This window comes from Anolis carolinensis, unplaced genomic scaffold (genome assembly GCF_035594765.1).
Source record: "Anolis carolinensis isolate JA03-04 unplaced genomic scaffold, rAnoCar3.1.pri scaffold_10, whole genome shotgun sequence".
In the NCBI taxonomy this organism is placed as follows: Eukaryota; Metazoa; Chordata; class Lepidosauria; order Squamata; family Dactyloidae; genus Anolis; species Anolis carolinensis.
The window spans coordinates 6,804,854-6,932,212 of record NW_026943821.1 but is presented as its reverse complement, the minus strand read 5'-3'; the positions used below and the strand labels follow the sequence as shown (position 1 = coordinate 6,932,212).

General features: G+C 41.9%; 3 protein-coding genes and 1 long non-coding RNA gene across 5 annotated transcripts; 1 reads left to right on the top strand and 3 right to left on the bottom strand.

Moving 5' to 3' along the window:
• Positions 1 to 2,141: 2,141 nt before the first annotated feature.
• Positions 2,142 to 15,415, bottom strand: hnrnpl (heterogeneous nuclear ribonucleoprotein L). Its single transcript, XM_003228530.4, has 13 exons — positions 15,161 to 15,415; positions 10,974 to 11,092; positions 10,642 to 10,879; positions 10,192 to 10,277; positions 9,636 to 9,732; positions 9,113 to 9,185; positions 5,470 to 5,541; positions 5,088 to 5,368; positions 4,308 to 4,429; positions 4,014 to 4,215; positions 3,286 to 3,343; positions 2,982 to 3,077; positions 2,142 to 2,526 (listed from the first exon to the last, which is right to left on the bottom strand). Exons 1-13 carry the CDS (start codon positions 15,386 to 15,388, stop codon positions 2,468 to 2,470), a joined length of 1,731 nt encoding a protein of 576 aa, XP_003228578.2. The 5' UTR covers positions 15,389 to 15,415; the 3' UTR covers positions 2,142 to 2,467.
• Positions 15,416 to 15,594: 179 nt separating this feature from the next.
• LOC134293841 (uncharacterized) lies at positions 15,595 to 30,360 on the top strand. Its single transcript, XR_010000808.1, has 5 exons — positions 15,595 to 16,093; positions 20,745 to 21,022; positions 26,096 to 26,319; positions 26,883 to 26,962; positions 27,355 to 30,360. It is a non-coding gene; the product is annotated as an uncharacterized LOC134293841 (long non-coding RNA).
• A 9,474-nt stretch (positions 30,361 to 39,834) lies between these two features.
• Positions 39,835 to 59,312, bottom strand: LOC134293840 (ADP-ribosylation factor 6-like). Of its 2 annotated transcripts, none has more exons than XM_062962712.1 (2): positions 58,809 to 59,312; positions 39,835 to 42,553 (listed from the first exon to the last, which is right to left on the bottom strand). In XM_062962712.1, exon 2 carries the CDS (start codon positions 42,519 to 42,521, stop codon positions 41,994 to 41,996), a length of 528 nt encoding a protein of 175 aa, XP_062818782.1. In that variant the 5' UTR covers positions 42,522 to 42,553; positions 58,809 to 59,312; the 3' UTR covers positions 39,835 to 41,993. The 2 variants fall into 2 exon arrangements, with proteins under 2 accessions (XP_062818782.1, XP_062818783.1); XM_062962713.1 differs by lacking the exon at positions 58,809 to 59,312 and adding an exon at positions 56,744 to 56,985.
• A 9,516-nt stretch (positions 59,313 to 68,828) lies between these two features.
• Positions 68,829 to 127,105, bottom strand: LOC100562657 (SPARC-related modular calcium-binding protein 1). The gene is made up of 12 exons (XM_008123634.3): positions 126,930 to 127,105; positions 92,504 to 92,702; positions 89,777 to 89,889; positions 84,182 to 84,281; positions 81,697 to 81,747; positions 80,582 to 80,638; positions 78,826 to 78,903; positions 77,307 to 77,499; positions 77,034 to 77,116; positions 76,173 to 76,272; positions 74,084 to 74,332; positions 68,829 to 69,278 (listed from the first exon to the last, which is right to left on the bottom strand). The coding sequence occupies exons 1-11, from the start codon at positions 127,062 to 127,064 to the stop codon at positions 74,092 to 74,094; spliced, it is 1,350 nt and encodes a 449-aa protein (XP_008121841.2). The 5' UTR covers positions 127,065 to 127,105; the 3' UTR covers positions 68,829 to 69,278; positions 74,084 to 74,091.
• Between the last annotated feature and the right edge of the window lie 254 nt (positions 127,106 to 127,359).

Here is a 127,359-nt window from a genome sequence, read left to right as displayed (position 1 = left end):
GGTTGTACCAATTCTGCAGATAGCAGTTGGAAAGCACTTTATGTTGAGCGAGTGGGCTTATTGACAAAAGACCCTCGCCATAAATGCACAGCAGAGTAACTTATTAGCAGCAGCGTGACCCAGCGCTAGTAGCCAGAAGTGATAAAAATGACAAAAACACAGACCAATGTTATCCATTTCTTGAGGCTTTTCTTTGTAGCAAAATAATATGGTTGCACTATTTACAAAAACAAGGTTTCATAACACAAATAAAAGTTCTTTATACTTCCTTCTTTGCTTCCACGCTGGGCTTCTTTCTCGTGCAGATCAACAGCTTCACAACGAACTTACACAGGAGCTTCACACAGTAACTTTACACAGCAGCCTTCACACAGTAGCTTTACACACAGCAGTCTTTACACTAGAGCCTTTGCACTACCTCACAGAGGCCTTCTCTCACTATGACTAACACTGAGGTCTACCGAGTGGACCAAAGCTAGGTCTCAGGACGACACTAGCTTTGGTCCACTAACTCAACTAGCTTCAGCCTACTCACTTTCCTCAGGTAGCCTATTTAACCCTTTCAGTGCTTGACTCACATTTTTGTAATTAAAATACCTAATTTTTAGTATTTTAGACATTTTATCTGCCCTGCCTCCTTTTTATTAGAACTCTGGGGAGTTTGTAGTTTGGTCAGGCGCAAAAACGGCTCCAAATTCCAAATATTGGTAGCGTCAAAAACCTGCATATCCCAGGATGACACAGGATGGAAACACAGTGGTTAAAAGTGCTGCCAAGCTGCAATAACTGTGTGGGCATAGCCTGGCGCCTCTTCTACCCTGCTCTGTATCCCAGGATCTGATCCCAGATTACCTTTTTATCCCAGATTATCTGGCAGTGGAGACTCGCATAATGCAGTTCAAAGCAGATAATTTGGAATCGTATCCTGGGATATAAGGACAGGTTAAAAGGGAGCCTAAGAGACAGAGCTTCTGGGTTTCTTGAGAACATATCCAAAGCAAGAAAAATGCCAAATCAAATTGAGTTTTTTTGTTTCTGTAAACTGGGTGAAACTGTATTGTTTACTCCTAGAGGAGTGCAGAACGATGCGAGGACCTCGCTGCTCTTTGTCTATATCCACATAGCATGGTTGAAGGTAAGATAAAGCCTAGTACTCTGAATATACCCTTAAGACCAGAGTTCGAATCTCTGCCCAAACATGGAAATCAGCAGATGAAAACTTTAGTCCCCCAAACAAAGGGGGGGGGGGTCTCTCCATCTCTTATCACAATCACAGCTAAAGATAGGGCATATGCTTTAAAACTTGGCTCTTATTCCACATTGCTTTGTGAGTCACTCTAAGCGGGCAAAAGCATGTTTGTTTTTGGGTTTGTTTTTTTTCAGACAGTGCGGCAACTTGAAGACACATACGAACAGGGAATGAATAACTAGGTTGCAATGTATGATGCCTCTCTGGTATGAAGTGAAGCCCACAAAACTCAAAGGGGTTTTTCTAAATATGTGATGAAATAATTAACATTCTGGAGGAGGAATGCAAACACAAATTTCTTTGCAGGTTTATGCAGACATAAGACTTCTGGGCCCTCAGGCCTCACTTTCGTCAACAAAAAGGGAAAGCGAGGCTGGATCTACACTGCTATATAATTCAGTTTCTGAATCCAGATTATCTACTTTGAACTTGATTATATGATTCTACACCAGGCATGGGCCAACTTCAGCCCTCCATGTGTTTTGAACTTCAGCTCCCACAATACCTAACAGCTGGCTGTTAGGAATTGGAGGACCGAAGCTGGCCCATTCCTAATGTAGACTCATATAATCTGGTTCAAAGCAGGTAATTTGGATTCATAAACTGGATTATACACCAGTGTAAATTGGGGGGGGGGGGGGGGGACACATGAGAAGAAAGAGAAACTGAGACATTTTAGTATAACTGAAAATGTGGAGTGACAAATGATCAACTGTGACCCCATCTACACTGCCATATAATGCAGTTCACTGCAGTTAAACTGCATTATATGGCAGTGCCAATGGAAGCCGAAACTGCCAATTCGGGTGGTGCATATGATTTTAGCACCATTTTGTTAATAGCTTTCTTTGCATAGAAACTTCAAACTTTGCAAAAGCATCACCACCACTGCCATTTTTGTGACCGGTTTATTTTCCGAACAGCTTTATTAAGGTGTGCCAAACAGCACAGGCAGCACATAGTATGAATCGGGGGAAGGGGGGACAAGTCACATGAACAATACTTTTAAAATCAGATGTCATCAGGATGCCCCAGGGTTTGTCTTCTCCCAAGGGATCATACAGCTGCAGGCAGCTTCTACTTATGCTTTTATTTTTTTTATTTAAAAAAGAGGGAACAAAGGAAGGGGTGCTTTGCCAAAAAGGAAAGAAAAACACGTACGCACAAAAAAAAAAGGGACTTAATGGAGAAGTCTTCCTTGGCAAACACCTACAGAACTTACGAGGCATGCTGGGCGGTGGAAAAGCAGAGCTTCAGTGTGTACGGATACGGCCCATCTGAGAGGAAGGAAGACATGTTTGTTAAGCATTCCCTAAACTTAATTTTATTCCTATACACTACAAGCATCAAAGGATTTACATCCGATTTAACAGACGAGGAAGCCAACTTATGGAAAAGCTGAAACCTTCCCAAATCTGAGTCACTTGATGAAGGAAGTCCTGCTAGATCTCAATCCTTGACAAAAACATTAAGGATGATACTCCCAATTTCACTTCCAACCAATAATCAGAAAGAAATGTTTTTAAAAAGTGAACTCCTTTCACTTTAAACCCACAAATAAATGAGGCTACACTGCGATATCCTGTGAAGCTTGACACAGGATATCACAGGTCACGTTAATTATCATGTAAATAAAATCTACACATAATCTCATAAAAGTTAAACCCACTATCTTCCAAAGCTTAATATCTACAATAAGTAAAAACTGGTGTACAAGTGCGACAAGGCTTACTTGGGTTTTTCATCTGATAATGGTTGAGGAACGCCAGGGTCTCCAAAGCATCACCTTTGGTTTCCCACTCCAGCAAACCGGAAGAGCTCCTTTCGCCTGCGGAGACATTAAAAGCGTAAAAATTCGATGTTTTATCATGCTCTCCTACTCATAAAGGGCTCAAGAATTAAAACACAATACCATTAAAATAATGGGCAGTAAAATGACAACTAAACAAACAACAGTTTCAAAAGGCCTTTAAATGATAACCTACTACAATTAAAAGACTTGATTCATCAAAGAGTTAACTACAGGGTATACTTACTTTTCCCCGAAAACACTTTGACTGAAGCTGGTCTCTTCACCCCAAGTTCATCACAAATCTAACAAAAGGAAAAAAAATCATATTCAAGATTAAGCAACAAGACTATTCATACATTTTATTGACACTTGCAATCTGTCTGCTCCCGTTTGCTGTTCACATACATTCAGAAAGGGATTCTGGTAGACACTGTTCTTTACCTTGCCTGTAGTAAAAGGCAGGCACACACTTGTAATGTAGAATCAGCTAGAAGACCGTTCTACTTTTCTGGAAGCCAACACTAAAAACCTGTGTTTTCTAGCCCTTTCCCCATCTGCTCAATGGTAATGCTGCTAAAAAATTTCCAACAATAAAGATGAGGAGGAAAGGAGTTTGGATGGACTTAAAGGCCCTTACAAAAAGGAGCACCAGTGCAGTCACTTCACTGAGGTATGCCTGTATTGAGGAGTATATCCAATAAGAAAATAGTCTCATCTGCTTCAATAGATTAATTCCACACTGGAGCCCTCTAGAGGTTATTCAAATGCATCTTCCAACAGGCCTAGCAAGCACAGCCAATGAGAATGAAAATTGGGAGTTGCCCACCAACAACATCTGAAGAGGTAGCTTCCTCTTTTGCCATAGCTTCTCTCTTTTGGCACTCAACTTATTTCTCGTTGAGTCCCTAAATACTAGAAATGTCAATACAATGGAGCAGGTCTTGGGACTGACACAAAGACCAGAACACTTACCTCGTAGAAATTATCTTCGGTCACCTCCAGAGGAGCATTGAAGAAATGGAGCACGTTGCTGGGGTGCTGGATCCTGTTCTTGGCAGCCTGCTCCGGAGTGGAAAACCGGTTGTTCCGAGAACCACTAAAGTCCTTGTAGCTGCACGAACCATCTTCAAGACCATATGACTGCCCTGGCATGATGGCCTGCTGCTTGGATACACTGCAGGGGAAAAGGAAGAAAGGCAACTTAAATGCAGACATAACCATCTGACGAGGAGAGCGGAGCTGAGAGTCAAAGCAAGGGGGACTTACCACACATTCAGCTTCTGATCAAACATGAAATTGTTGTTGAGATGGGTGATCGCTCGGTCCACAGCATAGCCATCTGCCATCTCCACCATGGCTGCTCCAGGCTTGCTTTTCATGAATTTCACCTAAAATACGAATCCCCTTGCTTAAAACATGCAAGTCAAACCCCACTGACAAAAATGGTTTTCCTTTTAGGGTCAAGGCACCAAACAAGCAATATAACTCCAACTTTGCAACCAATACTTTTTCAAGACGTCTCCATGTTTCCCGGTTCCTGTAGCCAAAGTCACTCTCATCTTTCCTTGTGCTACTAGTTCTCAAAAGCCCCATTTTTTTTTTACTTAAGAGCAATGTGATTTTCCAATTTAGGCAATTATGTTCAAAGTATATTTAAGGTAAGCTAAACACTCTGGCCAATATAGTTATGCTGATTTTGAATGCCTTAAATTTACTTGTTTTTTCAGAAGTTGTAACATTTTCCAGGTTCTGCTCAATCCAATGCAGAGACCAACAGTTTTCAAAAAAGAGTTCAGTCAATTCTCTGCTTCCTAAACTGTGGGCTGGAAACTATCTGGAAAATTTGATTCCCAAGGTCAACAAAGCTTCCAGTACAGACCTGTCCTGAAGTAGGAACAACAACCTGTAGTGAAATATCCAACAACCATCCCTTCACCTTGGTGTCTCTGGGCACTGCACTGCCACATTGTCAACCATTCAGCTGACAATTGAGCATTATCTGGGTTACTAGGGGGAATGAGGGGGGAAGACATTCCAGTAGCTTACCTTCTCCACATTCCCATAAAGGCAGAAGACATTGAAGACCCGATCGCAGTTCATCTTAGACTGGTCCAAGCCATACACCATCAGGACAGGGCTGTCAGCGTGTGGGCCGTACTCCGGGGGTGGTGGAGGAGGCGGGGGGTGTCCGTACTGAGGCCCGTAGCGCCCCGGCCCCCTGTGGCGGCCCCCCACCGGTGGGCCCATCCGCCTGCCTTCATAGTGAGGCGGAGGAGGACCATACCCTTCATCGTGATAGTGCCCGTGATAGCCACCGTGAGGCCCTCCTAGGGGATGAAGCACAACCAAGTAAGGAACCCAGACAATATGGTCTGTAGAATTCCAGAAGGTGTTTAAATCCTAGATGGAATCCATGACAAATGTGTACCATATTCAGCAGGATGGTCCCCGAGGAGAGGAGGCTGCCTCTGCCGCTTGTTAGGGTTGCCACCTGGCTCACCTGTCAAAGAGAAGAAGTTGTTAGGAAATGGCAGGAGAAGCCTGGCAGTTGAATTTATGGGATGGGACACTGGGAAGCCTTCCACAACACCCCAAGGAGAGCTATTCCCAGTCACTGGGAGACTGGGAATAGCTAAGATGGGAGATCAATTCCTCCTTGTGAAGGAGTTTAGAGGGGGTTGGAGAGGGCTTTCAAACCGGACCTTTTAATCTGGTCTCAAAGCAAATCTTAAAATACTGATTTCCCACCCTGCTCTTTAACCTGCCCTTTGAATTGTAACAATTTGCCTAACACTATTCTTAAGGATTTGTGTCTTGATCATTCTCAAAACAGTCTTTTGAACAGAGGCAAACTGAATTTGTATCCATAAACCGAACTGCGTAAATAAAGATGCTTGCTTTCTGATATAAGTTGGCAGAGAAAGGGATAAGAGGAAGAAAAGAGAAGGAATGAAGAGGAATTGACAAAACATGGTGGATTTTTCTATGGAGAGCTCTAAACGAAGGCTGGATGGCTACCTCTTAGGATTGATTTAGCTATATATTTCTGCATAACAAAATGGGACTGGACTATATGGCCCTTGATAGTATGCCTCGGGACAAAAGGAAAAAAAAGAAAAGAGAAAAAGATGGACATGCCACCCTCCATAGCCCTGGTAGTGCTAAAAGGATTAAGCAAGACTGAGATAAACATGGCAAAGCGAAGCAAAAACCGCAATCAAGTTAAAACACATAACTGTTTACAAAGGCAGAAGAATTTAAGCAATTCGTACAATTTGACTTTGTTCTTAACAAACAATAATAATAATAATTAAGAAGTCTTTTGCACAGTTTATTTCAACAATCATTACAAAGATTGAAAAGGGCTACTTACAGCAGGAGTTAACAGTACAATGTCCATTGTCACATACATATTCTGCATTTCTCTTACCATTGGACGCTTCAACAGTGAAAGCACAGTTCTGAAAGATGGCGTCCCATCAAACATACACTGCGACCCTGCGTTACATGGTTTCAGAGTCAATTGCAAGTCAAGTCACAAAACGGATACAATTAAGTAAAAAAATTGTAATAGTTTAAATAAGAAGAGCTCACAGATGTTTGTTTTGTCTTCAGATGGTGTCAAGGAAAATAGGACATAACAAAGGTGTGATAATGAGTGTCCCTTCCGTGTTGCGTCTCCTGATGTTTTTTTGGTCATGTGCTGTTATCAGGTTTGGTGCTTCTGGCTCTGTGTAGGTCTCCCGTGTGCGTGTCTCTCCTCTGTAAATGGAGTGTGCCTTGGCTCCCAAGTGGCCCCCTTGGAGCAGGAAAGCACCCCCAGCCTCTAGGGAGCTGGGGGCTTTGGCTACATGGTATTTTTTTGTTTTTTGTCTGTCTCCGCTTGGCACTGCTGATACAAATGTTGGCAGCCGAGGACTGCGAGCAAAACAGGGAGTGATAAAACTGCCCTCCCAAACCAAACCATGTTGATGTGGAGCGTCCTATTGTCTTGGAGGGCCTCTGGGATCTACTCCATTCTCCGGTAAAGAGCGCTGGTGCGTTTTTGTCTGAGACCCCTCTGGTCTGTGTTTTCCTAGATTTTCCTGTGTTACATTCTTGGGTTCAAGGTTTTTGGTTTGTTTTGATTTGGATTTGTAAGGAATGTCGTGGTCTGGTGCGTCTTTCTCTCTCTCTGTCTCACTCTGTGCTTGTAGATGTCTCTTGAATCACGGTGTTGTGTTCTTGATGTTAAAAATGAGCTCAATCTGCTGCGTTTCGGGTACGCTTAAGATGCTGCATGTTTTCTCCAGGCGTTAGAGCTAGTGGAAGGATGGCCTTTCGCTTTTTTTTCCTACACTGTGTGGTGTTAAAAAAAAGAGTGTGTAGCAGAAGGCAGATCACAGGCAAATTCAGGACTTCCACTGCAGGAGCATACGGTTTTTTTCCCCAGATTCGTGTGTGAAAGCACTTTGTTCAGAGCTGGGGAAGGCCAGGTCAATGCACCTCCTGTTTGCCCAGCCTTAAGGCAGGAGAGCCAGGAGGCAGCTCACTGAACGGCGCAGCCCTGCCAACTAGCCCCTGCCAATCTGCCCGTCTTCTAGTTATGTACCTTGGAGGAGAAAGTGAGTCATGTCCATGTCAAGTCATGTAATGCCATTGCTTGCTTCGCTGCCGGGGTGGAGTCAAAAGAGACCTCTGCCAAACCCCCTTGACCACCACCAGCCTCCCTCAACTGCTTGTCTGGTGCTCTAGGCGATCCTGCTACAGGCAGGGAACAAGACGGCTCAACTGTCAAGTTGTAAGGAGACATCTGCTACACAAACACAGACGGCCCCTTTGAATATCTGTGCCACGCATTGTTTTGTAGCGCACAGAAAGGAGGTCAGTATCACACTTGTACGTAAGCTGCAGAAATAGGATAGGTGAGTTACACCTTGGGTTGATCCAGAGCTGGCGTGGGCAAACTTCAGCCCGCCACGTATTTTGGACTTCAACTCTCGCAATTCCTAACAGCCTGTTAGGAATTGTGGGAACTGAAATCCAAAATACTTGGGAGGGCAGTAGTTTGCTCATACGTGATTCAGAGCATCTAAAACAGACCTGCATCACCTTTGGCCCTCCAGCTGTTTGGCCCTCCAACTCCCAAAAGCCCCAACCAGCTTGTTCAATGTCAGGAATTCTGGGATCTGAAGTCCAAAACACTTGGAGGGTTGCAGGTTGTGAAGGGCGGATCTAACGCAATTTTCTAAAACAGACTTCAGATGTTTTGGTCTACAACTTCCAACAGCCCCAGTCAATACAACTAGTTGTCAGGTCTAGCCCAGAATATCAAGCAGAAGGGAAGTTTAGCTTGTTCGTTATCCCATCTTATCCTTAACCGCAGTTATGGGTTCCCCAGGATAAAAGTTCATATTTCTTCCCCTCTTTAACACCCCTGTGGGTTGCATGCACACAAAATGTCCCTTGAGATGAGGTTAATCTCACTTTCTTCATCAGAACTAGCCACTGAAGTCTCCTGGCCACATCCATGGGCAAACCAGGTCTCCTGGAAGGAACCCATGCCTTCACCGGGAAGACCATGCAGCTAATAACTGAATTAATGATGGGGCAATAAGTAATTTGACATTCTGCTTTCAACAAGTTTTTCAAATGGATGAAAAAAGCCAGTATCTGAAGCACACAGGATTAAGAGCTTCCGTTTGGAATAAGAGTTGCTGTTTGGAGAGCAATCTCCAAATGACTGTTTTTCACCTTAGTATCCAATATGTACTTCTGTCTTCTAATACTGCCACAGCACAATGACACAAAATATTGTGATGAAACTGCTTGGTGTCTCATCCCCTTATTAATACTACCTATATCCATCTGTCTTGTGTCTTACTAGACTGTGTCAATAAACAGTGCCTCGTGGAAACAGTAGAAGTAAAAACACTGCAGTGTTAAAAAGTCTCCAAGGCTTGTAACATCTGGCACAATGTCGGACAGCAGGCAAATGGCATTACATCACACAAATCAGATCTATGAAGTGTGCAATTCAATAAGAAAGGGAAGGATTTATGTGTGGCTTTAAAGCAGCCTATAATGGTTACCTTGTCCACTGAGGTTGGGGTTGGTGTAGTCCCATGTGTCCTGGTCATTCTTGAACACATTCAGGCGGGTGGGCTAAAGAAACCAAAAGCAATCCGAGAGAGGTACTGAGTGTATTTTTTATTCTAGTGGCAAGCTGCCAATATGCCCATTCCCATCATTAACTCTTTTGCAATCAGCCATTTAAATATAGTGGCAACATATTACTCAGATTAATTTCCCCAGAAAAAAATCCTCTTTGCAATGTGAAGTGATGGGAAGAAACTGGTGATTGAGTAGTTTTCTGTCATTCCTGCACCACATTATTAAGATAGGGCAATTGGTTAATTGTTCAGAGAGGGAAATGTATTTATCATACAGGAGTTTAAAAGTGGAAACTCCTATGGTTTTGTGACCAACGTCAAAGCGCTAGGGACAAAGAATACATGTCTGAACAGTGGGGGGAAACCCTGCTTAGCTCTGTCAGGGAAACATACATTCTTTCCTTGAATGAACACACATATACAGTTGACCTTGATCACTCACCTTGGCATATTCAATCTTCAGAGTACAGCAGCCAGAGTAAATGTCTGCTCCATTCAGAGAAGCCTTTGCTCTTTGTGCACTCTGCACAGAGTCAAATGTTTGTAGCGTTAAGGAAGCTTTCACAGAATATAGTATAGCTTTTAGGCCATTCTAAAGATTTGATGCAACTGAAGGCCCTACTGGAACCTTCCAGAAACAACCTATTATAGTCCCGTTTAAACTTCATTCCTGTCTCCTATGTCCAACTGCGATGCCTGCTCCTGACTGCAGACACTGTTCTGTGGGGATTACCTGCCCATAACTATTTCTCATCAAAAAAAGCAAGAAGGCTAAATCTACTAAATTTCCCTGGCAACTCTTACTTGGCCCTGGTTCTCATTTTGACAGATGCAATGATTAGGATAGGAATAATTATTCTTGATGGATGGGATACTTTAAGTAAGCATATATAAACCATCTTGCCTAAGCTGTCAGAAACTCCCCCCGTCCTACCAAGCAAGCTTGAGCCAACTGTTACACTTTCTCAACTATCGAGAAGGAGGGGAAAAAAGGATATTCCACCATGGCCTGGACCCCATTCTTTCGGAAGATAACAATCCGCTGTACTGGGCCACATGGGTTGCAGATGGTATATAGCACATCCTGTGAAGGGATATAAGAGATTATAGAAAAAAATAGCTCTTCTTCTTTGGAAGAACAGTCACAACTGTACTAACATTCTATTAACTCTGGTTTTATGGGAATCGCTTTGTATCTCAATTTTCAAGAAAACAAGAGAGTACAGGCTTCCATCCATACTAGCATCTACTTAAACCATTCCATCCTAACAGATGGACTTGCACAGATAAAGTTATTCTAGCAGTGCATGTGCCAGTTTACCAGAGTCAGTAACTCTATGCATGAAGTAAACACTGCTGTCTAATAAAGCCTGCCAGGTATACAAGGGGCCAGAGAGGTAGCACATTTTTGGGTGAGCATCGCCTACTTAAGCAGTATCACTACACACCGTTGTAATGGAGTAGATGGGGTTCAAGATGGTGAAAAGCAGGACATTGTTGACACCTCGAGAATCATCAGAGTCACCAGGTCGTGAGATCTTTTGGCTCGTGGAATAGTTGACAAAGGCCGGGTGCCCAGCAATGTAGATCTGGTTATCGGCTGCATAATTGACAGCACTGCAGGCTCCCAACATATCCTCAAATTCCACCAGGGCCTGTCTCTTTTTGGGCATCACCACCACATAGCTGTGAATGAGGGGGAGAATGAACCACCTTGTTGAATGCAGACAACACAGAGAGTAGAAAAAAAAAACAATTTCATCTCCTTGATTTAGCTAACCTGATAGGGCCAAATTCCTGCAGGGCCTCCACAAGATCAGCTTCCACAACTCCATCGATTAGACCCCTGATGTGGACCACGGGGGAAGCAGCTGGCTTGTGGGGGTCATCGTAGTTCTCCTACCAATGGGACAAAATGGAAAGAGTCAATTAAAAAATAATGCTTGGTTCTTTTGGCTTTATTTATTTACTTCATTTTTACTCCACCTTTCTCAAGCCCGGAGGGGACTCAAGGCAGCTTACAGATCCGGTAAAAATTCAATGCAACACAGGTAAACAGTAAAACACATCTAAAAATGTTCACAAAGGGTAGGTCTCTGCTATTGAGGTCTGGAGCAATTTATTCTATGTCACTTAGTCCACAGTGAACAAAATATGGGACCAAATCTTTCAATGCAGCCTTGGATGTTTATTTTCAAATAAATTAAGGTCTAGGCATTCATAGATGACCTGAGGTTGCTATGTGTCTTCTTCAGCTACCATGCAACTGCCAGGAACAAAAGTTCTCATCAAGGACATACTATTTTCCCCATACCTTTATTCCAACCCTAACCATCATTAGTTGTTCCAAACACACTTGATATTCAAAAGCACAAGGAAGTTATACTTATGGCTGATAAGGAACCCATCCTCCTGGTGGTTATCCGGGGTTAGAAAAGTCAACAAGTCAATTCACTGTATCTTGATCAAAGAAAAACCTGTTTTGTCTGTCCTGGCAACATCTAGCATCTAAACTACCTTTGTTCTATACAGAACTCATGTCTTCTAAGTGAAATTCTCCTCCACTATTTTAACATCTCTTTAAAAGGCAACTGAACTACTGCCATTACTATTCCCAGTCAAAGTTCTATACTTAAGTCCTAAGCATGATCGACCACACAGATCAATTGTCTCAATTTATGGACACTCCACTTTGCATCTATGGGAAACTGCTGTTCTTCCCTCTTGAAAAAACCCTGCCTTTTCTCTTTTGTACTCTCCCCTCTATTTGCATTTCTTCCTCCACCACTTTTCATTTTTCTTTTTTTATACTCTTCAAGGCATTAAAAAACTGCAATAAAATATATGAAATTACAAAAAAGAGAAAAGAAATTGGGGGATGTAATCAGGTTACAATTGTGGGTGCCAATCCTTATTATAGTGCCAGGCCACGCGTTGCTGTGGCGTTGTCTGGTGGTGTTGGTGAGAACTTGTTGAGGTAGTGGTGGTATTGAATGTCTGTTGTATGGTTGTCTTTATGTTTAGTATGCATTTGGTTGTTTGTGTACTGTGAAAGTGGTGAGGGTAGAGGGGGGTCTATGTCCCTGTGTAGTATTGTATAGCATTTATACGTTGTCCATGTGTTGTGAATGCTTGGATTGTGTCCTGTTGCATAGTAGAAAGGGTTGGGCTGGATGGCCCTTAGGGATCTCTCCAAACTCTTGGTTTCTATGCTTCTATTATTATTATTATTATCATCATCATCGTCATCATTATTATGTAGAGGCTGGATGGCCATCTGTCAGGAGTGCTTGGATTGTGTCCTCCTGCATGGTAGAAGGAAGTTGATCTGGATGATCCTTAGGGGTCACTCCAAACCTTAGGATTGTATGATGATGATGTTGTTATTATTATTAGTAGTATTAGTATTGAGAGGCTGGATGGCCATCTGTTGGGAGTGCTTGGATTGTGTCCTGCATGGCAGAATTGGGTTGAACTGGATGGCCTTTAGGGGTGTCTCCTAACTGTCTGATGCTATGATTTGATGTGTATTATTATTGTGCAGATACTGGATGGCCATCTGTCAGGAGTGGTTGGATTCTGTCCTCCTACATGATATAAGGAAGTTGAACTGGATGATCCTTAGGGGTATCTGCTAACCTTAGGATTTTATGATATTCTTATTCTTATTATTATTGAGAGGCTGGCTGGCCATCTGTTGGGAGTGCTTGGATTGTGTCCTCCATGGCAGAATTGGGTTGGACTGGATTGTCACAGTAATTATTTCATATTACAGTAGAATCTCATCCAACATTCGCTTATCAAGTGTTCTGGATTATCCAACGCAGTCTGCCTTTTAGTAGTCAATGTTTTTGTAGTCAATGTTTTAAATTCATTGTGATATTTTGGTGCTAAATTTGTAAATACAGCATAGCATTACTGAGCACTGAACTACTTTTTCTGTCAAATTTGTTGTAAACATGATATTTGGTGCTTAATTTGTATAATCATTACCTAATTTGATGTTTAATCGGCTTTTCCTGAATCCCTTCTTATTATCCAACATATTCACTTATCCAACGTTCTGCCGGCCTGTTTATGTTGGATAAGTGAGACTCTACTGTATATTTATAATCTTATATCATCTGCTTAGAACTGGATTATATGAGGCCCCTTCTACACAGCTGTATAAAATGCACACTGAAGTGAATTATCTGGCAGTGTGGACTCAAGATAATCCAGTTCAAAGCAAATAATATAAGATTATAAATGGGTAATATAGCTGTGGAAGGGCCTTGAGTCTACACTGCCATATAATCCAGTTTAAATCAGATAATCTGTATCTTATAGGCAGTGTGGAAGAGGCCTGAGGCCTACCTGTGCCTGTCCCATGGGTTGAGTGGGTTACTAGGAGACCAAGTGGGCAGAGTTTAGCCTTGTAACTGGCAGCAATTGGATAAAAAAACAATTATTCCTTTCCCTCTAATTAGGACTTTATTTTCCTTTTCTTTTTGTTGTTATGAAATTAGAGGCATGGATGAGGGGTTGTGTTGCCAAGTTTAGTATTTCTGGGATGTGTAGTTTTGTTGTTTTGTCCTAGGCTGAATTTTTAATCCTTTTATATATACAGTAGAGTCTCACTTATCCAACACTCGCTTATCCAACATTCTGGATTATCCAATGCATTTTTGTAGTCAATGTTTTCAATACATCGTGACATTTGGTGCTAAATTTGTAAATACAGTAATTACTACATAGCATTACTGTGTATTGAACTACTTTTTCTGTCAAATTTGTTGTATAACATAATGTTTTGGCGATTAATTTGTAAAATCATAACCTAATTTGATGTTTAATAGGCTTCTCCTTAATCTCTCCTTATTATCCAACATATTCGCTTATCCAACGTTCTGCCGGCCCGTTTATGTTGGATAAGTGAGATTCTACTGTGTATATATATATATATATATATAGAGAGAGAGAGAGAGAGAGAGAGAGAGAGAGGTGTACATATAACTTGTAAGTCACTCTGAGTCCCCTTGGGGTGAGAAGGGCGGGATAAAAATGTCATAAATAAATAAATAACAGGCTCCATTAGCTTTTTAATGATTATATGTATTGATTTTAGACTTGCTATCTTTTATATGGTTGTGAGGCACTGAATCTTTGCCATTTACTAAGTTGCAAAACCGCTTTGAGCCCCCCTTAGGGTTGAGAAAAGCGATATATAAATGAAATAAATATAAGTTAATAACTATGTTTTGTACATATAATACAATTATTGATTGTGTTCATTCTATTCTTACTAATATTTTTATTACATGCATATAATATACATATATATACAGTAGAGTCTCATTTATCCAACATTCGCTTATCCAATGTTCTGGATTATCCAACGCAGTCTGCCGTTTAGTAGTCAATGTTTTTGTAGTCAAGGTTTCAATACATTGCGATGTTTTGGTGCTAAACTCGTAAATACAGTAATTATTACATAGCGTTACCATGTATTGAACTGGTTTTTCTGTCAAATTTGTTGTAAACATGATGATTTGGTGCTTAATTTGTAAAATCATAATGTAATTTAATGTTTAATAGGCATTTCCTTAATCCCTCTTTATAATCCAACATATTCGCTTATCCAACGTTCTGCTGGCCCGTTTATGTTGGATAAGTGAGACTCTACTGTATATGTATAAGCCAATATAAAACAAGGACTCATACTATACATTTTATATAATATATATTATGATATGTATCAGGCATGGGCCAATTTGGGCCCTCCGGGTGTTTTGGACTCCAACTCCCTATCGGCTGTTAGGAATTCTGGGAGTTAGAGTCCAAACACCTGGAAGGCCCAAGTTGGCCCATGCCTGATTCATATAATGCAATATTGATTGTATTTATTCTATAATTGCTATTAATATTATTATGTGTGTATGTGTGTGTGTTATATAATATGTATAAACCAGTACGACAAGGCCTCACCCCGCCTCCGCCACCGGCTCCTCCGGGCCCGTGCTCGGCATTGTCCGTTTTGAGGCGCTTCGGGGCGCGCCCGCCTTCAGGCCCTCCTCCTCCTCCGTAGTACCGGCCCGAACCGCCTCCTCCGCCTCCTCCACCGCCTCCTCCGGGCATCTTCACCATGTCTCCCCCGCGCCCCGAGCCACCGCCGCCCTCACCGCTCTGCGAACCGCGCCACCTCCGCCGCGACATGGCGCCTACACTACCTCAGCCCACCCTTGCTCTCGCCTCCCACACACACCGATTGGCTGTCCCCGCCGCCACTCATCCGTCCCGCCACGCTTATTGGCCCGAAGCCCATCTATACCTAACATCGTCCCGCCCTCCGACGCCATTGGCTCGGGGTGTCTCCCGCCTTCAAGTCTATTCGCTTCAGCGCCTGCTTGTCGAGCCATTTCCCGCTTCTCATTGGCCTCTCGCCGCGCCTCTTCAAAATCACTGGCTGAAGTAAACGTCCCTCTAGCCTGCATCCCGCCCCACCGCATTGCAGCTCCCCCTTTCTTCTCCAGATAACCGTTGGTTCACGCGAAACGCTGCAGCTCCTTTCTGTTCTCTTATTGGCTCATCAATATTGCCCATCATTAAAATTTGAAATCTCATTGGTTGACGTCTCAACGAACTCCTTTCATATTTTATTCTCAAAGGAAAGGGCGGGGGCGGCTTTGTCTCCTCGCCTGAATTGTATTGGCGAGATGTGTTGCCTGTCACTCCGATTGCTGAGCCCCATTGGACACAGAATCCCTGGCCTTTATTTTGATTGGTCAACCCGACGTCATTTGCCCCTTTTCGGTTTGCAGCAAAGGGCCTTTGAGTGTTTCCGTTGTCATTCAAAAGGCAAGAAGCTCCCGCCCACAACCAGTCTACGTCAACTAAGGGGAGTGGATTGGCACTTGCTAGGTGAAGTGGCCCTGTGTGATATAACTGGGAAAGAAAGGGAGGGAAGCGGATTGGCTGTTGCTAGGTGAAGTAGCTCTGTGTCATATGACTGGGAAAGAAAGGGTGACTGCAAGCAGAGTGACTGTTGCTATTACGAGGTGAAGTGGCCCTTTTTCATGTGACTGCAAAAGAAAGAGGGAAGCATATTGGCTGTTGCTAGGTGAAGTCACCCTCTATGATGTCACTGGGAAAGAAAGGGCAGAGTTACTGTTTCTATTGCTAGGTGAAGTGGCCCTTTGTCATTTGACAGTGAAAGAAAAGGAAGATTGAAGTGGCCATGTGATTGGGAAAGAAAGGAAGTGGTTTGGCTGTTGCTAGGTGAAGTGGCCTTGTGTCGTGACTGCAAAAAAAAGGAAGGGAAGCGGATTGGCTGTTGCTAGCTGAAGTGGCCCTGTGTCATATGACTGGAAAAGAAGAAGGGAAGCGGATTAGCTGTTGCTAGGTAAAGTGGCCCTGTGTCCTGACTTGGAACGACAGGGAGGGAAGCAGATTGGTTGTTGCTAGGTGCTGCTTGCCTACCTCAAAACAAGGTTGACTGCCTATACATACTCAATAGATCTAAAAGAAAATTGGATTAAATCTGCATACAGATGGTATATGACACCAAAAAAACTGGGAAAATGTTACAAGAATACCAACACAAGCTGCTGGAAATGCAAGCAGAGAGAAGGAACATATTTCCACATATGGTGGACATGTGAAAAGGCAAAAAAAATTCTGGAAAACAATACATAAGGAGCTTCAGAAGATTCTAAAAATTGCTATACCATGGAAACCAGAAACATTTCTACTTGGAATACATGAAATAAAGATGGAAAAAAATACAGACAAACTGTTATTCTTACTGACCACAGCCGCAAGACTGTGTTATGCTAAGTTATGGAAAAATCAAGATATACCTGATGAAGAAACCTGGATTACAAAAATCTTAGAAATTAGAAATGTGGATAGGCTCACCTTTCTCATGACTAAGAATAAAGGAATGAAAATAAAGGAAACCAACTGGAAACAAGTAAATGAATATCTCATGTTAAAGAATAAAAAAATATTGATATGATAAGAACTATTCGTAAAAACAAAACTATGTACAAAAACAAAGGGGAAGAAAGGGAGAAAAGAAACAAGAATAGAACAGAAAAATAGAAAAGGAACAGACCTCTGGAAGATACCAGGAAGTCAAAACAACCACTCATTTTTCTATGTAACATCGTTTTTCCATCCTGATAAGTTTAACCTATGTTTATATTTCAATTTCTTCTTCGCCTATGCGCTATATATCTATATCTATATATATAAAAGGGTAATGAAATTTCGGCCTAGGACAAAACAACAAAACTACACATCCCAGAAACACTATACTTGGCAGCACAACCCCTCATCCATGCCTCTACGTTCATACAACAAAAAGAAAAGAAAAATAAAGTCCTAATTAGAGGGAGAGGAATAATTGTTTTTATCCAATTGCTGCCAGTTAGAAGGCTAAGCTCCACCCATTTGGTCTCCTAGCAACCCACTCAGCCCAGGGGACAGGCAGAGTTAGGCCACACTTAGGCCTCTTCCACACTGCCTATAAAATACAGATTATCTGATTTGAACTGGATTATATGGCAGTGTAGACTCAAGGACCTTCCACACAACTATATAAATGTAAGGTAAAACCTTTACCCTTTACCTTAACTACCACCAATTCCTCTATACTTTATTTCCCATACCACCATACTTCGCCACAGCAATGCGTGGCCGGGCACAGCTAGTATATATATATATTCTTCTATATACTGCAATTAAGTAACTATAACAATAATAACAAGAATTTTAATTATTTTTTTCCAGAATATACACAATTTAGTGTAGGTAATACACATAGCAAAATAGATACTCTAACTTGCAGTCTTAAATCTGTTCTATTTATGTCCCTTTTTTCATATCTATATATTAATCTTTCTTTTTCTCGTTTCTTTTTTCCTTTTCCTTTTTCTTCTTTATTACTATTATATTATTATTGTATTATAAAAGAAATCTTACTAAAAAGTATTTTTAAAAAAACAAGGTTGACTGCCTTTCCACACTTGTTTGTCACTAGATCAGCGTAAGCATTTGCTGTCATGATTCATAGGATGTGTGGGAGGGAAATGGATAGTGGAGGCTTTCTTAACTTGTGTTCCCAGTCCTGTTGTTTGGAGACACTTGGATTGTGGAAACGTTTCCAAACCTCACCAAAAAAAAACTGAAGTGTGTGAAGCTGTTGGTTTTTGCAACTGCCTCTATGTTCTGTGCCTGGTAAAAAGCTTCTTGCAGCTGCGGTTGCAGCTAGTCATTACAGGCTTCCTAGGAAAAGTACAATCTCTCCGGCTTTGCGGTTAAAGAGGGAGGAAGCAGCCAATGAATTATTCTCCACTGACCCTCTTGGCGCCGAAGGCTGGTGACTCGTATCAAATTTTCCGCTCTCATATCTTGTGGGTTTTGGGGTGGTTAAGAACAGGAGGTTGAGGGATTTAACTTTGAGAGTTTACACCTCCCAGAATCCCCTACCAGGCTAGCTGGGGGTTCTGGGAACTGTGGTCCAGTTGTACACAATGTGTGCGGTTAATGCACAAATTTCAGAACGTTCAACACCACTGAAGATAGAAGCTGTGATTTACACAGTCCTAGAGGTTTTTTTTTAAATTAGACATAGGGTGTATCTACAGTGTTGAATAAATGCTATTAGGCACCACTTTAATTGCTATGGAATCCTGAGAGTTGTAGTAGTGTTAGAAATAGTAATAATAATAACAATAATAATCTGTATTTTGGGTCATCAACTGATTTTTCGGTCTTGGCCTTAATTGCATTTGTTCTGATGGCTTGCTCCTGGGCTGCAAGGATCAGGCCTTCTGTCTCCTTCTTCAGGGTCCCATTCGTGAGCCAGAGCCAGGTCTTCTCCTTGTCAGCTTTTCCTTCAATTTTGTCAAGGAACTTTCCATGCAATGTTTTGTTGTGCCAGCTGTCAGCTCTAGTTTGTAGTGCGGTATTCTTGTACTGATTTTTTGTCTGCTGTGCTTTGAGGAGTTTTGTGCAAGGAAACCGACGAAACCATTGATCATATCCTCAGCTGCTGTAAGAAAATCGCACAGACAGACTACAAACAGAGGCACAACTATGTGGCCCAAATGATTCATTGGAACTTATGCCTCAAGTACCACCTCCCAGCAGTAAAGAACTTGTGGGATCACAAACCTGCAAAGGTATTGGAAAATGAGCATGCAAAGATACTGTGGGACTTCCGAATCCAGACTGACAAAGTTCTGGAACACAACACACCAGACATCACAGTTCTGGAAAAGAAAAAGGTTTGGATCATTGATGTCGCCATCCCAGGTGACAGTCGCATTGACAAAAAACAACAGGAAAATCTCAGCCACTATCAGGACCTCAAGATTGAACTTCAAAGACTCTGGCAGAAACCAGTGCAGGTGGTCCCGGTGGTGATCGGCACATTGGGTGCCATGCCAAAAGATCTCAGGCGGCATTTGGAAACAATAGACATTGACAAAATCACGATCTGCCAACTGCAAAAGGCCACCCTACTGGGATCTGCACGCATCATCCGAAAATACATCACACAGTCCTAGACACTTGGGAAGTGTTCGACTTGTGATTTTTGTGATACGAAATCCAGCATATCTATCTTGTTTGCTGTGTCATACAATAAAATAATAATAATAATAATAATAATAATAATAATAATAATAATAATAATAATGTATTACCTGCCTATCCTTGCAGCTTGGTTAAAACAGAGGGATAGGGCACAAGACCATTACAATACATATCACAAGATACAAGTAAAACACATGCTACAATTCTTACCTTCTGTGCCAAGGAATGCTGGTGCCCAAGTAAACTACAAACCCCAGGATTTCATAGTGTTGAGCCAGGGCAGTGAAAGTGGAGTTAAAGTGCATTAATTCTTTAGTATAGATGAGCCCCCTGCCTGCTCTCACATCCCCCAAATGTTTGAGACGGTGCATAAATATAACTGAGCTTTTGTGTTGCTATATTTATGTGTGAACTCCTAATTCTAGGTTGCTGTGAGTTTTCCGGGCTGTATGACCATGTTCCAGGAGCATTCTCTCCTGTCGTTTTGCCACCTTGATTAGCATTGAAGGGCCTTGCAACGTCAAGGCCTGGCTGCTTCCTGCCTGGGGGAATCCGTTGTTGGGAGCTGTTAGCTGGCCCTGATTGTTTCATGTCTGGAATTCCTCTGTTTTCTGGGCGTTGTTCCTTATTTATAGTTTTTTAATATTGGTTGCCAGATTTTGTTCATTTTCATGGCTGAAGCTGCAAGGCCATTCAGTATTAAACAAGCTGGCCAATTGCAACATTCACAGTTGCCTCAAGCAGTCAACAGTTTTTTCTCCCACCCTGGACATTCCACAGATATATAAACCCCGTTTGCCTAGTTTCCAACAGACCTCGCAACCTCTGAGGATGCCTGCCATAGATGTGCGCGAAACATCAGGAGAGAATGCTTCTGGAACATGGCCATACAGCCCGGAAAACACAGAGCAACCCTATGATTCCAGCCATTAAAGCCTTTGACAGCATAATTCCTAATTCTCCTATGCAGGAGCTATTGAATAATCCAGTCGGATCTGTGACAGCTGATTGAAAGGAGATGATTATGATATAAGAAGAGGAAGAAGGATGAAGCCTCATCAGAAGCCAGATTTCCAGCTAATCAGAGATACAGCAAGCATCTTCCTCCAAGGGCAGATTATTTGTACTTCGGTCCCAGTGGTGTCAAACTGCATTAAATCTACAATGTAGATGCCTCCATGGTGAAAACGTTTCTGCTGTTGCAACGCAATGGCTGCTGTGTCGAAACCGCATTCCACCAGTTCAAAGGTATTTCTGAATTTCAGCAGCTGGAAGGGAGGGAGGAAGAGGGGAAAGTGCACTGCCTTGCTGCCTTCCGCCATGACCCCATGATCGATGATCCCTGGCACCTTGCCCTCTGCTTCTCCCTCTCCAAGTTCAAAGATTAGCTGACTGAGCAAACTTGATCTCAGGCAGGGCAGCAGTTGAAAGCTTTGATGGCCGTAGAACATTAACTGCACTTAACCTGTTCAGCAGCTTTTTTTTTTTATTAAATTCGCCCTCAAGGCAATTGCTTTTTACAAACAGAGCAGGAGCTCACAAGAGGCAACTTTGCTCACAAGGTAATGGAGCTGCCAACTATGCCAATGTGGCCATAGATGACACTGAGAGTGTTGGGGAAAATGCCCCACAAGGCCTTTTGTAAGCGTCCAAAGCTGGCCTACGTTCAGTGCAATCTGTAATCCTTAAAATGAACTCTGCAGAGTTCAGCAGGGTTAATATTTTCAAGCAGCAGAGGAGGTCAAGGCTGAGATCAGGTTTATTGAGGACAGCAGTGATGGCTACCGTGTTTCCCCGAAAATAAGACAGTGTCTTATATTATTTTTTGCTCCCAAAGATGTGCTAGGTCTTATTTTCAGGGGATGTCTTATTTTTCCATGAAGAAGAATTCACATTTGTTGTTGAACAAAAAATGAACATTATATACTGTACAGTAGTTGTCATCACAAACCAGCATAACCAGACAAACTGTGAATCCTATCAAGAATTTCTTGTTATTACCATTATTTCCATGTACAACACTCTATGATACATACATTTACCAATCCTGCATGCTCTGGTGTTCTGTTCGATGGGCATGTTTCCAAACAAGAACTTTGCTAGGTCTTACTTTTAGGGGAGGCCTTATATTTAGCAATTCAGAAAAACCTCTACTAGGTCTTATTTTCCGGGGATGTCTTATTTTTGGGGGAACAGGGTAGTAGCCTTTGGGGCTATACAGGTGGAAGCCGAGGTCACCAAACGTTGACCTAATAGGTAGGTTCTTACCTGCGATTCATTCAGTGATTCCAAATGGAGATGGTTTGTTCCCAGCCTCTTCCCTTGCAAAAAATAAATGCTAGGGTTCATGCAACACTCCATTTTTTAAATTACTAGAAACCCCCAGACACATACAGACACATGGAAGGACATACCTTCTCATCCTGTACTAAAATTATTACTTTCTAGGACCTAGAACAAACCAGCTTACCATGATGCAAGATACTAGGCATGTCCGATCGATGAAAAAGATGTTTAAATTCTCGTTTCTAAAGTAGGGGGCGTTGGCGCTTCGATATAGAAAGTATTTCCGATTTTTTTTCACCCAAAAATTTCGGATATTTCCAAAAATTCGTAATGATTCTAAATGTTTCTAAAATGGTGGATGCGCATGCGCAATCGCCAAAAAAAAAAAAAAAAAAAAAAAGCCCAGCCCAGAATGGCTCACCTGGGCTACACAAGGGGCTTTTATGGCAATCTTCAACAGGGACGCAGAGGACCCTAGCCCTCACCTTTGCGTCCATCGTGGAAGCTTCTGATTGGCTGGGGAGTGGCAGCCCAGTTAGGCTGTGCTAAGCTCCCATTCAAGGCAGGTTGCAGAAACAAAAACATTTTTAAAATATTTTAAAATATATATATTTTAAAAAATTTGGGGGGAAAAATTAACGAAACATTAAGAGACAATTAGAGAATGGGCCAACAATGGTTCGAATTACATTGCTGGTTACGCTGTGAGACAATGTCTCGGAATGCGTATCAAAAAGCGAGAACAATCCGAAATAAATCCGATATACGATTCAAAACGATTTTTTGGACATGTCTACAAGATACCCCTCCCTGCAAATGGATCAGACTACAAATCCCATAGCCAAGTTTCCATATTTTGCTGATTTTGGGTGATGGGATTTTTAATCCAGCCTATTGCGAAAGTGGGAAGGGTGGAGGACTGATCACTGAGTCAGGCAGACTAATACTGACTCACTTCAAAGGCTGCTTTGGGTATTCTTTGTGCATTCCTATAGCTCTCTCTGTGTATGTGCTTGTTCTTATGTGCTCTCTCTCATATACATTCATACAATGAAATGTATACAACAGGGGTCCCCAAACATTTTAAACGGGGCCAGTTTACGATTCTTTGGACCGTTGGAGGGCCGGACTATAGTTGCCCACCGAGCAATAATAATAATAATAACAACAACAACACTAATAAAAAAGAGAGTTGAAAGAGACCCTTTGGGCCATTGAGTCCATTCCCCTTCTGTCTTTGTGCACTGAAAGCACAAGCAAAGCACCCCTGACAGATGGCCACCCAGCCTCAATGTTAATAATAATAATAATAATAATAATAATTATTATTATTATTATTATTATTATTATATACATGCATCATCCAAAAATACATCACAGTCCTAGACACTTGGGAAGTGTTCGATTTGTGATTTTGTGATACGAAATCCAGCATATCTATCTTGTTTGCTGTGTCATAATAAAATAATAATAATAAAGAGGGTTGGAAGAGACCCCTTGGGCCATTTAGTCCAACCCCCTTCTGCTTTTGTGCACCAAAAGTGCAAGCAAAGCACTCCTGACAGATGGCCACCCAGCCTCAATGTCAATAATAATAATAATAATAATAATAATAATAATAATAATAATAATAATAATAATAATAATAAAGAGGGTTGGAAGAGATCCCTTGGGCCATTGAGTCCAACCCCCTTCTGCCTTTGTGCACCAAAAGCACAAGCAAAGCACCCCTGGCAGATGGCCACCCAGCCTCAATGTCAATAATAATAATAATAATAATAATAATAAAGAGGGTTGGAAGAGATCCCTTGGGCCATTGAATCCGACCCTCTTCTGCCTTTGTGCACCAAAAGCACAAGCAAAGCACCCCTGGCAGATGGCCACCCAGCCACAATGTTAATAATAATAATAATAATAATAATAATAATAAGGGTTGTAAGAGAAGAAGAGACCCCTTGGGTCATTTAGCCCAACCCCCTTCTGCCCTTGTGCCGTGCGGGCTGGATAGATAGCTTCGATGGGCCGCATCCAGCCCCCGGGCCTTAGTTTGGGGACCCCTGTTATACACACTTCCTACTACCAGTCCCTTCCCTTTGCAGCTGTGGTGAAAACCTCCCACGCCCCATCCTTTTTTTGCTTCCATTTTCCACTTCCTCTCCTTTGCAAACTTTCTTCCTTTCTGCAAAAGTTCCCCTTGACTTTTCACAAAAGGAGGTAGAAAGACCAGCTTCCAATCGCAAACTTTGGACAATTCTCATACCGCCTTCTGTCCCAATTTGGCAAGGACAGCCCCAATTAATTTTCCATCATCCCACTTGCTAAATGTCCCAGTTCCTCTCTCTCATCCCACTTTCCCTCTTCCTCCATTTAGTGCTAAGTGCATTCAATTGAATCAATGGGGAAGGGAAAACGACAGAAGGGTGTAGATTACACTATGTAGGAAAATTTGAAGAAGAAAAAACTATTCCTGGTTTGAAAGTGTTGTTGAACACGCCACCCCCCCCCCCCTTGTCAAAATATATCAAATTCTCTTCTGGGATCCACAGCATGAGCAAGCCGCAGCTGGCAAGAACCCTTTATTTGGCAAATACCTGTTTTGCGAATGTCCAGAGATCTGGAGGAGCCCAGCAGCAGCTTCCGGTGCCCAGAACACTTTTTGAAATAATCTTTCCCTTTTTAAAGTTACAGTAAAGCCTCACTTATCCAACACTCGCTTATCCAACGTTCTGGATTATCCAACGCATTTTTGTAGTCAATGTTTTCAATATATCATGATATTTTGGTGCTAAATTCGTAAATACAGTAATTACAACATAACATTACTGCGTATTGAACTACTTTTTCTGTCAAATTTGTTGTATAACGTGATGTTTTGGTACTTAATTTGTAAAATCATAACCTAATTTGATGTTTAATAGGCTTTTCCTTAATCTCTCCTTATTATCCAACATATTCGCTTATCCAACATTCTGCTGGCCCGTTTACATTGGATAAGCGAGACTCTACTGTATATTGTTACCTAACCCAGGAACAAAAATTGTGTTACAGTGTTATTGCCCTTCCCTATGGATTTAGGCAAAAGCAACCGGTGGCAGCCTCTCCTAGCTTGTTTGTCCTTCCTCTTGAATAACTTGACCACACTCTGATGTTGCTTGGCCACGTGTGTCCCGGTTTTAATTCAAAATGCTGGGAGGATTGTCATTCTGAAACTCCACTTCTCCTCCTGCACAGGCTTTTTTAAATACTGTATATACTCAAGTATAAGCCTAGTTTTCCAGCCCTTTTTTAGGACTGAAAAAAAACCTCCTCGGCTTATACTCAGGTGAGGGTCCTGGTGGGCTTGTATTCAGGTTGGCTTATACTAAAGTATAAGGTAAAGGTAAAGGTTTCCCCTGACGTTAAGTCCAGTCATGTCTGACTCTGGGGCTTGGTGCTCATCTCTATTTCTAAGCCAAAGAGCCGGCGTTGTCCGTAGACACCTCCAAGATCATGTGGCCACTGGCATGACTGCATGGTGCGCCGCTACCCTCTGGAGCGCTACCCTCTGGATCTACCTATTGATCTACTCACATTGGCATGTTTTCGAACTGATAGGTTGGCAGGAGCTGGAGCTAACAGCGGCTGCTCACACCGCTCCCGGGGTTTGAACCTGGGACCTTTCGGTCTCCAGCTCAGTGCTTTAACGCACTTCGCCACTGGGGCTCCTCATGTATACTCAAGTATATATGGTATATTTATTATTTTTCTCTATTATTATTGGTATTGTTACATTTATTATTTTACTCTATTAATCATTATTATTACATTTATTATTTTACTCTATTGTTACTTTTACATTTATTTTACTCTATTTTTTATTATTAATAATACATTTATTATTTTACTCTATCATTACATTTATTATTTTACTGCATTTATTATTATTATCACATTTATTATTTCACTCTATTATTATTAAAAGGATACATAAGCACATTTACATTGAAGAAGATGAAAATAATGATTTAATCAGAGTTTGTTTTTTTTTCATGTCAGGAGCAACCGGAGTGAGAGAATTGGCCGCCTGCAAGGATATTGCCCAGGGGACGCCTGGAGGTTTTGATGTTTTACCATCTTTGTGGGAGGCTTCTCTTATGTCCCCGCATGGAGCTGGAGCTGACAGAGGGAGCTCATCCGCGCTCTCCCTGGGTTGGATTCAAACCAGCAACCTTCAGGTCACAAGACTTTAACCCACTGTGCCACCGGGGGAAAGCATCTAGGTGAGCATTGTATTTGTTGTTGTTGTTATTATTATTATCTATATATATAAAAGGGTAATGAAATTTCGGCCTAGGACAAAACAACAAAACTACACATCCCAGAAACACTAAACTTGGCAGCACAACCCCTCATCCATGCCTCTACGTTCATACAACAAAAAGAAAAGAAAAATAAAGTCCTAATTAGAGGGAGAGGAATAATTGTTTTTATCCAATTGCTGCCAGTTAGAAGGCTAAGCTCCGCCAACTTGGTCTCCTAGCAACCCACTCAGCCCAGGGGACAGGCAGAGTTAGGCCTCACTTAGGCCTCTTCCACACTGCCTATAAGATACAGATTATCTGATTTAAACTGGATTATATGGCAGTGTAGACTCAAGGCCCTTCCACACTGCTATATAACCCATTTATAATGGACTTAATGTCAGGGGAAAACCTTTACCCTTTACCTTAACTACCACCAATTCTTCAATACTTTATTTCCCATACCACCATACTTCGCCACAGCAATGCACAGCTAGTTATATAATAATAATAATACATTTATTAATAATTACATTTATTAGGCAAACTAATGGAGCTGGAGCTGAAAGAGGGAGCTCATCCGCACTCTCCCCAGGTGGGATTCGAGCCTGGCAGCTTTCAGGTTAGTAACCCAACCTTCAAGCCATGAGGTTTTTATCCCCTAGGCCACCGGAGTTAATCAGAGTTGAACAGTCATATCTTAAATTACAGTTTGATGTAAAGATTCAAAAACATTTAAATTACTGATGCCTCAATTAATGTAATTTAATTGGTATCTCATCTTATACTGGAGTCAATGTTTTCCCAGTTTTTTTGTGGTAAAATTAGGTGCCTCGGCTTATATTTGGGTTGGCTTATACTCGAGTATATACGATATTTGGCTTGGACGGGGCCCAGGAGGCCTCCCATGCAAAGCCATGAGGTCCTTTCCTTGCAGCAAGCCCTCCAAGCATTAGGAGAGGCCTCGTTCCAGTTGGCCAACCTCTCCTTGCTTTTTCTCTCCTCCTACACCAGGCTCGGTTCCAGACGGCAAAAATCCACCAACAAAGGAACACAACGGCCTCCAAAAGGTGGCACAGGGTCAGAAGAAGATGACCCCGTCCTTCAACCTTGCTACAAATGTTGGAGACAAATCCCTAGAGAGCTTTCCCATCGCACAAAAAGTGCAAAAGAAACCTCAAGGCAGTCATAGCCAGGATGGAGTAGCCCGTTGGTTCGTTTTCTCATTTTCTGTAAAGGAGTGTAGCGTTTTCTCCCACGGGTTATGATGCAGTTTCCATTGAGACCTTGGGACCTGGAAATGGGCACAAACCTCCCCTGCAAATGAGGAATGCATCCAAGACAGGAGTCAGAGAATGAGTTGTTTGAATACTTCACATTATAATACACGTTGAATAATGAAGTTGGAAGAGACCCCCAAAGGCCATCCAGTTAAAGCCGTCCCGACAGATGGCCAACCAGCCTCTATTAAAAAAAAACCTACAGAAGAGGAGACATTGCCACAGTTCGGGGCAAAGATGAGACACATATGGAGGTTTCCTTTCTTGGAGCATCAGGGATAATGGCAGCATAGTGAAGTGGTTTTGAGCATTGGAATACATCTTAGGAGGTAAAGGTTTCCCCTGATGTTATGTCCAGTCATGTCTGACTCTGGGGGTTGGTGCTCATCTCCATTTCTAAGCCAAAGAGCCGGCGTTGTCCGTAGACACCTCCAAGATCATGTGGCCATAGGCATGACTGCATGGAGCGCCGTTACCTTCCCGCCGGAGCGGTACCTATTGATCTACTCACATTGGCATGTTTTCGAACTGCTAGGTTGGCAGGAGCTGGGGCTAACAGCAGGCAGTCATTCCGTTCCCGGGATTTGAACCTGGGACCTTTTGGTCCGCAAGTTCAGCAGCTCAGCGCTTTAACACAATGTGCCACCAGGGCCCTACAAGGATATTATATGCTGGATAGAGGTAGTTTCTGGCTGCTTGAGAGTTCCTATTAAAAATAGACCAAATACTATACCCAATACTATACTAAACCATAAGCACTGTCTTGATATCAACACTGAAACACAGTTGTTCAAAGCAAATGAGTACAAATAAAAACAAACTTGTCGAAGGCTTTCATGGCCAGAATCACTGGGTTTCTGTGAGTTTTCCAGGCTGTATGGCCATAATCCAGAAGCATTCTCTCCTGATGTTTCACCCACATCTATGGGAGGCATCCTCAGAGGTGTTGGAAACTAGGCAAGTGGGGTTTATATATCTGCGGAATAATGTTCAGGGTGGGAGAAAGCACTCTTGTCTGTTGGAGGCAAGTGTGAATGTTGCTATTGGCCACCTTGATTAGCATTGAAAAGCCTTGCAACTTCAAAATTGCTTCCTTCCTGGGGGAATCCTTTGTTGGGAGGTGTTAGGGGGCCCTGATAGTTTCATATCTGGAATTTCCATGTGTTTGGTGTTATTCTTTATTTACTGGACATTCCACAGATATATAAACCCCACTTGCCTAGTTTCCTACAGACCTCACAACCTCTGACAATGCCTGCCATAGATGTCGGCAAAACGTCAGGAGAGAATGCTTCTGGAACATGGCCATACAGCCCGAAAGACATACAACAACCCTATTTCCATTGCCTTGTGTTGTCGAAGGCTTTCATGGCCGGGATCACAGGGTTGTTGTATGTCTTTTGGGCTGTGTGGCCATGTTCCAGAAGTATTCTCTCCTGACGTTTCGCCCACGTCTATGGCAGGGTATCTATGGCATACCTCACAACCTCTGACGATGCCTGCCATAGATGTGGGCAAAACATCAGGAGAGAATGCTTCTGGAACATGGCCATACAGCAACCCAAAGACAAACTTACCTTAGGCAGGAGCTATACTACCATATAATCCAGTTCAAAGCAAATAATCTGGATTCAGAAACTGGATTATATGGCAGTGTAGACAAGGCCTTTATATAAAAGCAGTTTTATTTAAAATATTATTTATTTGATTTTTTTAAAAACATTATTATTTGCTGTTTGCTTGAGTTTGTTAAGTGAGAGTCTACTGGACTTGTGCAAAGAGCCCTCGGAGGCAAGGGAGGGCAAAAGGGTGCGGAAAGGGATTCTTGAATGCCGTCTTTTATTGCAGCGCTTTACAGAGCCGGTCGGCAAACTTTGGCCCACACTTTGCACAGTGAAGGTGACACCACTGCGATTGTGCAATGCGGGTGGGGAACATTGTGGTTGAAGGCGTGCCTCCCTTCGAACAAGGCAGGGTTGTCCCTTGCACTGCGGACAGGTGAGCTTTGTCACCTGCAGGTGCGCAAAGGTGCAGCCAGAGAGCCATGTGCTCCTATCAGCCACACCTGTCGGCTTCCATGCTCTGCTTTTCCTGTCCGGATCCCTGGGCTTTGTACCTCCTTTGCAGGAAATTCCACCGTTTTTCTTTTGTAACCTTTCCTGAATCTCCATGCTGGGAGATATTGTACAAATCAAATGTTTCTTTTCTCTTTTGGGGCCAACCAAAGTGTGCAAAATACACCCCAGGACCTTTCAAAGTGGTTTTTTAATGCGCTGTCAAGTTGAGTCTTATAGTGCCTGTATCAATGTGTCCTCCGTCATGGAAACCCTTGGGTGAGTCACACTCTCTCAACCTCGGAGGAAACTGATGACGAAACACTTCTGAAGACATCTTGCCAAGATAAAAACATGACTCAGAGCTGACTTGATGTCCCAACAACTGTTTTACCCTGTTTCCCCTAAAATAAGACATCCCCAGAAAATAAGACCTAGTAGAGGTTTTGCTGAATTGCTAAATATAAGGCCTCCCCCAAAAGTAAGACCTAGCAAAGTTTTTGTTTGGAAGCATGCCCGGCGCCCGCCAAACAGAACACCAGAGCATGCAGGTTTGGTAAATGTACATAATAATGATGATGATAATAATAATAATAATAATAATAATAATAATAATAATAATAATAATACATCACACGGTCCTAGACACTTGGGAAGTGTTCGACTTGTGATTTTGTGATATGAAATCCAGCATGTCTGTCTTGTTTGCTGTGCCATACAATAATAATAATAATAATAATAATAATAATAATACATCACACGGTCCTAGACACTTGGGAAGTGTTCGACTTGTGATTTTGTGATACGAAATCCAGCATGTCTGTCTTGTTTGCTGTGCCATACAATAATAATAATAATAATAATAATAATAATAATACATCACACAGTCCTAGACACTTGGGAAGTGTTTGACTTGTGATTTTATGATACAAAATCCAGCATGTCTATCTTGTTTGCTGTGTCATAAAATAATAATAATAATAATAATAATAATAATAATAATAATGTGTCATAAAATAATAATAATAATAATAATAATAATAATAATAATAATAATAATAATAATAATACATCACACAGTCCTAGACACTTGGGAAGTGTTTGACTTGTGATTTTGTGATATGAAATCCAGCATATTTTCGGGGAAACACGGTATGTGTTGAGGTTGCTAAGTGAAAAGAGAAACGGGGCGCCTGTCTCTTTAATACCGTGTTTCCCCAAAAATAAGACAGTGTCTTATATTATTTTTTACTCCCAAAGATGCGCTAGGTCTTATTTTCAGGGGATGTCTTATTTTTCCATGAAGAAGAATTCACATTTATTGTTGAACAAAAGAAAAATGAACATTTATTCTATACTGTACAGTAGTTGTCATCACAAACCAACATAACCAAACCAGACAAACTGTGACTTCTGTCAAGAATTCCTTGTTACTACCATTATTTCCATATACTACTGGTATGTACATTTACCAATCGTGCATGCTATGGTGTTTGTTTGGTGGGCTCCGGGCATGCTTCCAAACAAAAACTTTGCTAGGTCTTACTTTCAGGGAGGCCTTATATTTAGCAATTCAGCAAAACCTCTACTAGGTCTTATTTTTTGGGGATGTCTTATTTTAGGGGAAACAGGGTAGCAGCGAAGATGATGCAAACCATGTCCTTTATCTCACCGCTGTTAGCCCCAGCTCCTGCCAACCTAGCAGTTCGAAAACATGCCAATGTGAGTAGATCAATAGGTACCGCTCCGGACAACGCCGGCTCTATGGACAACGCCGGCTCTTCGACCTAGAAACGGAGATGAGCACCAACCCCCTGTCAGTCACGACTGGACTTAACGTCAGGGGAAAACCTTTACCTTAATATCCCTATGGGTGCCGGTTAACTGAGAGTCTACTGTAATGATTGTAAAAAATGAAGAAATTGTGAACTTCCGAGAACACACTCAACCCACAAACATTGCCAGACTAAAAAAAGAGAATGCAGTTTTCCTAGTTTGTTCTAAATATTAAAACATTGGGAATGGGGTGATTTTCCAAATGTGGCAGAACTAGAACTCCCAGCAGTGCTATTTATTGTAATCAAAGGTTAGGACAGATGGGAGATGTCGTTCAACCACACTTGGAGGGGCATACCATTCTCACCCTTGCATTAGTGAGAATTTTGGAAACCGGGCGGTGGCGCAGGCTGGTTAGCAGCCAGCTGCAACAAATCACTCTGACCAAGAGGTCATGAATTTGAGGCCAGCCTGTACCTGTCTTTGTTCTATGTTATGGCATTGAATGTTTGCCTTATATGTGTGCAATGTGATCCGCCCCGAGTCCCCTTCGGGGTGAGAAGGGCAGAATATAAATACAGTAGAGTCTCACTTATCCAACACTCACTTATCCAATGTTCTGGATTATCCGACGCATTTTTACAGTCAATGTTTTCAATATATCATGGTATTTTGGTGCTAAATTTGTAAATACAGTAATTACTACATAGCATTAATGTGTAATGAACTACTTTTTCTGTCAAATTTGATGTTTTGGTGCTTAATTTGTAAAATCATAACTTATTTTTATGTTTAATAGGCTTTTTCTTAATCTCTCCTTATTATCCAACATATTCACTTATCCAACATTCTGCCGGCCCGTTCATGTTGGATAAGTGAGACTCTACTGTACTGTAAATAAATAAATATACCACTGCCTGGTAATGGTCTATGCAAGCATACATTGTATTAGCCTTGTGGAGTAATTTTACTGGACCCTTCACAAAGTTGATGGGGGCTAAAGACATATATGTATTTTGTGATGTGTGGGTCATTGTATATATTTTATGATAACCTGGTTTAACTGTGTTGTGCCTGCTTTGAGTTGCGAGAAGAGATGGATAACAAATATAATAATAATAATCATCATCATCATCGGCTCCCTGGGTCCAGAAAGCAAGATCCCGTGACCACATGATGCCCCCTTGTCATAGATCCCCATCCACCTTCCAGCTAAAGATTGTACTCCTACATTGATGCTTTCGTGAGTAAAGGAGAGAAAAAAAAGGAATCGAAAACAATGACATAAATGCATCTTCCTGGCAGTTTCTCACCCGTCGGAGGAGGAAAATCACAGATGGGTTTCATCTCTTTGTGAAAGAGGAACCCAAGGAGGGTGGCGGCGAAACCACAACAGTCACCCATGGGTGAAGTCATAGGAAGGAAAAAGAGACCCCTCCCTCCACACCCTAGTGAATTTAGTGTAAGAAATCACCCATTTGTGAAAGCTCCAAACGGTACTGCAGTGAATGTTCAGGGTCCACCTGTGAAGGGCAAAGCTATGTCCCCTATAAAACTGTCCTTCCGTAGCAGACCATTTTGTTGGGATGGAGGCATGTGGCAGGTCACATTATGATAACCAATAGACATGTCCAAAAAATCGTTTTGAATTGTATATCGGAATTATTTAGGATTGTTCTTGTTTTTTGATACGCATTCCGAGACATTGTCTCACAGCGCAACCAGCAATGTAATTCGAACCATTGTTGGCCCATTCTCTAATTGTCTCTTAATGTTTCGTTAATCCCCCCCCCCATTTTTTTAAAATATATTTTTTAAAAAATTGTTTCTGCAACCTACCTTGAATGGGAGACACCATTGATTTCCAGTGTCCTTCTTGCTTACAAATATAGCAAGGGAATTTCTAGTTTTCAAAGTATCTTTGCACAACTTGCAAGGGCATTGCAAATTTGATGAGGATAGCTCAAGGAATGAGGGCAGGAGAGCCCTGTAAAAGCCCCCCCCCCCTCGGGTTCCTTTTTTGGGCGATTGCGCATGCACATCCACCATTTTAGAAACATTTAGAATCATTACGAATTTTCGGAAATATCCAAAATTTTTGGGTGAAAAAATTGGAAATACTTTCTATATTGAAGCGCCAGAGCCCCCTACTTTAAAAACGAGAATTGAAACATTTTTTTCATCAATCGGACATGCCTAATAACCAATGACCAGATACTGGGGTGGAGGACCCATGACCTTCAATATTGTCGCACTCCAACTCCCATCAGCCCCAAACAATGGGATCAACTATTGGGAGATGATGGGAATGGTACAGCACAACAACTGTAACATGCTCCAAAAGTCAATCGTTGCATACTGATGAGATGTTGCTCACCAAGAAACCCGTGGTGACATTTCTGGGCAGTGGCAAGGAAAAGTAAGAATTTGTCCAGAATACTAAAAAGTTGCTTCTTTTTGGACAATAGCTCCCAAAATCCCAACTTTTCTACTGTGTTGCATTTGCCCTGGTCAGCAGAAATACGAGCAACCGTATGTCTGGTATCAAAACTATGTTGTACCCTGCCTTGAGATGATAACAACAACAACAACAACAACATATGTTGACTATATGCCTGCTGAGTGGCTGTTTGAGAAAACTAAAGGAAAATGTACATTAAATTGCATTTTAGCTGAATTGTTTTCTTAAGTGTCCTAGTTTAATTCTATTTTAATCTTTACAGTTTGTATTTTTTAAATTATAATTTTTAAAGGTTGTGAACTACGTTGGGTCTTGGGTTTTATTTGCCTCCCACTGCGACCCCCATGAATGATGAACCTGGACCATATTTGGCACATAGATGGCTCATGATCTACTTTACGTCCTGGTACGGTCTGGAGGAGGATGGACCATGGAAGATGGGATTTGCAGTACCTTTACACGGTTCAGCTCCAACTTCAACAGACCATTGAGACCGCCACGAATGACGGACCTAGACAAAACTTAGCACAGATTCCCCATGACCAACAGAACATCTGGAGAAGTTTCAGGGACATTGACCTTAATTTATGGGAGTTATAGTTCACCTACATCCAGAGAAACAGTGACCCCCATCGACAGTGGACTGGGACCAAACTTGGCACAGAGAAGCCCTATGAGTTGTAGTTCACCCTTATCCAGAAAGCACTGAATCCAGCCAACGTCAAATCTGGACCAAACTTGGTGCACAGACCCAATATGGCCAATTGTGCATACAGGCAGGGGTTTTGGGGTGATTGCCCTGGGAATCTGGGAGTTGTAGTTCTCCCTTATCCAGAGAGCACTGAACTCAGGCAATAATGGATGTGGACCACATTTAAGCGATATTACCTAAAATCCCAAAACAAAGAATGCCATCTTCTAATAACCAGGGCACCGCTGAGTCCCCAGGTTAGTACATAATGATGATGATAATAAGAGTTATGCCATCCAAGTCCTGTATCCTGGATGTAAAGTTACATAAAACACATAAGCATTATCTAAGTAATTACTTAGAAAATACCAGTTGCAACTGGTTCCTTGCTGGTCACCTATGAAGAAGTGTGCAGGTGACAGCAGGTTAATATTTTTCTCTGTGGCCAGGAAAAAGGACTAGCAATTAATAAGTACAGTAGAGTCTCACTTAGCCAACATTCACTTATCCAACGTTCTGGATTATCCAACGCATTTTTGTAGTCAATGTTTTCAATACATCGTGATATTTTGGTGCTAAATTCGTAAATACAGTAGAGTCTCACTTATTCAACATAAACAGGCTGGCAGAATGTTGGATAAGCAAATATGTTAGATAATAAAGATGGATTAAGGAAAAGCCTATTAAACATCATATTAGGTTATGATTTGACTAATTAAGCACCAAAACATCATGTTAGACAACAAATTGGACAGAAAAAGCAGTTCAATACGCAGTAATGTTATGTTGTAATTACTGTATTTACGAATTTAGCACCAAAATATCACGATGTGTTGAAAACATTGACTACAAAAATGCGTTGGATAATCCAGAACATTGGATAACTGAGTGTTGGATAAGTGAGACTCTACTGTACCGTAATTACTACATAGCATTACTGTGTATTGAACTACTTTTTCTGTCAAATTCGTTGTATAACATGATGTTTTGGTGCTTAATTTGTAAAATCATAACCTAAAATTAATAATTTAATAGACTTTTCCTTGATCCCTCCTTATTATCCAACATATTCGCTTATCCAACATTCTGCCGGCCTGTTTATGTTGGATAAGTGAGACTCTACTGTACATGCAAACATCTCCACATTGTATACTTCTTACTTCTAAAAACACACACTTTGTTTTCATGAAGGCTAGAAAGAAAAATCATTTATTTGCTTTTTTAAAAAACCAAACAATTCACTGAAATGAGCCCTTGTTTTGAAAGAGAAAGGGTTCCCCTCCCTAACACAGAGAAAATGTTTGAATTCAGCCCCCCGACACCTGAAAATAAAAAAGTTTTGAAAGAAATTTCCAGCGTTAAATGTACAGTACATTTGCATATGCAGATCAACACACGCCCCTCATTTTTTTCAAGGGTGGGAGGGGAAAGAAATGTAACTTTAAGGGGGAGGGGAAAAAAACCACACACCAGTGTGTTCCAGTTAGCCAGCTGCGATTTTTGTATACAAAAGTACCTTGTTCGTCCCTTAAGTCATTGACAGCCCTTATTGAAGGCACAGGGGCAAAAAAACCCCACATTATTTCCGAACACATCATTCCCTGTCCCAGGGTTTGGGGAGGGGGGAGAAGCACCCCCATGTCTCATATCGGAGTGATATTGACAAGAATGGAACGACGATACAGAGGAAAGAAATACACAAATGCCAAACAGGAGGGTTTGGCGAAATAAGTGCCTCCACGTGTATTAGGCTAGTATATAATGTCCTAGTCAGGAGAAGCGAAGTGCATACAACACACATTCTAGTGATAGGTTCAGATCTTGGCCTGGAAAGTAAGGCACGACCCATTCAAGTCAACTGTGCCACTTTGGTCCAGATTGTCGGGGTCAATGGCACCAGACATATCCTTCCCAATATTAGAACTGTATACATTTCTATGGGATTGCTGTGTGTTTTCCGGGCTGTATGGCCATGTTCCAGAAGTATTCTCTGACGTTTCGCCCACATCTATATGAGAGCCATGCGTGAGTTAGGGCCTTTTACCCTAGCACTCAAGACCTGGCTCTTTACTAGAGCTTTTAATCTATGTTAATTTTATCAATATTTGCATGTACAGTAGAGTCTCACTTATCCAAGCTAAATGGGCCAGCAGAAACTTGGATAAGCGAATATCTTGGATATTAAGGAGGCATTAAGGAAAAGCCTATTAAACATCAAATTAGGTTATGATTTTACAAATTAAGCACCAAAACAAATTTGACAGAAAAAGTAGTTCAATACGCAGTAATGTTATGTTGTAATTACTGTATTTATGACTTTAGCACCAAAATATCACGATTTATTGTAAACATTGGCTACAAAAATGGCTTGGATTATCCAGAGGCTTGGATAAGCGAGGCTTGGATAAGTGAGACTCTACTGTATGTATTTTTATCCTTTACAATTTTATCTTGTAAATCGCCTAGAGCAGGGTCCCCAAACTTTTTAAACTGGGGGCCAGTTCATGATCCTTCGGATTGTTGGAGGGCCGGACTATAGTTGTCCACCAAGCAATAATAATAATAATAATAATAATAATAATAATAATAATAATAATGAGGATTAGAAGAGACCCTTTGGGCCATTGAGTCCAATCCCCTTCTGCTTTTGGGCACCAAAAGCACAAGCAAAGCACCCCTGACAGATGGCCTCCCAGCCTCAATGATAATAATAATAATAATAATAATAATAATAATAATAATAATAGTTGGAAAGGAAGAAGAGAACCCTTGGGTCATTTAGCCCAACCCCCTTCTGCCTTTGTGCCGTGGGGGCCGGATAAATGGCTTCGATGGGCCGCATGTGGCCCCCGGGCCTTAGTTTGGGGACCCCTGGCCTAGAGCATCGTGGATGGAGGGTGGTTAATAAGTAATTAAATGATGATGATGATTATCTATGGCAGGCATCCTCAGAGGTTGTGAGGATGCCTGCCATAGATGTGGGCAAAACGTCAGGAGAGAATACTTCTGGAACATGGCCATACAGCCCGGAAAACACACAACACCCCTGTGATTTCAGCCATGAAAGCCTTCGACAACGCATACATTTCTATGTTTCCAAAAGTAGCGTCCATTGGCATTTCACACCCAAACACTTGAGGATTTGGGGTGTAAGGAAAACCCTATTCTGACCCGTTTAAACTGCAGATCAAAGGGATTAATCCTGGGAGAAAACAGCTCAAAGCAATATTTTTTGAACTACATTGGCTCCCGACAAGGAAGAGTTATGATATTGAGCCGTTGGAAAGAGGACAGACTAAACAGACGGGCAACCCTGCAGCCTCACATTCGCATCACGTGAAACCCCAAAGCCATGTCCGTGTCGCACTTATTCCGTGCCGTGGAAATTGGATTATCTCCGGCGCCTAAGCAGATGGTGGTCACCTGATTCTAATTCCCCCTCGCTTCGATCGCCAGATCCCCAAACGGCAATGGAAATAGGGTTGTTGTATGTCTTTCGGGCTGTGTGGCCATGTTCCAGAAGTATTCTCTCCTGATGTTTCACCCACATCTATGGCAGGCATCCTCAGAGGTTGTGAGGTATGCCATAGATACCCTGCCATAGATGTGGGCGAAACGTCAGGAGAGAATACTTCTGGAACATGGCCACACAGCCCAAAAGACATACAACAACCCTGTGATCCCGGCCATGAAAGCCTTTGACAACACAAGGCAATGGAAATACAGTCTCACTAATCCAAGCCTCGCTTATCCAAGCCTCTGGATTATCCAAGCCATTTCTGTAGTCAATGTTTTCAATATATCGTGATATTTTGGTGCTAAATTCATTAATACAGTAATTACAACATAACATTACTGTGTGTTGAACTACTTTTGCTGTCAAATTTGTTGTATAACTTGATGTTCTGGTGCTTAATTTGTAAAATCATAATGTAATTTGATGTTTAATAGGCTTTTCCTTAATCCTTCCTTATTATCCAAGATATTTGCTTATCCAAGCTTCTGCTGGCCCGTTTATGTTGGATAAGTGAGACTCTACTGTAGTTTTGGAGAGTAAACGGGGAGCAAAGGGGGAAACACATTCAGAAGTACAGTAGAGTCTCACTTATCCAACATAAACGGGCCGGCAGAACGTTAGATAAGTGAATATGTTGGATAATAAGGAGGGATTAAGGAAAAGCCTCAACATCAAATTAGGTTATGCTTTTACAAATTAAGCACCGAAACATCATGTTATACCACAAATTTGACAGAAAAAGTAGTTGAATACACAGTAATGCTATGTAGAAATTACTGTATTTACAAACTTGGCACCAAAATATCATGATGTACTGAAAACATTGACTACAAAAAAGCGTTGGATAATCCAGAACGTTGGATAAGCGAGTGTTGGATAAGTGAGACTCTACTGTAATGGTGTGTTGGACTATACTTTCCCAACATTTCCAGCCGATACAAATTAAGAATCACTGCACGATAGGATGGAGAATTCTCTGCACGATCTGTCCCCAAACTTGGTAAGCTTGAAAGCCATTGAAAAGGGGAAGCAATGAAACTACAACTTTCAACAGGAAGGGAACCCAAGCTTCCCCATCCTAATTTTTTTTTAAAGGCACCGATTACCGCAAGGAGGGGATGATAAATACAGATGTCAGCATGGCAAGGAACGGCAATATCGTGGGGGAGGAGAAGGAAGATGTGACTTTGACTGGCTCAGCAGGGTGACTCCCTGCATCGAGATGGTGGAGGAGGCATTTCTAGTGGGAGACGTGAGTCATGTTTTCTCCAAAAGCGATCACACCCAGGAACTTGGCAGGAAAGAGACGGTGCCATTTCTTGGGCAGGGACAGCGCCCGGGCCATGGGTCGTGCCAAGAAGCCCCTCAAAGTGAAGCAACACACCACTAAAGGAATATGGAGCAGCCTCCAAAGTGTGCCCAATTCTTGGAAAAAAGTAAACAGTATAGGGATCCTCTTGTGTATATTGCAGGCCTGGGCAAACTTTGGTCCTCTTTAAGTGTTTTGGATTTCAACTCCCACCATTCCTAACAGCCTCAGGCCCTTTCCTTTTCCCCCTCAGCCGCTTAAGCGGCTGAGGGGGAAAAGGAAGGGGCCTGAGGCTGTTAGGAATGGTGGGAGTTGAAATCCAAAACACTTAAAGAGGACCAAAGTTTACTCATGCCGGGTATTGTTAGAAAGTCAAATTTTCTCAACAAAACAAAAACCAACCAAGTTTGATCTTAAAGGAAGGGAACGGTTTTAATCAAGCCTTTGGTTCGAAGAGCAAAAAGGAAGGCTTCAAAGCAGAATTTAACACGTAAACCAAAGAACCGACCGAGTGCAAAAGGAAAGGAGAAGAGTAAGGAGGAGAATGGAAAACACAGGTGCTCCCTGAGTATTCGCGTTGGGAGGAGAACAGACAAAACAGCCTTTCTGTCTTAAAATGAACAGTTTGGAAAATGGGTTGCTGTGAGTTTTCCGGGCTGTGGGGAGAAGCATTCTCTCCTGACGTTTCGCCCACATCTACGGCAGGCATCCTCAGAGGTTGTGAGGATGCCTGCCGTAGATGTGGGCGAAACGTCAAGAGAGAATGCTTCTGGAACATGGCCATGCAGTTTGGAAAACTCACATCAACTCAGTGATTCCGGACACGAAAGCCTTCGACAAGCATTTATTCCCGATGCCATGGAATGCTCTTCTGCCAATCTCCGCTTCTTAAAAATTCGTCTCAAACAGAGGAACAGCTTCGTAAAACAGGGAAACTGGTGACAAGTAACATGAACATAGAATATATATGTATTTTTTAAAAAAAGTTAACTCCTTGGTCCCTTCGTTTGGGTTTGGCTCTGGGAAGACGGTGCACACCCGAACGGGCCACGTACGATCAGCTTCATTAATAAGATTAGAATTAAAACAAACACATAAAGGAAAAACACCTCCGCAGCCAACCCTTGGAAGGCATCCAAATCTGCGGCTGGGAACCGAATTTGACAATTGTGAGTACGTTGCTCAACGCACACAAAGAGGTACACACCCTGCCTCCAATCAGGTAGAACTGGGATGAGTATTACACCGTCGTCTGGATGTTGCCGGATTACATCTAGCATTCCTGGCTCGACATGAGCTGTAGGACTGATGGGAGATGAAGCTCCATAACAACTAGTAGCCAACTCAAACCTCATCTCTGAAAGAAGAGGTCTTACTTTCCAGGGCAGAAGATGAGCTCAACCCAATGATCCGAAGAAAAAGTTCAATTAAGTAATGGCTCTTTTCCACAGGACATTTGGCAAGAGTGTGTGGTCCAGGGAGGGTCAGAACCAATGCTTAACAGAATGGATACAGATCTACTTTCTTTCGGAAAGCACAATTTTACAACAGAAAAGAGACAAAGGAATCAAAACGTAACCCAAAGCAGAACAAGCCCCCTTATCCATTCAGTCCTGCAAGGAAATTATAGAAGCAAAGCAAGTGGAACTGGGACAACCCGCAAAAGGCAATCCAGAATGTCCCTTCTTAAACCAAAAAAAACCCATTCATGCTTTTATAACTCAAGCCTTCTTCGGAAAGCTGAGATTGCTGCTTAGGATGCAGGGAGAGGGCGCTTGCTACCTCTCCGACCGGTGGTTTCTTCCTTCCCACCCATCTTGTGGTGGGGAAACTGGTTTGGCCAGGCCGGGGGCATGCACATCCTTGCCTCTTCCACGCCAGGCAGGTTGAGCAGGTCAAGGAACAAGGAGGGAACCCGAGCAACGGGATGGGTGTGTTAAGAGGAGGCGGTCTGCGACGGCAAGGCGTTCCAGCCAATGAACCTCGTGTCATCGCAGAATGTGACAAGAGAGAATTAATACTGCGCCCATGGTCTCCTCCGGCAACCCGGGTTGCAAGAAAAGGGCTGAGGCAACTATCCACATTGAACCAAAAGTGGACTCTTAATTGGAGACTTTTGTTTCCCTTAAAAGATCTGGGCTCCAGATCAAAACACCGCCACAAATCCAACACAACACCGGTTTGGCCAAACTTCTATCCAAGTCAATCCAGGGTAAAACCAACTAAGAGACACCACAGGTTGGAGAACCACAGGAGACGGATGAGAAAAGAGAACCGGGAGGCCACGCAACCCCAGCTATCTTTCCCCACTTCTCCCCGATCTGCACAGATCCCAAAGGCACCCCACAGCACTCGGAAGGAAACCAACACCTCCGGTGAAATGTTCCACTCCAGCTAGAGATATTTCTTTTGTAAAGAAAAGCAACAACAAAAGTACTGAGGAGGAAAAGGGGGAATTGACAGAAGAGAATATATGTTCTAGGGTTCATTGGTTAGAGATTTCTTTTGTGTGCGCGCAAATTATATAGAAATATATTTATATAGATTTGTATGGCCCTAGAATTATTACGATTTGTAGTTGGAAGTAAGCCACATTAAACCTTCGTAGAGTCCTTCGCCCGACGTGGCGCATGAGGGCTGGACGTACCAATTCCTGTCCCTAATGCGCGTGAGCCCCAGTTTCTCTTGGATCTCGTGAGGTTTCATGGCGTCGGGGAGGTCCTGCTTGTTGGCAAAGACCAGAATGATGGCGTCCCGCATCTCCCGGTCGTTGATGATGCGGTGGAGCTCCTGCCGCCCTTCGTCGATCCGGTCGCGGTCGGCGCAGTCCACCACGAAAATCAACCCCTGGGTGCCGGTGTAGTAGTGTCTCCAGAGGGGGCGGATCTTGTCCTGGCCCCCAACGTCCCAGACGTTGAACTTGACGTTCTTGTAGGTCACCGTCTCCACGTTGAAGCCGACGGTGGGGATGGTGGTCACTGGCTGGCCCAGCTTGAGCTTGTACAGGATGGTGGTCTTCCCGGCAGCGTCCAGGCCCAGCATCAGGATCCTCATCTCTTTGTTGCCAAAGATCTTGGATAGCATCTTCCCCATGGCTGCGGGCGAGGACCACAGTCCATACAAGGCTGGAACAGAAGGAGAGAAAGGGGGGTCATCAGTGGCATCAAAAACAACAGGTCTGTCTCTGTGGGCTCCACCCAACATCCCTTGCATACAAATGTTGTGGAGGCAGCTGCTGTTTCCTTTGCCTGTTGTAGAAAGGCACATATGGCTGGCTACACTAGGATCAGCAGGAGTTGGAGTCTACTCTTTCCCATCTGAAGCTTTATTACATTGTTTGCCGCAAACACATAAACTACAAAAGTCTGTGTTTCTCCAGCCCCTTATTACCAAGCTCCTAGCGCTGATCCTGCTAAAAAGGTTACAGCTAAGCAGAGAATGAGCATTAAAAGTTTTTGTAAGCAGAAAATTCAGTTGAAGGTTTTGAGATATACAGTAGGGTCTCGCTTATCCAACGTAAACTGGCTGGCAGAACGTTGGATAAGTGAATATGTTGAATAATAAGGAGAGATTAAGGAAAAGCCTATTAAACATTAAGTTAGGTTATTATTTTACAAATTAAGCACCAAAACATCATGTTATACCATAAATTTGACAGAAAAAGTAGTTCAATACGCAGTAATGCTATGTTGTAATTACTGTATGTACGAATTTAGCACCAAAATATCACGATGTATTGAAAACATTGACTACAAAAATGTGTTGGATAATCCAGAACGTTGGATAAGCGAGACTCTACTGTACTAACAAAAATTACAGAATCCAATGCTCTATTATTTATCTATTGTGGAGCCTCCAGTGGCCTAGGGGATAAAAGCCTTGTGACTTAAAGGTTGGGTTGCTGACCTGAAGGCGGCCAGGTTCGAATCCCACCCGGGGAGAGCACGGATGAGCTCCCTCTATCAGCTCCAGCTCCATGCGGGGACATGAGAGAAGCCTCCCACAAGGATGGTAAAACATCAAAACATCCGGGTGTCCCCTGGGCAACGTCCTTGCAGACGGCCAATTCTCTCACTCCAGAAGCAACTCAAGGTGCTCCTGACACGAAAAAAAAAATCTATTATATAAATAAATAAATAATAAATATTACAAATATATAATAAATAAATATAATATTGAAAGTTAGAATATAATATAATAAATATTATACATGCTGAGCTGCTAAACTTGCAGACCGAAAGGTCCCAGGTTCAAATCCTGGGAACGGAGTGAGCACCCGCTGTGGCTCCAGCTCCTGCCAACTTAGCAGTTCGAAAACATGCCAATGTGAGTAGATCAATAGGTACCGCTCCGGCGGGAAGGTAATGGCGCTCCATGAAGTCATGCTGGCCACATGACCTTGGAGGTGTCTATGGACAATGCCGGCTCTTCGGCTTAGAAATGGAGATGAGCACCAAACCCCAGAGTCAGACATGTCTGGACTTAACGTCAGGGGAAACCTTTACCTTTTTAATATCTATACACATAATAAAAGTGATATGTATGTATGTTTGTGGCTGGGGTGTCCACTTTCACAGACAAGCGCCCACTTCCACAAATAGCTCTAGCTCCCACTACTCAGGAGACACCAATGGCCTTCCCTCCAATGACACTGAAAGTTGTAACAAGCACCGTGAACATGTCCAAGAGCCCTGCCAATGTCCTCCACAAATATCATCCTGCCCACCATCCAAGTGAAAGCTTTCATACGGGGATAATTTCAACCTAGGTTTTCTGGTTTCCTTCACCATAGACATCTCAGTGTTCCTTGCTCTCGCCATCGGCGTGGAATTAGCATGACCTCGCCCACTGCCTCTCCCATAACCCTTTCCTATTCTTTTCTATGGCAAACAGCAAACAGAGGAATTGATCAGCAGCTGAACATACTGGAGGGGTTTGGGGAGAATTCACCATAAGTTATAGGAGTTGTAGGTACTGGGATGTATAGTTCACCTGCAATCTAAGAGCACTCTGAACTCCACCAATGATGGACCTGGAACTAACTTGGCACACAGAACCCCCATGACCGGCAAAAAACACTGGAGGTCTTTGGAGAGATTTAGAGGAGTTGTAGTTCATCTACATCCACAGCGCACTAAGAACCCAAACAATGACAGATCTGGACCAAACTTGGCACACATACCGGATATGCCCACATCTGAATACTGGTGGGATTTGAGGGGAATTGGCCTGGGCATTTTGGAATTGGAGATACTGGGATTTATAGTTCACCTACAATCAATGAGCACTGTGAATTCCACCAAAGATGGATTTGGACTAAACTTGGCTCACAGAGTCCCCTGACCGACCAAAAATACTGGAGGTCTCTGGGGAAAATTCACCTTGATTTGGAGGAGTTGTAGTTCACCTACATCCAGACAGTACTGTGAACCCAAACACCAATGGATCTAGACCAAACCTGACACACGTCCCTGATTTAAGGATGAAGCACGAGGATCTCGGACGAATGGAATTAATTATATATACGTTTTTAAGGTTTTTATAATGTGTTTTAACAATGTTATTAATAGATCTGTTTATATTGTTTTGTTTTTATGATTGTATTTTGGGCATTAAATTTTGCCAATTTTTGTAAGCCGCCCTGAGTCCCCTCGGGTGAGAAGGGCGGGGTATAAATGTTGTAAATATATAAAATAAATAATAAATATGCCGACATTTGATTACCGAAGGATTTTGGGGGGAACTGACCTTCCTTTCTGTGGCCCTCGATGGCGTAGTGGATTAAAGCCTCGTGACTTGAAGGTTGTGTTGCCAACCTGAAGGCTGCCAGGTTCGAATCCCACCCGGGGAGAGCGTGGATGAGCTCCCTCTGTCAGCTCCAGCTCCATGCAGAGACATGAGAGAAGCCTCCCACAAGGATGGTAAAAACATCAAAACAACTGGGCGTCCCCTGGGCAACGTCCTTGCAGATGGCCAATTCTCTCACTCCAGAAGCAACTCAAGTTGCTCCTGACATGAAAAAAAGCTTCCTTTCTGGGAGTTGTAGTTCACCCACAACCAGGGAAACTGTGACCTTCACCGATGATGGACGTGGACTATACTTGGCACACAGAACCTCCATGACTAACCCGATCTACTCAAGGGGTTTGAGGGTACTGACTCATCATAGTGGGAGTTGTAGTTTGCCCTACAGCCAGAGAGCACACTAGAGCGAACGTGCCCAACATACCAAACTGTAAGTACTGATGGAGTTTCTCGAGGTTAACCTGGTATGTAGTTAATCTACAAATTATGCATATTGTACAATAACGCCAGGTACCCAAGCTAGTAATAAATATAATATTTCAAGCTAAAAAATCTATATATATAAAAGAGTGATGGCATCAGGGCAGCGGACAAAACAACAAAACTACAGGCCTTCTAACCTTGAAATTTGACAACACAACCCATCATTCATGGCTCTAGGTTGATACAACAAAAAGAAAAGAAAATTAAAGTCCTAATTACAAGGAGAGGAATAATAGTTTTTATCCAATTGCTGCCAGTTTGAATGCTAAGCTCCGCCCACTTGGTCTCCTAGCAACCTCCTTAGCCCAGGGGACAGGCAGAGTTAGGCCTCACTTAGGCCTCTTCCACAGATTATCAGATTTAAACTGGATTATATGGCAGTGTAGACTAAAGGCCCTTCCACACAGCTATAAAACCCATTTAGAATCTTATATTATCTGCTTTGCACTGGATTATCTTGACTCCACACTGCCATATAATCCACTTCAGTGTGCATACGAAACATAAAGATAACCATACAACAGACATTCAATACCACCACTACCTCAACAATTTCTCACCAACACCACCAGACAACGCCACAGCAACGCGTGGCCAGGCACAGCTAGTAATATAATAAATATTAAACATGTAACATAATTAATTATGCCCTGCCTTATTCTTAGTATATGATCCAATGCTGTAATGGAATCAGTGTTTTCGGGGCCAATTACTATTAGTGGGCAATGGCATAATCTGGTATCACCTCTTTGGTTTCATCTGCCATCCCCACAGTAGGAAAGGGTTTGTCCCAGTAACACTTTAAAATTATCTTATATATATAAAAGGGTAATGAAATTTCGGCCTAGGACAAAACAACAAAACTACACATCCCAGAAACATTAAACTTGGCAGCACAACCCCTCATCCATGCCTCTACGTTCATACAACAGAAAGAAAAGAAAAATAAAGTCCTAATTAGAGGGAGAGGAATAATTGTTTTTATCCAATTGCTGCCAGTTAGAAGGCTAATCTCTGCCCACTTGGTCTCCTAGCAACCCACTCAACCCAGGGGACAGGCAGAGTTAGGCCTCACTTAGGCCTCTTTCACACTGCCTATAAAATACAGATTATCAGATTTTAACTGGATTATATGGCAGTGTAGACTCAAGGCCCATCCACACAGCTATATAACCCATTTATAATGGACTTAATGTCTGGGGAAAACCTTTACCCTTTACCTTAACTACCAGCAATTCCTCAATACTTTATTTCCCATACCACCAGACTTCGCCACAGCAACGCGTGGCCGGGCACAGCTAGTGATTTATATTAGGAACTCTGGCTAGTACAAGAGAAAGTCTTTCGGGGCGATTTGTTCTCCAATGACACATCAAGCTCCATTAACAATACAAAAGACCAACCATTTCCGTGCTAAAACTGGTTTACAGATACAAATCAACACAGCAACTTGGATTTAGGGACTCACTTTTGGGGTCCTCATCTGTGTGGGTTGGTTTACTTATTTACTGTAATTTATTTCCTGCAAATAACAGCTACAATTCACTTGATATAAGAGTTTTCAAAACCATTAAACAACCAGTGCTATGAAAAACACACAATTGCAACAGTTAAAAACATACTCAAACATCGTAAAAAGATAATAGTATTGCATTCTGTATTTAAAAGATTGTGCTGCCACAGTGACTTAAAAGCAAAAGGCTTATCTAAATGGAAAGAGATTTGCCGAAAGGTGGCAAATAAGGGCCCAACCAATTCTCCCATGAAAGGGAATGTCGCTCCTTGGGAGCCAACACCAAGAAGGTTATGTGCTGGTAATGAATAGAGAAAAGATTTTCCACTAATGATTTTAGAACTCCGGGAGGCTGGAAAAACCATGGATCCCGATGTCCATGGATGCTCAAGTTATTTTAAATTTGTTTAGAGAAATAAATGCATTATGATTCAACATCTGATTATTATTAGTATTATCGAAGGCTTCCATGGCTGGAATCACTGGGTCCCTGTGAGTTTTCCAGGCTGTATGACCATGTTCCAGAAGCATTCTCTTCTGACATTTCGCCCACATCTATGGCAGGCATCCTCAGAGGTTGTGAGGTCTGTTGGAAACTAGGCAAGTGGGGTTTATGTATCTGTGGAATAATGTCCAGGTTGGGAGAAAGAACTCTTGTCTGTTGGAGGCAAGCATGAATGCTGCAATTGGCCACCTTGATTAGCATTGAAGTGCAGCTTCAAAGCCTGGCTACTTCCTGCCTGGGGAAATCATTTGTTGAGAGCTGTTACCTGGCCCTGATTGTTTCCTGTCTGGAATTCACCTGTTTTTTTTTTAGTGTTGCTGTTTATTTATTGTCCTGATTCTAGAGCTTTTTAAATACAGTAGAGTCTCACTTATCCAACATAAACGGGCTGGCAGAACGTTGGATAAGCAAATATGTTGGATAATAAGGAAGGATTAAGGAAAAGCCTATTAAACATCAAATTAGGTTATGATTTTACAAATTAAGTACCAAAACATCATGTTATACAACAAATTGGACAGAAAAAGTAGTTCACTACACAGTAATGTTATCTTGTAATTACTGTATTTATGAATTTAGCACCAAAATATCACAATGTATTGAAAACATTGACTACAAAAATGCCTTGGATAATCCAGAACGTTGGATAAGCGAGTGTTGGATAAGTGAGACTCTACTCACTTAGATGGGAGGGGGGTGGGTGTTACATTCCAAAGGATCGTTTAAAATGTCATTTAAGCATTAGTTGCTTTTGGTATTATGTATATTGAAATAAGACATGCATCGCTAAAATTTTGTTAATTGTTGGAATGTAATTTTAAAAAAAAAGCACTGAACATTCTTAATCCAAAGTCCAAAATGCTCTGAAATCCAAAATTGGCCACATTGGTAGTTGAAATAGTGCTTTCTGATGGTTTGATGTACACAAACTTTGTTCCATGCACAAAAATATTTTAAATATTTTGTAAAACCACCTTTAGGCTATGTATATGTTATATATGAAACATAAATGAATTTTTGTGTTTTTTTAAAAAAGTGAGACTCTGCTGTACTGATAGCCAGATTTTGTTCATTTTCATTGTTTCTTCCTTTCTGTTGAAATTGTCCACAAGCTTGTGGATTTCAATGGGTTCTATGTGTTGTCTGACATGGTGGTTGTCAAGAGTGGTCCAGCATTTCTGTGTTCTCAGACAAGAAACAATCAGGGCCAGCAAACACCTCCCAGCAAAGGATTCTCACAGGCAGGAAGCACCCAGGCTTTAAAGCTGCAAGGCTTTTCAATGCTAATGAAGATGGCCAATTGCAATATTCACACCTGCCTCAAACAGGACATGTTCTTTCTCCCATACAAATTATTATTATCATCGTCATTATTTATATGATATATTATAACTATTTTATAATTATCAAGATCTGAAACAAGTGCAATTTTCGAACCCTGGTCCAACATTCAAACATTATTATCTTAGTGGCTGATATGAAGTAGCAAGAAAAGCAATATTACTTGGCCAATAAAGGCAGGCTGATAAATGTTTCGAAGGTTTTTTCCACAGCCAAAAACTCTCTGTTATCAGCTTTCCCCAAAATGACTATTTTCAAATGGGAACAGGAAACAAGAACAATACAGCACCAAGAGATAAAAGAGGGGAATAAAAATATCAAAATCACATTCAACCACATTGAAATCGGATCTGGGTTTTCCAATCACATCCCAAGATAATGACTGGCAGCGTCCTCCTTGTCATATTTGAGATATTTTATTATTATTGTGCCCCACTTTTATTTCTGTATCCAAACCGAGACGGGTAAAAAACAGGTCGCAATTTAGCACACTTAAAGCCCAGCTCAACCAATTATAATATTAAAGAGGAATTGGATTAAAAGCCACAGAGGAGTACAAAAGATCCCCGGTCAAAGCCACTCAATTAGCAATACTGCCTGAATAAAATATTGTTTTCTTCCAAAAGAAAGCGTACAGGAATGGGGCCTGGCTAGAATCATGGGGCAGGGAGTTCCACAGAAGAAGAACTTGGGCAAATTGAGCATCCTAGTTACACGACGTGCTCAATGTGTAAATAGGATGGGTGGGAAATACAGTAGAGTCTCGCTTATCCCACGTAAACTGGCCAGCAGAACGTTGGATAATTGAGTATGTTGGATAATAAGGAGAGATTAAGGAAAAGCCTATTAAACATTAAGTTAGGTTATTATTTTACAAATTAAGCACCAAAACATCATGTTATACAATAATTTTGACAGAAAAAAGTAGTTCAATACACAGTAATGCTATGTAGTAATTACTGTATGTACGAATTTAGCACCAAAATATCACGATGTATTGAAAACATTGACTACAAAAATTTGTTGGATAATCCAGAACATTGGATAAGCGAGTGTTGGATAAGTGAGACTCTACTGTAACAAGAACTGTTGGAAGCAAGTGTGAATGTTGCAATTGGCCACCTTGATTAGCACTGAATAGCCTTGCAGCTTCAAAGCCTGGAGCTTCCTGCCTGGGGGAATCCTTGGTTAGCTGCAAGGCTATTCAATGCTAATCAAGGTGGCCAACTGCAACATTCACACTGGCCTCAAACAGACACGAAATAGGGTTGTTGTATGTAGTCTGGCCTGTATGGACACAAGATATTTCTTCTCCCACTCTGGACATTATTCCACAGATATATAAACCCCACTTGCCTAGTTTCCAACAGACCTCACAACCTCCGAGGATGCCTGCTATAGATGTGGGTGAAACATCAGGAGAGAATGCTTCTGGAACATGGCCATACAGCCCGGAAAACTCAGTGAATCAGTGATTCCGGCCATGAAAGCCTTTGACAACACAGTATCATCATCATCATCATCATCTATGACCCTCTTTCACAGTTGCTTCTTATCTCGAAACTGCATCATCTCTCTGGCTGCACGTCAAACCACTTCCATTTTTAAAAATACCTTGCAACGTGCTTCAGTAATGTTTCTTTTAATACTGATTCTCCACAGTTCTCTTTTTTCTCACCTTTTTGTCCTGATTCCAGTAATTAATCTAATACCTAAGAATGTCTGCAGGTGGAAAAGCTGGTCCATCCAACACCTATACACACACACACACACACGCCTTGACATACAATGGCAATTTTGTCCTAATTGGTCCCTTTTCCCGATGTATAGGAAAAATCTATATATATAAAAGGGTAATGAAATTTCAGCCTAGGACAAAACTACACACCCCAGAAACACTAAACTTGGCAGCACAACCCCTCATCCATGCCTCTACGTTCATACAACAAAAAGAAAAGAAAAATAAAGTCCTAATTAGAGGGAGAGGAATAATTGTTTTTATCCAATTGCTGCCAGTTAGAAGGCTAATCTCTGCCCACTTGGTCTCCTAGCAACCCACTCAACCCAGGGGACAGGCAGAGTTAGGCCTCACTTAGGCCTCTTTCACACTGCCTATAAAATACAGATTATCTGATTTGAACTGGATTATATGGCAGTGTAGACTCCATACAGCTATATAACCCATTTATCTTATATTATCTGCTTTGAACTAGATTATCTGGACTCCACACTGCCATATAATCCACTTCAGTGTGCATTTTATACAGCGTGAAGAAGGGGCCTCATATAATCCAGTTCTAAGCAGATAATATAAGATTATCAATATAATATGTAATAATTACTGTGATATCATAATACAGAACAATATAATCTCTAAAATCAGGACAGTAAATAAAGAGCAACACTCTGAAAGCATAAACCACAGTAACGCGTGGCCGGGCAAAGCTAGTAAATATATAAAACCCATCCCTAGCTGACCAAGTGTACAGTAGAGTCTCACTTATCCAACACTTGCTTATCCAACGCATTTTTGTAGTCAATGTTTTCAATAAATTGTGATATTTTGGCTCTAAATTCGTAAATACAGTAATTACTACATAGCATTACTGCGTATTGAACTACTTTTTCTGTCAAATTTGTTGTATAACATAATGTTTTGGCGCTTAATTTGTAAAATCATAACCTAATTTTATGTCTAATAGGCTTTTCCTTAATCCCTCCTTATCATCCAACATATTCGCTTATCCAAGGTTCTGCTGGCCCGTTTATGTTGGATAAGTGAGACTCTACTGTACTTTCAAATCAAAGTGATCTGATCCCCCCCCCCCCCCCCAAATTCATTGAGGTCTAGAAACTTGCCCACTCATAGCAGAACAACAGAAACTATGACAGTTAATGGAGCAGAGGATGTTTTGGGATGTTTGGTAATATCACTTAAGTTTGTTCCAGATCCAATGTTGGCTGGGTTTTGTGCTCTCTGGATAAGGGAGAACTACGACTCCCAGATTTCCAGGGCAATCACCTCCAAACCCTGCCTATATGCACAATTGGCCATGTTGGGTCTGTTTGGTCCAGATCCATCATCAGTTGGGTTCAGTGCTTTCTGGATAAGGGTGAACTACAACTCCCAAAAATCAAGGTCAATTCCACCCAACCCCCTGTGGCAGGGGTCCTCAAACTTTTTAAGTGGAAGGCCAGTTCACAGTCCCTCAGACTGTTGGGGGCCTGGACTATGATGAAATAGTCCAAAATTAGGATTGTTGTTGTTGTGTGCCTTCAAGTCATTTCACACTTAGGTCAACCCTAAGTCTAAAGTTTAGGACAGGGGCCAGGTCAATCACCTTGGAGGGCCTTAGTTTGGGGACTCCTGATCTAGACAATCTCATAAGAACATAGGTAAGCAAAGAGACCTCCAAAGACCATCTAGATGATCTCATCAGGCCATCAGAAGACCATAGATAAGGAAAGGGACCCTCAAAGGCCATCTAGATGATCTCATAAGGCCATCAGAAGACCATAGATAAGGAAAGGGACCCTCAAAGGCCATCTAGATGATCTCATAAGGCCATCAGAAGACCACAGATAAGGAAAGGGACCCCCAAAGGCCATCTAGATGATCTCATAAGGCCATCAGAAGACCACAGATAAGGAAAGGGACCCCCAAAGGCCATCTAGATGATCTCATCAGGCCATCAGAAGACCATAGATAAGGAAAGGGACCCTCAAAGGCCATCTAGATGATCTCATCAGGCCATCAGAAGACCATAGATAAGGAAAGGGACCCCCAAAGGCCATCTAGATGATCTCATAAGAACATAGGTAAGGAAAGGGCCCCCCAAAGGCCATCTAGACAATTTCATAAAACCATAGGTAAGGAAAGGGACCCTTAAAGGCCATCTAGATGATCTCATAAGACCATCAGAAAACCATAGATAAGGAAAGGGACCCCCAAAGGCCATCTAGACAATCTAATAAGATCATAGGTAAGGAAAGGGGCCCCCAAAGGCCATCTAGACAAATTCATAAAACCATAGGTAAGGAAAGGGACCCTCAAAGGCCATCTACACGGTCTCATAGGACCATAGGTAACAAAAGTGAGCTCCAAAAGCCATCTAGATGGTCTCATAAGGCCGTAACTAAGCAATGATACTTTCAAAGACCATCTAGACGATCTCATAAGGCCATAAGTAAACAAAGAGACCTCCAAAGACCAGGTAGACTTAGGTCAACCCTAAGTCTGAAGTTTAGGGCAGGGGCCGGGTAAATGACCTTGGAGGGCTGCATCCGGCCCCCGGGCCTTAGTTTGGGGACCCCTGCCCTGTGGTGTGTTCAGTTGTTCATGGGACTCCATGAGCACTAGCCACCTTGGTGGAAGCATGATGGGAGTTGTAGTCCTATGAGCAATACCAACTATGCATGAGAATGTTCCCATTTTACAGACTGGGGAAACTGAGGCTCGGAGTCAGCAGCTGCAACCCACAGGAAGTCAAGGCCCTTTTGCCTCCCTTTTGCTGTCACAAAACAGAGAGACACTTCCTGTTCTCTGGAGCGAAGCCAGCGCCTCGCCCAAGGCCGTGCAAGGAGCCCCATGCCTCCCAAAGCAAGCATTCATGCTTCACAATCTACAAGAGAGAAAAAAGGCAGCATGTCTGACTCCCACTTTTCTTTTCCAAGCCAAGATGACTGGGTAGAGTCTCTCCAAGGGTGCATCCACACTGAAAAATAAATGCAGTTCGGCACCACTTGAAATGCCAAGGCTCAAGGATAGAGAATCCTAGGAGTTTTGCAAGATCTTTAGCATTCTGGTGCTCCAACAAAACTACAACTCTCCCAGGATGTCGAACTGGATTGATTCTATAGCATAAACCTATCCCAAGACATCCAATTAAAATAAATTAAAATAAATTAAAATATAAAATAAATATTATTTATTAAAATATTATTGATATTAAAATAAAAATAAATATTCCAAGAATATTAAAAGAAAAATAATATTGATATTAAAATAACAAATAAAATAATTTACTAAAGACTAATATTAAAATAAATAAATAACAAATATAAAATAAATATTACTTATTAAAATATTATCAATATTAAAACAAATAAAATAAATATTTAAAGAAGGAATATTAGAAGAAAAATAATACTGATATCAAAATAACAAATAATAAAATAATTAACTAAAGAGTAATATTAAAATAAATAAATAACATCAATATTTCAATAATATGAACATTAAAATAACATTAAAATAAATGATGTTCATATAAAAATATTGTTGTAATGTTTATGGATTTTATTGTTTTATTGAATGTGTTCTGGGCAATGTAAATTGCCGACTGTTGTAAGCCACCCTGAGTCCCTACGGGTGAGAAGGGCAGGGCAAAAGTGATGCAAATAAATAAATAAATAAATTTAAATAAATAACATCAATAATACTAAATTAATATTGATATTAAATAAAAATAAAAATCAATGATATCAATATTAAAATAACAACACTCAGAAGACAGGGGAATTCCAGAAAAGACACAATCATGGCCAGCTAACAGCTCCCAACAAAGGATTACCCCAGGCAGGAAGAAGCCAGGCTTTGAAGCTGCAAGGTCATTCAATGCTAATCAAGCTGGCCAATTGCAACATCCACACAGGAAAGAGTTCTTTCTCCAACCCTGGACTTTCCACGGATATATAAACCTCACTTGCCTAGCTTCCAACAAACCTCACAACTTTTGCGGATGCCTGCCATAGATGTGGGCTAAACATCAGGAGAGAATGCTTCTGGAACATGGCCATACAGCAAGCCAGATTCTTCCAGTTGTCAGCTTTTCACAAATCTGTTTGTAACCCTGTCAAATGCTAGCTCTATATTCTCACAAGGTGGAAAAGGGAACGAGAAGTTTGGAAAGCCCCAAGAGCGGCGATCCAAACTCATGTGTTGCATCTACACTTGTAGAACATATTCCAGTTTGACACCACTTAAACCGCTCTGTCTCAATTACAGTAGAGTCTCACTTATCCAACACTCGCTTATCCAACGTTCTGGATTATCCAACGCATTTTTGGAGTCAATGGTTTCAATATATCATGATATTTTGGTGCTAAATTCATAAATACAGTAATTACTACATAACATTACTGCGTATTGAACTACTTTTTCTGTCAAATTTGTTGTATATAACATGATGTTTTGGTGCTTAATTTGTAAAATCATAACCTAATTTAATGTTTAATAGGCTTTTCTTTAATCTCTCCTTATTATCCAACATATTCGCTTATCCAACATTCTGCCAGCCCGTTTATGTTGGATAAGTGAGACTCTACTGTATCGTGATATTTTGGTGCTAAATTCGTAAATACAGCAATTGCTACATAGCATTACTGTGTATTGAACTACTTTTTCTGACAAATTTGTTGTCTAAAATGATGTTTTGGTGCTTAATTTGTAAAATCATAACCTAATTTGATGTTTAATAGGCTTTTCTTTAATCTCTCCTTATTATCCAACATATTCACTTATCCAACATTCTGCCGGCCCCTTTACGTTGGATAAGTGAGACTCTACTGTATATGGAATCCTGGTAATAGTGGTTCCACAAAGTTTGGAGCCTTCTTTTCCAAAGAGCGTGAGCGACCAGAAAACAGTCCAAACCGCATTAATTTCACAGTGTAGACAGTTTTTCGGGAACCTGAAGCAATCCAATCAAGTTTGAAGGTCACGCTCAAGTTCACCGAGGAGACGGGTTTTCCCGGAAACAGGAAACCATCGTTTCGAATCTGGAATTTTTATTTTGGAGCCAGTAAAGTTCAATGACACAAAAGAAGTTGTGGGTGAGTCTCACAACTGGAATTTCTCCTCTCCACCCACTTCACCTGCTTGCATTTCGGACGGTTTTTATATCTTTCCGGGACAAAATTATGGGTGAAGTTGGGTCCACCGGGTGTTTTGGACTCCAACTCCCAGCATTCCTAACAGCCTCAGGCCCTTTCCTTTTCCCCCTCAGCCGCTTAAGCGGCTGAGGGGGAAAAGGAAGGGGCCTGAGGCTGTTAGGAATGCTGGGAGTTGGAGTCCAAAACACCCGGCCGGCCCAACTTTGCCAGTGCCTGCAATAGAACAAAACCCCAAGCTGCATGCAAAATCCAAATGCAGTTGCACCAAGAGCAAAACTAAATGCACAACTTTTGTTTTTTCTTTCCCCCTGCACAACTATTTTCAAAATGGTCGCTGTACAAAAAAGTTCCTTCCCTTCTTTTGGCAGCTCTATACGGAAAAAAAAAAGCAACAAAACCAAAACACGACCCATAGCCTCGAAATAGAGATCTGGACGGAAAGAGTGAATTCATCCTCGGTTTCATACAAAGGTCCTCCTCATTGCAGGCTGAAACGCAAGAAATGGGTCAAGGAGAAGGGACAACGTGCCGTCAAGTGACAAACCGAGAAAAATCGGAACGAGACGCGATCGAAAGTAGGTGTTAATGTGGAAATAAATCCAATTTCTTGGCCCCGAATCAGTTTCCAAAGTCTTGCAAAAAGACACTCCCAGATCTAGTCTCTAAACTTTCGGACAGAAATATAGCAATTTTCCAAAGCGGAAAAGAAGACCGAGAGAAAGCCTTGCTTGCTGCCTTCCCAGCCCCGTTCATAAGACCCTTTTTTGGACCCACCTCTGCCAAACACGCGTCCCGAAGAAGCAGATCCCGTCTAAATGGCAGTTTTTTTTTTAATTCAAACCAATGCAGATCCCACCCCTGCTTGAGGAGACAGACACACGATCGCCTCCTCTGGAGGAGAGGGAAAAAAATAATAAAAATATATGATTGGGTGCATCTACACTGTCGAATTAACACACTTGTACGCCACTCTAAAACTGCCAGCGCTCAACGACATGGAATCAAAGGACTTATATCCTTTTACAAGGTCTTCTCTACCAAACAAACAGTGCGAGGGTCTCATTGAGCTACAAAACCCATCACTTTGAGTGACGGTGTTTAAAGTGGTATCAAACTGCGTTAAGTCAGCAGTGTAGATGCACCAAGGCAAAAACTGGGGGTGCATTTTCTCGATTCAGGGCGGGGCGAGGGTCTCATTGAGTTACAAAACCCATCACTTTAAGTGACGGTGTTTAAAGTGGTATCAAACTGCGTTAAGTCAGCAGTGTAGATGCACCAAGGCAAAAACTGGGGGTGCATTTTCTCGATTCAGGGCGGGGCGAGGGTCTCATTAAGCTACAACACCCATCACCTTGAGTGATGGTGTTTAAAGTGGTATCAAACTGCGTTAAGTCAGCAGTGTAGATGCACCAAGGCAAAAACTGGGGGTGCATTTTCTCAATTCGTCTCCAAAACAGGTTCAAAATTCCTAGAAACAACAGAACACTGAGCCACGGCGTTTAAAGTGATATCAAACTGTGTTAACTGTACAGTGTAGATGCACTCTTAAGCTTTCGGGTAACTTTTCTCAGATTTCCTGCTTCTTAGCGGGGGGTTGGACTAGATGGCCCATGAGGTCTCTTCCAACTCTACTATTCTATGATTGTATGATCTCTAAAACAGGTTTAAAATGAGCGACAAAAACCCAGAAACAATGTAACATTGAGCCACGGAATTTAAAGTGATATCAAACTGTGTTAACTGTACAGTGTAGATGCACTCTTAAGCTTTCGGGTAACTTTTCTCAGTTCATCTCTTAAACAGGTTTATAATGAGCGACAAAAACCCAGAAACAATGTAACATTGAGCCACGGAATTTAAAGTGGTATCAAACTGTTTTAACTGTACAGTGTAGATGCACTCTTAAGCTTTCGGGTAACTTTTCTCAGTTCATCTCTAAAACAGGTTTATAATGAGCGACAAAAACCCAGAAACAATGTAATACTGAGCTACAGAATTTAAAGTGGTTTCAAACTGTGTTAACTGTACAGTGTAGATGCACCCTTAAGGTAAAGCTTTGGGGTAGCTTTTCTCCATTCACAGGTTTACGGTGAACTACAAAAACCCACAAACCCATAACATTGAGCCACGACGGCACTTAAAGTGGTATCAAACTGTGTTAACTGCATAGTGCAGATGCACCCTTCAGGCACCACTTTGGGGCCAATTTTCTTGATTCATCTCCAAAACAGGTTCATGCTGAGCTACAAAAACCCCGAAACAATTTAACATTGAGCCACGGAATTTAAAGTGGTATCAAACTGTGTTAACTGTACAGTGTAGATGCACCTTCAAGGTAAAGCTTTGGGGTAACTTTTCTCCATTCATCTCCAAAACAGGTTCACGCTGAGCTACAAAAACCCCGAAACAATTTAACATTGAGCCACGGAATTTAAAGTGGTATCAAACTGTGTTAACTGTACAGTGTAGATGCGCCTCTAAGGCAAAGCTTTGGGGCGTTTTTTTTTTTTTTTAATTCAGCTCCATGTGCAATGTCTGCCAATCAAACAATTCCTAAAGACAGACAAGGTGCCTATTCTACACCGTGGAGCTAACGCAGTTTGGCGTCACTTTAAACTCCCACGGCTCAAGGCTATGGCAGCTACAGATCAGGCCTGGGCCAACTTGGGCCCTCCAGGTGTTTTGGACTACAACTCCCACAATTCCTAGCAGCCGGTAGGCTGCTAGGAATTGTGGGAGTTGTAGTCCAAAACACCTGGAGGGCCCAAGTTGGCCCAGGCCTGATCTAGAAGCAAAACTACAACTTTCAAAAATACTATGGATTTAAAAAAAAACTCACCTTAGAAGAAAGAGAAGGAAAAATATAATACAATAATATTATATAAAAATGTAATAAAATAAAATTTTAAAAAAAAATAAATTAAGGGGGAAAAGTTTTCTTTGCCCCCTCCTTGTCTCTCCGGGGCGGGAGGGGGCCCGGGTGCCCTCTTTGCCTGTCGGGAGCGCGCCTTTCGAACGTTGGGAAGAAAGTTTTTTCCCCGCTGACGTCACAACCGGCGGGGCTTTGATGATCACGCGCGTTCGCGGCTGCTCCACGTTCCACGGGGCGGAGGCTCTCCTCGCTGCTGCCGCTGCTTCTTTTTGGCCGCTTCTCTGTCTCCTCGATCCGGCTGCAAAGTCATCCAAAGAGGCTTCCTTCCTTGCCGCAGGGTCTGCTTCCCCTTCCAGGCTAGAGCCTTCTCTTGCTGCGGTTCCGTCCCGGAATAGGAAAGGGCGCGGACTCAAGGAGGAGGAGAAAAAAGACTCCCTTTTCCTCCCTGCAGCCTGGCAGGCGGCACTGCGCATGCGCCCGCCGGCCTCTTAAAGGGCCAGCACTGCCTCTTTTTCTTTTTTTTTTTGCTCCACACCCACTCGTTGCCCTTTTTTGCACACTTCCTATATAGAAGTTACTTTTTTCTTTAGGGCCCAAAATTCCATAAAAGTTTAAAGCGGTATCAAACCGCGTTAAGTCTGCAATGTAGATGTACCTAGGGCTAATCCTATTTGCCTACTTCCTATATAGAAAGTAAGTACAGTAGATTCTCACTTATCCAACGTTCTGGATTATCCAACACATTTTTGCAGTCAATGTTTTCAATACATCGTGATGTTTTGGTGGTAAATTCGTAAATACAGTAATTACTACATAGCATTACTACGTATTGAACTACTTTTTTCTGTCAAATTACAGTAGAGTCTCACTTATCCAACGTTCTGGATTATCCAACACATTTTTGCAGTCAATGTTTTCAATACATCGTGATATTTTGGTGCTAAATTCGTAAATACAGTAATTACTACATAGCATTACTACGTATTGAACTACTTTTTTCTGTCAAATTACAGTAGAGTCTCACTTATCCAACGTTCTGGATTATCCAACGCATTTTTGCAGTCAATGTTTTCAATACATCGTGATATTTTGGTGCTAAATTTGTAAATACAGTAATTACTACATAGCATTATTACGTATTGAACTACTTTTTCTGTCAAATTACAGTACTTTTCTCTTTAGGGCGGGCCACGCCCAAAATTCCATAAAGGTTTAAAGCGGTGTCAAACAGCGTTAAGTCTGCAGTGTAGATGCACCTAGGGCTGATCCTATTTGCCCACTTCCTATATAGAAAGTAAGCACAGTAGAGTCTCACTTATCCAACATAAGTGGGCCAGCAGAACGTTGGATAAGCGAATATGTTGGATAATAAGGAGGCATTAAGGAAAAGCCTATTAAACATCAAATTAGGTTATGATTTTTCAAATTAAGCACCGAAACTTCATGTTATACTACAAATTTGACAGAAAAAGTAGTTCAAAAGTTCAATAGGCAGTAATGCTATGTAGTAATTACTGTATTTACGAATTTAGCACCAAAATATCACGATATATTGAAAACATTGACTACAAAATGCGTTGGATAATCCAGAATGTTGGATAAGCGAGTGTTGGATAAGTGAAACTCTACTGTATATAGTAAGTAAGTAAGTATAGAAATTACTTTTCCACTTCCAGCATGCCATGGAAGTTAAAGTGGTATCAAACCATGTTAAATCTGCAGTATAGATGCACCTAGGGCTGATCCTATTTGCCCACTTCCTATATAGAAGTTACTTTTCTCTTTAGCGAGGGCCACTCCCAGGATGCCATGGGAGTTAAAGAGGTATCAAACTGCGTTAAATTTGCGATGTAGATGCACCTAGGGTTAGTCCCATTTGCCCACTTCCTGTATAGAAGTTACTTTTCTGCTCCCAGGATGCCATGGAAGTTAAAGCGGTATTAAACCGCATTAAGTCTGCAGTATAGATGTACCTAGGGCTGATCCTATTTGCCCACTTCCTATATATATAGAAGTTACTTTTCTCTTTAGGGAGGGCCACTCCCAGGATGCCATGGGAGTTAAAGCGGTATCAAACTGCGTTAAATTTGCAGTGTAGATGCACCTAGGGGTAGTCTCATTTGCCCACTTCTATATATATAAAAGAGTGATGGCATCAGGGCAGTGGACAAAACAACAAAACTACAGGCCCCCCAACCTCGAAATTTGACAACACAACCCATCATCCACGCCTCTAGGTTGATACAACAAAAAGAAAAGAAAAATAAAGTCCTAATTAGAGGGAGAGCAGTAATTGTTTTTATCCAATTGCTGCCAGTTTAGAGGGCTAATCTCTGCCCACTTCGTTGCCTAGCAACCAAGGGACAGCCAGGTTTCAGTTAGGGGACAGGCAAGGTTAGGCCTCACTTAGGCTTCTTCCACAGATTATCTAATTTGCACTGGATTATATGGCAGTGTAGACTCAAGGCCCTTCCACACAGCTATATAACCCATTTATAATCTTATATTATCTGCTTTGCACTGGATTATCTTGACTCCACACTGCCATATAATCCACTTCAGTGTGCATTTTATACAACTGTGAAGAAGGGGCCTCATATAATCCAGTTCTAAGCAGATAATATAAGATGATCAATATACAGTAGAGTCTCACTTATCCAACATAAACAGGCCGGCAGGATAAGTAAATATATTGGATAATAAGAAGGGATTTAGGAAAAGCTGATTAAACATCAAATTAGGTAATCGTTATACAAATTAAGCACCAAAACATCATATTATACAACAAATTTGACAGAAAAGGTAGTTCCATGCGCAGTAATGCTATGTAGTAATTACAGTAGAGTCTCACTTATCCAACACTCGCTTATCCAACATTCTGGATTATCCAACGCATTTTTGTAGTCAATGTTTTCAATATATCGTGATATTTTGGTGCTAAATTCATAAATACAGTAATTACTACATAGCATTACTGCGTATTGAACTACTTTTTCTGCCAAATTTGTTGTCTAACATGATGTTTTGGTGTTTCATTTGTAAAATCATAACCTAATTTGATATCTAATAGGCTTTTCCTTAACGCCTCCTTATTATCCAACATATTTGGTTATCCAACATTTTGCCAGCCCACTTATGTTGGATAAGTGAGACTCTACTGTACTGTATTTACAAATTTACCAGTAAAATATCACAATGAATTTGAAACACTGACTACAAAAACATTGATTATGAAAAGGCAGACTGTGTTGGATAATCCAGAACATTGTATAAGCGAATGTTGGATAAGTGAGATTCTACTTTGATATGAAATAATTTCTAGGATAGAATAATGTAGAACAATATAATCTCTAAAACCAGGACAGTAATAAAGAAATAAAGAAAGTAAATAAAGCAAGGAAATTGGAAATTCCACAAAGGAAACAATCAGGGCCAGCTAACACCTCCCAAGAAAGGATTCTTCCAGAAAGGAAGCTGAGAAGGCAGTGAAGCACTATGTATTACCAAAGTCATTATTATTACTATCATTACTATCATTACTATTATTATTATTATTATTATTATTATTATTATTATTATTATTGTGTTGCGGTCAACCGTGAAAATGAATACAACCTGGCTCCAAGTATTCAAAAACACTAAAATCAGAATATATAAAAATTAATGTGGTATAATAAAACAGAACAATACAATCTCTAAAATCAGAACACTAAATAAAGAACAACACTCTGAAAATAGGGGAATTCCACACAGAAAACAATCAGGGCCAGCTAACACCGCCCAACAAAGGATTCCCATCATCAAAGTCTGGCCAATCCTCTGTTTTCTCAGGGCCACAGACAGTAGAAACATATAAAATATCGCAAACAACACCACTCTGAAAACAAGGTAATTCCAGACAGGAAACAATCAGGGCCAGCTAACACCTCCCAACAAAAAAATCACTCAGGGAGGAAACAGCTAGGCTTTAAATCTGCAAGGCCATTACATCCTAATCATTTTTCCTAATTGCAGCATTCATACTTGCCTCCAACAGACAAAAAAAACAAAACAATCAGAAATATTGTATATTCACAACCTTTAGGAAATAATATCCCCTGATGGCACAGCATGTTAAAGCGCTGAGCTGCTGAACTTCTGGACCGAAAGGCCGCAGGTTTGAATTGGGGGAACTGACAGAGCCCCCACTGTTAGCCCCAGCTTCTGCCAACCCAGAAGTTCAAAAACATGTAAATGTGAGTGCATCAATAGGTACTGCTCCGGTGGGAAGGTAACGCCGCTCCATGCAGTCATCCCACATGACCTTGGAGGAGTCTACGGACAACGACGGCTCTTCGGCTTAGAAATGGAGATGAGCACCAACCCCCAGAATCAGACATGACTGGACTTAACGTCAGGGGAAAACCTTTACCCTTTACCTTAACTACCACCAATTCCTCAATACTTTATTTCCCATACCACCAGACTTCGCCACAGCAACGCGTGGCCGGGCACAGCTAGTCCTATATAGAAGTTACTTTTCCGCTCCCAGGATGCCATGGAAGTTAAAGCGGTATCAAACTGCGTTATGTGTGCAGTGCAGATGCACCTAAGGCTAGTCCTATTTGCCAACTCCCAGAAAGGAAGGTCAGTTCTCCGCAAACCCTTCCAGTAATCACGTTTCGGCATATCAGGTCTGTGTGCCAAGTCTGGTCCAGATCCATTGGTGTTTGGGTTCACAATGCTCTCTGGATGTAGGTGAACTATAGCTCCCCCAAATCAAGGTGAATTTCTCTCAAAGACCTCCAGTATATTTTGCTGGTTATGTGAGTTCTGTGTGACAAGTTTGGTCCAATTCCATCTTTGGTGGAGTTCAGAGTGCTCATGGGTTGCAGGTGAACTATGCATCCCAGTACCTACATCTCCTAAATGTCCAGGCCAATTCCCCTCAAAACCCACCAGGATTCAAATATGGGCATATCGGGTATGCATGCCAGGTTTGGTCCAGACCCATTCTTGTTTGAGTTCATAGTGCACTCTGGATGTAGGTGAACTACAACTCCTATAAATCCCTCCAAAGACCTCCAGTGTTTTTTCTTGATCATGGGCTTTCTGTGTGCCAAGTGAGGCCTAGGTCCATTGCTGGTGGAGTTCAGAGTGCTCTTAGATTGCAGGTGAACTATACATCCCAGTCTCTACAACTCCTTTAAATCATGGTGAATTCTCTCCAATCTTCTCTAGTATGTTCAATTGCTGATCAATTCCTCTGCTTGTTGTGTGCCATAGGAAAGAATAGGAAAGGCTTAAGGGAGAGGCAGTGGGTGGGGTCATGCAAATTCCACTCCAGTGGAGAAAGCAGGAAACACTGGGATGTCTGTGGTGGAGGAAAAACAGAAATTCTAGGATGAAATTGCCTTCCCTTGGGTGGTGGGCAGGATGGTGTTTGTGGAGGACATTGGCAGGCTCTTGGACATGTTCATGGCGCTCACTATAATCTGCAATGTCATTGGAAAAAGGGCCTTTGGTGTCTCCTGAGTAGTGGGACCTATAGCGATTGGTGGATGTGGGAGCTTGTCTGTGTAAGTGGACATCCCAGCCACATATACATACATATTTTCACTTTTATTATGTGCGTAGATAGATTATTAATTGTTATATTATCCTGGCCTGGTTATAATGGATGGAATTCAATCTACACAAGACAGCCTGTCATTAACAGGACTGGGTTTTTAAATGTAGCAACATTTGAACTTCTTAATAGAATTTTAAGAAATTAGAAATTCCTTAAAGGTGGTGATGAGCTGGATCTACACTGCCATAATGGCATTTCAGAATGCTGATTAACTGCATTGAACTGGATTATAGGAGTCTACACTACCATATAATCCTGTTGAAATTGCATTCTGAAATGGCATTACATGGTATAGATTCAGCCTGAGTTAGCAGAAATGTCAATTGAATATTGGTGTTATTCATTTTGCTACCAGTAGAGGGAGCCCTATGCTAGGCGATTATGAATGGGGAGCAATAGCAAACTTGAAATACAATAGAGTCTCACTTATCCAACATAAACGGGCCGGCAGAATGTTGGATAATAAGGAGGGATTAAGGAAAAGCCTATTAAACATCAAATTAGATTATGATTTTACAAATTAAGCACCAAAACATCATGTCAGACAACAAATTTGACAGAAAAAGTAGTTCAATACGCAGTAATGCTATGTAATAATTACTGTATTTACGAATTTAGTACCAAAATACCATGATGTATTGAAAACATTGTCTACAAAAATGCGTTGGATAATCCAGAACGTTGGATAAGCGAGTGTTGGATAAGTGAGACTCTACTGTACTATACATTCAATTACTGATAATTTCGGGACCCTGGTGGTGGCACAGTGTGTAGAAGCGCTGAGCTGCTGAACTTGCAGACTAAAAGGGCGCAGGTTCAAATCCCAGGAGCGGAATGAGTGCCTGCTGTTAGCCCCAGCTCCTGCCAACCTAGCAGTTCGAAAACATGCAAATGTGAGTAGATCAATAGGTACCGCTCCAGTGGGAAGGTAACGGTGCTCCATGCAGTCATGCCAGCCACATGACCTTGGAGATGTCTATGGACAACGCCGGCTCTTAGGCTTAGAAATGGAGATGAGCACCAACCCCCAGAGTCGGTCACGACTGGACTTAACATCAGGGGAAAAACATCTTATCTTTTAGTTTATTTATCGTGTCAGAAGCCAATTGAGAATACAGTTATGATGTATATAAAAACCACTAAGAGTGTTAAAAAACTTATCATTATACTATATTTCCTTTGACCAGAAGCTAGCCACTTGGAGTGTTGTTGTAAGAAGATCCTCCATAGTGCATGTGGCAGGGCTCAGACTGCATTGTAGTAGGTGGTCTGTGGTTTGCTCTTTTCTACACTCGCATGTTGTGGACTCCACTTTGTGGCCCCATTTCTTAAGGTTGGCTCTGCATCTCGTGGTGCCAGGTCGCAGTCTGTTCAGCGCCTTCCAAGTTGCCCTGTCTTCTGTGTGCCCAGGAGGGAGTTTCTCATCCAGTATCAGCCAGTGATTGAGGTTCTGGGTTTTAACCTGCCACTTTTGGACTCTGGCTTGCTGATGTGTACCTGCAAGTATCTCTGTAGATCTTAAGAAGCAATTTCTTGATTTAAGGCGTTGACTTCCTGGCTGATATCTGAACAGAGGATGGGCTGGAGATGTCAGTGCCTAGGCCCTTTCAACCATTTCAAAGCTCCCTGCTTGGGCGGTGATGGCACAATAGTCAGCATAGATCTAGATCTCTGTCTCTTCTGGCAGTGACTGATCATTTGTGTAAATGTTGAACATGGATGGCGCGAGCACACTCCCCTGAGGCAAGCTGTTCTTCTGTTTTCGCCATTTGCTTCTCTGACCCTGGAACTCAACAAAAAAGCTCCTGTTTTGTAGCAGATTTTTGCGGTTTGTTAAAGACACCATTATGGATGGGTTTACTAGAAAAGTATGTGTAAGAAGCTGATTGGCTGAGCCTGCAAACAGCTAGGAATCTGATTGGTCAATTTCTCTGCCAAGAGCATCTTGGATGGAGGGCGATTAATAAGTAATTAAATGATGATGATGATGATGATGATGATGATGTTACTGGGGAACTGGTTTGAGCAGGTTTTACTTGAGAGTGAGTGTGTGTTGTAACTGCGCCTTCGGGGACTGTGAATGATAGTGGTGGGATCAGGAGAGGAAGGAAAAACCCTCGCGAGGAGGGCTCGTTGGAGGATTTGCACAGGTAGAGGATCAGGGAGGTTGATGGGGAATCCTTTGAGGAGGATTCAGATGTGGAGTCTGTGGAAGAAATGGATGCTGGGGAACAGGTGGTGACAGAGGATGTGGGCACTGACTGGGCACGGACACCGGAGATGCCTGGGGCGGAATCGGGGCCCATGGATACTGCTGACACTGGGGAAGCTTGGGTATCTTCAGAAGCAGACCTCACTTGGTCTGCTTGGAGGAGTGAGGATGGGACCACAGGTGTGGATGGAGCTGGGCGTGGGCAGGATTGTTGGGACTCTGATGAAGAATTTGAAATGCCTGACCCAAGGGCGTTAGCTGTGTGGAGTTCTGATTCAGATTAAGAAGTTTGAACACCTGCTTTTTGGGCGTTAGTGGTTTAGACGCCCAGGGAGACCTGGATAAATTGGGAATGGTTGGCCACTATGCTTTGTGTGTGGCAAGGTGTTGCTGGGCACCATTGGGACTCCTGTACGTGTTATTGAAGACTGGACTGGGACTTTGCTTCAGATGTAAATTAATCCGAATTATTCTGCAGCGGAGGCCTGGAACTGTGTGGGTTTTCCTGGACTGCACTGTTATTACTATTTTGCATTAGTTGCTGTTCGCCTTCGTTGTGTTGGCTCTCTGTGCCATCCCGTTTTGTGAACCTTAAATTGATGACTACAACCCCTGGACCTTGGACTGGAACTCGACTCTGCTTCTGCCTTCGCTCCTAAACGCTACTCGGCGTCGCTCTCTAATTTGTGTCAACCTACGGCTCTCGACTCCTGGCTTGCCTCCCGACCCTGTTGCTGCTATCTTTCCTGACCCTGGACTGACCTGAATTTAATCCGGATTATTTCCCTGAATGATCCGTTTTATTTGTTGATTCGCAATTTTGGCATAGTTTTTGTTTGAACTGCTTAACAACACTGAAAGTTAAGTGTTTTAAGCCTTTTTTAGGTTTGTGACTTGTTTTTTGGGCTATTTCTTGAATAAACTCTATTTTGCTCTCTAGTTGGCGTCTGACTCTTGACAGTGTGTGTATGCTAACTGGAAACAGTCAGGAGAGTAGATGTCTGTCAGCTCTCAGTGATCCTGTTATTTCTAAGGCACTGAGGCAATTTTATGGACATTAAAATGACTATTTATTCCAACTGTTCTCTGTAAGCAATCAGAGAGACTATTGTAGATATTATTGCTCTATTTAATCATTTTGAAGTCAGTAAAGTTCCTGTTACTTGTTCTACAAAGCTGAGGGGCACATCATTACCCTGCAGGGTGAGTTTGGTTCACAGGTGGACATAAGAGCTTCTATTTAATAGGCATGTCCGATCGATGAAAAAAATGTTTCAATTCTCATTTCTAAAGTAGGGGGCGCTGGCGCTTCGATATAGAAAGTATTTCCGATTTTTTCACCCAAAAATTTCGGATATTTCCGAAAATTCGTAATGATTCTAAATGCTTCTAAAATGGTGGATACGCATGCCTAATCTCCCCCCCCCCCAAAAAAAGCCCAGCCAAGGGGCTTTTATGGCAATCTTCCACGGGGACGCAGAGGACCCTAGCCTTCACCTTTGCGTCCATTGTGGAAGCTTCTGATTGGCCGGGGAGCGGCAGCCATGTTAGGCTGCGCTAAGCTCCCATTCAAGGTAGGTTGCAGAAACAAAAACATTTTTAAAAATATTTTTAAATATATATATTTTTAAAAAATTGGGGAAAAAATTAACGAAACATTAAGAGACAATTAGAGAATGGGCCAACAATGGTTCGAATTACATTGCTGGTTGCGCTGTGAGACAATGTCTCAGAATGCGTATCAAAAAGCGAGAACAATCTGAAATAAATCCGATATACGATTCAAAACGATTTTTTGGACATGTCTACTATTTAATATCAACTACAATCTTTAACACAGATTTCCTATGAAGCGGGTGAGGTGGCAATCCTTTGTGATATTATACATTTTTTTCAGGAGGAGGTGATCATTTACAGTATCATCAGCTGCTGGCAAGTCTATGAAGACAGCTCCTGTAATCTGCTGTCTTTCAAAACCATCTTCTGTGTGCTGTGTTATGTTCAGCACTTGTGATGTGCAGCTTTTCCCTTTCCTGAAACCAGCTTGCTGTGTAGTCATACAAAAAAAAACATACTATTTTTTCCATAATTCTCGCGCTGGGATGAGGATTATAGAATTAATGCAGTTGGGGAAAGAAAACAAAAGAAAAGGCCAAGGAAGAACTCTTGTATATCTATAATTTATTGATTCAAATAAACAAGAGTACAATTTGTGTTAAAACTCAACGTTTTATGTAGAGGCAGCAACTAAAAAAAAAAAAAAACAGAGATTAATGCTACTTTAAAAAACGATGATGTTCTTTACATTCATATTTTTCCCCTTTAAAATTACACCTTAAAAATCAAGCAAAGATTACAGTATTGTGTTATTTATGAGTATTTTTATTTTCAAAGACAGGTGGTTCCTGCAGGGTTTTGTTATCTAAAAGTCGAAAGCCAACGGGAGGGAACTGAAAGTAGACCGGCAGCTATGGGTTTCCTCCCCGTTTCGCAAGGGATGTCCATCTTCTCGGCCGAAAGTCCAGCCCGTCTCTCTTTAAAGTGCAAAGAGTCTGCAACCGAAAGGTGGGAATGCAGCGGAGGGGGGAGAAGGCCAATTCCCCCAATGAAAAGCCTATGAGAGAGGAAAATAGCATTGGTTTATTCGCCTAGGGAAACTATACAACACATCAAGGGAACCAAAGAGTTTTTATTTTCGTTTTATAATGGGATTTCAATGGGCAATTCATATTCCTAAATTAAGATGTGCTGGTACGGCTGTACCAGAAGCTCCAACTGTATTTTCTTTCTGCTAATGTTTGCAGTCATAGGGCAGGCCGCCTGTCCATCATCATTAAGTTTGGTTCCGCCCCTTGTTCAGGGCTCTGGGAGGGAAGGAGCCATTTTTAAGTCAGTCTCACTTAAGGAAGCTAAGCTATAGGACGTAGACCAGCTCGTCCCGTAGAAAAGCTTCATATCTCAAGAACATCTGGGGATATAGAACATCCGGGGATATAGAACATCCGAGGAATCAGAAACAGAAATTCCAGGGGAAAGGTCCCAAAGGTTCCTACTAAGAGCTCACAGCCCCTCAGCCTCACAGCTCCTGAGGGAAACAGCCCTAAAGTTTCCAAAGAAACCTCGGAGAGAGAACAGCACCACAGATCCACAAAACCCCAGCTGAAACATTTGCAAGCCTTGGTTGGTAGGTCCACTCGATACCCAGACGCATTTGGAATCGGTAGTGGGTCCCACATCAGCTAGGCCCATATAATAGACAGCCTGGGAGATGTTATAAGGGGGTTTTCTTTTTATAGAGAAAGCACAGTTATCCAAAGCCAATTGTCTGTCCCCTGGGGACAAGATTGAAAAGGCCAACAGTTTATTGTTATTTGACTCCTTGAAGATTTATTATTTGTTCAATAATAAAGACTTTGTTATCTCATTAAAGACTCAAAGGACTATCCTTTTCAGGAAAATCCTCAAGAACCTCTCTTTGAGGCGCCCTGGCTTCCCGCTGGGCATAAAGTATACGTCCTATACAAAGACAATAGCTACAGGCCCAGCGCGTGACAGAACAAAGATGAGCTACGGGAAACGACAACTCCCATCATTCTATAGCCTTGTGTGATGGTCTTAAACTGCATTAATTCTACAATGTAGAAGCACTTTAGGTATTTACTAAGACTTCCAGGCAATTCTGTGGTATAATTTTGATGGACCTTGACTATGGAGGCCGACCCAGCTAGCTTTAACTATGACTTTTCAATATAACATTCTATGTTTATGGGGTTTTCTAGCATTTGTCTCAAGTATTTTAATATGTGTATATTTTAATACAGGCTTTTATGGTTCCATTTTAACTATGTTTTAATATGTGATTTTGCAGATGTTTATGCCCCACCTTGAGCTGAAAGGAGAGGTGGGTAATAATAATGATGATTATTATTATTGTTATTATTATATAATATTTATTATTATTTATAGGTAGGTAAAGGTTTTCCCCTGACATTAAGTCCAGTCGTGACCGACTCTGGGGGTTGGTGCTCATCTCCATTTCTAAGCCGAAGAGCCGGCGTTGTCCGTAGACACCACCAAGATCATGTGGCCATTGGCATGACTGCATGGAGCGCCATTATCTTCCCGCCGGAGCGGTACCTATTGATCTACTTACATTTGCATGTTTTCGAACTGCTAGGTTGGCAGGAGCTGGGGCTAACAGCGGGCACTCATTCCGCTCCCGGGGTTTGAACCTGGGACCTTTCGGTCTGCAAGTTCAGCAGCTCAGCGCTTTAACACACTGCGCCACCACCAGGGGCCCTATTATTATTTATAGTTATATTATATTATTATATTATTATATTTAGTATCATTATTGTAACCACATACACATACACATACACACATTAGCTTGGGTACCTGGCATTGCCTGGGTTATTTGAAAAAATCAATTTTTAAATTGTACAAAATGCATAAGGTTGTGGGTGAACTACAACTCACATCATGTCAGATTAACCCCCCAAAACTCCATCAATACTCAGTTTGTTATGTTGGGCAAGTTTGTTCTAGATACATCATCAGTAGGGTTCTGGTTGTAGGGCAAACTACAACTCCCATGATGGTGAGTCGGTCCCCCCAAACCCTCATACATATTTTGACTTTTATTATGTGTATAGATTTTATAATATTTTTATATTTAGCATTTTATTATGACACAGCAAACAAGATAGATATGCTGGATTTCATATCACAAAATCACAAGTCGAACACTTCCCAAGTGTCTAGGACTGTGTGATGTATATTTAGTCTATGATGATGATGATGATGATGATGATGATGATGATGATGATGATGATTATTATTATTATTATTATTATTATTATTTATGGAGGACCTAGGAAATGCCTATCCTTTTTAGTCATTTTCTAACTGTTCCAATGTGACATTATATTCATTCATTCCATAGGGTAACCTATTTCCCATCATATGTTTTTCAAAATAAATCTGAATAATCTGGAGATATATTCTGCAGATATTGAGACATTGGCAATGTGAGATAGAGAATCCTAGAAGCCGTGGTCCAAAAAAAAAATAACTTCCCAAACTTCTGAATTGTTTTCTATGGCGTCACACTTTCCAGTGCTAACCTTCCTGGGAATTGATGCTTTTCTGATTGTATTTTGCAACAATAGCTTGTACAATTAGATGAACCAAGGATAATGGAAGGGACTCTATGTATAAAGAAGGCTCAGGATAAGAACATAGAAAAGTTAAACCCCTGGAATTGAATTGCATCAAGTTTTATTATAGAAATGGCATTTTGTTAAGGAAGGGGTTTGCGTTTCCCACGCAGAATAAATTTTCGCTGGGGAAGGAATAGGGTTCGTGTTACCTATACCAGTTTGCCCTAAGAGAGCAGATGCCAATTCAGCCGTTTTCCAGGAAAAGAAGAATCCACATTTAATCCAGTGAATTATCGTCTCCTTCTTTGTCTGCGGTGGAAATTGGCAGCCGAAGATGGATGGATGGGGTTTCTTAGAATGAAGAATAATTTATTCCCAAGGCTTGGGTTGCTGAGCTGAACAGTGGAAGGGCCTCCTATGGCTAATAATAATAATCATCATCATCACCATCCCAGGTGACAGTCGCAGTGACGAAAAACAACAGGAAAAACTCAGCTCAAGATTGAACTTCAAAGACTCTGGCAGAAACCAGTACAGATGGTCCCGGTGGTGATCGGCACATTGGGTGCCGTGCCAAAAGATCTCAGCTGGCATTTGGAAACAACAGACATTGACAAAATCACAATCTGCCAACTGCAAAAGGCCACCCTACTGGGATCTGCGCGCATCATCCGAAAATACATCACACAGTCCTAGACACTTAGGAAGTGTTCGACTTGTGATTTTGTGATACGAAATCCAGCATATCTATCTTGTTTGCTGTGTCATACAATGTTGTTGCGTCAATAATAATAATAACAATAATAATGCAATAGTTGCAAATGAATTCACACTCCCCAAAGAACCTTGCACTCGATTAACTCAGGATGGATCTACACTGCCCGATAATCCAGTTTCTGAATTCAGATTATCTGCTTTGAACTGGGTTAAAGGAGTCTGCACTGCCCTATAATCCAGTTCAAAACAGATAATGGGGCCGGGCTGTGGCGCAGGCTGGTAAACAGCAGCTGCAATAAATCACTCTGGTCATGAGTTCGAGGCCAGCCCGTGGCGGAGTGAGCACCCGTCAATTAAAAATAAAATATAGCCCCTGCTCGTTGCTGACCTAGCAACCCGAAAGATAGTTGCATCTATCAAGTAGGAAATAAGGTACCACTTATAAAAAGTGGGGAGGCAAGTTTAACTAATTTACAACATTGGAATGAGGAGGTGCCGTCAGAGTGGATGATGAAGCAGCTGCTCCCCTCTGTGGCCAGAATTGAACATCCCCTCAGAAGAAGGTTAAATTGCCTCTGCGTCTGTCTGTCTGTTGGATCCGTCTCGATGTGTTTATGCGCATTGAATGTTTGCCCTATATGTACATAATGTGATCGGCCTTGAGTCCCCTTCGGGGTGAGAAGGGCGGAATATAAATAATGTAAATAAATAAATAATGCAATAGTTGCAAATGAATTCGCACTCCCCAAAGAACCTTGCACTCGATTAACTCAGGATGGATCTACACTGCCCGATAATCCAGTTTCTGAATTCAGATTATCTGCTTTGAACTGGGTTATAGGAGTCTGCACTATTGCGCCAAATTGCTATATGTGTGTGTGTAAAGAAATCCTTGCAAAGTTGGTTTGCAAAAGGGAACTCTGCAAAAGAGCTCAGCCTTTTTGCAGAGGCAAAGCCACGCCTAAAACAATGTATCGGTTTGATGGCAGGTGGCTGAGTTTGTCAGTTGGGAATTTGGATTTCAAGAGAGAGCACAGAAAAAGACAGTCTCTCTCTAGCTACGGTCAAGTAGCATTTTTGAATATGCTATGCTGTATATATTGATGCTGATTGATTGGTTATTGGTCTTATGCAACTACATGGACATTGTACGATTGCAGAACTGTTTTGTATTTCAACTCAACGAGCAAGAGTAAAGTTTCCTTTGTTCTTTTCAATTCCTCTGCCTGGTCTGAGTCTTTTGCACATGGTGTTAACTGGACGCTACTGATTCCGCTATACTCTCACCTGGTAACATGCACTGCCCTATAATCCAGTTCAAAGCAGATAATCTGAAACTAGATTATAAAGCAGTGTAGATGGAGCCTCAGAACCGGGAGAGTCTTGCTCTTCCCAGTAGACTCAGGCAAAAGCAAACTGCAGCAGCCTCTCCGAACTTATGTGTTCTTCCTCACTTCTGGGCCATACTTTGGTGTTGTTTAGCCGCTGATCTATGAAATAGATGGTGTAATATGTCACAATGGGGCGAGGGGTTACCCACCAGGAGGGTTAGCTCAAGCCCAGGCAGCCTTTGAGCTCGTGGAGGGAGATGAGCTTGTTCTCGTTCAAGTCGCAGTAGTCCAGGAACTTGCGGACGCAGCGCTTGGGCCGGGTGTTCTTCTTCATGTACAGCTTCAGGGGCCGCAGCTCCCGCTCGCTGATGCTGTTGCTGAAGTCTTTGTCCAGGCGCACAAACTGCCAGCGCACCGCACGCTCCTCCAGGCTGGGGCCCGCCAGGCCCTCTGAAAGCCTATGGACGGAAAATGGGACCAATTACTATCATGCATGGGCGATACGTTCCTGGTTTTAGTCCAAACTTTACACGTTATCCAGGCTGGGGCCCACCGAAAGCCTACGGAGGAGAAGTGGGACCAATTACAGTAGAGTCTCACTTATCCAAGACTCGCTTATCCAAGGTTCTGGATTATCCAATGCATTTGTGTAGTCAATATTTTCAATATATCGTGATATTTGTCAGAGTAATTTGCAGCGCAGCAGTAGTTGGAGTCAGTGGAATGCAGAACAAAGTGACATCCAGAGACTTTGGTAAAACTATATACAAGTTTTACTGAAAGCAGTAATAAAGACAAACAGATTTGAAGACAATGGACACAGGACTTTCACTCTAGGCAGACAGCAGAACAGAACAGTACTGGTGTAATCAGTAATGCATACACACTTGTGTCTGGACACTCCCCAGTTCAAGCCACACATCAAGGTCATCACAGCTTCTCAGTAATTAACTCTTTACAGACTATAGTACACTCTGGATGATGCAATCAGTATACAATACAAACCAAGACACAAATTGCATTTAAACACTATCAATACACAAATCCCACATTAACAATATTTTGGGGCTAAATTCGTAACTACAGTACCGTATATACTCGAGTATAAGCCGACCCGAATATAAACCGAGGCACCTAATTTTACCACAAAAAAACTGGGAAATCATTGACTCCAGTATAAGCCGAGGGTGGGAAATTTCAGAAATAAAAACAGATAAGCAATAAAATTACATTAATTGAGGCATCAATAGGTTAAATGTTTTTGAATATTTACGTAAAGCTCAAATTTAAGATAAGACTGTCCAACTCTGATCAAATCATTATTCTCATCTTCTTCCATGTAAATGTGCTTATGTATCCTTTTAATAATAATAGAGTAAAATAATACATGTAATAATAATAATAATAATCATCATCATCATCAATACAGGAAAATAATACATGTAATAATAAATAGAGTAAAATTATAAATGCAATAATAATAATATCAGAGTGAAATAATAAATTTATTAATAATAACAATAAAATAGAGTAAAATAAATGTAATAGTAGCAACAATAATAGAGAAAAATAATAAATGTACCATATATTCTCGAGTATAAGCTGACCCAAATATAAGCCAACCAGGACCCTCACCTGAGTATAAGCCGAGGGGGGCTTTTTCTGTCTTAAAAAAAGGGCTGAAAAACTAGGCTTATACTCGAGTATATACAGTAATTACAACATAACATTACTGCGTATTGAATTACTTTTTCTGTCTAATTTGTTGTATAACATGTTGCTTTGGTGCTTAATTTGTAAAATCATAACCTAATTTGATGTTTAATAGGCTTTTCCTTAATCCCTCCTTATTATTCAAGATATTACCTTATCCAAGGTTCTGCTGGCCCATTTAACTTGGATAAGCGAGACTCTACTGTACTATCATGCTTGGAGATATCTTTTCCTAGTTTTTGTCCAAACTTTACACATGTTATCCAGGCTGGAGCCCACCAAACCCTCCGAAAGCCTATGGACGAGAAGCAGGACCTATTCTATCATACTTGGGCGAGGGCAAGGGAGGCTTTGCAAAAGTAAACACACTGATAAGGGAGGAGAAGAGAGAAATAGATCACATATTGCAAGCAACAGCCTGCAGGCTCCGTTGCCGGCCTTGATCTTGACCCGATTATAAGCCGGGGGAGGCTTTTTCAGCTCATAAATAAGGGCTGAAAAACTCGGCTTATCTTCGAGTATATACGGTATATGGTTCTATACTGAACAAATCACAGTAATTGTTTTCTTAATAAACACCTTTACCTGCGGTATGGGACAGGCATCATCCGTGACTGTAACATATCCGTAGCTAAGGCTTTGATCAGGTTGGAGAGGAACTCTGCCTTTTTGGGACCAGGGCAACCTAGAAAGGCAAAAGAAGTTTATTTATTTATTTATTTATTACAATATTTATATCCCACCCTTCTCATCCAACAGGGGACTCAGGGCGGCTTACAATAAAACGCATATATAAAAATTATACAGTGCAATATAAATTAGTTAAAAAATTATTAACTTACATCAGTTTTCATAAAACACATTATAAAATACAAGTTATCTATTAGGACTGTAAACTTTCAAACGAATAATAATCCATGACTAGAGGTGCATCTACACTGCTGAATTAACACAGTTTAACACTACTTGACCTGCCGTGGCTCAAGGATATGGAATCGTGGCAATTGTAGTTGGATGAGGCACCAAAGAAGGCTTGTGAAACTACACCTCTTAAGATTCCATAACAGTGAGTCATAACAGGCAAAATGCTGTCAAACTGTGTTAATTTGACAGTGTAAGGTAAAGGTAAAAGTAAAGGTTTTTGTCCGACTCTGTGGGTTGGTGCTCATCTCTATTTCTAAGCTGAAGAGCCGGCGTCGTCCATAGACACCCCCAAGGTCATGTGGCCAGCATGACTGCATGGAGCGCCGTTACCTTCCCGCTGGAGCAGTACCTATTGATCTACTCACATTTGCATGTTTTCAAACTGCTAGGTTGGTAGAAGCTGGGGCTAACAGCAGGCGCTCATCCCGCTCCCAGGATTCGAACCTGCGACCTTTTGGTCCGCAAGTTCAGCAGCTCAGCACTGCACCATCTTAATATACTCAGTCTCATCTCTGGGCCCACCTGGTAATGTTCGGTCCCGGTAAAGGGAACCCATTTCCGTGCTTTTGGCTGCTGTGTCCAATTCACAGTCTGGAGGGAAGTTTCTGAAAGACAGCATGAAAATGATTATTATTATTATTATTATTATTATTATTATTATTATTATTATTATTATTATTATTATTATGTCAGGGGTTGGACTAAATGGCTTTTGGGGTTCCTTCCAGTTCTGATGATGTTATGACTCTAAGACTGATTTCGGATTTGAGGTTTTGTTGGAAGCACAATACTGACCGCGTAGAGGTCCCCGGAACAGGTCGCCCGGTGTCCGTCCGCACGCACCAGCAATACCCGGTGGCCTGGTGGCACTGGACGGCCTTGTACGTGCCGTCTCCCTCACATTCAGGGATGAAGGTGCCCTCTTGCTGGTGCTGCCGGGCCTCGTCGATGGCTTCGCGCCGCTCCTGTTCACAGGAGGGTGGGTAGTCTACAAGGGGAGGCAAAGGTGGAGTAGTCAAGCCCACCTTAAACCTGGTTGATCTCCATTGCCATAAAATGCCACTCGAAGTTGCATTATGTTGACCCGTATCGTTCAGGTTAAGTGCCATCTAATGCCATTCGAAACTGCATTATGTCGACCCATATTGTTCAGTTTAAGCGCTATAAAATGCTGTTCGAAACCGCATTATGTTGACCCATATTGTTCCGTACAATGCCGTTCGAAACTGTATTATGTCAACACATATTGTTCAGTTTAAGTGCCATATAACGCCATTTGAAACTGTATTATGGATGATCTCCATTGCCATAAAATGCCGCTCGAAACTGCATTATGTCGACCCATATCGTTCAGTTTAAGCAGCATTTAATGCAGTTCGAAACTATATTATGTCAACCTATGTCTTTCCATTTAAATGCATTATTTTGACACATATCATTCAGGTTAAGCCCCATATAATGCTGTTTGAAACTGCTTTATGTCGACCTATATTGTTCAGTTTAAGTGCCATATAACACAGTTCGAAACTGCATGATGTCAACCCATATGGTTCAGTTTAAGTGCCATATAATGCTGTTTGAAACTGCTTTATGTCGGCCTATATTGTTCAGTTTAAGTGCCATATAATGCTGTTCGAAACAGCATCATTTAGGCCTCATCTATGGCTGGATCTACACTGCCTTATAAAATCCAGATTATCTGCTTTGAACTGGATTACATGGCAGTGTAGACTCATATAATCCAGTTCATTGCAGATAATGTGGCTCATCTGCTTAGATAATCTGGATTATATGGCAGTGTAGAAAGGGAGGCTGGATCAGCATTGCCATATATAGTCCAGTTTATCTGCTTCGAACTGGATTATATGATGCAGGGTTGACACTGCCCTGTATCCCAGGATCTGATCCCAGATTATCTGCTCTTAAATGTATTATATGAGTGCACTGCCAGATAATCTGGGATAAGAAGATAATAATAATAATAATAATAATAATAATAATAATAATAATAATAATAATTTATTCTTGTACCCCGCCCCATCTCCCCGAAGGGACTCGGGGCGGCTCACATGAGGCCTTGCCCAACATCACAATATATAATCTAGAATCAAAACAGATAATCTGGATTTTACATGGTAGTGTAGATGGAGGGCTCTGTTTGCAGCAACTGAAGTCAGCTGAGCACAAAGGAGGAAGAGCAGAGAGGAACCGGGACATTTTATAAGCAAAGAAATGGGATGCGATGATAGAGGATTAATCCGGGATGTGTTCGCTATTTGACAGAGGAAGGAAGAAGTGATCCTTGAAAACTCACCTTGAATCTGCTTCACTGTTCGGTTGGGCTTGAAATCTGGGATGATGATGGGAATCAAGAAAGGCAACGACGTCCCTTCTGGGTGGAGCAGAGAGACAAGCAGGCACAGACAGACATAGACACCAACAGACACAAACAATAGGGAATGGAGGGCAGACACAGAGCACTAGCCCCACAAGTGACTTTGGGGGCATCACATACTCTCAGCCCCATGATAGAGATTGCCATAAATAAGAAGGCAGGAAAAAATGGTACAGCAGAGTCTCAATTATCCAACACTCACTTATCCCGGGCTGTGGCGCAGGCGGGAGAACAAGCCAGCTGCAACCAGCTGCAATGAATCACTCTGACCAGGAGGTCATGAGTTCGAGGCCCGCTCGGAGCCTATGTTTGTCTTGTCTTTGTTCTATGTTAAAAGGCATTGAATGTTTGCCTATATGTGTAATGTGATCCGCCCTGAGTCCCCTTCGGGGTTAGAAGGGCGGAATATAAATGCTGTAAATAAATAATAATAAATATCCAACGTTCTGGATTATCCAACGCATTTTTGTAGTCAATGTTTTCAATACATCGTGATCTTTTGGTGCTAAATTCATAAATACAGTAATTACAACATAACATTACTAAGTATTGAACTACTTTTTCTGTCAAATTTGTTGTATAACATGATGCTTCGGTGCTTAATTTGTAAAATCATAACCTAATTTAATGTTTAATAGGCTTTTCCTTAATCTCTCCTTATTATCCAACATATTAGCTTATCCAACGTTCTGCCGGTCCGTTTACGTTGGATAAGCGAGACTCTACTGTACTCCCAATGTTTACTTAAGTCTCCACTAGGGGGCAGGCTTCCTATAGATTCTCAGCCCAAGAATGGGAAGGATATTAGCACAATTTCTCCATCATTCATTTATACATTTTACTAGCTTTGCCTGACCACGCGTTGCTGTGGCGAAGTCTGGTGGTATGGGAAATAAAGTATTGAGGAATTGGTGGTAGTTAAGATAAAGCGAAAAAGGTTTTCCCCTGACATTAAGTCCATTATAAATGGGTAATATAGCTGTGTGGAAGGGCCTTGCCATATAATCTACACTGCCATATAATCCAGTTAAAATCAGATAATCTGTATTTTATAGGCAGTGTGGAAGAGGCCTAAGTGATGCCTAACTCTGCCTGTCCCCTGGGCTGAGCGGGTTGCTAGGAAACCAAGTGGGCGGAGCTTAGCCTTCTAACTGGCAGCAATTGGATAAAAACAATTATTGCTCTCCCTCTAATTAGGACTTTATTTTTCTTTGCTTTTTGTTGTATGAACATAGAGGCATGGGTGAGGGGTTGTGCTGCCAAGTTTAGTATTTCTGGAATGTGTAGTTTTGTTGTTTTGTCCTAGGCCGAAATTTCATTACCCTTTTATAAAAAGAGGACAATCTCAAAACCTCCCTTTACTCCCAATACTTGGGTACTACAACTCCCCAGGCTGGGGGATTGTGGGAGTTGTATTCCCCCAAATGGACACATCCCCCCTCTTTATGCTGGGGGTCGAATAACGTGGGGACTAAAGGTTTCCCCCTGACGTTAAGTCCAGTCGTGACCGACTCTGGGGGTTGGTGCTCATCTCCATTTCTAAGCCGATGAGCCGGCGTTGTCCGTAGACACCTCCAAGGTCATGTGGCCATAGGCATGACTGCATGGAGCGCTCGCAGACCTTTAAAAGTGGGGATGGAGATGGGGAAAACAGGACAGGACGAGGGAGACTTACCTTCCTGCTTGTGGGGCAGGGGGCTTGGGGCGGTGGGCCGGGGCCGGACGCCTTCCTCTGCGTTCAGGGAGGAAAAGAGGTCGAAGGCAACTATTACAAAGGGTTCAGTGTCATCTACTCTGTTCCCAAAGAGTGGAGGAGATCAGAGCAGGACAGCAAGGGAGCGGGGAGTGTGCCGGCCCCTGGGACCAACAACGGGACCCCAAAGGGTACACTTAAATGTGGGTTGGCCAGTGTAGAGAATAATAATGATAATTTTTTATTATCCGCCGTCCCTTGCAGCTTGAGGCAGGGTAAAATGTAGGTTTCATTTACATTGACATATGATCCCATTTTAAACAGCATTATATGCTCAGAACAACAACAACATTAATAATAATAATAATAATAATAATAATAATAATAATAATAATAATAGCATCATCCGAAAATACATCACACAGTCCTAGACACTTAGGAAGTGTTCGACTTGTGATTTTGAGATACGAAATCCAACATATCTATCTTGTTTGCTGTGTCATAAGAATAAAATTACGATCTGTCAACTGCAAAAGGCCACCCTACTGGGATCTGCGCGCATCATCAGAAAATACATCACACAGTCCTAGACACTTGGGATGTGTTCGACTTGTGATTTTGTGATACGAAATCCAGCATATCTATCTTGTTTGCTGTCTCATACAATAAAATAATAATAATAATAATAATAATAATAATAATAATAATAATAATAATAATAATGTGATCGGCACACTGGGTGCCGTGCCAAATGATCTCAGCTGGCATTTAGAAATAATAGACATTGACAAAATTACGATCTGTCAACTGCAAAAGGCCACCCTACTGGGATCTGCGTGCATCATCCGAAAATACATCACACAGTCCTAGACATTTGGGAAGTGTTCGACTTGTGATTTTGTGATACAAAATCCAGCATATCTATCTTGTTTGCTGTGTCATAATAAAATAATAATAATAATTTGTTCCCTGCCTCATGGTTTGAGACAGGGCACAAAATAATTACAATACACAAATAAAACATAACATTATATGTAGAGGTGAAAGGGGAAGGCTATGCAAAAGGGAGATCAATAGAATGGGGATTTTAGCCTTACCTCTCCGGGAAGAGTTCGGATCTTGCCATGAAGTCCGCACCGTGTAGGATCCTGCAATTTGGGGCAGATAAACAGGACCTTACAAACCAGTTTTCATCTAATTTTAATTGAGATTTTTTTTAAAGTTTCTTCTGGAGTTTGAAACATGAGCTCAAGCAGTAGAAAACGAAGCGCAAAAGGTTGCCCATCATTGGTCTAGTCCAGTGATGGCCAACCTATGACACACGTGTCAGCACTGACACGCCTAGCTATTTTTGCTGACACGCTGCCGCATGCAGATTGATTGGATGACTAATGTCTTTTGTGGCCAAATTTGAGGCGATTTGGTCCAGTGGTTTTGTTGTTTAGTCCATGGGAATTATGCACATTACATTTATATATACACACACACACAAACACACATATATATACTAGCTGTGCCCTGCCATGCGTTGCTGTGGCCAATTGGAATTGCAGTGAGTAGACTCGCTGCTTGTAAGCCTGGGGGCAGGCACAGATGGAGCGTTCCAGTTTTGGGGGGTTTTTAGGCCCCATGGAGGTTGGGGATGTCTAGTTTTGTTGTATGAACCTAGAAACGTGGATGATGGGTTCTGTTATCAAATTTTGAGGTTGAGGGCCTTTAGTTTTGTTGTTTTGCCCGGTGGAGCGATGCCATTCTCCTTTTATATATATAGAAGATATAGAATGAATATATATATAAAGGGTAATGAAATTTCGGCCTAGGACAAACCAACAAAACTACACATCCCAGAAACACTAAACTTGGCAGTACAACCCCTCATCCATGCCTCTACATTTATACAACAAAAAGAAAAGAAACATAAAGTCCTAATTAGAGGGAGAGCAATAATTGTTTTTATCCAATTGCCGACAGTTAGAAGGCTAAGCTCCGCCCACTTGGTCTCCTAGCAACCCACTCAGCCCAGGGGATAGGCAGAGTTAGGCCTCACTTAGGCCTCTTCTCCACTGCCTATAAAATACAGATTATCAGATTTTAACTGGATTACAGTATATGGCAGTGTAGACTCAAGGCCCTTCCACACAGCTATATAACCCATTTATAATCTTATATTATCTGCTTTGAACTGGATTATCTTGAGCCCACACTGCTATATAATCCACTTGTGTGCATTTTATACAGCTGTGTAGAAGGGGCCTCATATAATCCAGTTCTAAGCAGATAATATAAGATTATAAATATAAAATGTAATAATTACTGTGATATAATAATACAGAATAATATAATCTCTAAAATCAGGACAGTAAATAAAGAACAACGCTCTGAAAGCATAAGCCACAGCAACGCGTGACCGGGCAAAGCTAGTATATATATATAAAAAATTATTATATCATTCTATTATTATTGTAATATATTATCATATTATTACTATTATATTATTATTCATTATTCATGACTACATTGAAACTAGAATAGAGAGAAATCAGCGTGGAAACTGCAAGAGGTACCATAGATTGTTGTACATGGAAATAAGGGTAGTAAATAGTTTTTGATTTATTAAATACAGTTACATATTACAATTATATATTTTTGTTATTTAAACTATACATATTGCGAAATTATGGTTTTTTTCTCGAAGTAACACACCACCCAAGTCATGCTAGGTTTTTTGGTGAATTTTGACACCCCAAGCGCAAAAGGTTGCCCATCATTGGTCTAGTCCGGGGTCCCCAAACTAAGGCCCGGGGGCCAGATGCGGCCCTCCAAGGTCATTTACCTGCCCCCCACCCTCAGTTTTATAATATAATATTTTTATATCAGTTTTAATAATATAATATATTGTATATACATATAATATTGATAATAATCTTATGTTATACAATATAATAGTAACAGTAATACCATATAATAATATTAATTGTATGTTATATATTACATATTATATAATAGTATAGTGGTATAGTTCAATACAGTAATATATAATGCTAATATTGTGTTATGCTAATAATATAATATATTGTATGTACATACAGCTGCTCTGAGTCCCCTTCGGGGTGAGAAAGGTGGGATATAAATGTAGTAAATAAATGCAGTAAATAAATAAATAATTTTAGACTTAGGCTCGGCCAAAGTCTGACATGACTTGAAGGCACACAACAACAACAACAATCCTAATTAACCTGACTATCTCATTGGCCAGAAGCAGGCCCACACTTTCCATTGAAATCCTAATAGGTTTATGTTGGTTAAAATTGTTTTCATTTTTAAATATTGTTTTGTTCTTTCGTTGTTGTTGTTGTTGTTGTTGCACTACAAATAAGACATGTGCAGTGTTCATAGGAATTTGTTTGGATTTTTTTTCCAAATGATAATTTGGCCCCTCCACAGTCTGAAGGATTGTGGACTGGCCCTCTGCTTAAAAAGTTTGGGGACCCCTGGTCTAGTCCATCCCTTGACTCTTTTTTTTGTTTGTTTCTGGAGAGGAAGAGACACCCAAGGAGTAGGGCATGAGGATGGGGAAAGTACCTGTGCAATTGGGAGTCCCATTAAGGACTGAGGTTCCACTGATGGGCTTGCCTTCTGGAGTGGAGCACCAGCAGTAACCAGTCTGTTTGTGGCACTGGACCTGAATGGGAGAAGAAGAAGATAGAGAAAAGAGACTGCAGGCAGTTCCAGAGTTACAAATCTCCAACTTACAAATATCTCCTAGTTAAGAAAATATGCAAAGGAGTGAGGAAGAGAACAGAGAAGATAATGTGTATGTGTGTGTAGCTTGGGTACCCGGCATTGCACAGGTTATTTGAAAAAGTCCATTTTTTAATTGTACAAAATGCATAAGGTTGTGGATTAACTACAACTGACATCATGGCAGGTTAACCCCGAGAAACGTCATCAGTACTTAAAGTTTGTTATGTGGGCAAGTTTGCTCTAGATGCATCATCGCTAGGGTTCCGTGTGCTCTCTGGCTGTAGGGTAAACCACAAATGGAAGCCAGTAGGATCATTATCCACAATTGAAGTGCTATAGCAGAGCCACAAACTCCTTAGTGGAATTTACAAAAGCTTCAGAAAAGTCTACAAACACATGAAAGAACCTTCAGAAGCTACCTGAAGAAGGGATTTTGATCCAGAAACAAGGATTACAAAATGCCCGGGAATCCTTGTTGTTCTACATTCCTTTATGTTTTACATTCCTTTTGCGCATCTCCAAAACATTAACTTACATGGGACAATGATGAATTTATCTAAAGTGTGAACCACAATATACAGTTGTTTATTCCTTTGACCATGCATTTCTAAGACTTATCTACGTGGGACAATACTGGAATTCAAAGTGTTGTACTCAGTTACTGAACATACTTATTTGTTACTGAAAAAAACATACAAACATGAATATAATGTTTGATTTAATGCTGTAAACCAGGGGTCCCCAAACTAAGGCCCGGGGGCCGCATGCGGCCCTCCAAGGTCATTTACCTGGCCCCCGCCCTCATTTATAATATAATATTTTTATATCCGTTTTAATAATATAATATATTGTATATACATATTATATTGATAATAATATTATTTTATACAATATAATGCTAATAATAATACCATATAATATTAATTATATGTTATATATTACATATAATATTACAGTATAGTGATATAGTTCAATATAGTAATATATAATGCTAATATTGTGCTATGCTAATAATATAATATATTGTATGTACATACAGCTGCTCTGAGTTCCCTTCTGGTGAAAAGGGTGGGATATAAATGTAGTAAATAAATGTAGTAAATGAATAAATAAATAATTTTGGATTTAAGCTTACCCAAAGTCTGAAATGACTTGAAGACACACAACAACAACAATCCTAATTAACCTGACTATCTCATTGGCCAGAAGCAGGCCCACACTTCCTATTGAAATCCTAATAGGTTTATGTTGGTTAAAATTATTTTCAATTTTAAATATTGTATTGTTCTATCATTGTTATTGTTGTTGTTTTGCACTACTAATAAGATATGTGCAGTGTGCATAGGATTTTTTTCCCCCAAATGATAATTCGGCTCCTCAACCGTCTGAAGGATTGTGAACTGGCCCTCTGCTTTAAAACTTTGAGGACCCCTGCTGTAAACAGTTTGCATTTGTGCATTACTCATGCGCCTGTAAGGATTATAATTTGTCTGTTACCATTGTTCTATTCTGTATATTAGTTAGTAATAGGACAGCTGTATCTTTAAACTACAACTCCCACTATGGTGAGTCAGTCCCTTCAAACCCCACTGGTAGGTTGAGTTGTATTGCACCAAATTGCTATGTGTGTGTGTGTAAAGAAATCCTTGCAAAGTTGGTTTGCTAAAGATCTCTGCAAAAGAGCTCAGCTTTGCAGAGGCAAGCCACGCCTCAAACAATGTATCAGTTTGCTGGCAGATGGCTGAGATTGTCAGTTGGGAATTTGAGCTTCAAGAGAGAGCACAGAAAAAGGCAGGCTCTCTAGCTACGGTCAAGTAGCAGTTTGAATATGCTATGCTGTATATATTGAACACTGATTGATTAGTTATTGATCTTATGCAACTACATGGACATTGTACGATTGCAGAACTGTTTTATATTTCAACTCAACAATCAAGAGTAAAGTTCCTTTGTTAATTCAATTCCTCTGCCTGGTGTGAGTCTTTTGCACATGGTGTTAACTGGACGCTACTGGTTCCGCTACATTTACTCCCTAATAAGTTGGTCATGGGGGTTCTGTGTGCCACATTTGGACAAGCTCCATCATCAGTGGAGGTCACAATTTTTTTGTTGTGGGTGAACTACAACTCCCAGAAAGGAAGGTCAGTTCACCCCAAATCCCTCCAGTAATCAAATTTCCGCATATCAGGTATGTGTGCCAAGTTTGATCCAGATCCATCCGTGTCTGAGTGCACATTGCTGTCTGGATGTAGGTGAACTACAACTCCCGCAAATCAAGGTGAATTTTCTCCAAACACCTCCAGTATTTTTTTGCTGGCCATGGGGGCTCTGTGTGCCCTGTGTGCCAAGTCTGGTCCAATTCCATCATTGATGGAGTTCAGAGCGCTCATTGATTGCAGGTGAACTATAAATCGGGCTGTGGCGCAGGTGGCTAGTAACCAGCTGCAATAAATCACTACTGACCAAGAGGTCATGAGTTCAAAGCCCGGGTCGGGTTAAGCCCCCGACCATTAAACAGCCCGGCTTGCTGTTGACCTATGCAGCCCCGAAAGACAGTTGCATCTGTCAAGTAGGGAAATTTAGGTACGCTTTATGCGGGAGGCGAATTTAACTAATTTACAACACCATAAAACTGCCAGCAAAACACGAGGAAAGGAATGAGGAAGTACAGCCACTAGTGGACAGTGAAGCAACAGCTCCCCCTGTGGCCGGAATCGTGAAGCTGGAAAAATGTTAAATGCCTCTGTGTCTATCTATACTGTATGTTGTTTGTCTGTTGGTATTGAATGTTTGCCATATATGTGTTCATTGTAATCCGCCCTGAGTCCCCTTCGGGGTGAGAAGGGCGGAATAAAAATACTGTAAATAAATAAATCCCAGTTTCTACAACTCCAAAATGTCCAATTCCCCTCAAAGCCCACCAGTATTAAAATTTGGGCATATCGAGTATGCATGCCAAGTTTAGTCCAGATCCATCACTGTTTGGGTTCAATGTGCGCTCTGGATGTAGGTGAACTACAACTCTTCTAAATCCCTCCAAAGACCTGTAGTATTTTTTCTTGGTCATGGAGGTTCTGGTTGGTGGAGTTCAGAGTGCTCTTACATTGCAGGCCACATTCCAGAAAGAGCTGAAAACCTGGCTTTTTCGATGAGCATTTGACTGATTCGGCACAATTGATGGTGTCCTTTACCTCCACCTATACCCAGCCATTGCACTTTATTCTGGTCCAGCTTTAGAGGTTGCAAGATATTGCACATATATAAATTTTACTGCCTTACTTCCAATCTTGAATACGCTCACTGTGCTGGCTTTTGGTCAGTAGTGTGTTTTTATTGTATTTTATATGCCTTTTGATTTTATATGTTTATGTTTTAAATGCATTTTGCTTTTGTATTTTATGTTGTATTCTGGGCTTGGTCCCCATTTGAGCCACCCCGGGTCCCTTCGGAGAGATGGGACGGGAGATAAGAATAAAGTTATTGTTGTTGTTGTTGTTGTTATTATTATTATTATTATTTTATTATGACACAGCAAACAAAATAGATATGCTGGATTTCGTATCACAAAATCACAAGTCAAACACTTCCCAAGTGTCTAGGACTGTGTGATGTATTTATTATTATTATTATTATTATTATTATTATTATTATTATTTTATTATGACACAGCAAACAAAATAGATATGCTGGATTTCGTATCACAAAATCACAAGTCAAACACTTCCCAAGTGTCTAGGACTGTGTGATGTATTTTCAGATGATGTGCGCAGATCCCAGTAGGGTGGCCTTTTGCAGTTGGCAGATCGTAATTTTGTCAATGTCTATTGTTTCCTCCGGTGGCGAAGTGTGTTAAAGCACTGAGCTGCTGACCTTGCAGACCGAAAGGTCCCAGGTTCAAGTCCCAGGTTCAGGGAGTGGAGTGCCCGCTGTTGCTCCAGCTTCTGCCAACCTAGCAGTTCGAAAACATGCCAATGTGAGTAGATCAATAGGTACTGCTCCGATGGGAAGGTAACGGCGCTCCATGCAGTCATGCCGACCCCATGACCTTGGAGGTGTCTACGGACAACGCCGGCTCTTCAGCTTAGAAATGGAGATGAGCACCAACCCCCAGACATGACTGGACTTAACGTCAGGGGAAACCTTTACACCTTTTATTGTTTCCAAATGCCGGCTGAGATCTTTTGGCACGGCACCCAGTGTGCCCATTACCACCGGGACCACCTGCACTGGTTTCTGCCAGAGACTTTGAAGTTCAATCTTGAGGTCCTGATAGCGGCTGAGTTTTTCCTGTTGTTTTTCGTCAATGCGACTGTCACCTGGAATGGCAACATCAATGATCCAAACCTTTTTCTTTTCCACAACTGTGATGTCTGGTGTGTTGTGTTCCAGAACTTTGTCAGTCTGGATTCGGAAGTCCCACAGTTTCTTTGTGTGCTCATTTTCCAATACTTTTGTAGGTTTGTGATCCCACCAGTTCTTTGCTGCTGGGAGGTGGTACTTGAGGCATAAGTTCCAATGAATCATTTGGGCCACATAGTTGTGCCTCTGCTTGTAGTCTGTCTGTGCAATTTTCTTACAGCAGCTGAGAATATGATCCATGGTTTCGTCAGATTCCTTGCACAGTCTGCATTTTGGGTCATCAGCTGATTTTTCAATCTTGGCCTTAATTGCCTTTGTTCTGATGGCTTGCTCCTGGGCTGCAAGGATCAGGCCTTCTGTCTCCTTCTTCAGGGTCCCATTCGTGAGCCATAGCCAGGTCTTCTCCTTATCAACTTTTCCTTTAATTTTGTCAAGGAACTTTCCATGCAATGTTTTGTTGTGCCAGCTGTCAGCTCTAGTTTGTAGTGCAGTTTTCTTGTACTGGTTTTTTGTCTGCTGTGCTTTGAGGAGTTTCTGATTTTTGCCTTCAATCAAAGCAGGTTCTTCACTTTCCTTTACATATTCTGCCAGGGCATGTTCTTCTTCTTTGACTGCTTGTTTTACTTGCAAGAGTCCTCTGCCCCCTGATCTTCTATGGGCTGCAAGGATCAGACCTTCTGTCTCTTTCTTCAGTGTCCCATTCGTGAGCCATAGCCAGGTATTATTATTATTATTATTATTATTATTATTATTATTATTATTATTATTATAATTATTCACCTGTATGCACATACCACTGTGCAGAGTTGCAAACATCTGACTTTTAACTGACTCCTAGTTAAGAAAATAAGGAAGAGAATGAGGAAGATAGGGAGGAAGGAAGGGAGGAAGGAGTGAAGCAGGAGGGAAGAAACAAGGAAGGAAGAGGAAAAGAAAGAAGGAAAAGAAGCAGGGAAGAAAAGGAGGTAAAGGGAAGGAGGGAAGGAAAGGAAGGAAGGAAGGAAGGAAGGAAGGAAGGAAGGAAGGAAGGAAGGAAGGAAGGAAGGAAGGAAGGAAGGAAGGGAGGGTTGTTACCTGCTGGAAGGAGCCTCCTTCGTCGCATTCGGGGACGTATGTCCCATGGGCCTGGCGGCGGGACTGTGAGAGGGCCGCCATCCGGTCCTCTTGGCATCGGGTGAGGTTGGCACCTGTATGTTGGAGAGCGATGGCGTAAGAAAAAGAAGACACATAATCAGTGGCACCAGTGTTATTGAACACCGCTACCCCCACCCTTAATAAAAAAGGGATTTATAGTTTAGATTTATAATTTCCTAAAGGTTTTACTTAGACGATCCCTCGTAGTTCGAGGATGATTGTCTTCCATCCTGGGGGTGTGCCCGTAGATGGCTGAAGAGACCGATTCTTGACCCGCATGTTCTCCCGCAGTGAGGACATCGGTTTCCAGGTGGAAGGCGGTCCCGGTCGGGGTTGGCTTGACGCTCCTTCCTCTTGGCACGTTTCTCCCTTAAGCCTTCCATTCGTGCCTCTTCGAACTCCGCAGCACTGCTGGTCACAGCTGACCTCCAATTAGAGCGCTCAAGGGCCAGGGCTTCCCAGTTCTCAGTGTCTATGCCACAGTTTAAGGTTTGCTTTAAGCCCATCTTTCAATCTCTTTTCCTGCCCACCAACTTTCCGTTTCCCATTCTTGAGTTCGGAGTAAAGTAGCTGCTTTGGGAGACAGTGATCGGGCATTCGGACAACGTGGCCAGTCCAGCGGAGTTGATGGCGTAGGAGCATCGCTTCAATGCTGGTGGTCTTTGCTTCCTCAAGCACGCTGACATTTGTCCGCCTGTCTTCCCAAGAGATTTGCAGGATTTTCCTGAGGCAACGCTGATGGAAACGCTCCAGGAGTTTGGTGTGACGTCTGTATACAGTCCACGTTTTGCAGGCGTAGAGCAGGGTTGGGAGGACAATGGCTTTATAAACAAGCACCTTGGTCTCTCTACGGATGTCCCGGTCATCAAACACTCTCTGCTTCATACGGAAAAATGCTGCACTCGCATTGCTCAGGCGGTGTTGTATTTCAGTGTCGATGTTGACTTTTGTGGAGAGGTGGCTGCCAAGGTAGCGGAAATGGTCAACGTTTTCTAATGTTACACCGTTAAGCTGTATTCCTGGCTTTGCAGAGGGATTAGCTGGTGCCTGTTGGAAGAGCACTTTGGTTTTCTCGATGTTCAGTGAGAGGCCGAGCTTCTCGTATGCTTCTGCAAAGGTGTTTAGAGTGGCTTGTAGGTCTTCTTCTGAATGCGCACAGACTACGTTGTCATCAGCATATTGGAGTTCTATAACAGATTTTGTGGTGACCTTGGTTTTGGCTCTCAGTCTACTGAGGTTAAATAGCTTGCCATCTGCCCGATAGATGATTTCCACTCCGGTGGGAATCTTCCCATCAACAAGGTGAAGTATCATAGCGATGAAGATGGAAAATAAGGTAGGGGCAATAACACATCCCTGCCTGACACCTGATTCCACCTTAAATGGGTCACTTTGGGAGCTGTTGCTGTCCAAGACTGTTGCCATCATGTCATCATGGAGGAGCCGCAGGATGTTCACAAATTTGTCAGGGCACCCGATTTTTTGGAGGATGGTCCAGAGAGCGCTGCGATTCACTGTGTCGAATGCCTTTGCAAGGTCAATGAACATCAAGCCAGAATAAGATAAAGCAGCATTTCCCCCTTTTGCATGAAGCCTCCCAAGCCCTGTCACTTTTAGACCCTTGCTTCTCTCCTCTATCCTCTTAACTATATTTTATTCCACTTTGTTCATATAAACCTATGAAATATATTATATTTTACAAGAGACATTGGCGTCTGCCTGACCTAGGCAGCTATTATGCCATGCTGAGAAACATCCCCGAGTATCGCTCAGAAACAAAGGAGACTTTGACCATTTCAACATTCTTAATTTGGCTGGTTTGAGAAAAGACATTTACATCATCTCATCATCTCCATGTCCAGAAATTCAAAGACAAAACGAAGATCAGCAGCTCCCATATTTGTATCTATTCCTTTCTGTGTCCATTTGTATTAAATCTAACAATTTTATAATCCATTCATCTGTAGTGGGTACATTTTTTTTGTTTCCAAACTTTGGCTAGAACTAGTCTTGCAGCTGTACTCATTAAGAAAAACATTTTATCTTCATTTTCCTTCAATTTCTGGCTTGTTATACCTAGTAGATACATTTCTGGTTTTAGTGGGAACTTGATTTGTAGTAATTTTTGTGTTATCTGATGTATATTTTTCCAGTACGAATTAATATTCTTACATTTCCATCACTGGTGGAAGTCACTTTTGTAAGCCTGCACTGAGCCGTGGCGATTAAAGTGATGTCAAATTGCATCAATTCTACAGTGTAGACACCTTTTTAGGCAAGTAACATTCTCTCGGCCTCAGAGCAAAGCAATGGCCAACCTCAGCATAATAAATAATAATAATAAAACTTTATTTATATCCCGCCACCATCTCCCCGGCTTACATGGGGCAGTGGCCCAAACAACATAAGAACAAAATATAAGCAACACAATACAATCACAATATAAAAAGATAAAACAATAATACAATATATCATTATAAACAACAATACAAGATAAAAATTTCATTTAAAACACATAAATGGTAAGCATAAATCTTGCTAACAAAACTCTAAAATAGGGTTGTCATGAATCAGAGTAGACTTGGCCTATACAGTTAACCAGTTAACATGCTCAAAGCTAGGAAACACTGGCTCCATTTTAGCCACCTTGCCAAAATCTCTACCTACTGTTTGGTTCTCGGTGGGCGGCCACCCCACACCGGAAGCGGGGCAAAGCCTCGAGGGAAGGGTCCCGGCACCGGGCCCTTTGGAAGAGGCAGGGCGACTTGTAGAGCTTCCCGTCAGAGCCACAAATGGGGCGGCCCCGTTCGTGGGGGCACTCCAAAGGGCATGCGGACTCTGCCCGGTCGCTCTCCGAGATGATGAACTGCAAAGAGACAGAGCAAAAGCATTAGAGCAAAGCACTGGGATCCATTGGTGCTGGTACATCATAGTTTATGCATAGCATTTTAATCAGAATTAATTAATTATCCTAACAACAACAACATAATATTGATAATAATATTATAATAAGGTAAAGGTTTCCCCTGACGTTAAGTCCAGTCATGTCCGACTCTGGGGGTTGGTGCTCATCTCCATTTCTAAGCCGAAGAGCCGACATTGTCCGTAGACACCTCCAAGGTCATGTGGCCGGCATGACTGCATGGAGTGCCCTTACCTTCCCGCCGGAGCGGTACCTATTGATCTACTCAAATTGGCATGTTTTTGAACTGCTAGGTTAGCAGGAGCTGGAGCTAACAGCAGGCGCACATTCTGCTCCCCAGGTTTGAACCTGGGACCTTTCAGTCTGCAAGTTCAGCAGCTCAGCGCTTTAACACACTTCGCCACCGGGGCTCCTTATATTATAATGTAATGCAATATACTGTAATAATAATAATACACTATTATAATTGTATATGTATATTACATGTAATATTAATAATAATATTGCAATATAGTGATATAGTACAACAAAGTACAGTAGAATCTCACTTATCCAACGTTCTGGATTATCCAACGCATTTTTGTAGTCAATGTTTTCAATACATCATGATATTTTGGTGCTAAATTCGTCAATACAGTAATTACTACATAGCATTACTGAGTATTGAACTACTTTTTCTATCAAATTTCTTGTATAACATGATGTTTTGGTGCTTAATTTGTAAAATCATAACCTATTTTGATGTTTAATAGGCTTTTCCTTAATCTTTCCTTATTATCCACGTATTCTCTTATCCAACATTCTGCTGGCCCATTTATGTTGGATAAGTGAGACTCTACTGTAATATATTGTATGTACATATAACTTGTAAGCTGCCCTGAGTCCCCTTTGGGATGAGAAGGGTGGGATATAAATGTCGCTAATAATAAAGAAATACAGTAGAGTCTCACTTATCCAAGCCTCGCTTATCCAACCTCTGGATTATCCAAACCATTTTTGTAATCAATGTTTTCAATATATCGTGATATTTTGGTGCTAATTTCATAAATACAGTAATTACAACATAACATTACTGCATATTGAACTACTTTTTCTGTCAAATTTGTTGTATAACATGATGTTTTGCGACTTAATTTGTAAAATCATAACCTAATTTGATGTTTAATAGGCTTTTCCTTAATCCCTCCTTATTATCCAAGATATTCGCTTATCCAACATTCTGCTGGCCCATTTATGTTGGATAAGTGAGACTCTACTGTAATATATAATGCTTCTATTGTGCGGAATGAGCGCCCGCTGTTAGCCCCAGCTCCTGCCAACCTAGCAGTTCGAAAACATGCCAATGTGAGTAGATCAATAGGTACTGCTCTGGTGGGAAGGTAACGGCGCTCCATGCAGTCATGCTGGCCACATGACCTTGGAGGTGTCTACGGACAACGCCGGCTCTTCGGCTTAGAAATGGAGAGGAGCACCAACCCCCAGATTCAGACATGACTGGACTTTAACTTTACTATTGTGCTATGCTAATAATATAATATATTGTACTAGCTGTGCCCGGCCACGCGTTGCTGTGGCGTTGTCTGGTGGTGTTGGTGAGAAATTCTTGAGGTGGTGGTGGTATTGAATGTCTGTTGTATGGTTGTCTTTATGTTTAGTATGCACACTGAAGTGGATTATATGGCAGTGTGGAGTCAAGATTATCCAGTTCAAAGCAGATAATATAAGATTCTAAATAGGTTATATAGCTGTGTGGAAGGGCCTTGAGTCTACATTGCCATATAATCCAGTTAAAATCTGATAATCTGTGGAAGAGGCCTAAGTGAGGCCTAACTGTGCCTGTCCCCTGGGCTGAGTAGGTTGCTAGGAGACCAAGTGGGTGGAGCTTAGCCTTCAAACTGGCAGCAATTGGATAAAAACTATTATTCCTCTCCCTGTAATTAGGACTTTATTTTTCTTTTCCTTTTTGTTGTATCAACCTAGAGCCGTGGATGATGGGTTGTGTTGTCAAATTTCGAGGTTGGGGGGCCTGTAGTTTTGTTGTTTTGTCCGCTGCCCTGATGCCATCACTCTTTTATATATATAGACTAGCTGTGCCCGGCCACGCGTTGCTGTGGCAAAGTGGTGGTGGTATTGGTTAAAAGTTGTTGTGGAATTTTTATTTGACGTTATTTGTATTTTTTTTAATTAATTTTATTGTAACTTATCTTTTTTATTTATTGTATTTTATTATTTTGTTGTATTATTTTTAGTTATTTTGTTATTATAGTATTTTATTGTATTAATTTTTTTAGTGTTTTTTATTGTATTATTTGTATTTATTTTATTTTTTATTCTTTTATTAACACTGGGCTGAGTGGGTGCTAGGAGACCAAGTGGGCAGAGCTTAGAGCCTTCTAACTGGCAGCAATTGGATAAAAACAATTATTTCTCTCCCTCTAATTAGGACTTTATTTTTCTTTGCTTTTTGTTGTATCAACCTAGAGGCGTGGATGATGGGTTGTGTTGTCAAATTTCGAGGTTGGGGGGCCTGTACTTTTGTTGTTTTGTGGGTCGCCGTGATGCCATCACTCCTTTATATATAGATGTACATATAACTTGTAAGCTGCACTGAGTCCCCTTTGGGATAAGAAGGGTGGGATATAAATGGCACTAATAATAAATAAATAATAAGTTAAAATCCATGGATGATGATTAATATTCCTCGCTTCTTTCTTCCTTCCTTATATAGTACAGTCAGTTCCCCGAACTTACTGTGGAAACAGGAAACTGTGGATAATAGCAAACCTTATTGAAAGGAATAATTTCTGCCAGAAGTTGCCATGAAGTCAACCTGGAGGACCCAAAAATTGTCTTGCCAAACGATACCTTCCAAGATTCCATTGCACTGAGCCATGGGAGGGAAAGGGTGTCAAACTGCATTAGTTCTACATTGTGGATGTTCTACGTTGGAACAAGAACAAGAGCCTCTTCTCCTTCCTGCTCCTGGGGAGGTGTGTATTTTGGAAAGCCTGGCCCAAAGCGTTGGTTTAACTAATTGCAGTGTCAATAAGCCCAGGCGAGAAAGAGGCCCATTAAAAGCCAACCAGACTTGGAAACCGAATGGTGTTTGATGTGAAGCAAGGTGGAATGGTTCCCCATCCAACCGGCACGAATCCAGACCACAGGCTTCTAGCGGGAAAGAGGGAGAAGGCGGAAGGGGGGCTGCCTTGTCTTAAATGTAGAATCATAACACTGGAAGAGAGTCCAAGGGCTATCCAGTCCCACCCCATTCTACCATCAAGGAAGTCACAATCAAATCCCTCCTGACAGATGGCCATCCAGACTGTATAAAAATGTCTAGATTCACTTGCACTCTTGGATTTTTAGTTTGAACTCTTAAAGGACCCTTTCAACTATTGAACCTTATCCCCAAATATTTTTAGACCCTTGATTACCATAAATATTTAGACTAAAACAGAACACGTGCATTGCTCCATTGGATGTAATGAGATGTCATTGGCTGGTGGAGATGATGGGTTATAGGGGACACCATTCACCGTATGGTGGTTTCCATATCCACAATCGATTCCATATTTTAAGTAAAAGGTAAAGGTTTAAGTAAAAGGTAAAGGCTGTTAGGAATTGTGGGAATTGAAGTCCAAAACACCTGGAGGTTCCAAGTTTGCCCATGCCTGACCTAGGTTCTCTGAGGAGATTCCATATTCTGCTGACATGAAAAAAAAAACTTTGTTGATGGTCCCCTAACTGGAGTGAAAGTGTGTTTTGGTTAAAAATATTGCATAACATTATCTTCAGGTATATGTTGAACAGAAATGAATTTCATGTTCAGACTTGAGTCCCATTACCAAAAATATCTCATGATGTTCAGCTGTGGAGTATGATGCCTCGCAACTTGGTGGAGTCTCCTTCTCTGGATGTTCTTAAGCAGGGGTTGAATGTCCATCTATCGGGAGGGCTTTGATTGCGTGTTCTTGCATGGCAGGATGGCCCTTGGGGTCTCTCCCATCTCTAGGATTCTACCCTGTTTCCCCTAAAATAAGACATTTTGATTTCTTGATGTTCTGTTTATTATTATTTATTGTATTTTAAATGGTGCTACGATATGTTGTTTTTATATTTTATTATGTTGTATTGCTCTGGGCATGGCCCCATGTTAGCCGCCCCGAGTCCCCATTGGGGAGATGGTGGCGGGGTATAAATAAAGTTTTATTATTTATTTTATTATTATCCCCAGAAAATAAGACCTAGTAGAAGTTTTGCTGAATTGCTAAACATAAGGCCTCCCCCGAAAGTAAGACCTAGCAATGGTTTTGTTTGGAAGCATGCCCAACGAACAGAACACCAGAGCATGCAGGATCGGTACATACCATAAAGTGTTGTACATGGAAATAATGGTACAGTAGAGTCTCACTTATCCAACGTTCTGGATTATCCAACGCATTTTTGTAGTCAATGTTTTCAATGCATTGTGATCTTTTGGTGCTAAATTCGTAAATACAGTAATTACTACATGATGTATAACATGATGTTTTGGTGCTTAATTTATAAAATCATAACCTAATTTGATGTTTAATAGGCTTTTCCTTAATCCCTCCTTATTATCCAAGATATTCGCTTATCCAAGCTTCTGCCGTCCCGTTTAGCTTGGATAAGTGAGACTCTACTGTACTAATAATACAATATAATAATATTAATTATACATTATATATTACATGTAATATTATTAATAATATTACAATATATAGATATAGTACAATATGGCAGCCCGTTTATGTTGGATAAGTGAGACTCTACTGTAGTAACAAGAAATTCTTGATAGGATTCACAGTTTGTCTGGTTATGCTGGTTTGTGATGACAACTACTGTACAGTATATAATAAATGTTCAATTTTTTTGTTCAACAATAAATGTGAATTCTTCTTCATGGAAAAATAAGACATCCCCTGAAAATAAGACCCAGAGCATCTTTCAGAGCAAAAATTAATATAAGACACTGTCTTATTTTCGGGGAAACACGGTATGATTCTAAGTTGATCATCCTTTATCCATAAAACAGAAATACAGTAGAGTCTCACTTATCCAAGCTAAACGGGCCGGCAGAAGCTTGGATAAGCGAATATCTTGGATAACAAGGAGGGATTAAGGAAAAGCCTATTAAACATCAAATTAGGTTATGATTTTATAAATTAAGCACCAACACATCATGTTATGCAACAAATTTGACAGAATGAGCGCCCGCTGTTAGCCCCAGCTCCTGCCAACCTAGCAGTTCGAAAACATGCAAATGTGAGTAGATCAATAGGTACCGCTCCGGCGGGAAGGTAACGGCGCTCCATGCAGTCATGCCAGTGGCCACATGACCTTGGAGGTGTCTACGGACAATGTCGGCTCTTCGGCTTAGAAATGGAGATGAGCACCAACCCCCAGAATCAGTCACGACTGGACTTAACGTCAGGGGAAACCTTTACCTTACCTTACTTTTGAGTTCCGTGTATATGTTTTATAGGAAATGAATTCTGTGCTTAGACAATTTCCAAGACATCTCAGTTTTGAAATTCAAACGCTTTTAGCCCCAAGCATTTTAGACAAGGGATACTCAACTAGGAGCCGTTTACAAGTTGGATGTTTTTAACTCGGAGTCTGCCTATACTTTGTTCATTGACGTATAGTTGTCATACTCTTATGGGGAAAACATCCTAGCCACTTACATCTCCACCTCCCTGGGCCCAAAACCCCGCTATCCATGACTCATTCTGGTTTTAGGGAGTTTGTGCTCAGTGTCCGTCTCCTCCTGCAGCCCCTTTTGCGTCCTCAGTGGCATCTCTGCTCAAAGAAGCGCCTTTGAGTCCGGCTGTTGCTTTGCAGACATGATGTCACACTCCACAACCCCCCGGACAGGTAGCAACGGTGTCCAAAAACGGCGCCGAATCCCCTTGCATTGACGCCAAACGCAGGGACAGAGTCCCTTGCAGACACATCCCCCGTGTCTGAGCCACCCTTTGGGCGCCTTCCGGCTCCGGTGCCTTCGCCACGGCGGCTCTTGGTGGCACGCGCTGATGCCAACGGTGAGGTCACTGCAGAAAAACACACGGCGACCTACTCTGTTTCTCATTTTTGGAGATGGAATATTTTGGCTAAAGTAGATTGGGCAAGGACCCTCTTGGGTGGGTTGAGTGTATTTTTCATCTCTAGTCTAAACCAGTACTTCCCAACCTTTGGTTCTCCAGTTGTTTTGAACTTCAACCCCCAGAAATCCCTGTTAGGAATGGTGGGAGATGAAGCCCAAAACACCTGGAGGACCAAAGGTTGGGTCTGAACCTTTACACCAGGGGTCCCCAAACTTTTTAAGCAGAGGGCCAGTCTACAATCCTTCAGACTGTTGAGGGGCCGAATTATCATTTGAAAAAAAATACAAATTCCTATGCATACTGCACATGTCTTATTAGTAGTACAACAACAACAACAAAAGAACAATACAATATTTAAAAATGAAAACAATTTTAACCAACATAAACCTATTAGTATTTCAATGGAAAATGTGGGCCTGCTACTGGCCAATGAGATAGTCAAGTTAATTAGGATTGTTGTTGTTGTGTGCCTTCAAGTCATGTCAGACTTTGGCCGAGCCTAAGTCTAAAATTAATTAATTATTTACTGCATTTATTTACTACATTTATATCCCACCCTTCTCACCCCGAAGGGGACTCAGAGCAGCTGTATGTACATACAATATATTATATTATTAGCATAACACAATATTAGCATTATACATTACTATATTGAACGATACCACTATACTATTATATAAGATGTAATATATAACAGATAATTAATATTATTATATGGTATTACTATTAGTATTATATTGTATAACATAAGATTATTATCAATATTATATGTATATACAATATATTATATTATTAAAACGGATATAAAAATATTATATTATAAAACTGAGGGCGGGGGCCAGGTAAATGACCTTGGAGGGCCGTATCCGGCCCCCGGGCCTTAGTTTGGGGATCCCTGCTTTACACAGTTAGATCTTTGGATCTAAAGCTTTGCACAATTCAGACACAACACAAACCAAACCACACTGGTCAAAGTTGACCTAGGTATTTTCAATTGCTCTGCGTGGGTTAGGAATCTAATAACTGAGGCCCCATCTACATTACCATATAATTGATATTATCAAAGCAGATAATCCACATTATCCGCTTTGAACTGGATTAAATGAGTCTACACTGCCATATAATCAAAACAGATAATCTGGATTTTATATGGCAATGTAGAAGGGGCCTGAGTAGGTTAGGAAACATTGGAAGCCTCTTCTGGATATCCAAACAAAGACAGGCATCGGGTCAAGGTGACTAGTCATATTGTTCCATTTGCTCAGTTCACCTTTCCGAAAATGGCTTCAAGAAGAATTTATTCTTCAGTGGTGGCTGATGTCTCTCATGCCAATGAGTTGGTGACGCCATTCCAAGGCCCCATCTACATTGCCGTATAAAATCCAGATTACACTAGGTAACACGATCTTTTTTCCTGGGTTATAAATGTCATTTCCTAATTGGTCCTATCATTAAAACATGGAGAAAGTTAATTAAACTGCCAGAACTTTATTTTTGTGAGACATCCTGCTATAGCACATTTTGCGATAGTTTTTCAATGAATATCTCAACCAATTCAGCCTAGTTTGTGGCAGCCACAAAAACGAAGTTTCTGGAGTAGAACAACTCCTTTCAAAGTTCTTACCACACAATTAAACAGCAAATAATAATTTCAAGCCAGGAACAGAAAAACTTTCAAATTTTGTTACATAGTATTACCTGCTTTGAGTTTGATTATATGGCAGTGTGGACTCAAAGCGGATAATCTGGATAATTTTATATGGCAGTGTAAATGAGGTCCAAGTGGTCATCCAGACTTTAGGGAGCTCTCCGAGGTACTGAATCTTATTCCTAAAGCAATCCAGCCCCTTGAAAGCCATCCTTTTTCCTTTACGATCATCTAAACAGGGGTCCCCAAACTAAGGCCCGGGGGCCGGATGCGGCCCTCCAAGGTCATTTACCTGGCCCCTGCCCTCAGTTTTATAATATAATATTTTTATATCAGTTTTAATAATATATTATTTTAATAATATAATATATTGCATATACATATACTATTGATAATAATATTATCATGTTATACAATATAATACTAATAATGCCATATAATAATATTAAATATATATTATATATTACAGTATAGTGGTATAGTTCAATATGATGATATATAATGCTAATATTGTGCTATGCTAATAATATAATATATTGTATGTACATACAGCTCTCCGAGTCCCCTTCGGGGTGAGAAGGGTGGGATATAAATGTAGTAAATAAATGTAGTAAATGAATAAATAAATAATTTTTGACTTAGGCTCGCCCAAAGTCTGATATGACTTGAAGGCACACAACAACAACAACAATCCTAATTAACTTGACTATATCATTGGCTAGAAGCAGGCCCACACTTCCCATTGAAATCCTGATAGGCTTATGTTGGTTAAAATTGTTTTCATTTTTACATATTGTATTGTTCTTTCATTGTTGTTGTTGTTGTTGTTGTTTTGCATTACAAATAAGACATTTGCAGTGGGCATAGGAATTTGTTGGATTTTTTTTTTCAAATGATAATCTGGCCCTTCAACAGTCCGAAGGATTGTGGACCGGCCCTCTGCTTTAAAAGTTTGAGGACCCCTGATCTAAAGTATGGAATCGATTGTGGATATGGTGATATACTGAGCCTCCGGTGGCTCAGTGTGTTAAAGCACTGAGCTGCTAAACTTGCAGACCGAAAGGTCCCAGGTTCAAATCCGGGGAGCGGAGTGAGCGCCCGCTGTTAGTTCCAGCTTCTGCCAACCTAGCAGTCCGAAAACATGCAAATGTGAGTAGATCAATAAGTACTGCGGGAAGGTAACAGCGTTCCATGCAGACATGCCGGCCGCATGACCTTGGAGGTGTCTACGGACAATGCCGGCTCTTTGGCTTAGAAATGGAGAGGAGCACCAATCCCGAGAGTCGGACATGACTGGACTTGTGGGAGTTGAAGTCCAAAACATCTGGAGGGTCCAAGTTTGCCCATGCCTGACCTAGAGACTCCTAGAAAAAAAGGTGTTCTCTTTAGAAATCTCTAGATCCTCCATCATGATTGGAGGAAGTTGACCATGAATTCATAATGGAGGACTGAAAGATTTGTGGATTTTACATCAAAACCACAAATAATGGAATCTGCAAAAGCCAAAGCCATCAATGTGGAGAGCCGATTGCTGATCTCAAACATTTTGGATAAGGCACAGAGTGCATCTGCATTGCGGAAGTGATGTGGTTTGGCCCTGCTTTCTCTGCCATACCTCAGTACTTTACAATCCTGAGAGTTGAAGTTTTGCAAAGCCTTGAGCCTCGTTTCTACCTAACGGCACCAAACTACAACGCCCAGAACTCCGTAGCATTGAGCCATGATGATGAAAGTGGTGTCGAACAGCATAATAGATGCGGACAAGTAGACACTCTTTGGGGCCGTAAATCAAAACAAACCTAGCGTAGGATTGGCTGGCCACCTCTCACGCTTTGGCCGGCCTCCTTGGTCTCTCAGCAGGAGAGCCGGGCTGGTGGTTTTGGCAGCCGAAGGAGAAGCATTCCCCTCAAGGGAATCCAAAACAAGCATCTCTTTGCTCGAGAAGCACACAGCTGAAATGGAGAGCTGTTTGGGAGCAGGAAGCCGAAAATGAGATGCTCTCCCAGGTGCGGTTGAAGGAGGTTTGTGGAGACGTTTGTGCACAAGTGCTGACGAGAGAAAGAGTCTGATTCCTACCCATTTCTAAGGCCCTGTTGCCTGCAAAGCTTGGCTTCCTTTGGAGATCAGAGTTCAAATCCCTGCTTACAAACGTTGCACAACAACAACAACAATGCCGCTAATAAATAATAAACAACAACAAGAACAACACTTTATTTATATACTGCTCTATCTCCCCTGGTGGTGGCGGAGTGTGTTAAAGTGCTGAGCTGCTGAACTTGCAGACCGAAAGGTCCCAGGTTCAAATCCTAGGAGCGGAATGAACGCCCGCTGTTACCTCCAGCTCCTGCCAACCTAGCAGTTCGAAAACAAGCAAATGTGAGTGGATCAATAGGTACCGCTTTGGTGGGAAGGTAACGATGCTCCATGGAGTCATGCCGGCCACATGACCTTGGAGGTGTCTACGGACAACGCCGGCTCTTCAGCTTAGAAATGGAGATGAGCACCAACCCCCAGAGTCGGTCACGACTGGACTTAATGTCAGGGGAAAACCTATCTCCCAAAAGGGACTCAGGGCAGTTTTCACATGGTAAACATTCAATACAGTAGAGTCACACTTATCCAAGCCTCGCTTATCCAAGCTTCTGGATTATCCAAGCCATTTTTGTAGTCAATGTTTTCAATATATCATGATATTTTGGTGCTAAATTTGTAATTACAACATAACATTGCTGAGTATTGAACTACTTTTTCTGTCAAATTTGTTGTATAACATGATGTTTTGGTGCTTAATTTGTAAAATCATAACCTAATTTGATGTTTAATAGGCTTCTCCTTAATCCCTCCTTATTATCCAAGAAAATCGCTTATCCAAGCTTCTGCCAGCCCGTTTAGCTTGGATAAGTGAGACTCTACTGTACTAGCAAAGAGCATACAACAGTCCGTTAATAAAACAACAGCAAAACATAGTAACAATTAAAAACAATAATTAAAACAGTGTACTCATTTGAAAAATATAAAATAATTTCAAATTATTCAATTAGGTGATATGATAGAAAATGGACTTAATTTTCAAGCTGAGGGTAAAGTGCAATTGATGGCAAGGAGCATAGCCCAGGTTATACCATTTCAGGCCTACTACTGTAAGTAGCTATAGGTTTAACTAGTAAACTGGTGCAATGACAAGTTCAACGGGTCGTAGGAGTGGGTAAAGTGCAAGACAGGGATCCGTATGATGGCTAGGGTGGAGTCTAGGGTTTCTGTTGGGAATGGACGAGTTGTTAAGCTCTAATCACCCTCTTTATGAAGTAAATCCCCATTAAAATAGCAGAGTAAAAATTGTAGCAGCGGTGAGACTTATGCGGTGTGAGTTTTGGAAGGCCTCCGTGTCATCAGGAAGGCAAAGAGATGCAAAGTTAGCTTTAAAGTTTAAAAGCATTTATTGTGGTAAAAAGGAATCCATTGATGGATAGAAAAGGTTTGGACCTAACTATCTAATCTATCCTGTTCTAATACACAGAGGGATTAAAATAACAAAGCTCTAGATAGCTACATCTTGGCTATTAGAGGACAGAGGTGCCTCCTCTCTAGAACAAAGCAGGAAGCTGGAATGGCGACCAAGCCTCGTGGGTCTGTTCTTCTCTAGGGCCATAAACATTCCAAAAGGCCAAATTGGGGGAAGTTACGTCAAAGCCCTAGGAGAGATCACATTTCTAGAAACATCAAAGGGTGGGCTGACCTAAATAGGATGGGAAGCAGGAAACAATGGTGATTCCTATCTAGGCATGCTTTGGAAACAGGGAAAGGATTCCCTCAATCTTATCATCTATCTGACTACATTTAGACTTGAGTAGTCCAGGATGATTCCCAACAATTTCAATTTTCAAAAGCCTGCTAAAAACACAAAGTTTTCAGGTCCTTGCAGAAGGATGATAATGACGGGACTTGTCTTATCTCTTTGGGGAGGGCGTTCCAGAGGCGGGGCCACCACTGAGAAGGCCCTCTCCCTCGTCCCCACCAACCATACCTGGGACGGTGGTGGGAGCGAGAGGAGGGCCTCCCAGGAAGATCTAAGGGTTCGCACTGGAACGTAGGGGAGATGCGATTGTGGAGATAGGCTGGGTCCGAGCAAGTCATACACTCCAAGTCTTGGAAAAACCCAACAATAGGTTTGCCTTAGGTTTGCCGTTAAATCAGAAACAACTTGAAATCACAGTCCCATTTTATTCTGCTTTGGTCAGACCTAATTCCGTATCCAGTTGGGGGCAGAACATTTCAAGAAGGAAGCAGATGGACGAAGTGGACATAATGGAGCAATCAATTCAAATGGCAGGAAAAGAGATTCCACCTAAACATTAGGTCAGGGGTCTCCAAACTAAGGCCCGGGGGCCGGATGCAGTCCTCCAAGGTCATTTACCTGGCCCCTATCTTAAACTTTAGACTTAGGGTTGACCTAAGTCTAGCTGGTTTTTGGAGGTCTCTGCTTACCTATGGTCTTATGAGATTGTCTAGATGGTCTTTGAAGGTCTCTTTGCTTAGCTACGGTCTTATGAGACCATCTAGATGGCTTTTGGAGGTCCCTTTCCTTACCTATGGTCCTATGATAATGTCTAGATGGCCTTTGAAGGTCCCTTTCCTTACCTCTGGTTTTATGAGATTGTCTAGATGGCCTTTGGGGACCCATTCCTTACCTATGATCTTATGAAACCATCTAGGTGGTCTTTGGAGGTCTCTTTGGGGTTCCCAAACTAAGGCCCATGGGCCGGATGCGGCCCTCCAAGGTCATTTCCCTGGCCTCTGTCCTAAACTTTAGACTAAGGGTTGACCTACCGTGTTTCCCCGAAAATAAGACAGTGTCTTATATTAATTTTTGCTCCCAAAGATGGTCTAGGTCTTATTTTCAGGGGATGTCTTATTTTTCCATGAAGAAGAATTCACATTTATTGTTGAACAAAAAAATGAACATTTATTATATACTGTACAGTAGTTGTCATCACAAATCAGCATAACCAGACAAACTGTGAATCCTATCAAGAATGTCTTGTTACTACCAATATTTCCATGTACAACACTCTATGGTACGTACATTTACTGATCCTGCATGCTCTGGTGTTCTGTTTGGCGGGTGCCGGGCATGCTTCCAAACAAAAACTTTGCTAGGTCTTACTTTCAGGGGAGGCCTTATATTTAGCAATTCAGAAAAACCTCTACTAGGTCTTATTTTCTGGGGATGTCTTATTTTAGGGGAAACAAGGTAGGAACCAATTCACACTGGAATGTATAGAAAACTGGCCCCCCTTCTCCCAGCTTGTCCTGTCAGCTTGTGCATCCCTAAAATTTAACACAGAGAGTCTTATTTTTCTATATTTTACTGCTTCTAATGTGCATACAATATATGTCTAAAAATCCATATTTTTCAGTTCCTCATCAATAAAAGCTATCTAACAGTAGACTGTGCTGACTGGGAGTCTGGCAGAGAGTTTTTAATGAGAGTCTGGATGGCCATCAGTCGGGAGGGTTTTGATTGTGCCTTCCAGTTTGGAATAATAGGGTTGGACTAGATGACTTTTGTGGTCTCTTCCAGCTTTAGGATTCTATGAAACCAACCTAAGGAGTTGGTATAAAATGTGTGTGTGTGTATATTTAAAAAGTCAAAACTTGGCAACCCTGACTGTCCCAGATTGTTTCTAATGGACACTTGAAAGCGGTCAGATCCGTTCCCTGAGAGTGGCTGAATGGTGAAAGTCCAGGTCCGGATGACAAATAACCTCCAGTGGGCAAACAGAAATTTGAAACACACCGGTGGCATTTTTACGCCCAACGCTGATCCAGTCAACAGAGCTGGCAGAGCCGGAGGGTTTGGGAATAACTGTTAAGAAGCACGGCGGCGACTACCGTCATGCTACTGTGCACTGATTGACAAGGCCAGCCCGCAGGCCTTTGGAGCGCAACAAATGTGTTTGTGTTTGCGCAAAAGCCAGCTCACCAAAAGGCCTCGCAGCTTACCTTGGCTTTGGCACGACATTTGTAACCGCAGGGGCCGTGGCCAGGAAAATCTGAGTGCTGCGTCGACGGAGAAGGAAGGCAGACTGGGGGGGGGGGGGGGCGCTCTATGGCACACTCTCCGTCACACAAATGAAAACTGGGACATGGAAGGAGAATGTGCCAAGGCCACTTTGTGGGACGCATGCGGCCGAGCAACATCGGAGCATGGTTGAGATGCAGAAAGCTATGAATAAGGGGAAACATACATTCTAGGAGGCGATGCAGCATTTTGCTTTTGTTTGAGTCTACTGCAGAGCTCTCTAAACTTTTCGTGTTGCTGCTGCACTTTTTAGGCATGCATCTTTTCACAACATGGTAATTCAATTTTGCTAGAAAGATGGAGATTAAGGTAAAGGTAAAGGTTTCCCCTGACGTTAAGTCCAGTCATGTCTGACTCTGGGGGTTGGTGCTCATCTCCAATTCTAAGCCGAAGAGCCGGCTTTGTCCATAGACACCTCCAAGGTCATGTGGCCATTGGCATGATTGCATGGAGCGCCGTTACCTTCCACCGGAGCGGTACCTATTGATCTACTCACATTGGCATGTTTTCGAACTGTCCGATAGATGATTTCCACTCCAGTGGGAAGCTCCTCATCAACAAGATGAAGTATCATAGTGATGAAGATGGAAAATAAGGTTGGGGCAATAACAAAGCAATTCTTGATGGAGCAATATGAGCAGGGAGGTTGGGATCAATACTGGTTAGTCCTGCTCCATAAGTATTTTGATGGGTCAACAACAACCCTAATGCAGTTGACTAAGAAGGTGATTAGAGACAAAATCCTTGAAATGAATGCATCTGACAACTTGTGGACAAACATCAGGGTTGTATCACTTGGTATTATCTACTAAAGAGTGACCAATATTGTCAAGAGTATCTTCAAGACTTTTTGTCTGTAAGGTAGGTAAGGTTAAGGTTTTTCCCTGGCATTAAGTCTAGTCGTGTCCGACTCGGGGGGGTTGGTGCTCATCTCCATTTCTAAGCTGAAGAGCCAGCGTTGTCCGTAGACACCTCCAAGGTCATGTGGCCAGAATGACTGTATGGAGTGTCGTTACCTTCCCGCCAGAGCAGTACCTATTGATCTACTCACATTTACATGTTTTTGAACTGCTAGGTTGGCAGAAGCTGGAGCTAACAGCAGCCGCTCACTCTGCTCCCAGGATTTGAACCTGGGACCTTTTGGTCCGCAAGTTCAGCAGCTCAGCGCTTTAACACACTGAGCCACCGGAGGTTCCGTTAAAGATTGTAGTTGATGTTAAATAGAAGCTCTTATGTCCACCTGTGAACCAAAGTCACCCTGCAGGGTAATGATGTGCCCCTTAGCTTTGTAGAACAAGTAACAGGAACTTTACTGACTTCAAAATGATTAAACAGAGCAATAATATCTACAATAGTCTCTCTGATTGCTTACAGAGAACAGTAGGAATAAATAGTCATTTTAATGTCCATAAAATTGTCTCAGTGCCTTAGAAATAACAGGATCACTGAGAGCCGACAGCCATCTATTCTCCTGACTGTTTCCAGTCAGCATACACACACTCACTCTCAAGTAAAACTTGCTCAAACCGGTTCCCCAGTAACATAGGAGAGAAATTGACCAATCAGATTCCTAGCTGTTTGAAGGCTCACCTAATCAGCTTCTTACACATACTTTTCCAGTTAACCCATCCGTAATGATATCTTTAACAAACCTCAACAATCTGGGGCTAACGGCAGGACCTCACCCCGCTCCCCGGATTCAAACTGTCAATCTTTTGGTCTGCAAGTTCAGCAGCTCAGCAGTTTAGCCCACTGAGCCATTGAGGGTCCCCAGTGCATACGTCTGTAGCCTTTAGAAAAGCATTTACAGCCCTGCGCTTCCAAACAATGCCATCAGGCTGGTAGAAAGAAGATATAGAAGGATGCCTCACGCCCAATGACTTTGTATTTGTGGGTCGGGGGAAAGAGAGGATTTAATACACTATCTGTTACATTGCCCTTTGTATAATGACCCTAGAAACAATCTTCTGGGAGCCCTTTTAGAAGAAAGGGCAGCATGGCAACAGTCAGCAGTTATCTGTGACTTGTTAGTGCATTATTCCAAAAATATAACATTAAAAGTTGCCACATTTGCAATCGCAGCCCAAAAAATCAGAGTTAAATTAGTAAAGTCCACAGCAGAGGCTAGAAATGGAAATGGAGATAGTTTGGGATGATACAAATCAGACATTGTTATTGTTATCACGTCACTGCTACTGTAATTTTAAAGTGCCAGTATATGGAATAAGTTTTAATGTTTATATTGGAAAGTGCTTATTGCCCTTTAAAAGGGATACATTATTTGATGTCATGGCCTATGGCTGGACCAATAAACAATTCATTAAAACACATAGAACAAAAAAGACTAAAACCATATAAAGTGCATAATTCCATTCATCCAGAATTCTTGCTCATCATCCTTATTCAGACTGTGTCTAAATCCGTAATAATTTATTCTTCAAACTCTTGTGTAGAGAGCCAAGTTTTTAGGTTTTTTTTTTCTGAAAACCAGAAGAGATGGGGCCTGCCTGATATCACTGGGGAAGGAGTTCCGCAGCCGAGAAGCCACCACCGAGAAGGCCCTGTCTCTCGCTCCCATCAATCGCGCTTGCGAAGGGGGTGGGACCGAGAACAGGGCCTCCCCAGATTATTTTAAGGCTCTTGTTGGCCCGTAAGAGGAGATGTGTTCGGACATAGATAGATAGATACTGTAGACCAGGGGTTCCCAAACTAAGGCCCGGGGGACGGATGCGGCTCTCCAAGGTCATTTACCTGGCCCCCGCCCTCAGTTTTATAATATAATATTTTTATATCATTTTAAATAATATAATATATTGTATATACATATAATATTGGACCGGACTGTGGCGCAGGTTGTTGAGCAACCAGCTGCAGCCAGCTGCAACAAATCACTCTGACCAAGAGGTCATGAGTTCGAGACCAGCTTAGAGCACCGTGTTTGTCTTGTCTTTGTTCTGTGTTAAGGCACTGAATGTTTGCCTTATATGTGTAATGTGATCTGCCCTGAGTCCCCTTCGGGGTGAGAAGGGCGGAATATAAATACTGTAAATAAATAAATAAATAAATAATATTGATAATAATATTATGTTATACAATATAATACTAATCATAATACCATATAATAATATTAATTATCTATATATATAAAAGGGTAATGAAATTTCGGCCTAGGACAAAACAACTAAACTACACATCCCAGAAACACTAAACTTGGCAGCACAACCCCTCATCCATGCCTCTACGTTCATACAACAAAAAGAAAAGAAAAATAAAGTCCTAATTAGAGCGAGAGGAATAATTGTTTTTATCCAATTGCTGCCAGTTAGAAGGCTAAACTCCGCCCACTAGGTCTCCTAGCAACTCACACAGCCCAGGGGACAGGCAGAGTTAGGCCTCACTTAGGCCTCTTCCACACTGCCTATAAAATACAGATTATCTGATTTGAACTGGATTATATGGCAGTGTAGACTCAAGGCCCTTCCACACAGCTATATAACCCATTTATAATGCACTTAATGTAAGGTAAAACCTTTACCCTTTACCTTAACTACCACCAATTCGTCAATACTTTATTTCCCATACCACCAGACTTCGCCACAGCAACGCGTGGCCGGGCACAGCTAGTATATTATATATTACATATAATATTACAGTATAGTGGTATAGTTCAATATAGTAATATATAATGCTAATATTGCGCTAAGCTAATAATATAATATATTGTATGTACATACAGCTGCTCTGAGTCCCCTTTGGGGTGAGAAGGGCGGGATATAAATGTAGTAAATAAATGTAGTAAATGAATAAATAAATAATTTTAAACTTAAGCTCGCCCAAAGTCTGAAATGACTTGAAGGCACACAACAACAACAATCTGAATTAACTTGATTATCTCATTGACCAGAAGCAGGCCCACACTTCCCATTGAAATCCTGATAGGTTTATGTTGGTTAAAATTGTTTTCATTTTTAAATATTGTATTGTTCTTTCACTGTTGTTGTTGTTTTGCACTACAAATAAGACATATGCAGTGTGCATAGGAATTTGTTCGTTTTTTTTTTTTAAATGATAATTTGGCCCCTCCACAGTCTCAAGGATTGTGGACCGGCCCTCTGCTTTAAAAGTTTGAGGACCCCTGCCGTAGACAGATAGATGCTAGATAGAGATATTTCTTTCTAAAGAATTGTACACGCTCTCAACATTGTTAGACTGCAGCTCCCATCATTCCTCACCATTGATGGCTTTTCACTTTCATGGGGCTTCTTGTGACCTTAACCACATAGAATGTGAATACTTGACTGTATAGCTGACGTGGTTTGTCTCCATGAACATAATTTTAAGCTCTGTACCTTAATACATCGCAGCAACTTGCAGCAATGCCAAATAGCAGAAACTTTTGGATGGGGTTCATGGCTTCCCCCAATGCCTTTCTCTCCTTTCTGTTATTTCCCCCTCCTCCGGTTGAGTGCAGGTGTGCATCCCCTTAGGCTGCCTCCCACTTTCCACTTTGATGCATCTTTGCTCCTTTTAACTGCCTTTGGTTATTTTATTATTTGATCGCCTAGCTTCTTTCTAGGTGAGGCGCCAGATTCCTACAGGAAAAAAGGCCTCTCCTCTAATATCGCTCTGGCTGCCAAATGGTGCCTTCGGGGGAATTGCTTTTATTTTCAGGTTGTTGAGTGCAGAATGAGCGAGAGTCAGGTCCCACCGAAAAAGAAGAGGTGGGGATCTTAAGAAACAAAATGATAATGGGGTGAAGGTGGAGCTCCAAAGGCTTCTGTTGATATCAGGAGGGATGGTTTCCTCTTTGTTTCCGCTCCAACTCACCTAAGGGCCACTACAACCCAGCCGAGGAAATGGACACAGCTCTGATTACTGCTTGACATGTCTCTCCATCAGGAGGAGATTTACTTGTTTGTTTCGTATTCAGAAGCATAGGAGAAGCTCAGCCTCTCATTGAACATCAAGAAAAAAGTGCTCTTCCAGCAATGGTCAGCCAATCCCTTTGAAATGCCAGGGATACAGCTTAATGGTGTAACATTAGAAAATGTCGACCATTTCCGTTACCTTGTCAGCCACCTCTCCAAAAAAGTCAAAATTGACACTGAAATACAACACCGCCTGAGCTCTGCGAGTGCAGCATTCTTCCAGATGAAGCAGAGAGTGTTTGAGGATCGGGACATCCGTAGGGAGAACAAAGTGCTTGTTTGTAAAACTATTGTCCTCCCAACCCTGTTATACACCTGCGAAACATGGACTGTCTACAGACATCACACTGAACTCCTGGAAATATTCCACCAGAGTTGCCTCCGAAAAATCCTGCAAACCTCTTGGGAAGACAGGCGGACAAATGTCAGCGTGCTGGAAGAAGCAAAGACCACCAGCCTTGAAGTGATGCTCCTGTGTCATCAACTTGTTGTCCAAACATCTTGTTGTGCATTTATTTATTTATTTATTTATTTATTTATTAGACTTGTATACCGCTACTCCCAATTTGGTTCAGAGCGGTTTACAGAAATAGATTAAAACAATACAATTAGCTTTAAAATAACAATAAGAACAGACATAGCCCCGAGTTTTTCACCCATCGAAAGCCCATCAAAAGGTTGCCACATTTGCAATCGTAGCCCAAAAAATCAGAGCTAAATTAGTGAAGTCCACAGCATAGGCTAGAAATGGAAATGGAGATAGTTTGGGATGATACAAATCAGACATTGTTATTGTTATCACGTCACTGCTACTGTAATTTTAAAGAGCCAGTATATGGAATAAGTTTTAACGTTTATATTGGAAAGTATTACTCTACTCCCAACTCAAGAATGGGAAACGTAATGTTGGTGGACAGCAAAAGAGATTTAAAGATTATCTTAATGCCAGTCTTAAAAACTGTGGCATAGACACTGAGAACTGGGAAGCCCTGGACCTTGAGCGCTCTAACTGGAGATCAACTGTGACCAGATTTCGAAAAGGCACGAATGGAGGACTTAATGGAGAAACGTGCCAAGAAGAAGGCGCCTCAAGCCAACACTGACTGGGACCACCTTTCATCTAGAAACTGATGTCTTCACTGCGGAAGAACATGTGGTCCAAAAATAGGTCTCCACAGCCACCTACGCATCCACCGCCAAGACACTACACTTAGAGGGCCATCATCCTCGGGTGACGAGGGATCACCTAAGTATGCCATCTGTGATGAAAGCCTTCCACGGCTTGGTCCCATCGTTCCAAGCCAAAGCCCCATCTAGGATGGAAGCCTTCTCAAGTAGGCCCCACAATTTTCAGCCAAAAGCTATTCTCAACCACCTGTGATTGAAACATTCTCCAGGACGGTCTCATAATTTCTACCCAAAGGCTCTTCCAACCCATCTGTGATGGAAACGTTCTTCAGGTTTGCCTGACAGTTACAACCCCAAAAATTTCAGCAAGAGAAAGGAAAACTACAGGAAAGGAGGTTCCACCTGAACATCAGGAAGAACTTCCTCACCGTGAGGGCTGTCCGACAGTGGAACTCTCTCCCCCGGGCTGTGGTGGAGGCTCCTTCTTTGGAGGTTTTTAAGCAGAGGCTGGATGGCCATCTGTCGGGGGTGCTTTGAATGCGTTCCTGCTTCTTAGCGGGGGGTTGGACTGGATGGCCCATGAGGTCTCTTCCAACTCTACTATTCTATGATTCTATTATTCTAAAACTTTGGGACGCATCTATGCTGTAGATTGAATCCACTTTAACTTCCTTGGTTCAATGCTATGGGGTCATGGGGCCGTGAGCCTTATCTTCCAAAGTGTGTGGATGCCTCACTACACTACAAATATCAGGATTACATAGCATTGAGCTATGACAATTCAATGAGCCCCGGTGACGAAGTGTGTTAAAGCACTGAGCTGCTGAACTTGCAGACCGAAAGGTCCCAGGTTCAAATCCCGGGAGTGGAGTGAGCGCCCGCTGTTGCTCCAGCTTCTGCCAACCTGGCAGTTTGAAAACATGCCAATGTGAGTAGATCAATAGCAGGAAGGTAATGGCGCTGCATGCAGTCATGCCGGCCACATGACCTTGGAGGTGTCTACGGACAACGCCGGCTTTTCGGCTTAAAAATGGAGATGAGCACCAACCCCCAGAGTCAGACATGACTGGACTTAACGTCAAGGAAAAACCTATGACAATTCAATTACAGGCGACATCCCTCAAATAGGAACTCCAGGTACAGCTCCTGAACCATCTTTGGTTCAATACTAAGATTATGCAACTCTAATGTACACTCTAATTTGGCAAGGTGATTTAGCCAAAAAGTGGTGAGCGTTAGATTCGAGTAAATACTGTATTACTATGCCGTCATCATTGTGTGCCTTCCAGTTGTTTCCAACCAATGAGTTTCTACAACTGAGCTAGGATTCAAACCCAGAGCTCTGATCCTTCCGAAGCTTGGCTGTTTCTGTTTCTTTTCTTTTTTTGGTGGTGGGCGTTTCTGACCATTCCCATTTCTGGACCCCGCCCTAGTCACGCCAAGGCACACACGGGCCTTTCAGCTGTCAAGCCGAGTAATTTGTTGGGGCCTCCAGCAAACGCGGCCAAGAGGCTTCTCTCTCTGAGTCCGAGCCTCGTTTGCCAGCTTCAAAAAAAGCCTCATTGTGGGGTGCCCTCCCCTCGCTTCCCCCCGAGACGACAAAAGCCTTTGGTTCGCAAGGGTGGGCGGCTTATGAAGGGGGCCTTATTGGGACCGAAGGGGGAAAGGGCCGGGGAAAGCAGCCAAAGCACATCAGCCTTGCAAAAACATTTTACAAAAGCTGAACAGCCCTCTCTCTTCCATGCAGTGATCCCACCCAGTTCCAGGTTCAAAACAAACAGGATGAGTCCAGAGCCAAGCACTGGCAAACTTTGGTCCTCCAGGTGTTTTGGACTTCAACTCCCACAATTCCTAACATGCTGGGAGATGTAGTCCGGCCACATCTGGAAGGCTACACTATTCCTTCCTGACTCTGCATTATAGCCTATTTGTCATTGACATCAGAGAAGGTCTTGCCATTTCTCTCCTTTGGCTCTCCTTTGCGTGCGCATTTGTATGTCTGGGAACGGAGTCAACATTTTGTCATACTATCCGACACACGGGTGTCGCATTAACACCTCCGTGAAGGGGACCCATTTAGATCTGTTTGCTTCTTGGGAGTGTGAAAAATATTGTTTTTGAGACCCAGTTTCTTCTTTCCCTTTTCCTGCTTCTGGCAGCATCTATTTTTCAGGCGCAATGATGCCTTCCCATAGAGGAAGGGGTGGCAAAGAAGGAAGCCAAACAAGACTGGAACTTATTCAGTGTGTGGTTTGGATCCATAGAGAGCATTTATTCTTCATCCCATAGTCCAGATTTTGAACATTTTGTTGGGAATCATCCTGGACTACTCAAGTCTAGATGTAGTCAGATAGATGATAGAGTTAGATTGAGGGAATCCTTTCCCCATTTCCAAAGCATGCCTAGATAGCATTCACCATTGTTTCCTGCTTCACGTCCTATTTAGGTCAGCCCACCCTTTGATGTTTCTAGAAATGTGATCTCTCCTAGGGCTTTGACGTAACTTCCCCAATTTGGCCTTTTGGAATGTTTATGGCCCTAGAGAAGAACAGACCCACGAGGCTTGGTCGCCATTCCAGCTTCCTGATAGAGTTAGATTGAGGGAATCCTTTCCCTGTTTCCAAAGCATGCCTAGACAGGCTTTACTGTGTTTCACTCTATCCTGTATACGTCACATCCTTTACTTTGAAGTTAGTAGAAATTTATTTATTTATTATTTATTTACAGTATTTATATTCCGCCCTTCTCACCCCGAAGGGGACTCAGGGTGGATCACATTATACACACATAGGGCAAACATTCAATGCCCATAAACACATCGAACCGAGACCGAGACAGACAGACGCAGAGGCAATTTAACCTTCTCCTGAGGGGATGTTCGATTCTGGCCACAGGGGGGAGCAGCTGCTTCATCGATGGCACTTCCTCATTCCAAGTCGTAAATTAGTTAAACTTGCCTCCCCACTTTTATAAGTGGTACCTTATTTCCTACTTGATAGATGCAACTATCTTTCGGGTTGCTAGGTCAGCAACGAGCAGGGGCTATTTTTTACCACAAAAAACTGGGAAAACATTAACTCCAGTATAAGCCGAGATACCAATAAAATTACATTAATTGAGGCATCAGTAGTTTAAATATTTTTAAATCTTTACATCAAACTGTAATTTAAGACATGACTGTCCAACTGATTAAATCATTATTTTCATCTTCTTCAGTGTAAATGTGCTTATGTATCCTTTTAATAATAATAGAGTGAAATAAATGTAATAATAATAAATGTAGTAAAATAATAAATGTAATAATAGAGTAAAATAATAAATGTATTATTATAAAAATAGAGTAAAATAAATGTAAAAGTAACAACAGTAATAGAGTAAAATAATAAATGTAACAATACCAATAATAATAGAGAAAAATAATAAATATACCAAATATACTTGAGTATAAGCCGACCTGAATATAAGCCCACCAGGACCCTCACACGAGTATAAGCCGAGGAGGTTTTTTCAGTCCTAAGAAAGGGCTGAAAAACTAGGCTTATACTCGAGTATATACAGTAATCTAATGTATGTTTATTTGTTTGTTTCACAAAGGTTTTTACATGAATTGATGGATTAGGACCAAACTTAGCACACATACCCTTCATGGTCCAACATAAAAACATCTTTCCAGAGCATTGCCATGGAGGTGTTGTTAGGGAGGCCATCTCAGAGCTGGAGAAGGGAGAAAGCAGGCAGATGGTGGCTAAAGTAAAGGTAAAGGTTTCCCCTGACGTTAAGTCCAGTCATGTCTGACTCTGGGGGTTGGTGCTCATCTCCATTTCTAAGCCGAAGAACCGGCGTTGTCCGTAGACACCTCCAAGGTCATGTGGCCATTGGCATGACTGCATGAAGCACCGTTACCTTCCCGCCGGAGCGGTACCTATTGATCTACTCACATTGGCATGTTTTCGAACTGCTAGGTTGGCAGGACTACTAATATGTTAATGGCAGCAAATATGTTAATGCAATCTATGGAACAAAACCTCTACTTGGACATTCTGCACAGTTTTAATCAAGACACTGCAAATAAGATATTATTGTGCTTCCCTGTTGGCTCAAGCAAAAGCAAACTGCTATGGCCTCTGTTCTTCCAATGAATAATTTTTGCCATATTGACCACACTATAATGTGGCTTATATCTCAATTTTTCAGAAGTTAAATGCTCGTAGGTATGTGACACTTTTGTGCTTTGATGAATAATAATGATACGTTGGCCAAAACATATTTTGGTGTCTCAAACGTGAGTCCTATTTCTTGGGTATATTTGACCTGCTAATTCCAAAAAAGGTACCCATTTCCCCCTATCTGCTCTAGTTTTTGAGATACAGAACATATGCCATCGCCATCTGCTCGCCCATAGAAAAGCTAAGATATAATCTAAGATATAATTATTATTATTATTTTTACCCTGCTTGTTCTCTCCACAAGGAGACTCAAAGCAAATGTGGTCTAAACAAATGCATTTTTCTGAATCAGTGCCCCAAACAAACCCAGGAACAAGATTAAAACCCAAGACACCAAAATGTTTTTGTTAGACTGTGTAATAATAATAATAATAACAATAAGAAAACTCATGACCATTCATCATTCACTGCACCCTTGCAGTGATGTTGACCGGCTATATCTGCCTAGAAGATCAGGGGGCAGAGGACTCTTACAAGTAAAACAAGCAGTCAAAGAAGAAGAAGATGCCCTGGCAGAATATGTAAAGGAAAGTGAAGAACCTGCTTTGATTGAAGTCAAAAATCAGAAACTCCTCAAAGCACAGCAGACAAAAAACCAGTACAAGAAAACCGCACTACAAACTAGAGCTGACAGCTGGCACAACAAAACATTGCATGGAAAGTTCCTTGACAAAATTGAAGGAAAAGCTGATAAGGAGAAGACCTGGCTATGGCTCACAAATGGGACCCTGAAGAAGGAGACAGAAGGCCTGATCCTTGCAGCCCAGGAGCAAGACATCAGAACAAAGGCAATTAAGGCCAAGATCGAAAAATCAGCTGATGACTCAAAATGCAGGCTGTGCAAGGAAACCGACGAAACCATTGATCATCTCCTCAGCTGCTGTAAGAAAATCGCACAGACAGACTACAAACAGAGGCACAACCATGTGGCCCAAATGATTCATTGGAACCTATGCCTCAAATACCACCTTTCAAGGAGTAAAGAACTGATGGGATCACAAACCTGCAAAAGTATTGGAAAATGAGCACGCAAAGATACTGTGGGACTTCCGAATCCAGACTGACAAGGTTCTGGAACACAACACACCAGACATCACAGTTGTGGAAAAGAAAAAGGTTTGGATCATTGATGTCGCCATCCCAGGTGACAGTCGCATTGACGAAAGACAACAGGAAAAACTCAGTCGCTATCATGACCTCAAGATTGAACTTCAAAGACTCTGGCAGAAATCAGTGCAGGTGGTCCCGGTGGTAATGGGCACACTGGGTGCCGTGCCAAAAGATCTCAGCCGGCATTTGGAAACAATAGACATTGACAAAATTACGATCTGCCAACTGCAAAAGGCCACCCTACTGGGATCTGCACGCATCATCCGAAAATACATCACACAGTCCTATTTTATTTATTTATTTACAGTATTTATATTCCGCCCTTCTCACCCCGAAGGGGACTCAGGGCGGATCACATCACACATACAGGCAAACATTCAGTGCCTTTTAACATAGAACAAAGACAAGACAAACATAGGCTCCGAGCGGGCCTCAAACTCATGACCTCCTGGTCAGAGTGATGCATTGCAGTTAATTGCAGCTGGCTTGCTCTCCCGCCTGCGCCACAGCCCGGGCCTAGACACTTTGGAAGTGTTCGACTTGTGGTTTTTGTGATACGAAATCCAGCATATCTATCTTATTTGCTGTGTCATAAAATAAAATAAAATAATAATAATAGGATTGAGGTGGTTCCCAGTAATCCACCGCCTGGAGGGCACGGATCTCCTGTTCTGTCTCTCCGCAGCTCCGGCCATCTGTCACGTCTGGGAGAAGCATTCCCAGGTATTGATCCGGAGGAGTCTTCTTCTTGGCTGGCTTTCTTGCTGACTAATACCAATCTCTTTAAAAAGCCCCCAGAGACGGGATGACATCAGGCGGAGAGCTCAGCCTCCCCAGAACAAGTTAAAATTAGCCCCCCGCAGGCGACACGATGGGAACTAAATATGGATATTGGTTGTTCCCAGTTTGGCAGCAACACCGGCTGCATTTCGGAGCATGCAGAAAGCGTGACCAGTGGCCGCATTTCCCAAAGCAAGCTTCCCCAGTTCAGCTGCCATATCCCTCTGGTCTGCACCTGCAGTCTGGAGAAGCATGCACACTGATATACCTTCCAATATTTCACAGATTGCAGTTGGGACACATCAAATGTTTTGGACTTCGGCTCCAGAAATCCAGGCAACCAACGTGCTATTTTGGTGATTGCTTTGGATTACGTACAAAGGTTTTTCTTTTTGTTCCTCCTTGCTACCCAGCAACCATATTCTTTGGGAATCACTTCATTCCTTAATCTAGCTGTTCAAAGAAGAAACCAGACACCTTTTTCTCTGCAACACCTGATCCCACCTGCTTTCTTCACTGCTTGTTCTTGATGTGCCTTCAGGTCAACTGCGGTTTGTAGTGACCCAAGCAAAGGGTTCTCCTGGCAAACTTTCAGCAGTGATTTATTTATTTATTTACAGTACTAGCTGTGCCCAACCACGCGTTGCTGTGGCGAAGTCTGGTGGTATGGGAAATAAAGTATTGAGGAATTGGTGGTAGTTAAGGTAAAGGGTAAAGCTTTTCCCCTGTAGAGTAAAATCTCACTTATCCAACATTCGCTTATCCAATGTTCTGGATTATCCAATGCAGTCTGCCTTTTAGTAGTCAATGTTTTTGTAGTCAGTGTTTTAAATTCATTGTGATATTTTGGTGGTAAATTATATATATATATGTGTGAGTGTGTGTGTGTATAATAATAATAATGTTATAGTGCTACTAATATGTTATTATTACCCACAATGGTACAGTATTAATATTTTACTATTTATATATATATGTGTGTGTGTATGTGTATAAATTTTTATTAATAATAATACACTAGAGTCTCACTTATCCAGCACTCGCTTATCCAACATTCTGGATTATCCAAGCCATTTTTGTAGTCAATGTTTTCAATATATTGTGATATTTTGGTGCTAAATTCGTAAATACAGTAATTACTACATAGCATTACTGCACATGGAACTACTTTTTCTGTCAAATTTGTTGTTTAACATGATGTTTTGGTGCTTAATTTGTAAAATCATAACCTAATTTGATGTTTAATCGGCTTTTCCTGAAACCCTTCTTATTATCCAAGATATTCACTTATCCAATGTTCTGCCGGCCTGTTTATGTTGGATGAGTGAGATTCTACTGTATATTTATAATCTTATATTATTTGCTTAGAACTGGATTATATGAGGCCCCTTCTACACAGCTGTATAAAATGCACACTGAAGTGGATTATATGGCAGTGTGGAGTCAAGATAATCCAGTTCAAAGCAGATAATATAAGATTATAAATGGGTAATATAGCTGTGTGGAAGGACCTTGAGTCTACACTGCCATATAATCTAGTTCAAATCTGATAATCTGTATTTTATAGGCAGTGGGGAAGAGGCCTAAGTGAGGCCTAACTCTGCCTGTCCCCTGGGCTGATTGGGTTGCTAGGAGAGCAAGTGGGCGGAGCTTAGCCTTCTAACTGGCAGCAATTGGATAAAAACAATTATTCCTCTCCCTCTAATTAGGACTTTATTTTTCTTTTCTTTTTGTTGTATGAATGCAGAGGCATGGATGAGGAGTTGTGCTGCCAAGTTTAGTGTTTCTGGAATGTGTAGTTTTGTTGTTTTGTCCTAGGCCGAAATTTCATTACCCTTTTATATATATAGATTTATATTCCGCCCTTCTCACCCCAAAGGGGACTCAGGGCGGATCACATTACGCATATAGGCAAACATTCAATGCCTTTTTAATATAGAACAAAGACAAGACAAACATAGGCTCCGAGCGGGCCTCGAACTCATGACCTCCTGGTCAGAGTGATTCATTGCAACTGGTTACAGCTGGCTTGCTCTCCAGCCTGCGCCACAGCTTGAGCCCGATTTCTTCAGAGGCTCAGAGTGTGTGATTTGCCTAAGATCACTCAATGGATTTCTATGGACGAGAGGGAGGATTTGAACCCTTGGCTTCTGGATCCCCAAATGGCACATCAGTGCAATCCTCTCCCTTATTCACAGCAACCACTTCTTTGTTGTCCCATCACTTTCCAGATTTTGCCTTTACACAAACAGACCAATATTCGGGAAGAAAGGTGGGATATCTATACCCTTCTGACCACTGGGGCAAGGAGATGTCCATTGGAGAGCAGTTGGTATCATATGGGTCAGGCATAGAATCATAGAATCATAGAATAATGGAGTTGGAAGAGACCTCATGGGCCATCCAGTCCAACCCCCTGCCAAGAAGCAGGAAATCCCATTCAAAGCACCCCCGTCAGATGGCCATCCAGCCTCTGCTTAAAAGCCTCCAAAGAAGGAGCCTCCACCACAGTCCGGGGGAGAGAGTTCCACTGCTGAACAGCCCTCACAGTGAGGAAGTTCTTCCTGATGTTCAGGTGGAATCTCCTTCCTTTCCTGTAGTTTGAAGCCATTGTTCCGTGTCCTAGTCTGCAGGGCAGCAGAAAACAAGCTTGCTCCCTCCTCCCTGGGACTTCCCTTCACGTATTTGTACATGGCTATCATGTCTCCTCTCAGCCTTCTCTTCTGCAGGCTAAACATGCCAAGCTCTTTAAGCCTCTCCTCATAGGGCTTATTCTCCAGACCTTTGATCATTTTAGTCGCCCTCCTCTGGACGCTTTCCAGCTTGTCAACGTCTCCCTTCAACAAAATTGGACACAGTGTGATTCCAGGTGTGGTCTGACCAAGGCAGAATAGAGGGGAGCAGGACTTCCCTGGATCTAGATGCTATTCCCCTATTGATGCAGGACAGAATCCCATTGGCTTTTTTAGCAGCCGCATCACATTGCTGGCTCATGTTTAACTTGTTGTCCACGAGGACTCCAAGGTCTTTTTCGCACACACTGCTGTCAAGCCAGGCGTCCCCCATTCTGTATCTTTGCATTCCATTTTTTCTGCCGAAGTGAAGTATCTTGCATTTGTCCCTGTTGAACTTCATTTTGTTAGTTTCGGCCCATCTCTCTAGTCTGTCAAGATCGTTTTGAATTCTGCTCCTGTCTTCTGGAGTGTTGGCTCTCCCTCCCAGTTTGGTGTCGTCTGCAAACTTGATGATCGTGCCTTCTAACCCTTCGTCTAAGTTGTTAATAAAGATGTTGAACAGAACCGGGCTCAGGACGGAGCCCTGCGGATGGCACTCCACTCGTGACTTCTTTCCAAGATGAAGACGACGCATTGGTGAGCACCCTTTGGGTTCGTTTGCTTAGCCAATTACAGATCCACCTAACCGTAGTTTTGTCTAGCCCACATTTGACTAGTTTGTTTGCCAGAAGGTCGTGGGGGACTTTGTCGAAGGCCTTACTGAAATCCAGGTACGCTACATCCACAGCATTCCCTGTATCGACCCAACTCGTAACTCTATTGAAAAAAGAGATCAGATTAGTCTGGCATGACTTGTTTTTGGTAAATCCGTGTTGACTATTAGCTGTCACATGCCTTCCTTGAGCTGTCCTCCCGGTATAAGGACGGGGCTGTTCACACCATCCTTATACTGGGAGGAGGGCGAGACACGTGGTGCCTGAGAGCTCTCCAGTTGACTTTCAGCTGCTGCGGGCTGCCATGTCCTTATGCCAAGAGGACAGAGTAAATGAGAAGGGGTTGAGGTAAGTGCCTCGGGGGCCACATCCGGCCTCCGGGCCTTAGTTTGCCCATGGTTGATATAGGTGAATCCAAAGAGCATTTCTGAACAAAGGAGAAAACAGAGAGGAATTGAGATTTATTTATTTACAGTATTTATATTCCGCCCTTCTCACCCCGAAGGGGACTCGGGGCAGATTACAATGAACACATATATGGCAAACATTCAATGCCAACAGACAAACAACATACATTAGACAGACTCAGAGGCATTTTTAACATTTTTCCAGCTTCACGATTCCGGCCACAGGGGGAGCTGTTGCTTCACCGTCCAGTAGTGGTTGTACTTCCTCATTCCTTTCCTCGTGTTTTGCTGGCAGTTTTATGGTGTTGTAAATTAGCCTCCCGCATAAAGCGTCCCTAAATTTCCCTAATTGACAGATGGAACTGTCTTTCGGGGCTGCATAGGTCAACAGCAAGCCGGGGCTATTAATGGTCGGAGGCTTAACCCGACCTGGGCTTCGAACTCATGACCTCTCGGTCAGTAGTGATTTATAGCAGCTGGTTACTAGCCAGCTGCACCACAGCCCGGCCCCTAGATAGAACTCTCCTCCCTGTCAGTCCATTAAGATGAACAATGTCAGCTTTACAAGATGTTAGTCGATCAGAAGATGAGGACTTTTAATGCTCTGCTCGCAAATAATTTGGCATATATTTACATCTATATATATAAAAGAGGGATGGAATCAGGGCAGTGGACAAAACAACAAAACTACAGGCCCCCCCAACCTCGAAATTTGACAACACAACCAATCAGAAATATTGTATATTCACAAGCTTTAGGAAATAATATCCCGATTGCGCAGTGTGTTAAAGCGCTGAGCTGCTGAACTTCTGGACCGAAAGGCCACAGGTTTGAATTGGGGGAGCGGAGAGAGCCCCCACTGTTAGCCCCAGCTTCTGCCAACGCTGAAGTTCGAAAACATGCAAATGAGAGTAGTTGAAAAGGTACTGCTCCGGCGGGAAGGTAATGGCGCTCCATGCGGTCATGCTGGCCAGATGACCTTGGAGGAGTCTACGGACAACGCCGGCTCTTCGGCTTAAAAATGGAGATGAGCACCAACCCCCAGAGTCAGACACGACTGGACTTAATGTCAGGGGAAAACCTTTACCCTTTACATTAACTACCACCAATTCCTCAATACTTTATTTCCCAGACCACCAGACTTCGCCACAGCAACACGTGGCTGGGCACAGCTAGTGGTAATATAATATGTCACATTAGTCCTAGCTTTGTGCATTTTTCAATGCAGTGGTTTGAGCATTAGACTCTGGAGGCCTGAGTTCACATTCAGCCATGAAAAAGCCATTGGGTGACCTTAGGCAAGAAGGCCAAGGCAACCCTCTAACAAACCTTGCCAAGAAAATCCTGTTATAGGGTCGCCATAACCTGTAAATGACTCGAAGGCACACAACATACCTGAATATATACGATGAGAAGATACTTGCCCCAACTGGAAACCTTTGGCACAACATTTAAAATAACCTCGCCATAAGTTATTTAACGTGCAGCAGTGTAAATTCTCTAAATGTATTATTCATCAGTGAAAAACAATTCTATTTTTTTCCTATAAATTCAATTTTGGGGATCGATCCATGCACTAAACCCAAATTCAGACTCTAAAAACTTTGTTAAATGAAAGACAACTTCTGAGCCAACTACGAAACCTAAACACTGACCCAAATCCTTATCCATAAACATAATAAAAGTGAAAATATGTATGTGTGTATGTGGCTGGGGTGTACTTACACAGACAAGCGCCCACTTCCACAAACAGCTATAGGTCCCACTACCCAGGAGACACCAATGGCCTTCCCTCCAATGACACTGCAGGTTATAGCAAGCACCATGAACATGTCCAAGAGCCTGCCAATGTCCTCCACAAACACCATTCTGCCCACCACCCAAGTGAGGGCTTTCATTCTGGGACATTTTCATCCTAGATTTTATGTCTTTCCTCCACCACAGACACCCCAGTGTTTCTGACTCTCTCCATTGGTGTGGACATTTACAAATAACCCGGGCCTCGCTGGATACCCAACCTAGTATTAAAATAATTCGCAAAAGAAGTTTTGTGATTTTCTGGCTATAGCATAACTATTTGGATTTCATGAGACTTGCTAGCCATGAAAAAGGGCCAAAATTACTAGGACCTTTGGGGAAAGTATTCTGTGTTGACACAAAGGCACAAAGTACTGCCTCTTTTTAATAGGATTATTATAACTCTGTAAAAAATGCTCAAGTGTCTAGGACTGTGTGATGTATTTATTATTATTATTATTTTATTATGACACAGCAAACAAGATAGACATGCTGGATTTCGTATCACAAAATCCCAAGTCGAACACTTCCCAAGTGTCTAGGACTGTGTGATGTATTTTCGGATGATGCGTGCAGATCCCAGTAGGGTGGCCTTTTGCAGTTGGCAGATCGTAATTTTGTCAATGTCTGTTGTTTCCAAATGCCGGCTGAGATCTTTTGGCATGGCACCCAATGTGCCCATCACCACCGGGACCACCTGCACTGGTTTCTGCCAGAGTCTTTGAAGTTAGATCTTGAGGTCCTGATAGCGGCTGAGTTTTTCCTGTTGTTTTTCGTCAATGCAACTGTCACCTGGGATGGCAACATCAATGACCCAACCCTTTTTCTTTTCTACAACTGTGATGTCTGGTGTGTTGTGTTCCAGAACTTTGTCAGTCTGGATTCGGAAGTCCCACAGTATCTTTGCATGTTCATTTTCCTATTATTATTATTATTATTATTATTATTATTATTATTATTATTATTTTATTATGACACAGCAAACAAGATAGACATGCTGGATTTCGTATCACAAAATCACAAGTCGAACACTTCCCAAGTGTCTAGGACTGTGTGATGTATTTTCGGATGGTGCGTGCAGATCCCAGTAGGGTGGCCTTTTGCAGTTGGCAGATCATGATTTTGACAATGTCTATTGTTTCCAAATGCTGGCTGAGATCTTTTGGCACGGTCACCACCGGGACCACCTGCACTGGTTTCTGCCAGAGTCTTTGAAGTTCAATCTTGAGGTCCTGATAGCGACTGAATTTTTCCTAGAATCATAGAATCATAGAATAGTAGAGTTTGAAGAGACCTCATGGGCCATCCAGTCCAACCCCCTGCTAAGAAGCAGGAAATCGCATTCAAAGCACCCCCGACAGATGGCCATCCAGCCTCTGTTTTCCTGTTGTTTTTCGTCAATGCGACTGTCACCTGGGATGGCAATATCAATGATTCAAACCTTTTTCTTCTCCCCTGGTCATTATTATTATTATTATTATTATTATTATTATTATTATTATTATTATTTTATTATGACACAGCAAACAAGATAGACATCCTGAATTTCGTATCACAAAATCACAAGTCGAACACTTCCCAAGTGTCTAGGACTATGTGATGTATTTTCGAATGATGCGTACAGATCTCAGTCGGGTGGCCTTTTGCAGTTGGCAGATCATGATTTTGTCAATGTCTATTGTTTCCAAATGCCAGCTGAGATCTTTTGGCATGGCACCCAATGTGCCGATCACCACCGGGACCACCTGCACTGGGTTCTGCCAGAGTCATCATCATTATTATTATTATTATTATTATTATTATTATTATTATTATTATTATTATCATCCAAAGTAGAATTGATATGCAACAGTTGCACTCCATGTCCAGGAGAGGAAAAAAAATCAGGTCCTCCTCTCAGCGCTTAAATAGAAGAACGCGTTCACCTATGGGAATGTCGAAATAAGTCAATCTATAACCAAAATAAATACAGACAAGGCACCTTTGCTTTATGCCACGAACGGTGTGACAATCCCTCCTGTTGAAAATAAAATGAATCTAGCACTTTGCGGAGAAGACAAAATTCCCTGCTTTCGGGTTCCAAAATTTTTGCGGGATCGCAAGTTGCCAAAGAAAACAAACCTTCGCACCAAGTATTTATCCCCCTCCCGTTACATTCATTTTCTATAAGTCTAAATATTAAAACACCTACACACTTGGCATTCCAGGTGCGCTCTTTTGCGGATTCGGGCAATATCGGCGACAGAGCAAGACGATTTTATATCAATATTCTCCAATACTGTAACAATGTTTTTTTGGGAAAAGAACATAAATCAATGCCAGATCGGTGTCATGCGTCTGTTTTCGGAGCAGAGCAAGACAAGGTGCAATTGTATGGAGCGAGAGTGGATGGATCTCCAATGAAAGGATCTGCCAGTCTTGTCGCTCACGCCAAAGTAATGCCAACTTTAATGTTCCCCCAAAAATATCTGAGTTTTTGTTTCCTTACCGGAGACGTGTCCCACCGAAGAGGGGCGGCCAGTTTGGGCACCACGAGCAGCAACCACAGGACGCAGGCCATGGTGCAGAGGGACAGATCCCGCAGAGGGGCCTCACAGCTGGGTTGCCGCATATATAGGTTCATGCCGCCCCAGCCAGGCCAGCCGCCCGCCCCTCCCGCCTCCCCCCACATGTCATTGCACTTTTCCCTAAGGTGGTCCAAACCACGTGGAGCAGCAACAGCTGGGAGGAGAAGCATCCACGCCTCCTCTGCCCCTCCTCCCCCAAAGATAGAGGAAGACGGCTCCAAAGGAAGCCCAAAGAGGCCTCCTGGGCCAAAGGAGTGGAGGTGGAAGGGACCCCAAAGGCCATCCAGTCCAGCCCATTATGCCAGGCAGGAAGGCACAATCCGATCCCTCCTGACAGATGGCCATACTATC

What these genes read in the sequence shown, in the direction of transcription:
- hnrnpl (XM_003228530.4), bottom strand. Translation starts at nt 15,388, where the DNA reads ATGTCGCGGCGGAGGTGGCGCGGTTCGCAGAGCGGTGAGGGCGGCGGT. An exon ending in CCCCAACCTCAGTGGACAAG is followed by an intron (nt 5,542 to 9,112) that starts GTAACCATTATA and finishes TCTCTTTGACAG; the next exon opens with GTGAGCCAGGTGGCAACCCT. An exon ending in CAAAGTGTTTTCGGGGAAAA is followed by an intron (nt 3,078 to 3,285) that starts GTAAGTATACCC and finishes ATGTCTCCGCAG; the next exon opens with GCGAAAGGAGCTCTTCCGGT.
- LOC134293840 (XM_062962712.1), bottom strand. Translation starts at nt 42,521, where the DNA reads ATGGGGAAGATGCTATCCAAGATCTTTGGCAACAAAGAGATGAGGATC.
- LOC100562657 (XM_008123634.3), bottom strand. Translation starts at nt 127,064, where the DNA reads ATGAACCTATATATGCGGCAACCCAGCTGTGAGGCCCCTCTGCGGGAT. An exon ending in CGCCCACCGAGAACCAAACA is followed by an intron (nt 89,890 to 92,503) that starts GTAGGTAGAGAT and finishes TCCAACATACAG; the next exon opens with GTGCCAACCTCACCCGATGC. An exon ending in TCCGAACTCTTCCCGGAGAG is followed by an intron (nt 80,639 to 81,696) that starts GTAAGGCTAAAA and finishes CCCTGAACGCAG; the next exon opens with AGGAAGGCGTCCGGCCCCGG.